Source organism: Abramis brama, assembly GCF_963993115.1.
Source record: "Abramis brama genome assembly, chromosome: 8".
In the NCBI taxonomy this organism is placed as follows: domain Eukaryota; kingdom Metazoa; phylum Chordata; class Actinopteri; order Cypriniformes; family Leuciscidae; genus Abramis; species Abramis brama.
Window position 1 is genome coordinate 34,174,751 of NC_139970.1, and position 144,179 is coordinate 34,318,929.

Below are 144,179 nucleotides of genomic sequence, written 5' to 3' on the forward strand. Positions count from 1 at the left end.
ACCATGGATTTAATATAGTAACACTAACTGTAACCATGGAAGTTTGGCAGAAATAGTAAAATGCTTTCAAGTACGTCACATCTTTTTACAGCACTTCAAAACTCAAATATTATCGTATTTAAATGTTATTTTTAATGTGATGACCAAAACATTATTTGTTCATCCTTAAAAAAATACCCCCATTTATAAAACTAAAAGTTTCAGCATGTAGGAAAACTCACACTTATTTCAAAATATTTTTTCTTTTAATAAATAGTAAATTTCTCTGGCATTTCTTTCTTTTTGCTGTATCGAAAACCTACCGAACCGTGACACCACTGTATCGTATCAAACCGAACCGTGAATTTTGTGAACCGTTACACCCCTAGGATTTATATTTCATTTATACAGTGTGTTATTTTACATTTGATTATTTTATTCAATTTCTGTACCTGAAAATTGTGATGTTTCGTGGTATCTAAAAGTTTTAACGGTTAGCCCAACCAGGACAATAGGAAAAAATCCTTAGCATCGAGCCCTGCTGGCGCAGCTCTAAATTTTCACTGTGCTATTAAATAAAATATTAAATATGATAGAGCAATATAGAATGTACAGTACATTTACAACACGCATAATTGAAAATAACTGAAGAATATATATATATTTGCTAAATGAATTTAGCTAACTAATTTGATTCATATTCTTTTGGTTTCTCTACCCAATATTTTTAAAAACAAATGCAATGAATATACAGGTATCGGTAAGTACCAAAAATGAAAGTATCGGTATCAGCCTCATTCTGGAAAAAGCAGTTTAGGTGCATCCCAAGTAATAAATTCTAAGTTGAATCATATTAAATATTTCATTCTAAAGCTACTTTTTGCAATGTCTATTTGATGCTTTTCTCATTTACCACAATAATGACTTTTAAATTATCTTTTGGGGGTAATTTCTCAGCCAAACTTGATGTGTGATTAATATGTGATTAATTAAAGTCATTAATCGGCACATTTAATTAATTCGATTAAAAATTGTAATCGCTTGACACCCCTAAACACACACGTTACCTTTACATTATTTTACATTATATTAACACACTTAACTTGAGGAGAACTTATATAAAATTATTTAATAAAAATAAGAAGAAGAAAATGAAGTCACTTCTGAGAAAAGTTATCATTTGTTTGCATTCCATTTGTATATTTATATTCTAATCCCATTTGTTTCTAATGCAATGATTAAAAAAAATTCAGACAAAACCTAAAGATTTTGGAATATTTCTGAATTCTGATCAGAAACATAAAAATGAAATTAAAAAGATGTTTTATTATAATTAGACTTAAAATTTGGATTAGTTCCATGTGGAAGCTAAAAGCCTTGGCTTTATTGATACGTGTTTGGGTGACCTGATGTAGTACATCCCGACTTTTGCCACCCTAAGCTCTTGTCTACCTGCATAGCGTGTCACCCTGCGCTTATGTGAGTGTGAGCACACACAGAGGGAAAACAGTGCTCCCTCAAGTCTGCTTGAGCCAAATCCAACTTAATCCACTGTTTAACAGTTGTTTAAATAATGCCTATTAACATTAACTGGGCTGCTGAATGGGGGGCATTTACCTCACACAAAAACAAACAGTGTGGCCTAGAGGGAAGCCCAGAGCAGCAATTAATTTGAACAAGAAAGCAGTCATTCTCCACGCTTGTTATCCAATTCTATTCATATCAGCTGAGGATATAGAGCCGATCATATCTGTCTGCTGGCTGTTCATTGTTTGGTCAGAAATGTGCCATCTGATGATATGAATTCCATTAAAATTCATGCCACAATATATATGTACCAATGTCAGAAATTAACGGGGGCTTGGGGGAAAAATGCAACTAAAATTAACAAAAATACTCCCAAATTCAAGATAAGGAGGCAAAAAAATACCCTGTACTAGTATCTACGACTGCAGTAATGTGAAATGAGAATTAATAAAAAAGCGTTGATTGCAGCATTAAATTTAGATCTGCTCACATTGAATCAAAGATTTCTTTACATGTTTTTTGCAACATTGAGTATTATAACAAATCACCCAACACTGAGTATACCAGAAACTGCTGATCTATGAGAAATGTTTCCAGCACCTTGTTGAATCTATGTAATGAAGAATTAAGGCAGTTCTGAAGACAAAAGGGGGTCCCAACCCAGTACTAGCAAGGTGTCAAAAAGTCTGGAGAGTGTATATATATATATATATATATATATATATATATATATATATATATACAGTGGGGAGAACAAGTATTTGATACACTGCCGATTTTGCAGGTTTTCCCACTTACAAAGCATGTAGAAGTCTGTAATTTTTATCATAGGTACTCTTTAACTGTGATTGACGGAATAAAACAAAAATCCAGAAAATCACATTGTATGATTTTTAAGTAATTAATTAGCATTTTATTGCATGACATAAGTATTTGATACATCAGAAAAGCAGAACTTAATATTTGGTACCGAAACCTTTGTTTGCAATTACAGAGATCATATGTGTTCTTGACCAAGTTTGCACACACTGCAGGAGGGATTTTGGCCCACTCCTCCATACAGACCTTCTCCAGATCCTTCAGGTTTCGGGGCTGTCGCTGGGCAATACGGACTTTCAGCTCCCTCCAAAGATTTTCTATTGGGTTCAGGTCTGGAGACTGGCTAGGCCACTCCAGGACCTTGAGATGCTTCTTACGGAGACGCTCATTAGTTGCCCTGGCTGTGTGTATTGGGTTGTTGTCATGCTGGAAGACCCAGCCACGACCCATCTTCAATGCTCTTACTGAGGGAAGGAGGTTGTTGGCCAAGATCTCGCGATACATGGCCCCATCCATCCTCCCCTCAATACGGTGCAGTCGTCCTGTCCCCTTTGCAGAAAAGCATCCCCAAAGAATGATGTTTCCACCTCCATGCTTCACGGTTGGGATGGTGTTCTTGGGGTTGTACTCATCCTTCTTCTTCCTCCAAACACGGCGAGTGGAGTTTAGAACAAAAAGCTCTATTTTTGTCTCATCAGACCACATGACCTTCTCCCATTCCTCCTCTGGATCATCCAGATGGTCATTGGCAAACTTCAGACGGGCCTGGACATGTGTTACTAATGGTTTTCTTTGAGACTGTGGTCCCAGCTCTCTTCAGGTCATTGACCAGGGTCCAGCCGTGTAGTTCTGGGCTGATCCCTCACCTTCCTCATGATCATTGATGCCCCACGAGGTGAGATCTTGCATGGTGCCCCAGACCGAGGGAGATTGACCGTCATCTTGAACTTCTTCCATTTTCTAATAATTGCACCAACAGTTGTTGCGTTCTCACCAAGTTGCTTGCCTATTGTCCTGTAGCCCATCCCAGCCTTGTGCAGGTCTACAATTTTATCCCTGATGTCCTTACACAGCTCTCTGGTCTTGGCCATTGTGGAGAGGTTGGAGTCTGTTTGATTGAGTGTGTGGACAGGTGTCTTTTATACAGGTAACGAGTTCAAATAGGTGCAGTTAATACAGGTAATGAGTGGAGAACAGGAGGGCTTCTTAAAGAAAAACTAACAGGTCTGTGAGAGCCGGAATTCTTACTGGTTGGTAGGTGATCAAATACTTATGTCATGCAATAAAATGCAAATTAATTATTTAAAAGTCATACAATGTGATTTTCTGGATTTTTGTTTTAGATTCCATCACTCACAGTTGAAGAGCACCTATTATAAAAATTATAGACTTCTACATGCTTTGTAAGTGGGAAAACCTGCAACATCGGCAGTGTATCAAATACTTGTTCTCCCCACTGTATATATATATATATATATATATATATATATATATATATATATATATATATATATATATATCTCAATTCTAGGGGGAAAATATTGCCCCTAAATGGAAAAGTTAATTTCTGACCCTGTTCTGTGCAAATGGTTCTATGTAACTGTGTGTTGGCAGACCACGCGTCTGTAAGAGAGAAAGGAAAGTGAGCTGAATGCATCCTTCTGTTCCAATGGCTGCTTTCAGCGGTAATGTGGCAGCAGGTCTGACAGCAGTGGGTTAGAGGTGTGGCACATTAACTCGTAAGAGGGCAAACACGGCTAAAAAAGGCTGCCTTTCTAACAGGGCTTTAGGGAATAGAGTGATTTACTATGCCTCTACTGCATTATAAACGCCTCTCGGCTTTAATGAGCTCTTGACAAGCAGCATGTTTGCACAGCATTTTCTTTTATTTTGGGAGCATGACTTTCTGATTGCAGAACATTAGGTGAGTATTCATTCTCGTGCCTGAACGCAACCCTTTCAACACTGCATATGTTACGAGGAGCCTATTTACAGCTCAGCCACAAATGTAAAAAACAATACTTTGGTCCTGATGATTGTATAATAAACAGGAGAAATAGAAAGGAATGTAGCATAGTAGACATAACGGTCTCTTACCGTATTATTTCAAGGTAAATCAAAAAGTGCAGTTTCATATCCAAACACCTTATCCGATGTTCAAGATCCAGTTTCATGCAAATAATGTTTCATTCTCTAATCACAGCTAGATACACATACATGTATCTTATCAAACAGGTCATTTTCACTGTGACTGTACCGCGATTTGATTCAAATAGCATAATGGTTTGGGTTGGATATGTACCAGGAGCCAAGGACTTTTGTAGTCTGGGCCAAGAAAAAATAGGGCAGATGGCATTTGGTACACTAATGTGGAAGTCATCCAGGTCTGCTCATAAGGTCAAATCCTTCGGTCTGGACTTTGGTGACCATGCAGACCCTGGAGATAGATACTGCACTGAAAAAAAATATCTGGTGTAGGATTTACTTTGAAACAACTTTCACACAGAAATTGCTAATAAATGAATTTCACAAATAATTACAAAGAAACAGAAAGTAACACATTGAATTAAACATGACCCTTCTGAAGTAGAAAGACTGAAATTGTGAAACGCACTCCATTAATATTTAAAGTTTTATTTACAACTTCAGGAAAAAAAATTACAGTGTGAAAGGCCACAAAACTCACTTAACTGAGGTAAGGAGGATTATTTTGTTTTATTTGGATGTAAAAATATATAGAAATATTTAATATTAAGTCAATATTTTAAAACTTAGCAAAAGAATAGCCACAATATTTGCCCACACCACCTCTGCTGCCAGAGGTCATCACAACATAATCATGCTTCTCGACTTAACACCTACACAGCCTAAAGCAGGGTGTGACTCCTGTGTAAGTGTGTCACCCACATCCCGAATCAAAACAAAACAGACTGAGCCATAGCTTTACCTGAGGTAACCAGACACCTCCTTAAAGGAGAAAAGTTAGCCTCAAAGTATTTGTCAGGAAGAGCATTTAAGCCTGACAAACAGTAAATAAGGGCATCACAATGTAAGAGAGACTACATACAAGTATACAAATTGGGAAATACTGGGGATAGACACAACTTCACAAATTACAGGCCTGTTTTTCTACTTCCACAATTTTACAAAATTCGAAAAAAAAACTATTTACCAACAGATTAGACAAATTTGTAGATAAACATAAGTACTTTCTGACAGTCAAAACCTATTCAGATCAAACAGTTCAACATCACTAGCAATAATTGATTCAATTGAGGAGATTACAAAAGCTAGAGATCACAAACAGAATGCAGCTGGAGTTTTCATAGATCTTAAAAATCTTTTGACACAATCAATCATAACATAATCAATAAACTGGAACAGTATGGGATCAGGGGGGTAGTACTGCACTGGGTGAAAAGTTATTTAAGAGACAGGAAACAATGTGTGAAGTTGGGGGAATATTCATCGTTGTGCTTGGACATTGCTTGTGGCATCCCCCAAGGGTCAGTACTGGGTCCAAAATTATTTCTGCTTTATATAAACGATATTTGCAAAGTATCAAAAATAGTAAAATTAGTTCTATTCATGGATGACACAAATATTTTTGTTCTGGGGGGGATTTAAAGGAGCTACTGGAGAGTATTACTGCAGAAATTTATAAATTAAAAAGGTGGTTTGACAGAAATGTTAAAAGAGTAAACGTAACTGTAAAAAGAATACACAAGTCCAGATACAGGTAGATGGTGTGGACATAGAAAGGGTTATTGAAAATAAGTTTCTTGGGGTGATAATAGATGACAAAATAAGCTGGAAATCTCACATAAAACATGTACACAATAAACTTTCAAGAAGCATTTCAGTACTGAATAAAGCATGTTCTGGACCACAAATCCCTCCACATCCTTTACTGCACACTGATGTTACCACATTTATATTACTGTGCGGAGGTTTGGGGCAATACTTATAAATGCAGATTATCATCACTATCTATGTTGCAAAAAAGAGCCATGAGGATAATTCTTAATACCGGTTATAGAGATCACACAAATTCATTATTTTTTTTAAATCAAAGACATTGAAAACAAAAAAAAACAACCTACTCCCTGGCAATATTCAAAAATTTATTTTTAATAGAGAAGGGAGATATAATTTTAGGAGGGAGCGCAACTTAAAAACATCTTTGTGTCCGTAACACCATTAAAAAAAAAAGTGTATTTTTGGATTAAATAAACTTATGCTTCTTCCTACTCCTTTTCAGACATAAGTTAATATTGTTTGTTTTTTGTTTTGTCTTCGTTTTTGTCTATTAGCTTTTATTGTATTATTTTAACATATTCGAAATAAAGCCATTCATTCATTCATTCAATTGATGGAGTGTGTAGCTTTTCATTTCTTAAACAACCATGTTGGAACACACATCATGGCCATATTAAAGGTTGACAATGTCAAGATTCATCAGGGTCAAATTGTGAAAGAATGGTTGGGAAGGAGCATAAAGATTCATAAATACATTTAAGGTCTTTGGGATGTGCTGGAGTAGACTTTATAGAGTGCTGGACTCTTGCATTGTCAATAGAAGATTGATGCACCTCTTGATGATAATAAATGTGGTGAGGTGCATCAATTTTTGGCCAAGATCTTGTATTGACAATGCAAGATTCAAGCACTCTGTAAAGTCTACTCCAGCACATCCCAAAGACTTTCAATGCATTTAAGGTCTGGACATGATTCTTCAGGCTCCCTTCCCAACCATTTTTTCACAATTTTGACGAATCTGCTGAATCTTGACATTGTCATCCTGGAATATGGCAACAATGTGTCTTCCTACTAACAATTTTTGGTCTTTTGCTGCAGGCATTCCTGTGTCAGACTTCCCAGAACTCTGAATAAACACCACCCCACCTTTTCCAGTATCTCTTGCTACTCATGGTAAATAAATACCAGACGGATGTTCAGGAAGGAGGAAGAGTCTTTGGGAGAAAAAAGGTGATAGGTAAAAGATTCAAAATTGTGCATATCCTTAAACAAACAAACGTTAAAACAAATGTAAGGCGAAAAATGTGCTTGTTCATATTTCCCAGTTATAATATAATCAAGAACCGAAAATATTTGCACACAGGAATTTACTCCTACCGTGGGTGGCTGATCTGATGGAGTAGATACGTTTTATTGTTAGTTGGGGGGGTGGGGGGGACGAGCCAAGAACAAGTTATCCAGAGGAACTCAAGAATAGTCAATTATGCCTCCAAGCCCTTCTAACAATAAACTCAAGAGACACAATAAAACATGTGACTCACTATTTGTGAATGAAAGCAATACTCAAAGGATGCAATAAACACTAATATGGTATTAATCTTTCCGAGGTAACAAAGAATCAAAGTCTGGAAAACGCAGTCGGCCGCAACTCACACATAGTCTTTATGATTGTTAGCAACACAGATAATTATAATTTACTATATCCTTATAAACAGAAACATATAAAGCTTTGTGCTATCCACCTATACTGAAAGCACAATCCACAGAAAAGGCAGGGACTACGCGAAGAAATTCCAGAGCTTTTTTTCACTCTCAGTAACAGGGCTAATAGATGTGTCAACATCGCAATCAGAACCAACCACTGGCACTTCTCCAAAACTCCACTAGACAAATAAAGTTTAATACTTGCGTCAATAGTTTGAAATGCCAAAACAAGCTAGAAAAAGGCTAATGAGTCATTTTTGTTAAAAACAACTTTCCTTAGCGCAAAAGATTGTTTCATTTACAAATAGTAACTAATTATGGAACATAATATTTTTTGTGATAGGTAATGTTGTAGTTACCTGCAGCGGTATACGTTCTCTCTTCCAGAAGATCTTATACTTGGCAAGTCTATAAAATCAAAATCAACCTTGTTTACTTTCTTAATGCATTTTTTATGGTTTGTTATGCAGAATTCAACAATGCAAATTTTTCCAAAACAACAAAACAAGTCCTCATAGTTTCAACTGACAACATAGACAACACAGACAGTTGGTTAATGTTGACCAGTGGCCAAAAAAAAACTATTGGCTAAGACTTCTGTTGTAGGTAACAAACTGAATTTAATTTAATTAAAGAGGTTATAACAAGCATAAATATGAAAGACTTGAAAAATAAGTTACCACTGGGATACATCCAGATGCTCTCAAGGATGAACTTGATCTTCAACCTTCACATCTCTTGTCAAAAAGCTTCCTCGAAAAGTGGATGTCAGGTGTGTTACCCAACCCCTACACACAACAGAAAATAAGAGCTGATTGTCACTCATCAAAATGTTAAAAGTGCCTTTTTCCATACAGTGAAAATGCATAATGATCACTGGCTGTGAAGTTCAGTTGCAACACTACTTAGTTCATTAAAAAATATAATTGTTCTTCGTTCATGTATTGAACATGTGTCAGGACCACCAGTGGTGTCCCTTCAAAAAGAAATTTGTTTGATTTGTTGCTGGGGATTGTAAGGTACTATTCTTTGTAAAATAAATGACTAATGTTAATAACTTAAAAACATGATGTTCAGTGTGTTTGTTTATTTAATCCTTTTGACTGTCTGGAACATATCCTTTCCAACAAATCGGACTTACTATCCAATCAAGCAAAGGGCCTTAAAAAAAAAAAAAAAAAACCTTAAAAAAACCAGGAAAACACAAAACCCTTAAGTGAAAAAACAAGTATTAATAGGAAAAACAGCTTTCTCCCTGGATTAAAGTTTCTAGCTCCTACTTTTCCCCCCCAGCAGATCACAGGTCAGTGCCTGGCTGATGTTATGTGACCTCAGTGGGGGTTTTTGTTTCCTGGATTAAGCCAGTGCTTCTGAAATGGGGGCGGATGGAGTAAGTGTCCCGGTGATGTTAGTTTGTGTTGCCAAGGCTGCTGTTGCTCATAGAGACAGTCTAGACTCCGGTAGCGTTTTAATGAGATTTGCTGTGATTAAGTTAGTGCTCATAATACATGCAGCAAACTGACCAACCTTAGTCATCAAAACAACAAATCGTTTTTCTTAAACATGCAGTAATAGAAGTAAGCAGACAAATAAAATGTGGCATGATCAAGCTACACAATATGACACACTGCCATTTGAAAATGAAGACATCATAACTTTTAAGGCTTCTGGTAGGCATTTCTAGGGGCCCAGGTGGACTGCAGTGGTTTGAGGTGTTAAGTGACATGCAGAAATGAGAGGAATGACTGCAGCTGGTGGGGGGCTTTAAGACAGGCAAGAGGCCCCAGGACATTCTCAGATGGACTGTCCAGTTTACAGCCCATGTTTATGACAGGTATTCTGAAATACCCAGAATTCTTAGCTCTCCTCTCTAGTAGATAGTAGAAACAAGCCTACAGACCTCAGTCACTGTTCAGATCGTATCAGAGACTTGTGAATATGATCACTATAAGTAGCATCACATTTTCTAGAAAAAAGTTAAACTTATAGAATACAGTTTTAGGCTGTTTTCAGACTTGTTTTAATTGGTCCGAATCAGAGTTTGAAATTTAATCATGCTGGTCTCTTTTCGCAATGTACTTTGGATTGCATTCAAATAAATTAAAAATAAAACGACAAAAACTATACAGAGAGTTAAGCTAAGCACCCCCACCTGCTACCCCGAAGATGGATGAAAAAGGAATGTTGATTATGGAAAATAGGTATGAGAAAAAATCTTCAAAGAAAACTGAGGAGGTGGGATGTTGTACACAGAGTTAGTGGACCGTGAGAAAACGCAGCAAAGGTACATCCCTGAGAATCTCAGTGAGTGGGTAGATCGGCATGGAAATGGGAAGATAACGTCAGAAGCAAAACAGCCAGAATAAAGATGTCATCACATCATGCACCTTGACACCAAAAGAGAAGCAAAAGCTTTGTTGGGTGAATAATCTTTTTTCATCCAGTAAACATGCAACATTTTCTTATGCAATTGCTTCGTTGTCCATCAAACGCCCACAAAACCACAGTGGTAACATGAGAAGTCATTTGATCCCTGATGGGATGACTATCAAAATTTGTTGAAGTGCTTAAAGTACCATTTTAAAAAACATATCGAGGAACATTTGAGGCTTCATTTTCCCCTCTATTCTAAATTCTCAAATGCCTGAAACAAGTCTTGATTTCAAGGGCTCTGAAATTTCATCAAGCCTACCTGTCAAAAGAACAATCACCCTTATCCTTTGGCAAAAGGACATCAAAGAAGCCACAAAGCATGTGTGGAAAGGCAAGTAGTGAAGAGTTAATTCACTGCTCTAACAGTGAAGCAATGGAAGGGTTACAAAAGCACAACAGGGCAACCTAACAACCTCTGACCTCCTCTTCCTGCGGTGCTCCCAAGAGGAATCAAGTAACTCTGATGAAGCTTATATGATCCCAAAAGTGATCCACACACCATTGTAGCTTAACCTTAGCTTGGGGGACTTGGTTAAGTGATCTCAATTCGTCATATGCTAAACAAAGGTCTGGAAAAAGATCTTGAACACCAGAGAAGCTTCTAATAAAACACACTGAATATTGACAAAGCAGATAGACACAGGTTAGGTAGATGTTCTCACTTTGATCCTTAAACAACACAGCTACACTCTCTGTCATTATCAGACACATACTTTTCTGGGTGGCACGATCCAGAAGCATGAAAGTGTCATCAAGGGTTTGCAGAGAGACAGTATTGGAGAGCCTCACCCAAGTGACCGGCGTGCAGGAGGGTTTCCTCTTTTTATGCATACACGAATTATATCATATCTTGCATATCCAAACTCATATCAAGATGTAGCCTCACCCGAGAATCCTTACAACTCTCCCTGGTGTTTGGGATTGAAAGGGAGAAGATAGCATTCAAAGCACTATACCCAGAGAGTGACGCACGAAACTTCAGCGTTTTATCGGAACATCAGACACATTCCTGTCAGTTCACGTTTTGACAGCACCAACACTGAGAGAAGAACCGTGAGCGCCACGATTCATCCAATATTAGACAATGCAACCCATAGACAATATAGCTAGATATCAGATGCCAAGAAAAAAATGATTGAAGTGGAAAGAAATATCTGCAGTAAATCTTCCTTATACGTCAAACATTACAGCTCAAGAATAGAGGCATTGTGACTCATACCCTCTAGAAAACCTGGTAAACATTGTTTCTGATTAGGGAGGGATGCATGATTTTTATATTTAGGTACTAATAGTTAGCAGCAGATGTTACAGATTTTTTTTTTTTATAATATAATTATAATAATTATATTATATTGATGTATTTTATTATATATTTCATGTGTGTGTGTGTGTATATATATATATATATAGTCCAAGGTCATTTTTATATTAAAGGTCATTTAAAGTTAAACTTTAAAAACACTCATTTTAAAAGGTTTCATTTTAAGTTTCACTTGCAGCATTTAAAATGACTGATTTTAGTCTTATTTTTTTCTTTCGGCAAAGTAGTACAGATTTTTAATATCAGCCATTACATAAAAATATATATATATATATTATAGCTTATCAGTACTGGCCAGAATTTTTTTAATCAGCGTTTGTACATTTCAGACATGCTCTCCAGCCAAAAGCCAAAAGTGTGGACATCTTTTGGAGTCAGTTATCAATAGTGAACTAGCTTAAAGAACTTGATTATAAGCAGATTTCAGTGATAAAACAACAGGAGATTTCCTTGAATAGATCATACCAAAGGCTATTTCTATGGTATCTTTTAGGACACACAGCTGCTCAAACCACCTGTTAAAAACCACAGTCTCATTGGAATGTCACAGGAAAAAAGCTGTTTGTGCTAAAAAGTAAAGGCTTGTTATTCCTCTCCTCCTTGTAAAATAGGGTAGGATACACCAGCACAAGGGACATGGCACAATTTAACACACAAAAAGTGTGGAGTTCAAGGAGAAAGAGGGGTCAGAGGTGAACTCCTCCCATGACAGAGGTTCTCACATACTAGAAGGTGGGGGTAGAGGGGGTCCGGGGCATGTAATCAGAAGGGTGGAGGAGACCAGGCTATAAGTTACACACCTGTCAAGCTTTTACATGGAGAGGTGAAAGAGGGTCACCATGCAATTTGTTTGCCCACTGGATTTTCTAAAAATACTGTGGCGAAGTTGCTGGGTGATTCTTCTCGGTGTCAGTGCTTAAACAAGGTCACACGCTAAGTTTAATGTGTGTGTGAATGCATGCAAGCGGACAGACACATCCGTAAATATCCAAGTGGCTTCTGGGAAAACATATAAGAAAACATGCGGTAAACTAATTACTGTCTTAGCATAATTTGCACACACCCAATGGCAATTCATACAGAATGCATTCTTGCGGTTTAGTGTGTTAGATGATCTTTGACCGCTGTGAAACACTTCACTTGCCATTCAACATCTCACGCCATTAGACACAATTCTTTTCCATAAGAAATCAGAATCAAATTCAGCCCATGCTTATGATGCATACGAATTGTGTTTTCTCATAGGCATGGGTTTGAACCTGGCCTTCAATGTCCTCACTTCAATGTACTATCCTATCAAATTAGGACAAAAATCACAAAACAATATGATATAAAGAGTAATCACTGGCAAAATTCCACTCCCCTGAATGATTCTATAATGATTCAAACCCTTTTATCATAAATCATTTACAGATTATAGGCAATTTGGAACAATTTAGTAATCTAATTTGAAGCAGAACTGTCTGCACCGCACCCAGACACCCAAAAATTTGATTTTGTATTTCATTACATAAAAAAACAACCCTATAAAATCAGAATCAGTCAGAAAAGCAAATAATTACGTAAAAAAAAAAAAAAAAAAGTTCACTGCTGCCCTCTAGTGCCCAAATTAAGAACTTTTCATTATCAGCTTCCCAAACTATGGCACTCTCTTCTTCCAGGTTCTCAAACTAGTGATACAGCATCTCTATCATTAAAGTAAAAAGCAGGCCAAACCGCACAGAACCATACATTACGGGAAAACCGGAGGCATTTTTCCAGGTCACCGTCCCACTTCAGAGGCCTTTAATTTTTTTTCTCTGGAAGCGCAAGTTTGTCATTAGCAAGGGGGATATTATGGCCGGGTCGCGTGCTCTGGCTCAGACACTGCTAGCACGACATGGAGGAAAGAGTCGTTTATGAGTCACAGATGAGTGTCGCCTGCCTGGCACAAACATATTTAGCACTAGATTAGCATCTAGGGTCAGACAACATCCATGATCGGCCCCACACTCAGTTTGGCCCTCAGACAAGATCAGCATCAGTAGCCTACACTGTCTGGAAAACAATTTATACTTGTCTGACATTGTGCTTTAAGTTGACGTGAAATGAAAAGGACCCATATCTGTTTTATAAGTTATTGTGAACAATTCATCAGTGCATGTTTCATTTTCAGGTTTATTTTGACATCATAATGTTCAGTCAAAATGTCATAACTGGATCTTCTGTTGAAAGGAATTCGGGAAATTTGGAGGAAAATTAAGAGGAAATTTTTCTTTTTTAAAAGAAGATTTAAATAAAAAGCAAAAGCAAAAGATTTAAATTAGATTTAACGGGATAGATTACCCCAAAAGTTCAATTCTGTCATCATTTACTCGCCGCCTTGTCATTTCAAACCTGTATACTGTTTTTGTCCATACAATGAAAGCCAATGGGGTCCAAAACAACACTGTGCCCCAATTACTTTCCTTGTATAGGCAAAAATGTTTTCTTTTGTGTTGTGTTTTCGAGGTTTGTTACAGCATGAGGGTGAGTAAATGGTGACTGAATTATTTAAGTTTTGGGTGAACTATTCCTTTAAGTAAAAACTATTGAACCATCTTTTGACATTTATATAGATGGCGACATATAATCTGCCTAAAATAAATGGGCAAGCCACAATCTAAACCATGGGCATGAGTCAGTGGAGGGCACAGTATTCCCCCACCACCACCACCACCAACTTTCCTGTTCTTTGAAGTGGCGACACTGGTCAAAACAAAATAAAATCCCACGACAAACCAGCTCAATAACCATCTCCTGAATGGCCTTTCCGTTAGTTTCATGGAAACTTAGACTTGCTTTGTGATAACATCGATAGGGCAGTTAAACGATGGGTATTCATTTGGGGTTCAATGAAAGTCTAGACATGATGGGCCTCTATCTCAGTCCACCAGCATGACCAACCTCAACATGCTTTCATCCACTTACTTATTTACATTAAAAAGCAAACAATGCTATTTCTAACATAAAGCTAATCTGGGATAAACTAAAGCACTAATTCTCCAAATAAATGGTAAAAAATAAATAAAATACCAGATAAAAGACAAATAATTCAAAAAAGCAATATAGCATTTGTTATATGAAGCAGTCTAATTTTCATGTAAATATTTAAACGATGCCCCTGAAAAGACAAAGGAAAGTAAATAGCATCTGGCATCTGGTTAGGCCCAACCAAAATGATAAACATGAGTTCTGATCACAGTGTTCTTGGTTTGACAATAATGCTTGGTCTTGACCAAGAGCTTTCAAATACAAAGAACCCTAAATAGTCATCAGTAGTCTGTCCCAGTTTGTAATTAAACATTTTCCACAAGTAGGCCTATATTTCGAACTATGACACTGGAGATCATTTGAAACTTTTGTGAAACTAGTAGAAAAAAAAGAATATAACACAAACATACCTTTTCATGTGGCATATGGAGTTTCAAATATAAAACTGTATCTTAAATTGCACTGTTGACAACAACAATGCTTCAGAATAAAATAATACAGTTAAAACTGAAACTATTTGTTGGATAGTATTTTAAGACTTAAGTTTTAAATCTAAATCTGGAGGTATTTAAAACCTAGGACAGTCGCTTATATTTGGCGCCACCCAGCGACAAGGAGATGAACTGACGAAGTAATCTTGTAAAGTTGACGGACCCTCTCGTATTTCAGCGTACTAACGTCACAATAAACTGAATATGGCACTAATACAGTTATTAATTAAAAAGAGTCCTTATCGTCTGTTCTTGTAAGAACAAGTGGAACAAGTTTCCAGTTGCATAAACAGCCACCACTAGTGTCTTAAGAAGACCACACAACGACTAGCCTACCATTAACCACCCAGCTTTTGTTATAAGAACGTTCTCCAAATATTCCAATATTATCCGTCTAAAAGGTAGCCTATAATGTTCCTCAAACGTTCTTTCAACTTAATTTTGACTTAAAACTCAACATTCTAGGAACGTTGATTAGTAACATTCCAAGAACATAAAAATGTTTCCTGAATGTTAATAGAATGTTATTGAAAGGTGAGTATGATGTTCCTGAAACATTCTTTCAATCAGTCAAACACCTGCTGTGAACAAGCACTGAAAGAAAGAGTAATAAGAACACAAACTACAACTTTATTCAGCCACAGCCTTAGAAGAACTTAAGACAAAAGACATTAACTCTCTCAAGATCTGATTAAACAACTCCACAAACAGCATTACCAGCTTCACTTAGCCTATTACTTACCAGATTGACTTTATTTCTGTCACGTCTACAGTAGATCTTATTGAGAATTAACAAAGGTTTAGATGTTGATGTCTTATTGAAAATGTTTTGTCACCATCATGGAGATCAGTGTTTGCTTTAATTAATTTAAAACATTATTAGTATAAAACTCAACAAACGTGTAAAAGATCATTTGTATCAACATTGTTTCAGATGTTGAATGTTGATTTCTGGGAGTGTATATATGACACTGTCATTGTTAACTTTCTCTTTAAAACCTGTTTTGTGTCATTTATACACTCACAGACATCAGCAATCAGCATATGAAACACAACAATGGTGACATAATTCTTCATGCCAGCATACAAAACACATTCATTGCTCCCAGCATGTATTGCGGCATGAATAAATTATGCATATTAATCATTTTTTGATTGTCACCATTGTTGAGGTTTGTATGACGAGTGCTGATGTCTAGGCGTGTCGTGTTTATTATAGTTTATATAATTTTTTTCAGTGTTACAAATGATTTTTATCACATCTTTTGAGTTTATTACTTTCTTCTCAAATAACGTTAAAATTCCAAAAGTGAGAAAAAAAATACAGTAAAAGCAGTTGTTTAATTGCTTTACCACTTTATTAGCAGTCCTTTGTTATTAAAACAGAAATGTTCTCCATAAACATCTGTGATTACTGATAAAACAAACTTCATGAAAGTCAAGGGTCAAGAGCCCAACTAAAGCAAACACTGATCTCCATGATGGTGACATCAAACCAAACATTTTCAATAAGACATCAACATCTAAACCTCTGTTAATTCTCAATAAGATCTACTGTAGACGTGACAGAAATAAAGTCAATCTGGTAAGTAATAGGCTAAGTGAAGCTGGTAATGCTGTTTGTGGAGTTGTTTAATCAGATCTTGAGAGAGTTAATGTCTTTTGTCTTCAGTTCTTCTAAGGCTGTGGCTGAATAAAGTTGTAGTTTGTGTTCTTATTACTCTTTCTTTCAGTGCTTGTTCACAGCAGGTGTTTGACTGATTGAAAGAATGTTTCAGGAACATCATACTCACCTTTCAATAACATTCTATTAACATTCAGGAAACATTTTTATGTTCTTGGAATGTTACTAATCAACGTTCCTAGAATGTTGAATGTTAAGTCAAAATTAAGTTGAAATAACGTTTGAGGAACATTATACCTTTTAAAAAACGTTCCTCAAACGTCCAGAAAACTGGACATTTTTATGTTCCCAGAACCAACACTGAATATTTGGAGAACGTTCTTATAACAAACGTCTGTTAGCTGGGCAAGGAGTAAACCGTCTTACTTTTCCAAATCAAATTATTCTGATCTAGATGACTTAAAAGTTATGACTCGTCTTGAAAAAAAAAACTTGATTAAAATGTTTTAAGACTAGTTCTAAGCAGTTTATGCAACTGGCAGAGAGTTGGACTGAATTTGTGTCAGAGTGTGCACCACTAGATGGCGGTATCTCCATTGGTCTGTCATTGCTTTCTCTACAGACACGACTGAGAAAAGTTGAATGTGGTTCTACGGGTGTGAATCAATTGCAGTCGTCCAGATGGAGTGTCTCGGCCTTAGTTTTTTTTTTTTTGCTAACACTCATTCAAAGCTTCTGAGATAACGTACAACGATTGTCTTTGCAGTATTTGATGTAGACTATGACATGTAATGTGAGTCAGGAGAAAGCCAGCCTGCATGCATTTTAGTACAAAAGGCCTTTGTCAATTTCTTGATAAGTTTTACGAGACATAGGGTTAGGTTTAGGGTTATCATGGAAGCTTTAGATAGTCTCAATGTAAATTGGAAACCCTTGTTTGATGTAAAGTGGATCATTTTATGTTAGTTAAGTAATCAACTTTAAAATGTATAGGCTTTTTCAAAGACACACTTTTGTCTGTCTACCCAGCATAGCCTTGAACAAATGTCTTATTCAATGTCTTTTAGTAGTATGTAATGCACTTCTTGAAAAACATAATGTATATGGGAAAAAAAATATTTGCTTACTTTATGTATTATATGAATGTACAAATTAATGGGTTGATTTCGCTTTTATTTTCTTTATTCTTTTAGTTTTATATAATGTCTTAAAGGAGAAGTTCACTTTCAAAAAAACTTTTGCTGATAATTTACTCACCCCCATGTCATCCAAGATGTCCATGTCTTTCTTTCTTCAGTCGCAAAGAAATTAAGGTTTTTGATGAAAACATTCCAGGATTTCCCCCCATGTAATGGATTCTATTGGGACCCAAACGGTAGAAGGTCCAAATGACAGTTTAAGTGCAGCTTCAAAGGGCTTTAAACGATACCAGACGATGAATAAGGGTCTTATCTAGCGAAACGATCGGTCATTTCCAAAATAAATAAAAAAGTTTAAGTTTTATAAGCACAAACGCTCGCCTTGCTCTGTTCTGTGATGCGCGTTCGTGACGTCACGTAATACGCAATTACGTTGAAAAGGTCACGCTTGAAAAATTTCTGTCCTGAAGAAAATGTTCTTTTTGGCTTTTTAATATTAAAACACCCAGGATACGCACACGAAATGGGCATTTTAAACGATAAACTGACACAAATACATTTGAAAATGTGTATATGGTCCTCCTTCCGCACATTTGTAAACGCGTCAAGCGTGACCTTTTCAACGTAATTGCGTATTACGTGACGTCTTCAACGCGCATCACAGAACAGAGCAAGGCGAGCGTTTGTGCTTATAAAACTTAAACTTTTTTATTTATTTTGGAAATGACCGATCGTTTCGCTAGATAAGACCCTTATTCATCGTCTGGTATCGTTTAAAGCCCTTTGAAGCTGCACTTAAACTGTCATTTGGACCTTCTACCGTTTGGGTCCCAATAGAATCCATTACATGGGGGGAAATCCTGGAATGTTTTCATCAAAAACCTTAATTTCTTTGCGACTGAAGAAAGAAAGACATGGACATCTTGGATGACATGGGGGTGAGTAAATTATCAGCAAAAGTTTTTTTGAAAGTGAACTTCTCCTTTAAGACATAAGTATATGTTTGGATACATTAAAACAAAATTGTTTATAATCCATATGGTACAGATGATTTGGAATTATTTGGAAAGTGTAATAATGTCTGAATCATCTATAATTAGTTGCAAGTAGGCTACTTTAATCCCAACACTAAGCGCCACTCCAATACATAAACGTCCCCTACTTCTCCACTAGGTGGCGTTGTATTATGTTTACCGTTTGGTAAAATAGTATACGTCCTTGCTTTAAAAAAAATCTAGAATGATGGATTTATAGTGGTTGTAAACCAGTTGAAGGCCAGCTTGGCCATGCTGGGAGACCATCTTGAACCAGCTAAGACCAACAAACTAGTTTAGGCTGGTTCAAGCTATTTTTTCCCCTTCTTTCAGCTGGTATCACAGGCTGTGATCATCTGCAATGTGGAGTGCATCAACCACAAAAACATTAAGATTTTTATTTTATGTCATGTTTTAATTGATAATCGAACTGAAGAGATCTCAACCAGACACATAACACACCACACAAAACTTAAAGTCTAAAAACTTCATGCAACTTAGCCTAACCTCTGAAAAAAATCCGTTACAACTTACAGTTCAACAAACTTACTTTTTACAAATGATTAGGAAAATCACGACATGATTACTTTTTGATTTGTATGGGTTAATAGAGGTAGGCTAGGCTATGCATAGCCTATATCGAAGCTGCAAAATGCCAGTTTAACAAATCTCAACCAAACGTAAACTGCTCATCGATTTACTTTAAAGCAAGTAAAATATTCTTATGCAAAAGTTTTGCAAATCTCCAGTGAAACTTGAAAGCAAACTCCTCTTAAGCCTCACGCAACTATACCTTTGGTTTGATGTAACCCGGCCCATCTGGTGAAGAGAGTGAGTGGCCCAAAACTCAAAGAACTGGGGGGAGAAGTGGAGATAGAGGAGGGCAGATCGGATTGAAAACAAATCACGCCAACAGATCTTCCACCGCACATCACAACCGACGACTCAACAAACTTGCTTGGGGTACATTTCTGCCGCGTTGAGGGCTAAATTACTTTCTAATGTTCGAGTAGGCTAAGTACAGTCTTTTCAAGACGCGTGTGTGATGGATCGTCAAAGTTTGCGAGGTGCAACTGTAGCGCTTCGTCGTCCCCGAATGATGTAGTTTTGCTAAAACATTTGCTCTTGCAAAACAAAATAAACCGCTGATGGAGTTTCGTGACACAATCACTTTTAACATTATTGTTTTAAGTACAATTGCGTTGTTTTTCGGATGCACGGTGGACAACTGAGCAAGTGACGAACTTTACAACATCAAAGGAGGTAAATATGTATTTCGTTATGATGATTTACTCTTAAGGTTACTGATCACAATGTGTACGCAGCTTGAATGTGTTTTCAATTCATTAGGCTACATCTTTCAGTTGTTACAAGTGTCGCGACATTAACTCGCTGTAGCTATTGAAATGTGTCATATAAACTACATATTATTGCTATGCTGACGAGAAGAGAGTTTTGGCGCTTTACATTTCGTTACTTAGAGGCATATATTGTGACTTTTGCAAGCTCAAACTTTTGTCAACTTGTGTCCCAGGTAGGGATGGGAATCGAATTTAGCGTTTCCGATTCGTATTCCTCTAAGCGATTCCGGTTCTTTAATGGTTCTATTAAAGATCCGTTTAGTATTTTAATGAAGTAATGTTTGGTTTGATTCCAGAACGAATAGCTGTTATGGGCTTATAAATGAGTCGATTACTGAATAAATCTGATTCACTTACTGAACTACAAGTTAGCTATTACTTTGATCATGCCTTGAAAATAAACCAAATGTTAGAGGGTTGTATTTAAGGTTTTGGAAACTTAAAAGTAGTTACTGAGTGACTGCTCGTTTGACAACGTTAATGTTAATACACACTGCGTTTTGTTGTTAATAATATATTGGTATTGCACAAAAGCCTATACACATGTTTAAAAGTCTGTAGGCTCATACAGACATCTGATTTCTCATACATGTTGTTGTAGACTGTTCAAATCTGAATTTATCTCGTAATTGGGCCTCACTTAAATATCCTCACTTATCGCGTTGTAGTTTTTGAATCACTAAAAGAACCGGCTCACAAGAGTCATTCGTTCAGAATCAGAATCATGTCATCCCTTCATGAGTTGGTCTATTCACGCTGTTTGTTTGTGATTCACCTAAAAGAACCGATTGATCAGAGTCGTTGGTAATCGTAGCCTACTATACTGGTACGAAGCATGTTTAAGATTCAGTGAAAGTACCCTGAATAGTAGTGTAAGAAGTTGGCAGAACATTGTTGGTGAACCGAATGTCAAGAAAATCATTCAGTTCTTCTTTCATTTTTTTTTTTTTTTTTACCGTTTCTAAAAAAAAAAAAAATGGTTCTCAGTTCCTTCAAAATATTGTCCGTATTATAGTTAGGGTTGTAAACTGAAAAGTTCCCGAAGAAGATTTTTTTAATACAGTATTCTTTGATTTTTATGTTCACAAACTCAAGTTACTATAGTTGCCAGTAACTCTCTACAAAAATATTGCAAAGAATTGAATGTATTATGTAAATGTAATTTTTGTGTTTAAAGGATTGGCAAAAAGAGTGGCAAGAGTGTGCCTTGTTTTCCTGAAAAACAGAAAAGTGTGTGCATGTGTTAAATTTAATGTGATGCCCAGTTGAGAGCATTAGCATAAGAATAAAGGGTCTTAGTGAATTTCCCATTGTGTAGAATGAGAAGCGCCAGCAGTCAGAGGCAGAGCGAGTGAAAGGATTCAAAAAGGGGGGAAAAAATGATGGCCCATTCAGATTATTCAGCCTGGTTTGGGCTATGGTCATCAGCTTCTTAAACATGGGTAGACCGTGTCACTTTCATCTTCCCTTCCTGCTGCTCTGCACATTTTCACACATTTCCCTCTTGTCCTGCTGCCTAAATCAGGGCTGTTCAGCCTTGGAATTCTGCGGGAGATTTTAACAAACGCTCATAAAAAGGGGGACCTTGAATGACATTGCACATGCACCGCACAAGGATGAGACAAGACAATGCAATGACAATCAAAGAAAGAGTAACTCTACTGTTAGGATGTAAAACATCATTGAATTTTCTATAAAGAAAATAGGATGTATTATAAATGTTTAGTCACTGTTAAATCAAAAGTGAAAACTCTTTGTTTTTATGAAATATTGCAGTATTTATTATAAATTAATTATCCATGTACGCACTGTACAAGGATAATTCCACATGTTCACTGGTCAGAATTATTTGCCCCCTTGGTAAATATGATCAAAGATGGCTGTAAAAAATAAATCTGCATTGTTAATCCTTTTGATGTTTTATAAAAAATATTAGCAAAAATGTAACCTTTCATTGAACTAAAAGAATTGAAAGTGGGGGGGAAATCACATTATGAAATAAAAAAAATTCTCCAAAACGCGTTGGGAACAATTATTTTGCCCCCTTTTATTAAATACTTTTTGTAACCTCCTTTTTCCAAGATAATAGCTCTGAGTCTTCTCCTATTTGGAGAAGGGACTTCCCCAGTCCATGACCTGAACCCTATAGAAAATGAGTGGGCTGAACTGAAGAGAAGCAGCACCAACATGGATCTGCGAATCTGAAGGATCTGGAGAGATTCTGTATGGAGGAATGGTCTCTGATCTCTTGTCAGGTGTTCTCCAAACTCATCAGGCATTATAGGAGAAGACTCCGAGCTGTTATCTTGGAAAAAGGAGGTTGCAAAAAGTTTTTAATAAAAGGGAGCAAATAATTGTTCCCAATGTGTTTTGGAGAAAAACATTTATTTCATAATGTGATTTCTGAAAAGAGATGAACTAGAACTAGACTTTGTATCTTGGTCAATGTTGTGTGCCGGGCAAGACCTTGAATCTCTTTATCGGTAAGAAAAAGCTTTGAGGAGTGTCTGAAGTACACTTGTTCCTCAAAGTGAATTGATGAGACTTTAATGGCCGTTTAAAGTGCTGTGAAAGACAGCTGTGTTTCAAGTTTGTGTGTTGCGTCTCTAGTGTCGGACTGAATTGAAGACGAGGGCAGTGTGGTGAGAAAACAGAGATGTGAGAAGTGGTAGCTGCTTACATTCATTTGCCCTCTCAAAGGCTGTTCTTTGAAACCCATCTCCTCAGCTTTGGCCCGTAGGACACGGGACAATCCCTGCATTTTAGTAGTTTGTGTCGGACACCCCTCCAGACATCCGCCTCATTCTCTCACAAGTGTCTGGGGTTAATGAGGATCACATCACATCCGGTTTATGAGTGTGGATGGGGTCCTTCACAGCTTTTTCCTCCCTCATTCTCTCATGCAACTATCAGGGCATTGTTAAAGGGATAGTTCACCCAAAAATGAAAATTCTATCATTAATTACTCATCCTCATGTCGTTCCAAACCCGTAATAGTTTCAATCATCTTTGGAACACAAATTAAGATCTAAGAAAGTTCATAAAGAGATCGTAAAACTAATCCATATGAATTGAGCGGTTTAGTCCAAATTTTCTGAGGAGACTCGATCGCTTTATATGATGAACAGATTGAATTTAGGCTTTTATTCACATATAAACATTGATCAGCGAATATAAACCGAAGCTCAACCGAACCTGCTTGACGCGTGAGAACAAACCTCATCGGTTCTTGCGGAAGCTCAAATGATTAGTTCTCGCACGTAAAGCGAACATGCTTGAGCCTCCGTTAACCACAACTGATGTGTGAGTTGATGAATGTTTATATATGAATAAAAAATGTATCAATTCAATATGTTCATCATATAAAGCGATCTTGTCTCTTCAGGACTACACCGCTCAATTCATATGGATTAGTTTTTCGATCTCTTTTTGAAGCGTCAAAGTGGTAGTTGCATAGCTGTCAATGGAGGGACAGAAAGCTCTCAAGTTTTATTAAAATATCTTCATTTGTGTTCCGAAGATAAAAGTCTTACGGAAGTCTTACGGGTTTGGAGTTTGAGAGTACACGAGGGTGAGTAATTAATGACAGAATTTTCAATTTTGGCTGAACTATCCCTTTAAGTCTGTACAGATATCATCACAGAAACCACACACACACACACGCAAATGTATATAAAAAGACTTTAATATGCCATTAAATAGCATACAGCAAATAAGTGAAAGACCAGAATTTGATTGATTGACCTCATTAGTCATCATCAACTGTTGCCAAGCCTAAAGGAAATAAGGTCCATTACATGGAGTCCTAGTGCCTTAGATGAAATAGCAAGTTTTCATTTTGAGGGACTGCTTGATCTTTTACATATAGTGGAGAATCACCATATGTGTGTGTTTTTTTTTTGTTTTGTTTTTTTTTAATAATGCATCAGTGCAGTTTTATATGAATTCCAGATCCCAGTGCATTGGGTAAAAGTTGTTGGTTTAACGCATGTGTATGTGTGCGGGTAAAGAAAATACACAAGCAGGAACGCTGTTCACCTTCCTCAAAGGCCTGTTAAGCTGTAAGCCCTTCTGCTTTGTTCTCTTTCACAAAGTTTTATTTTATTATTATAATTTTTTTGCTCTTAACTTTTTCATTTCTTTTGTGCTGTGGGCTGGCGGGCCACCATTTAAAGACAGCTGGAAAATGAACAGTTGAAATGTATACTGTTTACATTAAGTTATATTTGACTTACCATTGCTGTGACTCTAACATTTCCCAAACCACACGTCCACCTGTGATTCATGCAAACCTCCAGACACAGTATGCAGAGGACGGACCTACATTTATTTTATTAGCTGACCATGAATAAACATCTTACTAGACCAAAATTACAAGTCTGTATTTGAATTTTAGATGAGGTGTAGTGACAGCTGAGTCTTTTGGAATATCCAGAGAACATGAAAACAAGCTGTGGTGCTGGGAATTATATGTAGATTACTGTCAGAATGAGTTCAGTGGTTCTCAAACTGCATGGGAGTTTCCCCGGCTGGTAGACGTCACAACTCAACTTTTTTTTAACTTTATTTATTTTAGTTTATTTAAATATGTTCAGTGTTTTATTTCTAATTTATGATCTGTATACACCTATACAGGATCAGTCAAAGTCCATCCACCACATTTATATTCTTGAACCAGAAAAAGTCCACTGAAGTGAATACAATTGTTATACATGACCAGCTTAGTTTAATTTTCAAAAATATGACTCTGAATTAGTCTGTTTTTTAGGGAATCATGAACTTACAATGCAACCAGTGTAGATTGATTCCCAAACGAATGACTGTATTGAGTCGATTCTTGTTAGTGAATCAAATACAAATAGCACAACCAGTGTATTGATTCCCAAACGAATGACTGTAATGAGTCGATTTTTGTTAGTGAATCAAAAACAATTAGAACAACCAGTGTATTGATATCCAAACGAATGACTCTGAATCGATTCTGAATCTGAATCGATTCTTCTTAGTGACTAAAAAACATATAGTGTTTCTACCAGTGCAGCGTAGATTGATTTACAACCTAATGATTCCAATAAGTAATTTTATCAGTGGATCAAAACCAGTGCAATCAGCGTAGACTGATTCCTGAAACGAATGACTCTTTAATGAATGAATGAATGAAGTATGTTTCTGCATTATTTGTTTGTTTAGTGCTGTTGTTAAATATTAAGGCCAGTTATTGGATTGCATTTATGCCGTCTCTAAAATGTCAGTGACAACTCGATATAAAGAGTGTGTTTCATTCATTTATTACTGAAATGATCTCACCATTTTGGCAGTGGAATTGAGTGTATTTTTTTTTTCTTTTTTTTTTTCTTCAAATATCCTTAACACTACTAAAAGAATCATTGATGAAGCTGTTAAGGAACCGGAGTTGTTGAGATGAATCCAAACAGGAATCGATAAATTCTTTAAAATTCCCATCCTTGACTTGAGTGTTTTGATCAAAGGTGGTACTTATCCTGAAAAGTTTGTGAGAAAAGTTAGTAGAAGTTTTACTTAAGAACCGTCTTAATGTGAGAGGACAGAATATAAACCAGTGAATGTCGGGATAGGCATTATGTGCAGCTTACTATCAAGTCAACAGCCAGCGTTAAATCAAAGTACTGTGTGACACTGTGGCCTCTGAGGGTTAGCTTTGATGTGCTAGTTAATTAATTCCTGAAGGGCTGCTGACGGGCTATCCAGTTCTTCATTATGGGAACCTCTTCACAGTGGTTGTCTGTATCGTTATTACAGTTATTGTATCATCTTCACAGCCTGTGAGTCGCAGTTTACCCTCTCACTGTTGCACGCTCAAACAATAGCACCCTGTTCCAAGTGTTTGTTGTCAAAGCTAATCGGATGCAGAAACCGAGTCTGAACTGCACAGAGGCCACCAGCGGTTCAGCAGGGTAGTCTTCTGTTTCCGGAGTTATTGAAAACGGAGAAGTCGATGCAAGGGAGTTGTGATTTATCAGGCGGCCTCCCAGCTCCTGACCAGACTTGCAAGGAATGGAGTGGGTAGATAGATCAGTCTCATTGCGTTCCATAGGATGAGCAGGGAGATCCAAAGAGGAGCGCTGAATTCCTGCCAGGCCACAGACTCCTCCAACAGACTGGAAGACGAGCTGGATGTGTTGAGCAAGGAGAAGCCATGTGGTAATCTTTAGCAATCAGCCCGCTTGTTCCCCCGTCACACATGTCCACTCCCGCTCGTGGCCTCTCCCTGAACGCCGCGCTGGATCACGGCCAGGCTCACTGTGGAATTCTCTCACTACGTTATGCTGGATAAGGATCATGTGTGTCCCTGTCATCATCTCGCAGTGTATTCCCGGTGTAGCTTAAATATATGACTCCCCACATTGGGGTAGTTAGAACAGTGTGCATCTCAAAGACTAGAAACATTCATGAAAAGGGATGGGAAAATAGTTTTTTCATTGTACCACAGTTTTTTTTGAAAGAACCTTTACACAGCCCTTGCCATACAAACTTCTGGTTCCATCATCCTGAAGTCTGTGGGATTTTTTTTTTTTTTGTTGGTTAAATGGCTGAAATGAGGTCTGTGGAAAGTTCAGGATTTTTATTCTTTTATTCTATGACATAAAATACATTAGTAATACCCTACTCCATGTTTTTTAAGCTTTTATATGTCTTGAAGAAGACTTGCTAGCAAGTGGCTAAATGGGACTACAGAGGTTGTTGGGGACATTAAACATCACCGTGACCGAACAGTAAATCACTCATTAGTCTACTTTTACAGCCTTGTTGGGTTTATACTCTTGCAAACTATTCTAATTCAAACTTTTCAACTTGAAGATTTTAAATAATGATTAAAAGATTTGTCTGAAGTTTACCGGTGTTAATGTTGAAGTCATGTGACCATGACTAACTAAACTTTTTTGAATTCAAAATTCATATAATTTGAATTGGTTTATGAATGTTATATTGATAAGTATGTAAGAATCATAAACTTTTGTTGGTATTTTCTACAATAATCCAAAAGCCTATTGGCTTTTTGTCGAGGGAACCAGGGTGAAGCAGTACCTCATCCCTGCAGCGGTCTATTGTATAACTTCAGAAAACTTTAGTTTGGACCACTTTTATGATGCTTTTATGGTCAATTTTGTACTTTTTGGAGCTTTACAGCCCCTGGTCACTCACTATAGACCTTATTCAAAGCAGTGTCATGAAAGCGAGGCTGTGAGGGATAGACTTGCTGTGTTTTCAATGGCATCTGCTGTAAAAAGCTCCTAGATCACTTGTAATTTTCCACTGCTCATTTTGTTTGGAGGTTTTTGTCGACTGCAGTTTCTTGAAAAGATATTTTAACAGTGTTTAACTGTTGTTGTTTGGCAAGAACTAGATAATAATTGACCAAAAAAGGTTTGGAACAACATGCGGGTGAGTAAATAATGACTGAATATGTATTTTTAGCTGATTTCTTTGAAACAAATTCATAGTCTCATTAGTGCTGACCGATAATCTGAATGTTTCTAATTGTCCAACATACAGACGGGTAAGTGTCAGGGTGTAAAGCAGCTGGTAGAGTTGGGAATCCGCACAGACACCATCACACGTTACAGATACCAGTGTTTCTCCACCCTCTGCACCCCTGCACAGCTGACAGACCCCTGACTTGCAAAACAGACAACAAAAAAAGCTGTAAAATAAGATCACACATGCCGACACCATGAAGAAATCATCAGAGAGATCTAGATAACAGAAGATCTAAACTTTGAACTAAGATGAGCATACCTAAGGGTTCAGGTTTAGAATGACTTTATATGTGACCATGGTGATGGACCGATATTTTCAAGTTTGTGCATGTATAAACCAAACAGTGAAATGATATTATGAAATGGACCCTATGACTCTAAATTCTGATTGGATGAGACGCGTTCTTTGCTGATAAATTGTGTTCACTCCATTCATAAATAGTCAGTTAGCTAATGAACTACATTACTTGCTTTTGTTTATTCTGATTATTAATGAATATTAAACAGTAAATGCATTTAAACAATATTTAAATATTGCCTTTTCTGACATTTTATGAATACAAAAACTATATTAAAAACAACGTTTAATACTTTTCTGCACTGTAAAATAAAAAGTTTCTGCCTTAAATTGAAGTACAATCAACTTGTATGTTTAATGCATTTCAACTTAAATTACATTAAACTGACTTAAAAAAAATGAGTTGAATCTTATATAACTTAAAAAAGTTGAAGATTGCTTAACTTATTTTGATGAGTTAAAGTAATATAAAAACATATTATCATAACTTATTGATCATATAAAATATTTTGCAGTGTATAGTGATTTTCCTATTTATATATATTTTTATTTTGAGTAATTGAATTATTACAAAAAGAGAAAATACAATTGTTAAAATACATTGGATGTTTTAGAACATGCATAATCCCAAGAACAGTCATGTGCTGTTTATGCGGTCGGCATTCATAATGTTTCCTTAGCCTAAATGATATTTACTCTTAATCATACAGTACACCCTCAAGCTGCCGAGCCAAACTGTACAATAAAATACGTCCCATTCAGTAAGTTAGCTGCTAATTACGTTGAAACTACATTACACCGCAACTATAATTTCTTTCACAAGCATGTAATTAACATTTGTGTCTGTTTCTTTCTGGGAGGACAGACGGAGGGATGACAGCTGGGCCTGTAGCGAGAGAGCGCTAACTACCCATTTGGTTTAGTGACCCGAGCAAATGGTGTGCAGAGAGAGCAAATTCTTTCATGAGATCTGTGATGTGACACGCAACAGCTGCACTACGCTCTGTTAAAGTATCCTCTCAGTAAGCCTCACCTTATTTATAAACACTTGTAGTATAAACACAGCTCTCATAACGATTTAATTAGGTGCACAAACATATACAACGGCATTCTCAGCGCACTCAACGGAGCTTCGCAGAGACCCTCGCTGGGACAGTTTCTTAAACGATAGACTTGGTTGTAAAGTAAACATCTGTTTCAGATTTTTAGGAGGACAAAGAGATCAAGCACAGGATATTGCACATATGCAGGGGTTTAGGGTTGGGGGGGATGGGTAAGGTCATCATCTGGTCTTTTCCCTGCTGTCAGTGTTGAGAGGAGGATGTTATAGTTCTGCTGCTTTGCTATGAATGTAATCTCCATGCTCATTCATATTGATCTCTGCATCAGGTTTGTTACGGAAGTCAATAGTAAGATATTCTGATTCCAACATTGACTGGGTGCAGCGTTGTCATATATTCTGGCTTGTTATATTTAATGCCTGTTGATATGTAGCGAGCTCTTGGAGCTGAAATGCTCACGGACAATAAACATCAAAGACAAATTAAGAAGGAAAATGTCAAATACTTTTGTCTGGTAGTAAGCATTAATTGAGAACAACATTTCAAGCGAAATTAAAAAGTTGAAAAAGATTAAAAATTGTGCTTTTGTTTTAGAAGAATGCCATAAAATCTTGACTTTAAATGATCAAGATCTACTGTAGGTAGAAATTTGCTGAACTGTGTTCTTTTGGGGTGGGTTCCTTGAGTTGAGGAGATTTTAAAAGGTTAGTTCACCCCAAAATGAAAAAAAATTAATGAACTCTTCATTAATGTTTTTTTTTTTTTTTTTTGGTGGAAACCGTGATACTTTATTTCCAGGATTCTTTGATGAATATAAAGTTCAAAAGAACAGCATTTGTTTAAATAGAAAACTTTTAACATCATAAATGCCTTTACTGTCACTTTTGATCAATTGAATGCATCCTTGCGGAATAAAATGATACATTTCTAAAAAATAAATAAAAAAAAGATGGCATACGATAATGTTATAGTGTGTTATCACTAAAAAGTGTTGTAATTTTATCTCAGTTGAAGTAATTAGAAAGTGGCCACATTATAATATAGAGAAAGCAATTAGTGATTAATTATTGATAACCGTTTTGGAGTAACTTCCCTGACCCTGCTGACTTGGATAACATTACAAGCATGAAGTGCATCTAATGTCACCATGTTCCTGGATTACAAGATTAAGGTTAAGTGTAAAGAAATAATCTTGTCTAATCACTTTGCTCTAGAATTTGTCTTTTGAATATAACTCTCACTTGCATTTATAACTGTACAGATGAAGAAGCCGTGATTTATGTCCTCACCATGGTTCTGTGCAAAAGACACGATGCCACAGAAGACTAGAGAGATCCTCAAATAAGAGGAAGTTTGTGTTGTGTGAGAGGCAAGCTGTAACACTGTTGAAAATAAATGATGCTCCAAGCCAAGCATGTTCATGTCATTAGCATACAACAAGTGTTTATTGAGCTGTTTATTTATCTGTTTATCCTTTGGATTGTTCTTCTGCTAAAGCCGCCTTTCCACTGCGCACAACATTCGCATTCGATTGTCGCATTTCACCCCCTGGTGTCAGTCGCAAGGAACTTTGAAATTGGTTGTGAAGCAACCGTTACCCTCGGCTATTCACAATTGTAAAATTAATGATTTTAATGAATATAATGCATGCATGAATATATCCACACAAAACGAATGACCCTCAATACATCTAATATAAAAAACAGTCGATTTTATAGAGCTAATCAATATAAATATTGATTTAATAATGATACAAATATTTTTTCAGCCATAATTATTAATAACCGTCATTTTGCAGGAATAGCGTTTACATTAAAGTATTGAAATATTGGTAATTCCAGAGCCCGTCTACGGAGAGCCTTGGCACTTCCTATTAGCCCCATTGTATAGATCTTGGTTGCAGTTCCATTAGAATTCCACTGGAGGTGATCGCGGGCGAGTGCAGACTGAATGGGAGTCTATGGGGCTAGATGGCTAAATGTGTCTCTTTCACCCGATTGCCGTTGAGAAATCTCAGATTTTATTGTAGGTTTTGCAAGTTCAACATTGGTTATAGGTCGAAAGTTGAATGAACGAGTACTTATGTCCTTTCGATTTCTTACAGGTTGAGTTGTTGTTGCCCATAACACGCTAGCATTCTGCTAATTAACGCTGATTGGTCAGTGAAGGACTGATTACGACCAGAGATACCGCTTGATGGCATCGTGGCATCCGAAGCGGGACCAGAAACAAACAAAACAAAAACTCTTCTAGCACGTGTATTTACCTGTGTCAGCTGTGTTGTCAATGCCTCGAGAGAAAAGAAAGTGCAGAGCGCGAAAGCACCAGAGTGAGTGAAGGATTGCCGTGAAGCAGTATCTCTGGTCGTACGATGTGTGTGACGTCATTGACATTTTAAAAGACTTTTTAAAGCAAATAAGTGACCTTTCGAATACAACATTCAAATTACTAGACAAAAAATTATATCCTGAGAAAAGTGGATTTTGATGGGTATTTCGCCATAGACCTCCATTCATTCTGCACTCGCCTGCGAGCGCCCCCGCATGGACAGAGACGTGTTACTGCAGCCAGTCCAGAAACCGGAAGTAAGCAGAGAGTGCCAATTCTCTTCCTATTAGACATTCTCTGGTAATTCTAGCTTCGCGCTCATAGTTTTGATTAGAATACATCACATCCGGTCGACCGGTCACATACGGTCTAGCCGCAGAAGTTCAGATATTTCAACGCATCCGAAGCTCAAATCGGATCCGAAATTTCCGCATACGCATATGATCGGAACTCCCCGCAGCTCCCGTACGACTCTCCATTGGAACGACGGCTGTCGTTTGTCGTTTGCAGTGGAAAGGCGGCTTAAGAGCTTATGATGCTACTGGAGTGTTGAACAGAAGCGTGGACTTCTAGAATTGCAGTCATCATTTATTGATTAAAAAAAATCGTCAGCTCTATAAGATGGTACAAGGTGTTTCTTCAGCATCAGTTTGATTGTTCAGAAGGGCCACATGGTTTTCTCTCAAATTATCTCTCATTTTTGTCCTTTTTTCACCCTCCCAGTCCTTTGGGGTGTCTTTTTCACACCTGTTGCTTCCTTTCAGACTGATGACAGGCACAGAAAGAAGCAGTCAAAGCTGCCTGTCATGTATTCAGGGAAAATGAAGAAAAGTTCATGGAGCTTCCTGGAAGAAAAACACTTTTGACACTTTTGCAGTCCACATAATTGCTGGTGTTAAGTAGTCAGTGTAATTGCTTTCCTAAAAAATGGAGGGAAAGTTGTGTGAAGATAAAGTGGATTGTGTCCAGCTTTATTGCTTGACTTCACTCGTCTTTGTCAAACTATTGGCTGGAAGGGAAATCAAATTTACAAGAAGTTAAAGTTAATGAAATATCCTCCTTCTGCTCTTCCCTTGCAGCTCACTTTTCGTGGAAACGCCATCAGTTCTAATCATTATCTGTGATTGTGGATTTGTGAAGGTGGTCTACACGGAGTGTTCAAAGGGGGGATTTTTGTGAGCGGTCACGGCTGAACTTTCTGGCCCAGCAGTAGGTGGGGTAATGCGGTAGGGGGCGGCTATGGAGGATTAGCCTGCAGGCCTGCGTGATCTCACACCCCTCTGTCATGCGGACCTGAGATTCTGATCCTTTTCGCACGCTGCATTTGTCAAAGCAGCCACGCAGAAGAACAGAGTTGCTTTCTTGTCGTTTTTCCCCCCTCACCGCCACCTGTCCACTCGGTTATGTACACCTGTACTGTCAGATCTTTTCATCAAAGGGTCAGAGTTCGGTTTAGACTACAGACCGTGACAAGAAAATGGCAATATGGGGTACTGATATATTGGCTATGCAAATCAAACGGTAGAATTTGGGCCATTTTGGGATGATTAGCCATACCAGGTTAGCCTTTTAGCCTTAACTTTTGAACCAATAGCTAACAACCCTGCCATTTGAATAATGTGAGACTTTTTTGTGAATTTTTAAATTGAATAAGAATGTTTTTTTTCATACACAAATACACACATATATATATAATATAATATTTATACATATAAATAATTCTAAATTTCTAAATCTTTTATGCCAAAAATCATTAGGATATTAAGTAAAGAAAAATTTCCTTCCGTAAATATATAAAACATTTATTTTTGTAAGTGAATGCAGCACAATCGCGAAGATAAATGGACAACTTTAAAGGCCATTTTCTCAATATTTCGATTTTTTTTTGCACCCTCAGATTCCAAATTTTCAAATAGTTGTATCTCGGGCAAATATTGTCCTTTCAAAAAATGTACCCATGTGACTGGTTGTGTGGTCCATGGTCACATATGTGTATACACTCAAATGTGTTTGAAAGAAGTCTCTTATTCTCATCAAGCCTGATTTATTTGATAAAAAATAGTAATATTGTGAAATATTATTACAATTAAAAATAATGCTTTTCTATTTGAATATACTTTAAAATATCATTTATTTTTGTGATGCAAAGTTTAATTTTCATCCGCCATTACTCCAGTCTTCGGTGTCACATTCTAGAAATCATTCTAATATGCTGATTTATTATCAATGTTGGAAACAGTTGTGCTGCTTAATATATTTTTTTATAACCTATTATACTTTATTACGATTCTTTGATGATAAAAAAGGAAAAAAAAACAAACAAAAAGAACAGCATTTATTTAAAATAGAAATCTTTTGTAACACTATACACTACTGTTTAAAATGTTGGGGTCAGTAGTTTTTTTTTATCTTTTTTTAAAGAAATGAATACATATATATATATATATATATATATATATATATATATATATATATATATATATATATATATATATATATATATATATATATATATATATATATAATCGTTGAAGTATTGAAAGGACTCCTTGTATGATGGATGTTATTGAAATTATAATGATTGATCATCTTTGACAGGTGTTTATGAGTCATTGTTGCTGTGCGTGTATTCCAGGGCAGCTTTGGCTGCAGTAATAGATGTTTCTGGCAAATAAAGGTGACCAGAGCCAGTAATAGCATGTTTGTGTTTGACTAATGTCCTCAAACAGGGATTCATTTCATTTAACATTCTCTTCTAACAATCGTGGTAATGATATGGAACAAGAAAAACTTTGAGTCCTGGAAGGTGGTTTCCATAAGAGACGTATAGAAATGTCCCAGTTGTTATAATTGGCCTGTGTACATTTGATGACAACACAGAGTTCACAAGCAGCATTAGGAGGCCTCATTATTAATGTATAAATGAATCCTTTGACAGCTACAATGTTTAGTTACATCTATGAAGAGGTGTCAGTGAGACAGGATGGCAAATGTACCCTCTTGGCTAACAAGTAGTGAGACAGATGCTGGCCAACTCCAACAGTCCACCTCTAATCGGCTTATCTTGGCAAAGGGATGTTTGACTGGCACGAGAAAAGGCTGATGAATGTGGCCACAGGTACTCTTACAGGATACTGAACATAAGAAAATTACATTTTGAATTAGCATGTAGAAACAACATTCAAAAGGTCAAAAGGAAAGCATCATTTAGTTTGCATGCATCATTTTCCTTTTGGAGCACACTGCAAATAATATGCTAGTTATTTTCTCTAATGGGCTGTTGTTATATGATTGCAAAAAAAAAAAAAAAACATTTGTTTGTTTTGGTAGAAGGAAAATATAAAGTGTATCACAATGTGACTTGTCTCACAATTAGATTTTTTTTTTTTTTTTTTTTACAGGCCTCCAAATACCGCAGTCTATACCCAAGTGAAAAATAAATGTACTAAAATGTATTTTATACTACAAATACATTCACATATTTATGTACTTAATATAAATACAATGCAATTGTACTTTTGGTATACTAAATTGGTATTTAAAGTCTGCTAAATTGGAACCACTAATTTTGTACTTAAAACACTTTAGTTATCCGAAAATAGTGCTAAGGTCCTACTAACAATATACTTAAGTATATTTTATTGTGCTAAAGTGGAACTATTGATGCACTTTAAATATCTTGCATTTAAAAACTGATATTATAGATCATACTATCCTTAATAGTGATATTAAAACACATTTTAGGCTTAATATTAATAAATGTGCATTGTGCAATAAAGAAGTGCTCCAAATCAAGTTGAACTATAATATTAATGTCAGTAATTCTCAAGCAATATGTCAGTAAATATGTTAATGGGTTTGTAGTATACTTAGTATGAAATAAATGTATTTTAAATACATTTTGATATAGATTTTTTTCACTAGGGCAGGGCTTCTTGATTATGATTATTAATATAATTAATACAAATAAATGATTATTTTGGTCAGTATTGAGACTTTAAGCCTTGCTTCTAAACGTATGGTATAAAGTATAAACATACTTGTTAATTTGCTGAAGAACAAACAACATGGGCAGCCACAATCAGAGACTGAATGGCCTCAGTCTGGACCTCTTTTTAAGTCCTAAACCGCTCGCTGTTTGCTCTGAACCAAGGATAATCTTGTAGGTTACACAAAGTTAAACAAGCGGCGTGCTGCCAAGTCATCTGCCTTCAGCACAGGCACTTGAGCGCTCTGACAGAGCTGCCATAGAGGAGGTACTCTGCACGCTCTCTGCTTTGTCTCTTCTGGTAACATGGCATTTCTATAACGGCTCCTCTAAGCTCTTAAAACAAACAGACAAGTCATGAGACGGGGCAGAGGGAAGTGAAGGATTTTTCTGTAGAATTGTAGTTTATATAATGGAAACATTTCAGTCACTCTGAAGATTTCATGCATTTGTAGGTCTTTCGAGGGAAGTGATCATATTAAATTTTGCATCAGTCGTATGTTTTTAAAAACCTATCGATGACAGGTTGCGACAGGTTTTTGTCCGCTAAGCTACTTCGTAGCATGTTTCAGGTCATCTATTTGTGTGACTCAGAAGACAGTAAAAATCATTTTTTCTCTTTCAGGCTCATCATGGAGACCACAAGTCCCAGCACCACAGAAAAGAAGGAATGCAAGGGGTCAGGCCTGGATGGCAGTAGTTTCTCAGACCTTCCCAAAAAGCCCTCACCGACCACAGCATCTCGAGGTACTGTGTTCTCAAATGGAAAAGGTGCATTGTCTTATTTTTCTGATGTTTAACTACTTTCTTTCCTATCCCAGTAAATTGTGCAGAGGCTATTCGTAGCTTGACTTGTGAAGTGTGACTCTGGCGCTTTTCAAAACTTTTTCTTTATTTGTTTTTGTTGTCCTACTACCAAAGGGTTACAGTTAGCTGGCTAGCATGGCTCAGTTTGCCCCTGGTGGTAAATGCTGAAACTCCATTGATGACCAGGAGTGTTTGGGAAACCAGTTTAGAACAGTGTTATTTTAGTATTATTTATATACTATTATAGTATTTATTAATTTATTAATATGCTTTTATTTTTATATTTTCAGTTTTCATCGTAATTTGTAAAAAAAAAAAAAAAATGTTTCAACTTGGCTTTAATTTATTTTTATTTGTTTTATTTTTAGTAATTCTGGTACTTAGATTAGTACCAATCAGTTAGATGCGATGGCAACATTGAACAACACGTTTTTCATTTAATATTTTATATTTTGTTTCAGTTTTATTTCAATCATTAAAAAACAATTTTTAATGGTTTGGCTGTTACTATTATTATTATTTTAAGTTAAATTTGGTATGCTTAGTAGTTTGTTAAATTATTTAATTAAAAAATATTTCAAATTATTATTGATCATAATTTTGACATTTTGACAAAAATATTAGTTTTAAATTATTATTAAGACCCTAGAATACGCCAAATTAGAAAAGACTCGTTCATAAATCGGCTGAGAGATGTATAGAAATTCATTGTGTATCGGACCGGTTTGCTCGTGTATCACTTGTTGACTCAAAGATGCAAAGGAAAGAGTGAAGAGAATGGACGAGAGGCTGTACATGTTTAAAAGATGTCAGTGAATGTGTGATGAAAACCCTTCTCTAACTAGGTTGAAAGACCTTGTTCTTACCTCCAGAGTATAAATGTTATAAATTTCTTAAAGCTTCAGGGAGAGCAGTGGACTGCGCTGTCCATCTGACAAACATGAAGATGGTGAAAGACCTTTGAAATGCTAATGACCTGCTCATATTATGGCATCGTACTGTTTAATGAGGGGTTTGGTGGCCTGCCATAAGAAAGCAATGATCATAAATTGTTTAAGTCAAAAGTAGAAATAGGGCATCGGTGTACCCGCTCTTCAGAAGGGTGTTATTTTTTGTCTCAGTGTATGATGTTGTGGGTTATTTTGAATGTTGAAAATACATATTTAAAACGGAAAAAATATGATTATAGGAAATGCTCAAGGAATAGTACTTCATTTCATTAGTTGCCCGCTGAAAAGGCTTTTGAATACAAACCTCAGTGATGGTGAAGGACCTTGCTCTCACCACTAGAGACCAGAAGTTTTACAAGCGTGTATAAAAAGATGTAGACAAGGAAGTTGGGATCTTTTCATGAATTTTTCATTCAATTTAGTGTTACACTGGAATGATTCTCTCAAAAATTACTCACTCTTACGTCATTCCTAACCTGTATGACTTTTTATTTCTTCTGTGAATCATAAGGAAACATTTGAAAGAATGTCCTGGTCATTTTCTTTATATGCATTTACAATAAATGGGTGATTATTACTGTTGTTACTATTGGTATATATGTCTGATTTTGTATATTGATTGTTTTTAAGAAAATTGTTAAATTATTGTAAACAATGTTTTGAAATATTTTTAAAATTGAAATACTGTTGATTGCCATGAATATAGCCATTGCTGCTGATATGGCGTTAAATCATAAATTAATAAATAAAACAATAAAAGGGTGAAGCTTTCAAAATGTATCATTCAAGTGGTCCATATGACTGAAAATTAAGTTGTTGTTCACTGAAAATCTTGTTATTCGCTCTAGTTCTCCTTAACATGTTCATAAGTGTTTAGCAATGCCCAATTCATAAACAAATGATTCTTTTGAGTCGGATCTTTTCAATGAATCACTGATCCAGTTCACAACATTGGTCTGAATGGTACGTTCACAAATAATTTTTAACAGTTTTCAAGTTACTAAGTACTTGCTGTACTTCAATTTCATTTTGAATTCATTTTAAATATAGTGCACAATATGAATAACTTTGTGCTTTTGTGTCTTTTTTTTTTTTAAGCTTGAAAGCTCCCTACTCCATTCATTGCAATTGCACTGGGGGGAAAAACAACCAGTAGGCTATCATTTTGTGTTCAACAGAAGAAAGTAAGTCATACAGGTTTGGAACGAACAGACAGAAACTATCCCTTTAAAACTCTGAAAAAGGTATTTTTCTATAAAAATGTTTGGAAAGTTACATATACTCGTTCCTGTCCCTGGAAATCTGCCTCCCTGCATGGTATTTTTCAAACCCTGCCTGTAATTGCCAATGAACCTGAAGACTTGGATTTGCTGGTTGAAGTGTGTTTGAGAGTTAGAGGATCTGAACCCTGCAGGGTGATATAGATCTCCTGGAGCAGGACTGAACTTATTTAAAGCATTTCTGAGCTATTCAATACCTTTTGTTTCATCTCACTTTTATGTCTATTTACAGCTTTTATGGTGCAGAATTTGTTTTATTGAGATCAGTTTAGTGGTTACAGGGGATCTGCAGGATTTATTAGCTGCTCGGTCCAACTGTTGTTCAGTACCTCGAGACAATGTGTGCTCAGTGTAGGTACATGATACGAAGCAGGAACAAGGAAAGGTGTCAATGTTTCAAAGGAAAATCTGCAAAGAAAATTCTCAGACCACAGCACATTCTTTCCCACCATTTCAGGCCAAATTTTAAACCGGTGTTCTCAAATTTAATGTGTCCTGACATGATCCCGGCCAAAGTCAGTCCAGTTGGCGGCCATCTTGGTAACACCCTTGGGCAGTTACTTTTAATGATGCAAGCACAGCTACTGCTGTATGAACGGCAAAGACCGAAAACTGTTTGCAAAGCTTACGCTTTAATAACTCACTACCGCTCAAAAGTTTGGGGTTGGGAAGATTTTTTTGAAGTCTCTCGTTCTCAGTAAGGCTACATTTATTTAATCAAAAATACAGTTAAAACTTTAATATTACTGATTTAAAATAACTGTCTATTCAAATCTTTTATGTAATTTAATACACTTTACAGTGTAAAATTGTGGCTGCACCACTTCAGGCAGGCTTAATTATCAATTAGTTTTGTTTGGATACCTGTATGTGGTGAGGATATTATCCCGCCCCTGCCTGGTATAATATCAGCAGATTGATGACAGGTGGTGGAGATAATTTTTCCAGGCCTTTTTCATTTGTGGAAGCACACCGAGCGGTTCTAGATTGGTCACAGACACCATGTCAGAGAAAAAGAGGTATTTCTTTATCCCTTCTAAATAGTTCTCTGTAGAGATGGTGAAGAATGGGTAAGGAGGCTGGGTGGGAGGAGCACAGAGCAGTACGGCGGGCAGCCCAGGGGAGAGAGGCAGTCCACCAGGGGTCAAGCCACTGGCAGAGAAAAATGTGGCTTAAAAAGCCGCTCTATCCACACACAGCCCACTCTAAAGGGACAGCCACTAATCTTCCTGAGAAAGGGATTTATTCTCTTTTTTTCCTCCGCCTTTCCTTTCTGTTTCTCTAAATGAGGCCCTTCCGCTGCAGTGGGTTTTCTGGTCCAGAGAAAGAGGATCTCTGACAGGATAGCATGAGCAGGCTGCATTTAGCCTATACTGGAGTTGTAGGGTTTTTTCTTCTTCCAGTTGTTTACCAGTTTGTCATGTCTTGGAACTATTACAAGTTGTATGCACACATGCACATATGATCTTTTTTTTCTGTAAAATTCTCCAAAATGGTAAAAAGCACCATAAAACTGTCATAAATAGTAGTCTATACTACTAAGTGCTTTGTTCCAATTGTTTTTAGCTGTACTATAGTTTGTGTGATGAATTTAAGACATTAATCTGTACCCCTGTACTTGAATATGGCATCTTTAATGGGGTCGCACATTGGGTGACAAGCGCAGTACTATGTCTTCCAATGCTTTGTTTTCTATTAGTGTTTCAGTAATAAGTTTGTCTTTTTGTGGCTTGAATAAAGTCTATGCTTCAGATAGAGAAATATCATAATATAGATCACCCTTTTGCTTTCCTTTTACATTAATGGCACTTTGTTCATTCTTTTAAATGAACTCTGGGTCTATACAGTGATTAGATTCACTACTGCCATCTTGTGTAACCGGCTTTAGTCAATATGCTAGAACCATTGGCGTTGTTACCATTGGCGATGTAAACCAGCACAAACCCTACAAATTTAGGGCATGAAACGATTAGTTACTTTTTCTCTTGCTTTCGAAACTACCTCAGTCAATACTGACCCCACCATTGCCCGACACCCGAGAAGTCATGCTGGCAGCTTACAGGAAGGCCTATTGACTGAGTCTGATTTTTTGTTCCTGTCAGATGTGTGACCGCCCACTATCTGGAACAGACTGCAGTCTTTGCAGAAGATTGATATCATTTTAGAGTGGGAAATACTTTCATTTCGGCTTCCCAAAAGGTGACCAAGACTGTGTAAAAGCACCTAGCCTTGATCCTTCCTCGACAAGAAAAACTAAAGGATAATTTTATTGCTGTCTTAATTTTTCTTCCCATTTTGTTATTTTGTGCTGCTTGTTCTCTCTGTGTGGAAACAAGCTCTTTCACCAGCAGTTAAAGGGATTTGTGCAAAGTTTCCTTCATGTGGCTTTTATAAACAGTTAAGTAAAATGGCTTTCCAAGATCCCCCTGCTCTCCTCATCTTAAATTTCACATGGGGGACTGACCAGCCCCAAAAGGGGATTTAAAGATTAGATATGGTAAGTGAAAGCAGGGGGATGTCTTGATTTTTGTTTTTTCGAAGAGTCCACAGGCATTTGATTGTGGCATAAAGTCTACTTGAAAAACATGAGATTCTGATCAAGAAGTTGAAGAAGTAGCTCCTCTCCCTTCCACACTCATTAAAGAAAGTAAAAGTCAGAGAAGTGGTGCCCTACATACGGAATGAGACTGGAAAAAGGAAGTCCAGTGCACTTTTCCTTCAAGTTTGCTTGGATTCGGTCACATGGGTTTTAGTCTTTTTACTTTTCGACAGTTTGATGTTAAAAAAAATGTCTGGTGTATTTCGAACATTAGTGTGCTTGAAAATAAAGAATAATATATGTACACTGTTAACATCTGAGTTCTGAGGAATATTTAAAGTGCTCTGAAAGTACTTTTTTTTTTTTTTTTTTTAAACAGCCTTGTGCATTGCAAACTTTGAGAAGATCCGCTATTACAAGGGAAGACAAACTCGTTTTGACCCATTTCTCATATGTTGTATCTGCCAGACATAACGCGTTGACAACGATACACCCACCACACAAAGATACAATGCATAACTGACTGAGAAATGAAAGAATGTGCCTCTGATATTACTTTAATGCTGAAAGGCTCCTTGCTTCAAAGCCCCTTGTTAAAAGTCAAAAAGAGGGAGCTTTAGGCAACGTCTGCGCACATAAATCTCTCCATACTGGAGACATCCACACACACAGGGTCCAAAGACAACATGTTACATTCCAGGGCGTTTACAAGCAGTGGGAGAGGAGTAAGGAGCAATATATGGATGCTCCGGGGGATTAGCCCACTCCCCTTCTCCTTCCCTGTTCTTCTCTGCCTCCTTTTTTCTCCTTTTTTTTTTTTTTTAACAGCGTGCCATTCCCAGCATGAACCGTTTAGTCCTGACTTCAAACTCTGAGATAATTCCATCCATTTTATGTTTCCTAGTGTGCATTCAAAGGCTTTGGAGACTCGCTCACACACAGGTGTTTTTGGTGGCCCCTTTACTGTCATTTTTTACTTTATTGAGAATGAAAGATTAGAATACATGTATAAGGCTTGGGCTCAGGCAGCATACGGTGAAATTAGGCCTGTACCTAACACGTCTGTACTGTCGTTAATGAAAACAGGGTGCGAACCTCTACCCACACACAGTCCTGAGCCAGACTCGCATCCCAGTGAGGCATGACAGGAAGAGAATGTCTGAAGTCTTCCAGACATTTACAGAGGATAAACAAAGACTCAATTTGTAACTTTGCTTCATTACAATAAACAGAAAAAAAGCTATTTTTAAGCATTTGTAATGATGCACTCTTTTCATGTATGTATTAATTCAGGGCATATACAGGCATTTAGGGATGCACAAAAATATTTGGGACCATATTAAAGATGTTTATTTTTTATTTATTGCTGTCAGTCAATATTGGATATTTAATTGCTAATTTGATCTATTTTTACATTTATATTGGCTCATTTAGAGTTCATCTTTAACAACATTAACAATTTAATTACATTGTTAAATGTAATTTTTAGCAAATCAAAATGAATATACATTTTTCATTCTGTACATTATAATGTTGCAATGACTAAATGTGACTAAAAGTGGATTTTAGTTTTTATAGAATGCACTTGTAGCATTTAAAAGTCGTTTTTAAAGATGGTCTTAATTTTCATTTATATAACAATTTAATATCGGACATTTATTGGATATTGCCCATAACATAAAAACAGCTAATCGCTACTGGCATAAATTTCAAAATCGGGGCATCCCTATAGGCAAAAGTAACTCACAGTACCATAGTGAGTATGCTGTACAAAAAAACATTTGAATTTTATTTTCTAATGTTATAACTTGTTCTTTTTTTAACTTCTTTTTTTTAGTTGACTGTGAAAGGCGTTAGAAACTGTAAACCAAGAAGGGCGGAGCCTAGCAAATGGTCCGTTTTTTCAGAATACGGGGACCATTGCAGGAGGTCTGCTCAGAAATGTATGTTAAATATAATATCTCGAAGCACATTTATCAAATGCACAGCTGCAGAGGGTCTAGAATATGCTGCTTTCCAGGGAAATTTTCCCACAGATCAGCGGTTGGTGTGTCAGCAGGTTGTCCTGCATTGAAGACAGGCGGAGGGGGGCCGACAGCAGTAGTCATTTCTGGACACGCTCCAAGGACAGGGCCTAGATGCGCTATAGTAAACTGTGCGACCAGCAAAATAAGCAGAGGGGGTTGATTGTGTAAATGCAGTCTGTCAAGTGATAACAAACAGAGGAATCCTCCGACCGCGGGTGGACAGACAGACGCACAGAAGCATGCGGTTGGCTCCTTTGGCCATTCATTCAAGTACTGAATGTCAGTGGTCAGTGCTGTAGTAGCTCTGTCATACACTTTTTGTTGCACAGTATCATAGATAGATTGGCAAATTAACCACGTCAGGACTGTATCAACACAATCCTTTCCTGTTATCTTTGTGCCCTTGATAGGATGGCAGTGACCTAGTGATGGATCTGGGCTACTAACATAACAGTTGCGGGAATAAATCCAGATAGTAGTAACCCATGATAACTCCACCAAAGCACTGAATCCAAGATTGCAAAGGGGAGACTGTTTCTGTTATTAATCTACGGTAGTCACTTTGGGTAAAATATGGATGCTTGCAAGTAACAAGTACTACTTGTATGCTGTATTCCAGATGTTCTGAAATTATACTTTAGCTTTTGGTGAGAAACAGACTGAAATTTAAGTCATTATTCAGTTATCATTTTTCCCTCCAATGAGCTGTTAACTCGAGAACCACTGCGACTAAATGAATGAGTCAGTGATTTGTACTTGAGAACAAAATCAGTTTGATTCATGAATGAATCACTCATACTGGATTTGTGAACCAAATATCTGACTAAAAAGAAAGATTGGTTCACAAACCAAATAGCAACTTCTGTTGTGAACTTGTAAACTCTCAGTGAACGAGTCAATGAGAGCTGGGATGAATGTGAAAACATTTGTAAATAATGACATAAAATTCAGTCTGGTATCAGAAGACATTCAATATATATATAGAATATATATATATATATATATATATATATATATATATATATATATATATATATATATATATATATATATATATATATATATATATATATATATATATATATATATATATATATATATATATAATATACACTCACCTAAAGGATTATTAGGAACACCATACTAATACTGTGTTTGACCCCCTTTCGCCTTCAGAACTGCCTTAATTCTACGTGGCATTGATTCAACAAGGTGCTGAAAGCATTCTTTAGAAATGTTGGCCCATATTGATAGGATAGCATCTTGCAATTGATGGAGATTTGTGGGATGCACATCCAGGGCACGAAGCTCCCGTTCCACCACATCCCAAAGATGCTCTATTGGGTTGAGATCTGGTGACTGTGGGGGCCATTTTAGTACAGTGAACTCATTGTCATGTTCAAGAAACCAATTTGAAATGATTCGAGCTTTGTGACATGGTGCATTATCCTGCTGGAAGTAGCCATCAGAGGATGGGTACATGGTGGTCATAAAGGGATGGACATGGTCAGAAACAATGCTCAGATAGGCCGTGGCATTTAAACGATGCCAAAATTGGCACTAAGGGGCCTAAAGTGTGCCAAGAAAACATCCCCCACACCATTACACCACCACCACCAGCCTGCACAGTGGTAATAAGGCATGATGGATCTATGTTCTCATTCTGTTTACGCCAAATTCTGACTCTACCATCTGAATGTCTCAACAGAAATCGAGACTCATCAGACCAGGCAACATTTTTCCAGTCTTCAACTGTCCAATTTTGGTGAGCTCGTGCAAATTGTAGCCTCTTTTTCCTATTTGTAGTGGAGATGAGTGGTACCCGGTGGGGTCTTCTGCTGTTGTAGCCCATCCGCCTCAAGGTTGTGCGTGTTGTGGCTTCACAAATGCTTTGCTGCATACCTCGGTTGTAACGAGTGGTTATTTCAGTCAAAGTTGCTCTTCTATCAGCTTCAATCAGTCGGCCCATTCTCCTCTGACCTCTAGCATCAACAAGGCATTTTCGCCCACAGGACTGCCGCATACTGGATGTTTTTCCCTTTTCACACCATTCTTTGTAAACCCTAGAAATGGTTGTGCGTGAAAATCCCAGTAACTGAGCAGATTGTGAAATACTCAGACCGGCCCGTCTGGCACCAACAACCATGCCACGCTCAAAATGGCTTAAATCACCTTTCTTTCCCATTCTGACATTCAGTTTGGAGTTCAGGAGATTGTCTTGACCAGGACCACACCCCTAAATGCATTGAAGCAACATATATATATATATATGTATATGTATATGTGTATATATATATATATATATATATATATATATGTGTATATGTGTATATATGTAGATATGTATATATAGATATAGATATAGATAGATAGATAGATAGATAGATAGATAGATAGATAGATAGATAGATTCAATATATACTATATTGAATATACAATATATATTCAATATATACTGTTCTTCAAAAAGCCTTAGAAATGTAATAAGTGTGTGTGTGTATATACACACACACACACACACACACACACACACACATTACATTTCTAAGGCTTTTTGAAGAACGGTTCATTGTAATTGCATGGAAAAGGGCAACTAGTACAGTCTTGAAAACATATTTTGTGTTTAACAGAAGAAAAAAAAATTACAGGTTTGGAATGACATAATGGTGAATAAATGATGACTGAACTATTTCTCTGAGACTTGGTTTTCAGCTAAGACTCTAATGAAACCAAAAATCATTCAGAGAGGATATTGTTTAAAGTGGTAGGGGGGAAAAATCCTCAGAAATGTCTGCTGTGCACTTTTCTTCATTTGTAAGGAGAAATTTGAAGCCTTATGTGGGGCTTGCCATGTTAGCTAGCTGGCTCTTTGAATTTCCGCCTTTCAGATTTGATTGATTCGCAGAACAAGTGCCCGTAAACCTGCTGGTTGAAATGTCAGAGTAAACAGCGTTAAGAAAATAATACATGGATAGCCATTTGCTCAGATTTGCTGAAGCACTGGCCTCAAGAGGAAGCGTCCGGATGTACAGTATCATATGTACTGCTCACTCCTCTCCTTCTGTGTGGCCTGTGGGCAGCAGGGAAAAGCTGCCAGAGACCAAAATCTTTTGGAATTTTGAAAGCTTGTACATGGGAAATGGAATCAAAATGTTTCCTTACTCATTTGCTGCTTGTAAAAGCCAGCTCACACTGCTGGCAGCAGCTTACAGTCTTAATCATTCTTAAAACAATTTTCCCAAAATAAGTCTGGCTTATGTTAAGAGAAGAAGTGAAAAAAAAAAGTGTAGCTTTCAGGAAAATGGACATCATTTCCAAATGAAATCCATGCCATCGGAATACTTATTCGGCTGGAACCACCGCCTACACACCCAAACGGTTCAGAAAGCAGGTTTTTGGTCATGCAAAGTCCAAGTTCAAGGTCCGTCTGATTCTTCAGGTATAAATTAGTGTGAATTTAAACTCTGTTGTGGCTCAGGTAATTTCCCACAGTGTAAACTATGCATTCTTGGTCTGTGCTTCAAAGAGAAAAAAAAAGGTCATTGCATGGCACCAGCAGATACGGACTTGTTCCCGGCCCCAGCGTTCCTTCTAACCCTCCTCCTCCTGGAGCCGAGCGGTTTAACCTGGATCCAGTAGGATAGTATCTTATCTTTGACTCACACGGCATGAGACCGATGGAATAAACAAGACATGCACTTGACATGTTGTGGCATGGAGCCATGAAGGTATCAACAAAGGTATGAAAGATCAAAAAGTAACAGGAAGCAAAATCTCAAACGTTTCAGCATGTATTTGTGCTCAATCACAATGTTCTGATAATGTACAGTGAATTATGGGATTTAAAGGCTAGTAAAAGATACATTTCTTTACGGAGAAATCAAACATAACAGTATTTGATTACAGTGGTCGCTGCCATTTTTAAGTGACGTCACATCGAAAATACACTACCATTCAAAAGTTTGGGGTCAGATAATTTTTTTGTTCAATTTTGAATAAATGTTCATTTGAACTTTCTATTCATCAAAAAAATGGTCACAGTTTCCACAAAATATTTAGCAGAACAACAGTTATCAACATTTATAAAAAAAAGAAATGTTTCTTGAGCAGCAAATCAGCAGAATGATTTCTGAAGGATCATGTGACACTGAAGAATGGAGCAATGATGCTGAAAATTCAGCTTTGCCATCACTGGAATAAATTACATTTTTAAATGTATTAAAATAGAACATTTATTTTAAATTGTAATAATATTTCACAATATTACTGTTTTTAAACAAATAAATGCAGCCTTGGTGAGCATGAGAGACTTCTTTGAAAAAACTTCAAACTTGCTGCTTAATGTTTCATGATTACAACATTAATTTTTAAAATATTTGTTTTAATTAATTTTATTGATTAGTTGTTGTAATCCTACATTTTGCAGTTTTAAATTATTATCACTTAAATTCTTATTTCATAGTGTTTTTTTGTTGACTGTATTTGTATTAGAATATAACTTTTTGTTCCCCTCGTGTGTTTCTGTAACATTCAGTTAATTTGTTATGTATTCATTAGCTCTTCACTAGTGTTTGGGACATAGCCAATTAGAAGTCTTCTCCAGGTAACGTTTTCTTCTGTCAAGCGAGTCTCGCCCTGCTGGCAGCGACAGAGAGGCGTCTGGAGCCAGAGGGAGCTGTGCCGGCTCTGCCAAGAGCAGGAGGCCAAAAAGGAACATAGTTTCTCCCACACAACCCACCACTTAATAGCATAAACATCATTGCCTTTATATTACCATTGTTTGCGCAACCACAGAATAGCTAAATGGATTGAGAGCAATGTTGACTGAGACCTCGTCACTGACAGACTGAATTGTAGTGTTGGGCCAGTGTGTAAATATGCTTTCTCTTATCTAATTCAAGTAGTCAGCGAATACCGCAGGCATTCAGAGCAGGCCTCCGCTGTGTCAGCGCACAGATATCATCCAGCAGTCTTTTGATTTGCCTTTTTACTTTGCTGATAGATTTCAATGGAAAATCATTTAACAAAGCGAAGTATGTTCTCAAGAGTTGATTTCAAATTCACACCCAAGGGAATGTTATCTTATGTACACACACACATTTATTTATTTGTTTATTTATTTCAGTTGATATTGGATATTTAATTGTGCATGGTCATTTACTGTTTATTTTTACATTTAGATTACCTCGCTTTAAATAAACCTTTAAAAAAAATATTAATAATTTAATAACATACTCAAGTGTCATTTTTGCTTAATGAATACAATTTTTTCAGACTGTATATTATAATGGTGTGATGCCTAAATTGTTGGGGGGGGGGGGCATTTTTGTAATTTTTTTTTTTCACTAATGTACAGCAGTATAGATTCATTTCGGCCATTTACTTATTTTAATATTTACTGGCCTTTAAGGCTTTCCATTCAAAGCAGTATGCTTACTGTTATTAGAGGCTATATTTTTTTCCAGAATCAGGCATGTCTGTTATTGCAGGTGGGTTCATGCTAACTCTGGAAATGGAGCCTGCTTATCCCCCTAAATAGACCTTGTGTTCTCATCTGTTTGTGTAGCCCAATTCTGACACCTCAAGAAACCTCGAGCTGGCAGGTTGTCAAATGCTCTGAGACACTGTAATTGGCATATAACTGCTAATGATAATGTGCTCAAACAGAAGAATACTCAGTGTGACACACTCGCATGTTCAGTTCACACAAACTATATTTATATAGATATTTATGCATTAATCTATCTATCATTCTGTCTGTCTGTTTATATCTATCTGTGTCTGTCATTCTATCTATAGTTCTGTCTGTCTATCGTTCTGTATCTGTATGTCTGTCATTCTATCTATCGTTCTATCTGTCTATCATTCTTTATCTATCTGTCTGTCATTCTATCTATCGTTCTATCTGTCTATCGTTCTGTATTTATCTGTCTGTCATTCTATCTATCGTTCTATCCTTCTGTCTATCGTTCAATCATTCTGTCTATCGTTCTATCATTCTCTGTCGATCTATCTGTCTGTCATTCTATCTATCGTTCTATCCTTCTGCCTGTCTATCTTTCAATCATTTTATCGTTCTATCATTCTCTGTCTGTCTGTCTGTCATTCTATCTATCTGTCTATCTGTCTGACGTTCTATCTATCTTTGTATTGTTCTGTCTCTCTGTCTATCTATCGTTCTATCCTTCTGTCTGTCTATCGTTCTATCATTCTGTCTATTGTTCTATCTATCTATCTGTCTGTCATTCTATCTGTCGTTCTGTCCTTCTGTCTATCGTTCAATCATTCTCTGTCTAGCGTTCTATCATTCTCTGTCTATCTATCTATCTGTCATTCTATCTATCGTTATATCCTTCTGCCTGTCTATCGTTCAATCATTTTATCGTTCTGTCATTCTCTGTCTGTCTGTCATTCTATCTATCTGTCTATCGTTCTGTCTGTCTCATTCTATCTATTGTTTTATCTATGTATCTATCTATCTATCTATCTATCTATCTATCTATCTATCTATCTATCTGTCTTTCTGTCTGACGTTCTATCTATCTTTCTGTCTATATATTGTCTATCTATCGTTCTATCCTTCTATCTATCGTTCTATCCTTCTGTCTGTCTATCGTTCTATCATTCTGTCTATTGTTCTGTCTATCTATCTGTCTGTCAATCTATCGTTCTATCCTTCTGTCTATCGTTCAATCATTTTATCGTTCTATCATTCTCTGTCTGTCTGTCTGTCATTCTATCTATCTGTCTATCGTTCTGTCTGTCTCATTCTATGTATCGTTTTATCTATGTATATATCTATCTGTCTGTCTGTCTGTCCATCTGTCTGACGTTCTATCCATCTTTCTGTCTATATATTGTTCTGTCTCTGTCTATCTATCGTTCTATCATTCCCTGTGTATCGTTATATCTGTCTGTTATTCTATCTATCTTTGTCTATATACTGTATTGGTCTGTCTATCTATATGTCTATCTATCGTTCTGTCGTTCTATCATGCTATTATTCCGTCTGTCTGTCTGTCTTTCTGTCTATCATTCTATATTATATTTATTTTTTTCGCCCGTTCTATCATTCTATCTATCATTTTATCTATTGTTCTATCTATCTGTCTGTCATTCTCTGTCTATTGTTCTGTCTATCTATCATTCTATTTGTCTATCGTTCTGTCTATCTATCATTCTATTTGTCTATCGTTCTATCCTTCTTATCTATCTTTCCATAATTATTTGATCTTTCTAGCAATCTTTCTATAATTCCTCTCTTTCTATCAATCTATCTTATCTTTCTATCAATCTTTCTATAATTCCTCTGTCTATCTTTCTAACAATCTATCTGTCCATCATTCTATCTGTCTATCGTTCTGTCTAAACTTGATATCTTTGTACCCATGTCATGTCAGCTCACTGTAAGTAAGTCTTTCAGAAACCAAACGCTGATGCAGGGCAGCATCTGATACCCATTGAAGGATCAGCTCGTGGATGTTAATACATCTGTGGCACATGTGTATCTTCATCAAGACGGCGGCAACTGTTAAACTTCAATGCACTTTGAGATTACTTTGCGAGAGAGGATAACTGCTTTTTAATCAGATTTCTCGGTAAAGCATGGTTCTGTTTTACGCCACCGTTTCTATCGCAACAGACGTTAGAAAACCAGATGTTTATTTTGTGTGTGTGGATGTGCTACTCTAATTGCCGTTTCTGTTTACATTTGTAAACATGCAATTGCATTTAATTTCTTTTGCGGGACATGAAAGAAGATATTTTGAGGAATGTTTTTGTTCAAACAATGAAAGTCAATGGGGTCCAAAACATCACCGTACCCCATTGACTTGAATTGTATGGACAAAAAAAAAACAACAAATGATTTTTCAAGGTACCTTTTGTTTGTGTTCTACAGAGGGTGAATAATTTATACGTTTTGGGTGAGCTGACCTGTTAAGATACAGAAGATAACGAAAACTAGAGTCAACACACCCTCCTTAGCAAACTCTAAATGGAAAACAGGAACATTTTGAGGTGCTTTGATTACTGTCTAAATATCTTTGTAAGAGAAAACTTCTGGCAGTCATTTAGATTTTTGGCCTAGTGACAAAAACTGATTCAGAACAAAAGCTTCATCAAAGGCGATAAATGCAAAATTTGGGTTCCATGTTTTAAGACGCATTCAAAAATATTGAGACTCATGTGCTGCCCCGCAGGATAAATCCACAGTCTCCATGTGAGTCATTTTATTCTGGAAAATCACCTGGTGTTGTTTTGTGGTTTAGATACTGTAGAACAGGCTGGCCGAACTGTTTCATTGTACCTTGCTGGCTGAAGGCACAGCAAACTTTTCTATTCCCTTAGTCTGTCATCATTCAGTAGTGTAATTTTACCTGTCAGTAATTATTAAATTAAGGTGTCTAAAGTGACACCCCTCTCTATTATGTGTTAATGACCTGCCTCTTAGCTCAGACAGAGTGCATTGTATTGCTCGTCTTGGCTGTCAGGATGTGACCAGTTAGCCACAGTGGCTCTTAGTCTCCACTTGTTTTAAGTATTCACAACATATCTTGAAGCTTGTCGTCTTCTCTTTCTTTGCCTTGAGCTAATTGCTGACAATTATCAGTCCTAATTTTACTCTATCGTCATTTCTGTTACCACAAGTAATGAGAACGGACTAATTCAGACAGGTCAGTCTTGAGTGGGTGCAGACTTTACCAGTTAAAAGAAACTTTAGCACAAAGATGTTCTGATGGTCTTTATTGTCAGTTTTTCCTGCAGGTATAAGGTTTGACTGTAAAGAATGAAAAGACACTCATATAAAATTCAAAGCTATCTTATCTTTGTAGTCTTCTTTCTCCTATTCGGCTGAACAGTATACAGGTGAATCTCGTGCAAACCTGCAACAGATCACAACCAAATTTACCACAAAATAAGAAATATGTTTTTTTTAACATACATTTTGTGCATGAAGCCTATTGTTAGGACCACTGCACTTTTTTTACATTTTGATTTTTATGACAAATAAACACGATTCATCTAGGCATTTTACTTCTCAGTTTTTAAAAACTTCAGAAATTAAAGCCAGTACAAAAATACTGCCAGGAGTGTTATTTCAGTATTCATATTTGTTACTATTATAGTAATTATTAATATTTGTATTAGCTTTTATTTTTTTATTTTCAGTGTACACATATACACACATACACGTACATATATATATATATATATATATATATATATATATATATATATATATATATATATATATATATATATATATATATATACACACACACATACACACACACATACATACACACACACACACACACTAAAATCTAAAATTCAAAGTACTAAAATTCAACTTTTAGTACTTCATGTTTTTAATCAAATATGTATGTTTTATTTTTTTAATCAAATATGTATGTTTTATTGTATTTCAACTATTTTATTAATCAAAAACAATTTTAAGTTTTAGTTAACAATAACAAAACCACTACTAGGATGTAGGCTATGTATGAATATTTTGTTAAATATGATATCATTGGGTTTTGTTGTTTTTTTAGCATTATGGTAATGGGTAAATGATGTAGTTAATTGAAGTCATGAAGCAACCATTATACCTCTTATTAGATGGATACATAAATAATGAAATAAATAAGTGTGAAATATTTTTGATTAGTTATCATGCCAACATGTTTGAATACATAATGCCACAATTGACTAATCAGAAGTATTTCAGAGAGCTGTTTAGTAGTTTCATGGGCTGAAATATGACCTGGACATGTTAAGACTATAACCACTGCATTAGAAGAAGCACAAGTTGTCTTAATGCTGCTCACTAATGCTGTAAATTACAGCTGCAGTGGAGTTTTGGCATTTCCCCCTACCCCCATCCCCCCGTCCCCTATTTAGCACTGCAGGCTCTATCTTCAAACAATTGGCTGTTTGCCCGCTTTGTCTCTGTCCTAGTTAGCACTGTGCCATTGAGCTGTGAGGTCAGTCACTGGCACTTTTCAGTAAAGTGTTGGAGGGCTGTCTCAGACCCCTCTGAAGTGTTTACCTAGACCCCTTTCTTCAGCTTTAGCCCTCCCTGCGGCCCGCACTAAGATAAATATTGCCCTGTGTAGAGAGCTCTCTGAGAGGCAGACAGAGGCAAGCTTCTGCTCGTCTGACAATATTTACAAGAGCTCTAAGAGGAGTTAAACGAGTGTGTGAACAAAACGTAGTAGACTCACAGTTGACTTTTGTCCCGACGTTAAAGACAAGGATGTTTTGAACTTTTAGCTTTGATTCAAGACACCATTAAAAATGGCTCAGGCGTGTGCACAAAAATTAAGAGCAAGTTTGCTCCAAAACATTATATATGATAGCTATAATTTAATTAAACAGTGACAATTCTACACACTATTTTTACTCATTCCCAAAGAGGAGCCTTTGTTGCGGTCTGACCGCGTTGTTTTGGACCCCACTGACAATGAAAGTCATTGTTTCAAATCAGTTTTTTTATCAAGGTTTTATCTTTTTTCTATTTCCTATCCCATCCTATCCTATGGGGAAATGCTTTAAAAAACAGTGCCCCACACAGTAGCAACATGTAGCATGGGTCTGTCCAGGCAAATATTATTGGTCGTTCACAATGACGAGGCGCTCTCATTAATTTGTCTTGTTTGTGTTCTTTCATTTGGACTTGAATGAAGAGAGACATATAAACTAACATTTGCCCACATCTCCCCTCTCTGACCTCCCTTCCAGTGTGGGTAGGAAAAAAAAAATCTACACGTGTTACTCAAGGGTTCTTGTTTATTTAGTTTTATGCTTTCATTGCGGCCAAGTAAACATTTCAGTTGCAGTCTGTTAGAAAGTCAGTTTTGCAAATTGTGGTTTCAGAGGTATGGGGCAGGATAGCAGATTACTCTGTGTGCTGCATTCAGAAGACCCTTACATTAGAGCTGGTCTCTAGTGCCTCTTTACCTGGGTTCACCTCAGCAACCACCAAAACATAGGATTAGTTTATTTACAGGGAGATTTTTGACTGAAAACGAACAGGATTTAAAGCTGACACGTTTAAACATTAATTAAAATTTCAACTGGAATCGTATTCATTCTGTACGTGGATATTAACGTAAAGCTCACACCGACCACTTAAATTACATGTTCAGCATTCAAAACATCTTGGTCAGGCTTGGTGAAGCCAACTGAAAAAATACGCTTACAGGATAAGGTCCTGTGTAAACATTTAGAGCACTAAAAGTAGTAAACAGGTGGGCTCCCAAATTGGAAACAATGGTGGGAAAAGCATGACTTGACTGAAAGGTTTCCCACAAGAAAGGACATTCACTGGATAGCACACTACCACAATGATTTATGGGTACCAGGCGGCATGGCACAAAGAAACATGTAAGTTCCTTAAGTCTTACTCATCACCGGAAAGGAACAGGTCTGCTCTTCTTTACTTCCCCACTCAGCCCTGTTTTTACCACTACTAGAGCCAACATTTTTGTGAAGAAGAGCTGGGCAGTATGACATTGGTCCTTTATTAATGATTTGATGGTGGAAATGCGTCAACCAATAGAAATTCTGTCGTATGTTCTTAAAAACCATTCGGTGTAACTAAAGGTTGAATGGTTCCCAAGCAACATTGCAACTTTGCATGTGAATATAGAATTAAAATGTTATGTGGTCACTAGCTACGTTTACATGGACGCCTTTCGTTTCAATCGGAATGAATTAATTCTGATTGATGAATCCGAACGTATTGTTTACATGAATGCTAAATAAAGTGATTGGGTTGATGTGCTTGTTTATATGTCACAAGCTTCAAATCAGAATCATTTTTTTGAAATGCGCACACTGCAGGAATATACTAAGTTTCCCGCTGTTTGTTTACACATACTATTCTCCTACATTGCTTTTTTTCTTTGTTTTAAAGAGCAGACCACACTAGGAGACGACGAGCACATGAACCGTTGTGCTATGCTGCTTATATTTATCATCCAGTAAAACAAGGCGTCTGCGGGTAAGAGTCCGAAACAAGGACTGGTGGGACAGTTGTCCTACTCCACTTCACAAACTTTTATAATGACGCGACAGTCATTTATGAAACTTGATTCAACAACAACCGCTTGTTCCACGCGTCATACACTATTACGCCTTTTCTGCGTCATTGCACTTGCACAGAACTCTCCAGTTTTGGTTTTCAATCCGATAAAGTGTTTACATGTCCTCTCGATCGGATTGGAAAAAATTTAAACCACCCCTTACAATCCGGATTAAATTTCAATTGGATTTGGCCAATTAATTCCGATTGACGTGGTTACGTGTGTCTTTTTTTATTCCGACTGTGCTACTAGTCCGATTACAATCAGATTATTAGGGTCTATGTAAACGCAGCTACTATTACAGGTGAGCAACTGTGCATATATAAGTTATTTGCATATACCATGTCCATGTCTTAGACAAAATGTTATACATATTTACTTTTAAGCCTTATTTTAAGAGTTTTTACCTCAAGTGTGACATAATGTAAATCTTTTGTATAGATGCCAAACTTATAATTTTTTTGATATACATTCATCAAGTTAAAAAAATAAAATAATAAGTATTTTTAAATTTTGTTTAAAATTGTATTTATATATGCTCATTACCTCCATGACCTCCCATAATCATGGGTCATCCAGAATTTGAGACTCTTGTTGCACCCTCCTTCTAAAACTTTGTGAATCATGGTACAGGCGGAATGCACCCCTTTTGTCTGGGAGAAAGAAGCTCTCATCCTCCCATCCCCCTTTCCCCTCTCTAATGGGAGGCCCCCATTCCGGCCTGTTAGACATTTTCCTGCACCCACCCACCCCCAGCACTCTGTTGCTATCCCGTAAATTGAGCTCTCCCTTTGGAGGCACTAATTAAGAGTCCTAATCCTCTCATCCGCAGAAAAGAGGAGGGCTGACGGGAAACGTTTCCTTGCAGTTCATTATCTATGTGTCCAATGGCGCTGATGCTGGCAGTGCCTCTCCTGGTCGTAAATGCTGTAAAAAAATTGCAGCCGTCTGTAAATCATCTCACTTTCTCAGCGTGATGGCATGAGATGGCTATCGTGAGCCAAGACGCTTCTGGTTAAAGTAAAGAATGCTGCCAATTTCGGCACTGGTGGTAATGACAGGACTCTTTGAAGCATGTAGGGTCCAAACGGCTGAGTAAAAAGTAATGGATGGCAATGAAAGGCATGAGCCACGGGGATATGGCAGCAAGAGGGGAAGTTTCATCCACGGGAAGTGATGCATTCACAATGGAAAAGAATTTTAATGAGGGGTCTTATTGTCTGTGGCATTGAGGCAAAGCATTTGTGACCTGGAATTGCACAAAAAGGATGTTAAATGCTGAGTAACAGGAATGAGTGCTTTGCTGCGATTACTTACTTCATTCCAACCTGCCAGGAAGACCACTGCATGGGTGTAGGAGAATAACAAAGAGGCTGAAATGGAGAATGAACCAAAGCTTTATTCTATGAAAAGCACAGAATTGCTTAGCGTTTGTGGCCAGAGGCATCTGAAGTAGGAATACAAACAGAAAATGGAGGGCCCCCCTAGAGAGGGCAAAGAAGAGGTACCGCAACCAGCCTGTCTGACCCCCAACTGAGGCATCCAAAAGACCAATAACAGTGTGCCTTCACAGATGTTTTCAGTTTAAAGGGTTTACAACAAATTCTTTCACATAATTCCCCAGAGCATGTTGCAATCAGAGCCAACATTTGGCTAGAAAGTCAGGATCCTGTTTTATGTAAATGGACTATTAGCTGAACAGTATCTTATCGCACCTGGAAACCTCTCTCTGAGCTTGAAAGTCGTGTTTTAAAGCATCGTTCACCCAATAATTATTAACTCGCCCTCATGTTGTTCCAAACCTGTATGACTTTCTTTCTTCTGCATAACACAAAAGATGATATTTTAAATAACTGTTGTTGTCTATACAATGAAAGTCAGTGGGGTCCAAAAAAACACTGGACCCTGATGGCTTTCATTGTATGAATGAAGATGTTTCACTGAATGAAGAAAGTCATACAGGCATTTTTGTTTATACTTTAGAGGTTATAGGGGATTTCTCGTTTTATCACTCCAGAAATCAGAAATGAATGATAACAGCAAAAAATAAATAAATAAAATAAAACAAAACTGTAAAGTTTGGTATATGTAAGTATTACAGTGGAGATTTCTGGCTCATTGCATGAAAAAAAAAATATATATCTTTTTGAGAAAACTGCCTTTATAGATCTGTATGGTTATTGAAATCTACAGACCAAATAGAAAAAGTATGATAAAATGAACACTTAAATGTGTATGTTGGGGTGTTTTCATTACACTAGTCTGAAAGAAGACAATTAGCCCAAAATCTTACAATTTGACAAGTGTATGAAAAAACAATGTTTTTACCTGGTAGTAAAGTCTCACAGTGGGCCTCAGCATGAAAACTTTTGGAAACCACTGCTTTATGCAAAACTGGAGAAAATATCATCTCACAATTTTGAGTGTTGACTTTTTCTAGTCCACTCAGATAACAAGGTCTCACCCCCATGTGAACCCAAGCAGGGATTCCCTCAAGGCTCTTGAGCTCTTGCTTTGTCTTGATGTGAGAATACTTCCTTCACGGCCATAGTTCCTGTTGTAAAAGATCTTTTGGTGGACCAGTAGTGCTGAAGCAGCACTGACCACTGTTAGTGCATCCATTGTGTTAATGGACATCCTTTGTATCAGCCGCAGTGCAGAGGCCAAAGGGCCTCGTGGAACACCATAGAGACCAGCGTTCCCAAGAGAAGATGAAGAAAATGAACTCCCTTTTCCGTTTTTAGATTTGTAGAGCTTAAGGGAGTGCATAACCATGAGCCTGTATTGGAAACCCTCAATCACGCTAAGCTGATGTTTTCTGGGTTTTCATGGGTAAGGAACGATAGTGTGTACTCTAAGAGCAGTAAATCACTGATTCAAGCAAGCACCAAAGGCACAAAGTAGCTCTTAAGAGGATGTCTAAGTGCCATTTTCAAAACCACAAATATCAGTGCTGTGACCCCGCAACCAGTCATCCAATGAGATTTTGAGGCATGCTATATGGATGTCAGATCTTTAGTGTGATTGTTTTAATCCACCCATTTTAAATGGCTAACTTTGGTTTTGAGGGCTTTGGCATTCTGCAACCTCATAATATCTACAGCCCTGCAGATAATAGACATCTTAGTGCAAAAGTATGTACTTAATCTTGACAAAACACATGTGTTCAGTGTTCATTTTATTGATTCAAATATCCTTTAAGTATAGTTAATATTTTGTAATTTCATATTAGTTCATTTCAGTCCATTGTATTCTGATTATTGTGTGTGTGTGTGTGTGTGTGTGTGTGTGTGTGTGTGTGTGTGTGTGTGTGTGTGTGTGTGTGTGTGTGTGTGGATGCATTAAAGTGATCAAAAGTCAAGTCAGTAAAACAGTTATAATGTTACAAAGATTTCTATTTAACATCAGCATATTAAAATGATTTCTGAAGGATCATTTGACACTGAAGACTGGAGTAATTGCTGTTGATAATTGTAATAATATTTAAATGTAATAATATACATTGTAATTACATGTACATATTACATATATTCTCAATAATACTGTTTTAGTGTATTTTGACCCAATAAATGGAGCCTTGGTGAGTATTTATTTATAAAACAATAATTGTTTCATCAGTATTTTTGATGACAAGATTAGCAACTCTAATGATAAATCAGGTGGGTGATTAGCTTTACGTGCAAGTAGTCTTTCTGAGACTTTTATCATCATCTAAGTGGCACTGTTACACCAAAAGCATGTTAATGTGTTGCAAAACACACACTCACATAGTGCCAGCTCTATACCTTGTGCTGTGATACATTGGGGTTATTTTCTGGTGACCCCACTGCCCTGATAGCTTTTGTCCAAGGTCTGAGACATTGTGGAAGTATCGAGACAATTAAGGTAACTAGTCCAGCGCCTCAGAGAGGCTTAATAAATCACATTCGGCTCTCAGGGCTTATAAGGGCCAGCAGCATGCTGGAAATTTTGTGAGTGATTGGATGGATTTTGCCAGTTGTTTGACATGGCCTTAGACTGCCGGAGAGAAGCCAGCGATTGTAAACATTAACAGGAAAGGCACATAAGGCCTGCCGAGGATCTGGAGCTACTGTATTTATGACAGGGTTTTGTAAACCTAAGACCTGCTATGAACTAAACCTCTGTCATTAATGACATTAGGAAAACATTAGTAAAAAACTTCAAACATTAATATATGATACCTTGTGTCATACATTTTAATGAAATGTAATTTCTTTATGACTAAGTCGACAAACATTATATAACGCATGGCAAGTTACTAACTGGTATCACTACCATTTAAAAATTTGGTTTAGATTCTTTTGTTTGGTTTTTTAATACTTTTACTCATAAGGACTTATTCATTCAGTATTATATTGATGAAAAGTGACAGTAAAGACATTTTTAATGTTACAAATGATTTCTATTTCAAAAAAAAAAAAAAAAAAATTGGATTTCACAAAAACTGTTTTCAACATTGATGATAAATATTATTTTCTGAGCAACAAATCAGCATATTAGAATGATTTATGAAGGATCATGTGACACTATGGCTGTAAAACTATGGCCTTTAAAAAAAATCAGCTTTGCCATCACAGGAATAAATGACATTTTTAAATCTATTAAAATAGAAAACCGCTCATTTAAATTATAATAATATTTCACAATGTTACTATTTTTACTGTATTTTTGATCAGATAAATGAGCACAATTTCATAAATATTAAAAAATCTCTCTTTTGAACAGTAGTATAGGTTTAAAATTGTATAAAATGCTTCAAAGGTTTTGTTTAGGCTGGTATGCAACAACAAAGCAATGCACTAAAGCTACTCAGAACACCTAAAGGCCCGGGTGTACTTCATTTTCCGCGTTCTGCTCCGTCTCTTGCACAGTTGAGCATGCGACCCTTTCAAAGTATACTCTGTTAGCCGTGAGCGCGGAAAGACATGAGTGGACTTTGTTTTCAAGAGCTCAAGTCACTCGCACATGCACTGTTGTAAGCGCACCGTCCACGGACCCTCCTGATGATGAAAATTACAGTGCGCGGACCCCGAAGTATACTTTGGGCTTTAGCATAGCAACACGGCAATTACCAATATTCTATTTTTTTTTTTTTTTTTTGGACAAATTTTCTTTTCAATGTAAGAGGCAAACAAGCAACTCTTACAATATTCTAATTTGACACATCTTAAAGGATCTACAGTTAACAAGAGGTATATCAGTTATGGCTGTGGTACGGATGCCATAACTTAATCTACTTGGCCTTTGCCAGAAATCCTCTATTAATAAGAAATGTATCGTTTTACAAAGCCCCTGGGGTGTTAAAAGAAGAGTCATTCACTTAATACTTCCTTTCAGTGCTGGAAACAGTTTTCGTGCTCTTCCCTAAACCCCTAATCCTTCTGCCGCCACAACTAACGCCTTGGGAAAAAACCATCAACACAGGCTAAATAGTGATGTTATGCAGTGTGACATTTCCCAGGTGCAGGATGGATAGGGAAGACAAGCCTCCTTTTTCCCCCTGAGAATTTAAATGTTGCATACTGCTGCACACCGATGTGTGCCATTAAGTCAAAAAAGGCCTCACTAGGTTGTTCAAAAATGGGAACAAATTGCATGCTACCATGATCGTCTGACTCCACTGGTGGCTACCACTCGGCCTGCGGCTTCCCAGGGTTCAAGGCAGCTTAGGTATCTGGTGTGGAGCGGTTTGCATGGTGCTGTGTAGTTAGGCCCCTTGCCAGGCCATTCTGCTGGAATTTCCTGTCTGAATCGACTCCCTCCTCGTTCCTGGAGCGAGACAGAAAAGCCTTTTTAATTACACCGCTGCTGCCTGGCCTCTCAGGATATTATTATTGTTCTTGAGTGCTTCCTCTAAAGATGAGCTACTCTCAGTACAAAGCCGCCTGTCTCTCGGCTCCGTTCGGACATGAAAAGTGAATGTTTTTCCTCTACTTTGAGTACCCGTTGATAATGTCTACCACCTGCTATTGTCTTTAAAAGGATATAAAACCACAAGCTAATCCTGCAACAGAACGTGGATGCCTGGTTCTCACCAGGTCTTGACAGGATGTTTTGCACACTTTAAAAATGATAATGGGGGACTGAAACAATACTACTTTTTGTAACCTAAACATGGTGCTAATTACATTTTTTAAATGTATGTATGAATAAAAAAAAATATATAAATTAATTGGGGGGGGGGGGTATAGAATAAAATAATACAATTTTGCTTAAAAGTTTAGATGCATTCATTTAGATGCATTATGATTGGATTGGATTGCAGCAAAAAAAAAAAAAAAAATCATACATTTCGGAAGTATTTTGGTGAATTTTAATGTAATATTTTAAACCCTAGAATGTGCCTAACAGAATATTTATGTATTAAAATAATTGAAATTTACTTTAATGTCATCATGAAGTCAAAATTGACCATTCCTATTTTTTATGGAATATTCAATCAGAAAATGTCAAAATCTGTCATTTTATTCATAAGAATAAAATTAAGATGTTCTTAAAAATAAATTTAAGAAACCATCGAAAGATTTAGAGCATTCTTAAAAACATTCTTACGAACTTTTAATCTCAAATGTTCTGTATTATTATTATTTTCATTTTCATGAACCTGGCCACAGTCTGTTTTAGGGAGAATTTTTATGCTCAAACCTCTTGCCTTTGGTAGGAGCATATCATGTTTTTCAATCTAGAGAAGAAAGTGGGTCAAACCATAAGATCACACCTGTGTATCTTCACGAGCGTTGGACTTTGATCCTTTTTTTGCTCCAAAAACAATGGATGATGATGATGATGATGAAATAAGCCCTTCTCAGGCCATCCCTGCCTCATAAGTATTTGCCCTATCTCTGGTCAGAGTTAGTGCATCCAAGATTAGGTCATTCAGTGGTTGCCATCCAGAGAATGACTATTATATGATGTTTGGGGGGTTTTTTGCTGTGAATTTATGATGTTTAATGTGAAGCATTGCATTAGCTCAGTGAGAGAACTTTTTTTAAACTGCTCTTAGTAATGAACACTAAGCGTAGCTTTCTAAACGTTTTAGCTCATATATGATCCTCCACGCTTTACAGCACCAGTTCCCATCATTCTTAAATGCACAGGAATCCCATGAGTTTCCAAAGGCTTACTCAAGCGCTGACATGCTGCACACTTGGCCAAAGCATCAATGAATATATTATGTATATGCATGCTTATTCTCATACACGCAAGCCCTCATTACGTTGGCCTCTACACCAGGATTTGAGTAATGCCTCTCTATATCCAACTCACCAAGGAAAGGGAGTCCACCTAATTGGCAAGGAAAAATGCTCTACTACAGTCTGAAAGTATGCAGTCATTTTGAGCTTTTGAGATGGATTTAAGCCATCACACCATCATCCCTCCCTGCAGTTGTGAAGTAGGCTGCTTACCTGTCAGTTGTACTTTCCGCTTTTGACAGTGATGAAGGGGTTGAAGAGTTGATCATTTCTCCAGGACAAATTCCACTGGAAATACCAACATTTAAATCTAATGCAAGCTCACAAAGTACATTACCATGCGCTGTTTTTTGTAAAGCTTTGGTTTCAAAAATGTGACTATTATTACAGCTCAAAATCTTTGAATTGAGCAGACATTATGTTTGGATGAAGAAATTATAAACACTTGCAAAAACAAGAGAGAACCAATAAAAAAATAACTGATTATGTTAGTCAATGTATGCATTTTCCTGTGAGCTTTTAGTTTTTCTTTGCAATGTTTTTGCAAAGTTTGGCAATGTTTGGTTTAATCAAATTTGTAAGGTCATTAAAAACATATAACCCCTCTGGACATCACTTTTGGCCACCGTTGTATAATTTTATATTTATGCATATTAAATTACATATTGAATATATTATTTATATTTATTATTATAATAATATTTATATAATATTTTTTATATTTGATAAATTGATTGGCAGTCTGGTAAATTAGTATGCATTTGGCATGATTTGAAAGAAGAAAAAAGTAATTTTATTTGATAGGCCTCTTTCATACTTACAATTCCAGTAAATAACGTAAAATGATTGTGGTCTGAGTAGGCGTGTCCAAATTTTTTACCGTTATTGGTCTCGTTCCCTGTGGTATAAAATCTGCTCATACTAAATGATAAGAATACCTTAGATAGAAAGCAGGTTACCTGCTACTTGCAGGTGAATGAAGTGCAGGTTTTTGCACTGAAAAATTGTGCAGAAAACTTTTTAGTGAATTCGCCCCAGGTTGTTGGACACATTCTTTATTGTCTTGAATCAGGATAATGCATGCTTGAGAGTCACCATGATGATTGGAGTGAAAGCGGCAGCTCTGGAATGCTGACTCATATAGGTCTCCTCCTGATGGGCCCCTGAGAGGCTCCTGTGGCCCTTCCCCACCTTGATCTACCCTGATCTCCTCACAGGAGAAGATAATGATCTGAAGACTTTACCCCCATGTTCTCCGTTCTCAGGTCAAGTCTGACTCACCGGTGCATGTTATGCCCAAGAATTTTAATACAGGCGAGGAATGGGCACAGACAGATGCTCACAGGAGATGAGATGATGAGTCGATCCAAAAATAGCTTCAGGAGCTCATTAAGAGCAAATAGTAATGACAAACACACATTTAAGACGCAGACAGTATACTCTATTTAGTGCTTACTCAAAGATCTATAACCACCACCTCAAGTAAGTTCCAGTCATTAATGAAAGCATGTTGGTTTTTAACAAGACCCCCTTAAAAGCAATCAACCTTTTTATGACAGGAAGAGCATGTTTCAGTCCTCTCTTTTTCTAGCCCAGACAAATAAAAACTCATCATGAGAAACTGTAATTCACTCATTGCACATGTAAGACCACTAATATTGACGAATCGTCTGTAAGTTTTCAAGCTCAGTTTTAAAATCAAACATAGTTTGGAATTAGCATGTTGCTAAGCTAACAACACCATACTTAGGCTCAAATAGGTTTACAAATAGGCTACATAGCACTTTGTGAACAAATACATTTTGAATACATTTTTCTCCTTTTCTTCTTGTTTCTATGGTGTTATGCATAACGTGTTTGCGTGTAATGTGGTTTGAATCAGGGTTATTGTATTGTAAAACTAAAACCATAAAAAAAAAAAAAATTTTTTTACATAAATAGAATTTATTTAATTTCAACTGGTTTCCAAAATCTGATTTTAGTTTAACTAGATATACTAAAATAACTAAAACTGATGAAATAAAAAATAAATGAAACCCATATAGACATGTTAAAAAACGAATCAAAATGTCAAAACACACAGCAAAATTACTAAAACTTTAAATAAAATAATAATAATAATTTAAGCTGTTAATAAAAACTATAATACTGTCGCAACGATACTATAATAACACTGGATTGAATTGTGTGTGTGTACATATATATATTAGGAACAGCAGTCGCACAAAACCGCACAAAACACCCATCTTGTATTTTGGCCTCTGTCTTATTTGTCTTTTTTCTCTTCTGTCCTTGACTCCATAGCTCCTCATTTATTCTCAACCTTTCACACGCCAATTCCAATCGACATGAGACACCATGAGGGGAGGTACCATTACGAGCCACACCCTCTGCACTCCATGCATGGGTAAGTTTGCTTTGCATTTCGACATTCATTTTCCTCTGTCTGCACTGATGGAATCATCATTAATCAAGTCTCAAAGAAATAATAACCTGTTGAGTCATCTTCCGTATAAAACACAGATTCAGAACTTGCTGTGGTCAGGTCACGCCCAGTACAGCAGTTTGTCTTCTGCGTGAAAGATTGTTCAGCTTTAGTCGGAGATGTGCAACACATGGAGAACAAATGTCCAAGTAGTGAGAAACAAATGCCAACGTTTCAAGCAGTTTCATATCACAGACAGAATATTAGCATCTCTCATCCTTGTAATATTTCATTGTTTTGGACAGCATCTGAGTCCGGCATTTACTGAAACCGTTTTGGAAGGTTTTGACGTTTAAACCTGGGAATAATAAGAAAGTCTTGGGTTTAAAATATATTAAAAGCAAATGAGACAAACCAGATAATAAGACATTGAGTATTTTTTTATCAGGATAAGCATTCACTCAAGTTATGTTAAAAATCATAATAGAAAAAAAATAATAAATTACAAAATAGGAGCATTTTCACATATATGAAGACTAACCTGAGAAACAATCGGTGCATTTGCATTGAAAATCCCAGATTTGATTGCGATACATACTGTGAGCCCAGCGACACTAGAACGATTAATCACAGGATAGAACAGCCCGAGAAAGAGAATTCCTGGCCTCTCTCTTTCTGTGCTCTGGCTTCTTTGATTAATGTGACTTGGCCTTGACAGAGGCCCCCTAATTCATCAAGACCTTGATTTAGCTGTCCTTTTCACTGCCTGTGCCCAATTCACCTAATTACACTGCAAATTAAACACAATGTTATCTTTTGGAGTAGTAGTGGCAAGGGTCTGATTTAGTGATCGGATCCTATAGAATGTTTCATGATACATAGGTTTTATGCTCACCCTTAAGGTATACATCCTTGCCATATGTAAAAGTCGTTGTTAGAGGAACATTTAGGGTGTGTTCACACTTACAGTTCGGTTCGCTTGGTTTGTTTGGTCCGGACCACAAAAAAAACCATTTAGTCCTGGTCCTCTTAGCGTTCACGTTGGCATTTTAGCACTGAACCTAAAGGCATAGGGATATGTTCACAACCTGATTGGTCAGCTTTTATTACGTAGACTTCACTTCAGAACTTACCGAACATCCAAAACAATGCTGTGTGCTGGGATAAAGTCACTCGTTTTATGTGCATAGCCTACATACTGTGTATGATGGTATTTTGCCCTGATAAGAACTTAAGATGATGTCCAAATTCAAACGAAGATCTTTTGGAGACATCTGTAACTAACTGTAATGGGCAACATCGCGACTCACTTATTCAAAGCGTTCACACTTGGCAACCAAACATTGACACACTTAGACAAACATTTGCGAAACAAATAAATACAATTAGATCTGTGCATTGGTGGTAGGAATTTTTCAGTGTCTCTTTCTGTATGTTACACCAATAGGTAATAGGAGTCACTGAGTCATTAATGCAACTAATTTGTTCAAACATACTGATTAATTTATGAATGAAGCTAGTGACTGTCTTAAAAAGTGATTAACTGATTTGCTGTCTTAAATGATTCATGCAAACACTGATTCATTCCGGGATGCCATTACAGTGCTGCAGCGGTTGTGAGTTACTCAATATTAACATCTTCATTTATTGTCATGTAACACTGGCAGTCGTGATATTTTGGCTTGTGAGCTGCAGTTTAAAATAGTGGTTTGTGTCTATTCAGATATGCTGCAGATATGTGTTTGCCAAAAAATCTTCCAAAGCAATCAAATCTCTCCCCACACGCATAAATAGGAATAGTTGACAAGTCTTCAAGATGAATGTCTAAATGTTTGTAGAGTATTTCAACATTTAAACAAAGCAATTAGCATCCAGAATCCTTCCCCCAAACCTCAATGACAGCAGAGTGAATGAGAAAAACACATCATTTGCTCAAAAGAATTTTTCTTTTGGAAAACAGTTTCAGATTGCAGTGGTATCAAGCACCACCCAACATTTTTTCAAACCAATGAATGTACTAAAAAGAAGTTGTCTAAACTAATAAGTCTTTTTATATAGTGAAGGGAAATTTTGCACATATCTTTTGGTAATTGTGATGGTAGATAATGCATGTTTGTAAGTTTTGGACATACAGTAATACTGCAGAGAAAGAGAGTGACTGGAGAGCAAGCATTGAGTTTGGAAAAGGTTCCCACGGCCGCCACAGTGGCAGTTAACTGCAGTCTCTGTGGGATAAGATGTGATTTATCTAAATTAGAGCACCTGACCAGAGATGTGGCATACAGATATTCTCTCTGGAGTCAGCAGGGAATAGGCATATTCTGAATATTTCCACAATGCCTGCAGAATGAAAACACGGAATGAATTTATATTACTTTTATATGAATTTATAATATATATATATATATATATATATATATATATATATATATATATATATATATATATATATATATATATATATATATATATATATATATATATATATATATATATATATATACATATACTTAAAACCATAATCTTTGTAGCCATTAAACTTGTCATGACCGTTACATATCAAGTCGGTGGTTTTTGCAAAGGTTTTCTACAGAAGTTAGGTCACGAGGAACATTGCTAATGACTGCTGTAAGACGGTAACAGTACCTTCACGATATTGTTGCATCAGTCGCTGCCTTTTTTTGTGTGTGTGGTGTGGTAATAGAGACACTAAAAAGAATGTCAAATGGAGACAGTTATTGTGTTTTGTTACTATGGGCTGGTACCACCCATGGTGCTACGATAGAAGACTGCTAAAAATGACAGGTAGCTATTAAGAAGAAGCTCTCTAAATGCACCATGACATACCCTGTCTATGACTAAGGTCTCCTCAACTTTTCAAGTACCATCTTGTCAGAGAGAGGGCGTAACAACAAGACCACGGCTATCATTCTTGTCAGTAGGGGCCCACTTTTTCTTATCCCCTGACAGGTAAAGTTGTAAATAATGGCTTATTATTGAAGGTTCAAACACCCAGAGCAGTTTTCCTGATTTATTAATGCGTTGACATGTTGTCTTGTCGATTTTGACTGTCTGGCGAACACTGAGAAATGTGGGAATGTACCGAAAACTGGGTTAATATGTGTTTATGTATATTTAAGCGTTGTCTCTCACTGTTGTTGACATACTTTCTCATAGTAGTTCAATTATGGCAGGCAAGACTTCAAAACCACAGTAAATATTACTCCAAATCTTTAATTATGTGCCAGTAAGGCTGAGAATTCATAATGACATTATGATTCAAGTCAGCATGAAATCAAAATTAATCCTGTTTACTTTTTTAATGCGCATTGCTGGACTTCTTGTGCATGATTTGTTTTACAGAAGTAAAGAGGGTTGCAATTGGTGTTTCATGTTGGCTTTAAGCTTTAGTCGGCGGTTTTAAATAAATAAAAAGAAAGTGTGTAAAGAATCAGTACATTAAGAAACAATACTCTCCTACTAACAGTAGAGTTTGTCAATGTAAAGAAGGCAATTTCTGTCAAGCTGTCTTCTGCATCAAATATATTTGTGTGTTTTTAATTAACCATTTTAATTGACATCTTTTGATGATGATGATGATGACACTGAAACCAATGGTCACAATATTTCACAATACAACCATCATGACATTTTCTGTGGTGATGCCATCTGTTGTCATACTGTTGTCAGTGGTCAAGATGACAACCAACACGTGCTTATGGCCACATACAGATAACACACCTTTGCTGGCAGTTTGCAAAATCATAGCACTATTGCAGGCGAATATTAATTTTGAGCACTTGCTTCACCCCCACCCCCCTCTACAGATGGGGGGAGGGTTTGGTGGTTTGTGTATGGCGAGTCTGTTTTCTTTCAGCTCCTCAAGAACAGAGACGTCTTTATGGCTATCCTTTCAAGGAGGCTTATGGCAGAAAGTTGGCAACAGGACAAGCCTGGTAGTCTGCAGGCGTTTACTGGAAACTGAGCACGACTCCGGCTGGGTGCAAGTTGGCCTCCGAACAGAGATGGTATAAATGAGAGACTGAGATGAAGCCAGACTGTGCCAAGCATAATGCATCTGATACCTGCCATTCAGATAGTCACTGTAGGCCTTGCTCACATCTCATTAAAGGTACAAAAAACGGTTTATCCCTTTTTGAAAAATGCATGTATTAAAGCAATGGTTTCAAATTCTGTCATCATTTACTCACCCTCATGTCATTTTAAACCTGTAGTCTTTCTTTAGGTCACTGTAGAAGGAGATGTTAAGTAGAATGTTCACACTGCTGCATACAATGAAAGTGAATTGTAATCGGGGCCTGTCAAACTACAAAAACACATCATAAGTGCAATAACTTCTTATGAAGTCATAGATTAGCTTTGTGTGATAAACAGACCAAAATTCAAGTTATTTACTGAAGTTAATTCCTCCCCTCGGTTCTCAAATGTTGTTTGTGCAATATGAATATGCTCATGCATCATAATCAATTACTAACCACACAATAACCAATGGCGTTTGGCATCATCAACATCAAACCTACTGTTACATGTCTTGACGTCATATTGGGAGACTGTTCAAGTCCCCCTGTGTTGAAAATCAAGCTTTTAATGTTGTTTAGATGTCTATATGGCGATTTTAATATGTTTAAGACAAACCATGTGCAAATTCATAAGTCAACACCATTGCTGAGTATTTTCTCCTTAAAACTGCAGTGAACCAAAGACAGTCTCAAAAACGTGGTTTGAAATCGCTGGTGTTTCTGACATCAAAAACTACCTTGTAATCGCGTCAATGTATGATCGTCAATGAGTGGATCTCTGAGCTGGTGTGAGTGAGTGGAGGCAGGGCTAATTTGCATATTCATAGAACCTCATATACTAAAAATATGTCATTTTGGTGATCAAAGATTAGTTTTAAAGAATAAAATGATTGACTACAGGGGGGCTTTAAATAATTAGCTAATTCAATTTCAGTTTGTTCCTCACACAAAGCTTAAGAAAATTTAGAATAATAATTTTACATGTTTGGCCCTGTTTACACCGGTTTACCCTGAATGGCCCTGGTATTAAGATGCGTTTTGATCGATCAGATCACATTTGGAAGACACTAAATACAGGTGTAAACGGGGTCTAAAACGTTTTGAGCTTGTCCACTTTCGACCACTTCCAGAGGTAGTTGAACCTCTGGAAACAGGGCCTATGATGCTTTTAAAGTGCTTTTGGTCATTTTTTGCAACTTGACAGGCTATGTTCACCATTCACTTTCATTGTATGCAAAAGAGCAGGACTGAACTTTCTCCTTGGTTTGGAAACAGTGAGTAGATGATGACAGAACTGTTACTTTAAAGATTTGGCACATAACTAAATGCATTTTGATGGAGGCAATCTGTAATCCTCTTCATTCATGTGTCAAACAAATGTAAACAACGCACACTTTCATAAAAGAAACATTCCCCTTTCATTCAGGCAAAGGCTTTTTTTTTCTCCCCCATTGAGTATGGTCTAATTTTCCTCGATACAAAATGAATGTGTAGCTATAGTTGTAGCCTGCTTGCCATCAAATCCCCAGAAGAACCGACCATCCCCCCATAATTTGCAGCCCGAGTGCAGAACACACCCTTGTGGAACGCAGGCTCTGATTCATACGCATGGTCATTTCCTCTCCCAGTGGAAAGTGAAGTAGTATGGGGACATAGACAGGTCTGCTTTATTTAACACTGTCTGACATTCCCTCTGCGTTCAAGAACGCTCCATTTAGGGACTCAACTGTAACAGAGCTCTCTCGAATACTTAATTCTGATTGGTCAAACACAGCATTAGCCAGTCAGAATCAGTTTGACATTAGGTTCCAGATCATATAATTGGGTTTATTTTGCAATAATGACCAGCTGTTTGTTTGTTTTTTCTTTCATGACCTTCCTGTATCTCAAAGAGTAGATCATGGCAGTATAGCAACGGCAAGGTCATGGGTTCACTTTGAATAAAAGTGTTTGCCAATGCGTAAATGTAAATGAGGGACATCAGGTTCTGATCTTGCTCTCGTCCAAGTGTTTAACCACTGTATACTAATATGTCATCAAGGGAACCACACGCAAACATCTCTTCAATGTCCTCTTGCTACTGAAGATCAGAGATGTGTGCTCTACTTTCAGGAAATGTAAGAGTTACAGCTGCCTCCTGGCTGGTGTTCTTTGGACTGGCGTGATATACCTGCCAAGACGTGACACATTTATATCCTCACCTTGACCCTGTGGGCTATCTGTGAACTTCTGCCCCATTATCTTGTTCTATACATCAGCCTCTTCAAACAGTGACTGAGAAATGGGGAGGGAGTATTAAGCAGTCTCATCATAATACTTCAGGCATGTGTCTTCAGAGGCATCAATCCCATGCAAACATTACAACCAACCATGTACTACAGATCTCTCAGTTTCTACTTGTTCAATACCTCAGGCGTAAAGGGAGGAGTAGCTTGTCTATGTTTGGGAGTTGTGGAAAAAAAATATGACCAGTTTGACAGTAAAGGTCTGAAGCCCAAGACCCTTTATGACCCAATTGGTGCTTTCAGATGTTACATCTGGACCTGGAGCATTTTTAAAACCCTAAGTGGGCTGAGCCGGCCGTCGCTCCCGGATAATCAAAAATGGGCAAAAAGGCGGGATTAGCTGAGGTGACATGATGGCAAACAGACAGCAGACAAACGACTAAGAGTGACAACAGAGCAATCCACCTGTCACTCAATTGGCCGTGCCCTTAATTATGCATAACTTTAAGGTTTAATATAATTTAAACGGATGAGTTATAAAAATAAAAAAATCACCCACCTCACAGTTCTCATGAAGGGCAAAATTAGCCATATAGACCAAAACCACTTTTTGTACCAGGCTGTAAAAAAAAATTCTGCTGTAAAGTTGGGCATATTAACATGGGGGTCTAGGGGACTGACTTTCTTTTAGAGCCTGTCTCTTGTTGCCAGTCAATGAATTGCAGTTTAAGTCACTTCCGTGTTGGATTCAAGAGAGAGGTCGGAAGGTTGCCGCTTGGTATATACATATCTTTCTTTTTAATATATATATATATATATATATATATATACATACATACATACATACATACATACATACATACATACATACATATATATATATATATATATATATATATATATATATATATATATATATATATATATATATATATATATATATATATATATATACATATATACATACATACATACATACATACATACATACATATACATACATATATATATATATATATATATATATATATATATATATATATATATATATATATACATATATACATACATACATACATACATACATACATATATATATATATATATATATATATATATATATATATATATATATATATATATATATATACATACATCATAACATTAAAACAAGAAAAACAACAATTGGCCAATAAGGTAAGAAAAATAAACTGTTAGTTAGATCATTTCTATAATTGAAGATATGTTTTCTGATAAAAAAACAACAAAAACTGAATATTTAGAATTTTGCTTCTCAGGTTAACTTTTGAGAATGTTTCGACGTTTTGAATGGAAGACAAGACAAAGTTTTAAAGTCTAGATTGTCGAATCACACTGTTCATGAACCATTTTATTTCTTTACTGGATATTCAAGGAGAAAAAAAGATTGGGTGAGATTTAATTGTATCCATCAGAAATGTGTTGAATTGTGAAAAGTGAGCGTTACATACCAGAAAGGAGCCAAATGGATTTGTGATGTCATCTAAAAGGGAAAGTCAATGAATCGTGCTCCATACAATCAGGAATATGCATTAAGGAAGTAAATGGTAATTTCCTGATGAGTTCCGAGCTTGTTTTAAGTGGAAATAATTAAGGTCCGTCACTGACACAGTGATAAAGATAGGGATGGTAAAAAGTATTTTTACGTGACTTTAAGACATGGATTTGCACAGAGGTTTCCTAATTGCTCTAAACTTAAGCACTTAAACTATGTGGCAGCCTGTCTTTGTGTAAGAAACTAATTGCGGTCTTCTTTTTCTTTGTCTTTTGCTAGACCTCATGGATTAGCTGGCAGTCCAGTTATCTCTGATATCTCTCTCATCCGACTATCGCCTCACGCTGCAACTACCGGAGAATCCCCCTTCAACCCACCACACCCGTATGTCAACCCACACATGGAGCACTACCTGCGCTCAGTCCACAGCAGCCCCACTCTCTCCATGATCTCCGCAGCACGAGGACTGAGCCCTGCTGACGGTGAGTGTCATATTGTTCTCCATGTACCAGTGTGCTGTTGTCGCTGACAAACACACTACCGTTCAGTGAGAAATTTATACTTTTATTCAGCAAGGACACTTTAAATTGATCAAAATAGACATAGATTTGTATAGTGTTACAAAAGATTTCTATTCCAAAAATATTAAGCAGCACAACTGTTTTTAACATTGATAATAATAACAAATGTTTCTTGAGCAGCAAATCATCATATGATTTCTGAAGGATAATGTGACACTGAATACTGAAGTAATGAAATTTAGCTTTGACGTCACAGGAATAAGTTACATATTAAAATAGTAAACCGTTCTTTTAAATTGCAATAATATTTCACAATATTACTGTTTTTATATATATAATAAAATGCAGCCTTGTTATGTTTATGTTAAGAGATTTCTTTCAAAAACATTTAAACCTCTTTCCAACCCCAAACTTTTGAACAGTACTGTAAGGTCAGCTGTAAATTCAAATTTTCATTTACTCACCCTCATGTATTTCTATATTCATATGACTTTCTTTTATTATTCATTATATTCATACTTTTATTGTGATTTTGTCATTGTTTTATGCACTTGACAGTCACTGGGAAACATTCACTTTCATTTTGTGAACATCCTGTCTAAAATCTTATTTTGTGCTCAAAAAAGAAAGAGAGTCACCCAGGTACATTAACTTCGCAGGTTTGGAATGACATTAGTGTGAGATCCAAGAGCACTTTCAGATCACCCATTGTACCACCTAAAAATGGATTGTATGTTTATGGGAGTATGTCTAGGAGGAAGAATACAAACATTGGTTAAGGATGAAAGAATTTAATGGTTCTGCTCCTCCACAAACTCAAACACCACAGAAGCTCTCTACCGTTGTTTATCTCCTTTATTGTGTCAATTACTTGGACATTTGGAATGCTAAAAACATTACTGTAGACCTGCTCTTACATGGCATGTAAGCCTGAATATGCAAATAGATAATATTGAGAAAGAAACAATTTCCCAGACATTATCTCCCTTGCCATAAAGCATGGTCCTCTCAGCCCTGTTACTATAACAGGTTGGGACGAGCACCCCAAACCAGAGATAAGTCACCAAGCACATTCTCCTTCCAGTAATGGCTCTGCTTTCACACTTAAATAAGCAATGTGGAAAAGATTGTGTTGGTGATTAAATGGCGGCAGAGATAATGGAAGGAACTGAGCTTGAATCCAAATAAAACCTAAAAAGCCTCATATACACCGTGTTCCCAACAGTTCACCTACACTTGGTCTCACATAAAATAATTATAGGTGATTAATTCAATGATTTGCATAAAATACCACGCTGATCCTAGTCTAAACTGGATTTTTTTTTAGCTCTACATCCATTGTGTCCACACATTATACAGTCAACTAACTTTGTGACAGAGCTTCAGTCTTGCAAAAGTCAATCAGGTTCTCTGTTTAACAGACGGTCCTTAAAGAATTGCTGATTAAGATCACTGAAGATGTCCCAAGCCCCAGAGCAGTGTTCTGACTGCTGATCTACCTTCATTGGTCCACTGCCTCAGGGCTTTTTTAGCCCCAGCCTCTGCTGCACCCCTCCTTACACCGTTTCTGAGCCCCTCCAGGGACGCAGTTATACGATCCGGCGAGCGTGGAGAAAATAAACGGCCTTGTTCTGCCATGAATCCAGCACAAACACACGCCTGTTCTTTTTTAACCTCGCTGGGGCCTAATTGTTCCTGATAGAGCTGTTATGGTATGAATGGCCAAGCAAGCAAGAATGGGGTGGAACCCTCCCCCCATCCTGAGCGTCCCATAACTTAAGCAGCATGGGCGTGAATTGCTGTTATTTCTTCGTCGTAGGCGAGTGTTACGGAAATAACGTTGGAGGCACTAATGGTTATCTGACCTCAGCAGACAGAAAAATAAATATATCACTTGCTTGTATTGCCTTTGACACCTTTAGATTAGCGTTTACTAGGTGCAGGTGTTAAAGTTTAGGCAAGGGGCTTAAGGGGAAGGGGAGAGCAAAGTAAGCTGTGCCACTTTTTACTTTTAGGCATATTTCAAGATGTCTACTATAAACTATGTATTAAATAGAAAACCGTTATTTTAAATTGCAGTTTTTACTGTATTTTTGATCAATTAAATACAGATTTTTTTTTACTTTCAATGTTGTTAAACAGTTCATTACTCAGCATTTGTAATATTTAATATTTGAAAGCTTACTATCAATATTAGTTGCAACTTGCCCCAAATCATCTGGTACACAAAATGCTTTATTGAATAATTCATGGCTAGATAATTTACATTTTGTGTTTTTATAATTAAAAACTGTTAAAAACAACTTTTCTCATGTACATCTCTCATAAGCAGTGGTATACTGTATTTAAATACTGTATAAGGTCATGTGACAAACATTGTGCAGGGAACTATACGTCCAACCCCACTTTTCCCCACCTATGTGTTTGTGTGACTCCTGAAATACTAAACTCTTCTCTGTCTTTGCAGTGACCCATGAACACCTGAAGGAGCGGAGCTTGTTTGGCCTGCCCCCTCCCCCGCCTGGGGCCAACCCCTCAGAGTACTATCACCTCATCACCAGTCACCGCAGCCCTTACGGAGACCTGCTCATGCAGACGGGGGCCGCGGCTGCTCATCTCCCTGACTACATGAGCCCAGTGGACAGTGAGTTATTCTCCACGAGTACAGCACTAACCAATATACTACATCCATTCTGTCACCTTAAAGGGGTGGTTGATTTCATTTTTCTAACTTTAGTTGCTGTCAACATTACAACATCTGCAAAGTTACAAAGCTCAAAGTTCAAAGCAAAGGGAGATATTTTCTTTTAAAGAAATTGCTTTTTAAGGACTACAACAAACGTCTGGTAGGGACTACACGACATTCCATCCCGGTTAGTGACATCGTGAACCCTAAAATGTACATAAACCCCGCCCCCAGGAACGCAATTTATAGATTATCGTGACAGAATATGCTAATCAATGACTAGAAGATAACTACACATAAGCTACATAAATTCATCAACTAACCATTCAGAAATGTTGTCTACATGTTGTCACTTGTTCTTGAGTCTCTCCATCTTTTTCCAACTCCGGTTTGAACATAAAAGGCTAAAAGTGAGTTAATCGTAGCTGCTAACACACTAGCTCTTGAAGCTCCTCCCTCTGTGCCGGGAGCAGCAGCTCATTTGCATTTAAAGAGACACACACAAAAACAGTGCGGTTTTGCTTACCCTCAAAAAGTAACAATTTTAACATGCTATATAATATAATGTAATAATATATGTGGGGTAGTTTGAGCTAAAACTTCACATACACACTCTGGGGACATCAAAGACTTATTTTACATCTTGTGAAAAGGGCATTATACCACCCCTTTAAAGAATTTGTGCTGCAATACTTTTTCATGTGAAGAGAGCTAGAAGTAAGCATTCGGTTCCCAGGGTGCAACTTAAAAAAGTTGCAAATGTGAAAAAATATACATTTGCGACAATAATGTCAGATCTATTATTAGAATGAAAGAATGAAAACTTTGTCAATTTGTGGCCTTGTCAGATTTCATCTGATCAGCAGGCATCAGTTTACATTAATTCAACTATTTAATGCAAGGCTTATTCCAATATCTATTATAGCGACCCTTGAATGGCTGTCTGAGACATTTCGGAATGCAACAATGCACAAAAATGTGTTAGTGTAGCCAGAAGTGTTTGCATTCACATACTTTTGTGGGCTTTAAATCAATCTGATTACCAATTCATGCATCTTTAACTGCATGTTGCCATATAAACAGCATGTTTTTTACACTGTAAATTATATTCTAATATTTTAACAATTAAAATAAGTAAGGAAAAAATGCAATTGCAGTTTTGTAAAATAAACAAGTCATTTGGCTCCTAAAAGTAAAAATGTAGTTTTTTTTTTTATTATTATATGGACCCCTGCTTCTCCAAGGGTGTAAACACTGTGGCTTTGTGGTGCTTTCAAAATATTGTTCTGTAGGTTTAAATGGGCCGACATGTCAATTTCTAACTCAACCAATGGTGTTTTGACTTCTGTATGTTGAGCAGGACAAACGGGGAGTATGGAAAACCTGTTTGGAGATATCTTTATTTTTCCAATTCTGTTTAATGCCACTATTAGCACTGAAACTTTAGACATCTTCAAAAAAATAAAAAAAATCAGTCTCACTTACAGGACCAAAATTAGATGCAATCAGTACCAGTGTTATTTTAGTATAATTACGTTTTAGTAAAAAAAAAGTATCTTTTTTTTTTTATGTCTATATAGTTTTATTTTATTTCAGTCAACATTTAATTTATTTTATTTTAAATAACAAAAAAAACTTTTTTTAATGGTTTTAGGTTTAGTTAGCGATAATAACCATGCCCAGTACGAATAGCTAACTAATTTGCTACACTCTGCAAAAAATTGTGTAAAAAATAATAGATCAGAAGCTTTCCACATCAAAGAATAAGTCTTTCGATCTTCACCTGTGTATAAAACATGACTCACATGACAATCGGCAGTAAACATGAGCCATCTCAAAAATTTACGAGGCGTTTCTGTTACGGCCTCTAATTCAGATTGGGCTGCAGGTGTGATGTGTTATTATAAGTAACATTCGACTTCCCTCCAACCTCACCTTAAAAGGGAAATACAGTGTTTGGAAGAGACATATTTTTTTGCTGTGGCTGTAATGCCAGGTCTTTCATCTCTGCTCTTTGTTTTCAAGGATGTGTTATGGCAACTATGTACCCCCTTCTGCTTCTTTGTAATGTGATCCAATTAGTCATGTAATGGACGGGTGTATGTTCTTGATCTTGTAAGGTACTGATTACTCCTGGCTCAATAATGTACCATTGTTAAAAGATGCCCAGAGGATCACGATTGCATGTCGTTGCGTAATCTTTAGGGGTGAACCAGGGCGAGTAGGTTGCAGGTCTCACGGTGCCAAGCAGGTTTTCGGCTCTCATCCAGAGTTTAGGCGAGAAATACAGTGTTGTGAATGGGTAACTCTGTGAGAGAGGATGAGGGGGAAGTCAGTGTAGGGTGTCTGCTCAGGAAACTTGAGATTGTAAATAATCAAGCTGGCACGCACTCTTGCCTTGATCCAGTCCAGCCACCCACAGTAACTCTTAGTGCCACAAATCCACACTTTTTCAAGTTTTCAATATTTTATATCAACGTACATTTATTTTATTTCAAGTAACAATTTTTTTTTTTTTTATGGTTTTAATTTTAGTTAACTCTAATTACCCTGACCAGTACAAATAGCTAATTTGAAAGTAATCAGGCTGGCACTCACTCTTGCTATGATCCAGTCCAGCCACACACAGTAACACTTAATGCCCCTATATACTACAAGTGAAATCGAAGAGCGAACTGGTGTGACGTCATTTCGAACAAAATCAGGCCAAAGTTAAGTTAATTTGGAGTTTGTTTTCTGGAGTTCAAAACAGCTTCCCAAAGTGAACTTTATGGAAACGTTTGCTCTGGCTGATGAACACCTTCAAGCTACCATTGGTCCGTGCCTATTACGTAATAGGTAGGTGTAATACGCAGGTAAAAATATGAACACACTGGAGAGCTGCTTTATAGTAGAAACTGAAATTGTAATTCAAGCTGAAAGTGACACTGTTTTGTTCATGTTTAATACTGTAAAGCTGCTTGATTTGAAGCAATCTATTGTATAAAGTGCTTCACAAATAAACGTGACGTGACGTGACTTGACTAGAGTGCTGAATTGCAGAGCTCGTGCAAACATATCCACATCGCTATGATCAGATGCTTTCTTAACTGCTGTTTTCTCACGATTATAATTTTTGTTGTTGTTTTTTTTTATTGAAAGGAAATTTACATATTAATTTAAACACTGCTCCAAACAGTGTGGTATTTTGAACTTATTTTTACCCCTAAGCGAAGAACAAAAAAGAACTATGAATATATTGCGGCCATTGTGCCACAAATCCACGGTTTTCCAAGTTTTTTATATTTTATTTTATTTCAGTTTACATATATTTTATTGCATGTAACAGAAATGTTTTTAGTTTTAGCTAGTGATAATAACCCAGGCAAGTACTAATAACTAACTAATTTACTGCACGTAGCGAAAAATTGTGTAAAAAAGCTTTCCACATAAAAAAAAATGAGTCTTTCAATCTTCACCTGTGTATAGAACAGTCCAGCCACCCACAGTAACTTTTAGTGCCACAAATCCACGTACCCTCTCACATCGCATGCCCCAATTACTTCCAATCACAAATCAAACACGGAACCTTTGCGTTTTTATGACTGCAATGAGTCGGTCATGAGAGTTCCTGCATCTCTGACTGCTAACGCTGGCCGCCGCGGAGCTGACTGCCCACAGTTTGTTTAGTGAGGCTTGTTAGCTCAACACATCATGGGGTTTTCCCCTTCCCGGCTTGTGTCTTTGGCCTTCTCGTCCGCCCGGCTTGATGTGGTCTCACTCTAGGCACTCAGGTGTTCACGGCTCTCCACACCAACCCACAGACACAGGGCTTTCATTGATGGCCGATGTCAGCTCATGGCGTGGTGGCATAAAGCAAGCCCTTCAGTAGAGCAAAGTCCTGATAAATATGCATTGCAGAGCCTAGCGTTTGTCTTGGAATGGTGTGCAGATAAAATTCGTATGCGTATTTAAAAATCAATTTATGTTCTAATAAATTCAGCAGACCCACCACTAGAGTGAGTGTTCAGCATGCACAAAGTGGCCCTCTTGTTTTTCCCTTCATGATTCCCATTTGCCCATTAGCTGACTTGGAGAGAGAATGTTCGGGTTTTCCTGTAAATGGTGATCGTTGTTGTAAAAAATGAAAACTCTGCACATGGAAAATCTGTCCAGCCTGTCATTTAGAGCCAACATGTGCAGCACTGTAAATTTATTTGGACATTCGGCAGTTTTACACGCACTACTGGGTCAAACCAAGACACTAACTGGAGTCATGCGGCGTTGAATAGGTTGTTATAGACTTCACTGTACGGCAAAATAAGCATTTTGACATTTCATATAGCTGTAAACCTCACTGTAAAGCTGTATTTTCTACCAACTCCACTTTGGATAAAATCCACCTATAAGACCCCATTACAATACATGATGAGTTGAAAAACTGAAATGCTTTTGTTTATTTTATATATATAAATATTAGATTTAATTATTTATTTTGTTGACTATTTTTGCATTTTATTTCATTTGTTATATTATTTATTATTTTAACAAGCAAATTTAAATAAATATGCTCTAGTGCAGTGAATACTGCTATTTTTCACTCATGCAGTGGCTCACATGCACATAACTTTGGTGCCGAGAGTAGTATTTAAAACAAATCTCTCGTCTTTAAATATGATTAGTATGTAACCCCACATCAGTCATCCATGACTTATAAAGGTAAAAGTAAACTCTTAAGACGCAAGAATGATGGATCATCACCCCCTCTTGAATTTAAACCCAAAAAGCTTTGAATACATGTAGCTCACTCCTGCAGATCACTTTCCTCCTGCCAACGATATGAATGCCAAACGCATTTGCCCCAACAGGCCCCAAAATAACAAATAGAGGAAAACAATGAAAGGAGACGGCGTCGGCTATGAGTGCACGTCTTGCTGAAATGCTCCATTGCTGAGCCAAGTGCATGTGCATGCCATTGGCGTGCACTTTACATGTTAATTATGGTCTGCGTCTGACAGGGCGACGCGCCGATTGAAAGCACAGTCGCCACTAAAAACAACACAGCCGCATTTCCCCATCACACCCAGACGGGTTTTTACTCAATGGGCACGTTCCGTAGGCCCTTTTTGTGTACTTTCAGTGAATCTATTGCGCATGCAATGTTATGAGAAGTCTCAGTCAATGCTTCTCAATGGGTGAGATGGGAAATGCTGGCCTTACGCCCTGTGGATGGATGAAAGTGAATAAATAAATCACCACAGCCTCCGGCTCACAGTCAGACTCTGCCTGATGCCCAAAACAGCAGGATAATAGGTTGAACAGACCTCCGTTTTATCGATGGCTCAATTCAGCTCTGCTTCTTAACTCTACGTTGAAGTGAAGGGGTTTGCAGCCTCTAATTGAGTTGCTTTCACAGGAATGCTTCAAGATTATGAATGGAAAGAGGGGGGAAACAAGTGCTGAACTCATTTGTATGGCATAGCCAGAGGGAACAGTTTAAGGTCCCGTGATAATAGCTACTGCCAAAGCAAATGTCTGCTGTCCGGCTACAGGCAGGACTCTGGTGTTTTGGAACGGAGGTTTTTGGGTGTAGAGGAATGGAGTCTTGTCACCACTGCAGCTCAGTCCAACATAACTCACACATACATATGCCTGCACAGCAGACACTAAGACAAAACATTTTGCACTTATTGTAATGTACACTTGTTCAAAAGTTGTTTTTTTATCCTGAAAATATGTACTGTATATATTTATCGCGGTTTCCACAAAAGTATTAAACAACACAACTGTTTTCTAGATTGATAATAATAACAAATATGTCTTGAGCACTGAGAAATCTGCATATTAGAAAGATTTCTGAAGGATCATGTGACTGAAGACTGAAGTCATTTCTGCTGAAAATTCAGCTTTGCCATTACAGGAATAAATTACATTTTAAAATATAATAAAATAGAAACAGTTATTTTAAATTGTAAACAGTAATACTGTTTTTACAGTTTTTTTTTTTTTTTTTCATCAATAAATATCAATAATATCAATATTAATAAATGCAGATTTGAACTTCTTTCAAAAACAAAAACAAAATCTGTACTGATTGCATATTTTTTATTTTTTTATTTACCGGTTTCATTTTTATATTCAAGTATTTATGATTTATACGATTAGTTGATTTTTATTATTTGATAATGGTTAGATGATTCTAGATGTTAGATGATTGTCATTGATCCCCGAAAGGAAATTAAAGCAGAGAAGGAACATAGGAATAACACCTTCCAAATACATATTTTTCTGGCATCCCAATAAAAACATCAGAGCAGATGCCTAATATAATTGCCTCTTTCGTATACGTGCAGAGAGCGCCTGTAATTATAAAGCTATATATCAGGCCAGATCCTCAATTAGAAGCACCTCCTCCTACCCACCATTCCCCTTCCCACAGGGTCGACAGGACTGCCTGAGCCAGCCTCTGCCACCACCGCCTCACAGCACTGCACATCTGGTTTAGCTCTCTCCCAGGAACCTGTGCACCCCTAAATTAGAGACACTGCCTATAAAAACAGACCATTGCAGAGTGTGTGGGACTCGGCAGCTGAGGGCAGGCCAGGCGCTGATACCCCCTGCTGTTCTCTTCACTCTGTGGGCAGCGGCCTGCTAAGTGCTGCCACACACCGTCCCATCAACGTGGCAGTCGCACAGCAAACTGAAAAAGTTCTTAGACAGAATCTATTAGGGGTTTTAGATATATTTTTAGTTTATTTTGGTATAATTAAATCAAGAGACATTGATTTTTTTTTTTTTTTCTTATACAACTAAACTCGCAAACTATTGCTGCTCCTCTCCAACCAGAGCCAACCTCCCAATTTTAAAAACACTGAATGAAATTACACATTTATTTAACCTTCCTAAGATGGAATTTTAAAAAAATAAATAAAAATACTTACCTCTAGGGCTGTGCGATTTAATCGTAACTGATTTTTGATTCTGACTTCCAACGATTATGAAAACCGGTTTCCGTCAAGCGCACATTCCTTTCCTTCACAGTGGTGCGCTTTTGTTCCTCCGTAAAAGCCCAAACTTAAAGCTACACTTGTGTAATTTTTTTAAGTTGATTCTTAGCAAAAAACGCTTTGTTATTTCAAAATTATATGTGCTCATTAATGTGTAATTACTTCTACCAACTAATCAAGTATTCCCATAAGCGTTGAATCTGCCATTTAGAATACATATGAGCTAGTCGCTCCAATGGCGGAAGCCATGTTGCGCCTCCATCTTGAAAATACATTAGCCAAAGAGGGACATACCTAGAAATTCAAGCTTCGCCTTTCACGTTTTTACACTCAGTGGCACCGTGACGAATGCGAGGGGGAGATTACTCGCGACTGCCGGCAGATTTGAATTAATACGGCCACCGTAGGAGCTAAAACGCCCTCGGAATGGGAGGGGCTAGAAAGTAATGTTCAGTTAGTAGTCATATACAATTTCACCGCTAGATGGGAGCTAAACACGAATCAGCAAATGTACTTCGGATACCCACATAAACAAGTACACACACAAATGTCAAAATGTCTATTTGGAGAGTATTCACATAAACAGTGGGTTTTGTCTGATGTAAACGTACACAGTTAAAAAAAAGAAAACACTTGCGTAACAGTACTGTATATTGGATCCGTGCATTAGCTCTTAAAGTGACAGCAGCCTAATAAACCTGTAGCAGTCTGTCATTAATGATAATCAAAAAACAAATGTCAAAGGAAAATCACTCACTGATCTTGACTGAATAACTTGTGTAGCTTTAATAAGGATTAATCTATATTTAATGTGTACACTAAGACTATGCAGTGTTCAATGCAGTGTTGTTTTACAATTGATTATTACTTTTTTTTGTTGTAGGCTATTTACTGTACATCTTCCTGAAAAACTTAAAAAACTGTTTATTTAATTTTTCATTCAGTTGTATTTATTTGTCCATTTTGTTTGTAATTAGTTTTTGTTTTTTATTGTATTGCTGACTGTTATTTTGTCATATGTAATTGTTTTGAGGTCCATTTTCTTACATTAGTTAATATTAGTTTTTGCTGAAGTATCTATAATTGTGAAATTACGCTAATATATTAAAATTATAAAATTATGTTTGATGTAATGGTGCAGAATGACACACTTTACCTTTAAATTAAGCATTCAGGGATCAAATGTCAAAATCTCATTCTTTTATATTTAGCGTAACAATAATAGTTGCTGTTTGCAGTACACATCAAAACTGTTGCTTAAAGAATGGCAGGGGAGTAATTAACTGGTTGGAGGCTGTGGATTTGTGAGAGTTTGACAGGCGTCTGTTTGAAATGTCAGTTGAAGGTTTTTTGTGAGGTGCTCATGTTTGTGTGTAGTTTAATGGACCCATTACATGTTTCCTGTTGTAGCACCTTTGCTGATGCCCCCCTGGAAGGCAAAAAAGCCTCCGTGCCCGACTGCTGTTCTCTGTCCGCTTACACCAATGCTTAATGCACAGCACCTGTTTACTACAGTTCAGAGCACATGCACATAGAAACGTGGCCTTTAAGTCAACACTCACTCAGCAATTGGAATGTAAATGGAAATGGAAAGTTATACAGTTGTTACATTTTGTGGAAGGGTACTTTTGTAATTTTCCACCCTTTTTTGCCATTATAATTATCAAGTGTGAATGTGGATATGCTTGTTACATAACTTTTGACATCAGCATTTGCACTTTTGTTTACCTTTTTTTTTTTTTTTTGGAAATATTTGTTATAAGGAAATTAATACTCAGTTAGGGAGACTGTAAAGTACAGTACAATATTAAAAAAAAATACTGTAATTTTAAATTCTGTAAGTTCTGGTCTTTTTCATCAGTTTCCACAATAATATTAAGCAGAACAACTGCTTGTGACATTAATAATATTAAGAAATGTTTCATGAGCTCCAAATCAGCATATTAGAATGATTTCTGAAGGATCATGTGACACTGAAGACTGGAGTAAGGATGCTGAAAATTCAGCTTTGCCATCACAGGAATAATTTAAGGAAGTAATTTTTAAATAAGTAATTATTATTATTGTAATAATACTTCACAATAGTAAAATAAATAGTATATTTAGTAAGATTTTTTTTTTTTATCTTACCAACCCCAAACTTTTGTACGGAATTGTAAACAAATCTAACTTTGCTATTTTTTGAAGATGATTAACATACACAGATATATATATTCTTGGAGATAATTATCAACGGAAAGGCACTCCTAAATAATCTTACTCAAATCTCCTCTAAGTTAAATATAGACAGTTCAGCATTCCAAACATTATTTGCTTGCTTGTTTGCCTAATTTTACTCTCTGATCAATGTTGTTAAATAGCATCTGTTTGGCATTCTGCAGAACACCTCATTGGGTGAGATTGATATGATTAGACTATTAAATTATTCACAGTGAGTTGTATGCAAGCCAACATAGGAGTGATTCTGGAGATAAAGAGAATTGAACGGATCTCTTTAAGGTGAGAGTGAAAAAAGTGTCTTTTCTGTCCAGTGTCCCGTTTCCCCAGTCCCAGACTGACGCCGAGGGTTAGCAGGAAGCGAGCGCTGTCCATCTCTCCAGTCTCGGATGCCAGCATCGACCTGCAGACCATGATCCGCACCTCGCCCAACTCTCTGGTGGCCTACATCAATAACTCCCGCTCCAGCTCGGCTGCCAGCAGCTCTTACGGCCACCTCTCCGTCGGGGCCATCAGGTACAGGAATGACCATTCTCCCATCTGTGTTGATTTCTCCTTTTAAATGTTTTTGCAGGTTGCCCATTGTTTGAACTCACACTAAATGTGACTAATTCCTTTTTCTCACATCTCAGTCCGTCCTTCACATTCCCACATCCTATCACACCAGTTGCATACCACCAGCTGCTGTCCCAACAGAGAAGTCTGAATGCATTTGGACACACTCCCCCCCTCCTACAGCCTTCTCCTTCCCTCAGTTCCAGGCAGCAGACACTGGTGGCAGCTGCTGCACTGACCAACAACAACAGCGCCGACACCAACACAGAGTCCAGCCAGGTGATTTTACAGAGGTTTCCATATGTGTTTTCAGGGTTCCAAAGGTCTTGACTTGAGAAACCTGGAAATTTCATGTTTATAATATGCACTACTATTCAAAGGTTTGGGGTCAGTATGTTTTTTTTTTGTTTTTTTTTTAAAGAAATAAATACTTTTGTTTTAGCAAGGAAGCATTAAATTGATTAAAAGTTACCGTAATCCTGAAAAAACTTAATCACAGTTTACACAAAAATATTAAGCAACAAGACTGTTCAACATTGATAATAAGAAGAAATGTTTCTTGAGCAGCAAATTTCTGAAGAATCATGTTACTGAAAACTGGCTGCTGCAAATTTAGCTTTGCCATTAATTACATTTTAAAATAGATTTAAATTGCAATATTTCCCAATATTGCTGTTTTGACTATTTTTGATCAAATAAATGCCACCTTGGTGAGCATAAGAGACTTGTATTAAAAAATATTTAAAAATTCCGACTGACCCCAAACTTTTGAACAGTAGTGTATAGTTTAAGGATGCACCAATAAATAATTATTTCCGGAACAGATAGGCCAATAATTGCTTTCATATTATGGCCAATAATCAATAATTGCAGATGTTGAAATTCTATACTGTTGTTTTTAAGTAAATTAAAAACATTAACTAACAACAAAAATAAATCATCAAACACTACAAGTGAATTAAGGTATAACGATATTATAATGTACTGTATGAAAAATGGATATTAATTTTGGTATCTAAGATTTAATTGTTAGTGTTTAAAGATTAACTTTAAGTGTTAAATAATGGCAAAGGTGAATAGCATTGCTGTAGTGGTACACCATCACTACCCAACATAAACAAACCAGGGAATTCAGGCTAATCTGAACTAATCTTTTCATTCATCCCCATTTTTTCATTCATCAGCTTCTATAGAAGGCTGTGTAATGCTCATCGACCAAGGATCCAAGGATCCACTCCCATGTAAACACTGTGGCCATCCAGAATATAAACTTCCTCTAACCTTCTCTCACACTATCCAGAAACTCACCAAATCAGTTTTCATTCCAGCTTTATTGCTGATCTCCAAACCACATACACACACTATAGTTATGAGAAACACATTTCCCTCACTTTTGAGCAAACCGTGTCAGGGTTATTGAGTTAATAGAAAACATGGGCCTCTGCCATACTATAGTGGTTGGAAGAAAAGGCACCCCCACTTCAACGGAGAGCCTGCATGTTCACAGAGACTGTCTGTTGAATTATGAATCCATCTGAGGATCAAAGTCTGTAGTCGCTCTCTGGGCGTAATAATTTCTTCCTTTTCATATTTCCATCTGACAGATGCTCATAGTGCAGTCTAAACTGTTTAGTCTCTGCGGCAAGTTGCTTTGTGAAATATGGCATCTGGAGCATGGTGCCTTTGTAGGCGTGAAATCACCACTCATGCCAGAAGCCAAACCGTCGACATGGTGTCTCCAATGACTCTTTCCTTGCTCTCTTGCAGAATGCTGGTGGAGATCCTGCTGTCAGCAGCACTGTCAACCCTATGATATTCAAGAGGTCAAAGGTGAAGACTGAAGCAGATGGACCCCACCCCATCTCACCTGGTTCTCAGGTTTGTGGGATCATGTTCATTATCACTTTAGGTCATCTTAAGCTTCAAAATGGACTCAAAATAACTATTAAAGTTTCATTAAATAGTCCATATCCAAGTCTTCTGAAGCTAAACAATGGCTTTGTGTAACAAACAGCCCTAAATTTAAGTAAAAAAAATTAGTAAAAAAAAACATCCAAGAACAAATTGTCCTTTTTTCTAATCTTTTCAATAAATTATTGATCCACTTCACAAAAATGGCCCAGACCGCTTTATATGTATCTCTCTGTTCATTTCTGCTCACCTCTTTTAAGTCTCTCTTGTATCTTACTCTTTTGAGGAATTCTCAGCTCATTTCCAGTTCTGTGACAGTGTGCTTGTAAGATACATGAGGAGGGGTGTAGAGTGTGATCAGGGCAGATGTGAATTGATGAGCACACAATAGTAGGCCAAATATAAACATGCTGTAGTCAGCATGGACCTCTTTCAAAACCCTTCATATTTGAGGTTTCAACACTTGGAATGAAAGAAACCAAACTCTGGATTGTTTCAAAAGGAACCATTATCAGTTGTTGCTTTAGTGCTCTTAACAACATAGCACTTGCTGGTAGACATACCCTTGACTTTTGACTGGATATCACACAAATTAGCATGTGGGAGGTGACATTAGATGTGGCCATGAAGCATTCCGTTCTCTCACCACATTATAGAGGTTTCGAACCATTTAGCTTTAAACTTCATTAAATCTCAAAAGCATTCTTAACATTCCCAAACCTTAAGAGAAACGAGGATTGCGAAAAATCGACATGACCACCAACAATAGTTCCCATCTGATTCTCAATAACTCAAGACCTGGATCAGTTCCCATAAGAAATATAAAACACTAATGAGATCTCTTTAATATCTCTTCTTCTTTTTTTCTAGACCACAGTGAGACCAAATGGTTCCTTAGGTACCCTGCTTGTCATATTTTTCTTCTGAGAAAAACAGCCTATTAACTTATGTCTCTTCTAGAGTATCAGACAAGCATATCTCAGGCTTTGCCTGGATTTCCCATGATAATAAAGTCTGGAATCAGAAGTCAGAGATCACAATATGAACTCAAACAGTTCTCATCAAATTCTTCCAAGACCAAATAATCAAAGCTACACTATCCATATCAGTCAGTGGCTTATAGCTTATAGCTCTATGCTTTTACAATATATCAACTATATATAACATTCAGTCTCACAAGCTAAAAAGCAAACACTGAGCAGCAACATTTTCTCTTGACTGACGTATGATAGGCTTAATAAAATAAAGTATACAAATAAAGTTTACCAGTGTTGTCTCCTCAACAGGATCATATGGAGTTACGGGAGGAACTTGATAAAGACGAATGCAAGCAAGAACCTGAGGCTGTGTATGAGACCAACTGCCACTGGGAAGGATGTTCCAAAGAGTATGACACGCAGGACCAGCTAGTTCATGTTAGTCACACTGTTCTATTAAACTCCTTTGATTTTGAAATGTATTCTAACTCTAAGCACTATTAATGTCCACACAGCACAAGGGCTCTTTTTCAAAACCTAGTGAGCTGCCTTTTCTGTCTCCTGCCTACATTCTGTAGCAGCATCCTAACTGTTATGGATCTTCGTTAGTTTCACTATCAATTGAGAAGATTTTTTATGTTTTTTTAAGTGTTTTTTTTTTCATGTTTTTCATAAGTGTCTTATGTAATGTATTGTAATTTATTCAATTGATGGTAAAGCTGAATTTTCAGCATCATTACTCCAGTCTTCAGTGTAACATGATCCGTCAGAAATCATTCTAATATGCTGATTTGCTGCTCAAAAAACTTTTATTATTATTATCAATGTTGAGCAGTTGTGCTGCTTAATATTTTTGTGGAAACCATGTTTTTGTTTTTTGTTTTTTTTTAAGGATTACTCTCACTTTTAATCAATTTAATGCATCATTGCAGAATAAAAGTGTTAATTTCTTTCAACAACAAAAAAAAACTTTTAAACAGTAGTACATATTATAAACTTGAAATTTCCAGGTTTCTCAAGACCTTTGGAACCCTGATTCTTGGTGTCAGGGCTTTTTTATAGATATTTTTTAAAGGATTATTTGATGAAAAGAAAAGTCAAAACTACAACTCTTTTGTAAAATTGTATAATGTCTTTACTATCACGGTTGAGCAATTTAATGCATCTATGTTAGAAGAATAATCTTCTAAAGCATCTTATTTAATAAAAAAAAAAGAGCCTTCATGTTAGGGCTGTGCATATGATGCCTTAAAATGCTGTCAAGCTAGACAGCTTACTAAGTTTTGGAACAGAGCTATTTTCTTGTAATGGTCATTGTGACTAACCAAAACAAACACAAATTGCAAACATCTTATCTGCCTTTTTAAAGCAGAAACAACTGTAAATAATTAGAAACACTACAGCCAGAGCTGTAACTGATCCTTTCCTGTCACTGACACGTGTAAGGTTAATGAGCATGTTGATACCCACAGAGGTGCAGAACACATTCACTTACACACACATGCTCTCGTATGTATGGCTGCTGTCTCTGTGCACCCTCTGACCTTTAAACTTCCCTGAGGCCATATAGTAAATCCGTCATCATGCCAGCAGCTCTGGAGTGGCCCTTTCCACCTCTGACACCTCAGCCCCTCTGCTGGGCGTTATTAACAATCTGAAAGCCACGATGTGACAGATACACTTGGGCCCAGAGTCAGACTCACTACTTAGACAGGAACACACCGAGCCAGTCTGGCTCCTCATGAGACCTGGACCTGGAGCTTTGGAATTCTCTGGGGTTCTGGATCAGTGGAATTAGGTTCCTGCCATTCTCCAATTCCAGAACAAGCCCAAACCAGTCTAAGCTGAGCCTAGTGTGTGTGTGTATATTTTTTTGTTTTTTTCTAAAACCCACACTAGACTAATATAAAGGCACAAATAAACGTATGGTCTTAAGTAGTTGCAAGTGAATTGTTGTTGGGGATTACAAGATTGCTGTCCGTCATTATTCGGATTTCAAAGAAATACGATAAAATGGTTTTGAAAAGCGAGACCAAGTGTAAGGTATAATTACAGCCAGAGAAGACAAGGAAGAGGAATCAGAAGTGGAAACAAAGGAATGTTTAGAGACCAGAGCAAAACTGAGAGCCTGGACTTCCTTCCTACACACCCTTTTTAGTCCTAAGGCTATAGTCTGTGCTCTCTGCTTGCGATCTAAATTATACACCTCAAGAAACAAAATAATGGCATGGTTTGATTTTATTTCATGCAATCCTTCCCTGAAGAACTTCATTCAGGGTTAGGATAGGTTAGGTGCTGTTAGAAGAATACAAAGCAAGTACTGTTCAAGCTACACAGAATACAGTTATTTGTATTTGTATTTTTTTCATTTTATATGTGTACAAATACACACCGTTTAAAGGTTTGGGGTCAGTATGATTTTTTTTTTTTATTATTTAATGTTATTCAGCAAAAACACATTTAGCAGATCTATTCCGCCAAGACCAAATATATTAACGTTGTCATATCCATTACCATGACAAGCACTCAGAGAATTGTCATAACAGAAATATATATCATCTGCCGTTTATTGCAGAGTTAAGGAATTAAGGCCATTGTTGACATTCGTGTTGTCACTTTTCTCTACCTGCAGCATATCAACAATGACCACATACATGGAGAGAAGAAGGAGTTTGTGTGCCGATGGGAGGAGTGCTCGCGAGAAGAGAAGCCTTTTAAGGCCCAGTACATGCTTGTGGTTCACATGCGTCGACACACTGGGGAGAAGCCCCATAAGTGCACAGTAAGTGATGCACCACTGCTCACCGGGCCTTCATTTCATTGATGGTCCCCAATAGACATTCTACTGACTATAAGTACTTGTCAACTTATTCTACTAACCTTAACCCTAATTCTAAACTAACAGTCTATTAATACTCTAAAGAGAGTTAGTTGACATGTAGTTGCAAATTAATGAGAACTAGTTGACACATAGTTGCAAAGTTACTTATAGTTAGGAGAATGTCTAAAGTGGACTATCGAAATAAAGTGTAGCCACACTTACTCACTATTTAAAAAACTATATACTGCCTTTACCTTTAATTGCAAGAATACACACATCGATTTCTGGACTCACGAGTAGAGCAATAGTCTTGTTTCTTATTTCAGCAAAACATATGATTTTAAACAGGACACATTTTCATCTTGGCTACTTTTATTTTCCTAAAACATCATGAAGGCACTCTGCTCTGCTGTCTTGCGTTTCCAGCCAATTTTAGTGGCTTGAGATCCTATTAAAAAGTGAACTTCTGAGCGTGCTGATTGACAGGTTTGAGACATAATTAAAGTCTGAGGAGAGGAAGGTGCCATGGTTCTTTATTAAATTTGACTGAAGTTTCCACACACCTTCAATGTAAGTGTATGTATATATGTATATATATACACACACACACATATATATATATACATACATATATATACACATACACATATACATATATATATATATATATATATATATATATATATATATATATGTGTGTGTGTGTGTGTGTGTGTGTGTGTGTATATATATATATATATATATATATATATATATACACATACACTGAAGGTGTGTGGAAACTTCAGTCAAATTTTATATTTATATATATATATATATATATATATATATATATATATATAAATCCATATAATTAATCCATAATTATATATATATCCATATCCCAGTAGATTTATAATAATAACTGAGGATGACATGGTCTGAACAAGCAAAATTATCAAAGCTATCACAATAAAAAATGTTTCTTTGAGGGTGAATCTCTTTAAAACATATCCAGGTCACATTTGAACAAAAACAAATTGTTTCATTATGGTAATGATAATTTTATAGCAAATATGTTTCATTGTCCAATAGACTACAATGTCTTTTAAGAAAAATATAATTTCTTATTTTATTTTTGATTTAGGGGTGCAATATAACCCAGACATGTTCTTGACAGGTTTTATGAGATTCACTCATAAAGCTGTTTGATTTTGGGTTCAGACTGAAGAGGGCTGATGTAATGACTTGCTTTTCTCTTTCTCTTACTCTCTCTGTCTAGTTTGAAGGTTGTTCGAAAGCTTACTCTCGACTGGAAAACCTCAAAACTCACTTGAGGTCCCACACAGGCGAGAAACCTTATGTATGCGAGCATGAGGGTTGCAACAAGGCGTTTTCCAATGCTTCAGACCGAGCCAAGCACCAGAACCGCACACACTCAAATGAGGTTTGAGCATTCAACATCGGTTTCATTATGTGCATCGTTTCCCATCTCATTGAGACCAAGAGATTTGATTTAAGTCAGATTTGATTGCACTCTGAAAGCTATCTGTCACTCCTTTGCAGAAACCATATGTGTGTAAGATCCCAGGTTGCACAAAACGCTATACAGACCCCAGTTCTCTCAGGAAACATGTGAAGACCGTTCATGGTCCAGAAGCACATGTCACTAAGAAGCAGCGTGGTGATGTGCCACCTAAACCTCATCCCCCTAAAGGCAATGGAGAAAATGAGGCCCACACAAAGCATGCAAGGGGAAGAGCAGACGGGTTAGGGGAGGCCAACAGCACCATCCGAGGAGTGGAGGATTGCCAACATGTCAAGTCTATCAAGACGGAAAACACAGTGGTAAGAATAGTCAGTTTCGTTCTTAACAAATGATTACATCACTGATGAGAGGTTCTGTCAAAGTTCTTGACTAAAAGCAGTTTTACACGGTGCATGGTAAGCACAAGTTCCCAGATAATTTTCCATTGGGAGAGAGGCAGTACAAGATTCATTACTGTGGTATGTTATTGAACAATCGAAGGTGATGTTATTCACAACCAGTACAATCAATTAATTATTTAGCTTTTATCTGGTCAAATAACACTGAAGAGAAAACAATGGCCATTGTTGCTGCTCCATGCTGCTGCTATTTAAAATTTAAGATTGTGTCTAATCTATTTTATGGAGGGATAAATGCTATAACTACTTATTTTTGTTGACTAAGATATTAGTTTTTTTTGCATGTAAGATGTTTTTTGCAGTATTTACAGTAATCACCTCATGCAGAGATGCAGCATGTGCAGAGCTTGCTGTTTATCGTGTACTGTGTGGAATGCTCTTAATGCAGAATTCAAACTAATGTACTAACCATTTCCTCTACTAATATACTAACACTGTCCTTTCTTCTTAACTAACTTGCTTCTCTTTGAAAATAATGGACAGACTGTACTAAGGTGAGCACTGGAGAAATCTCTTTTTAATGCATGGCAAAGTCAATACTTAAAAAAAAAAAAAAAAACTTCAGTAATGTTTGATTTAGTTGTACTGTGAAAATCTTTGTAACCAAAACTAAATAAAAGTTGTAAAAAAAAGTGATTTGAAGTTAACTTCATTGTGTGCTATGATAGAGGCCAACACTTTTGCTTGTATCACATCCTGCTTTTAGTGTAAAAAGTTAATTCTCTGTAGAACTACAGTATTAAAGAACTATCAATTCAGTTTATTTATAAAATATTTAAACATGTTCCCTTATATTCAAGTAAGCTGTACATTTCACAAGGAGAAACCCAAAGGAACTTGCCCTTACACAAGTTTATATCTAACATTAATGAAGAACTAATCTCAATGCTAATACAAATACATAACAGTATTAGTTTTATTTCAAGATTTAATTAACCAGATAATAAATACGAGGCAGCAAACATCTGAATGTTTCCATTTCACATGACCATTTGTTCCTTAATTCCACAAATGTCACTGATTCTGTGATTAAATGGAACTGTGGAACTGACCTTTGCTTATTACTGTCCCTCTGTAGATGTACCAGTCCAGCCCTGGTGGTCAGTCATCATGTAGCAGTGAGCCATCGCCACTTGGCAGTGCCACCAACAATGACAGTGGAGTAGAGATGGCCATGCACAGTGGAGGCAGTTTGGGGGACCTGAATGCTTTAGATGACATGCCTGTAGTAGATTCTACCGGTTCTCCGGGTTCTTCTGCAGGAGTAGGTCTTCAGCTGCGTAAAAACAGGGGAGGACTACTACATCTTGATCACATCAAGAAGGAAAAACTAAAAACTGTAAGAGACTCCTGCTCCTGGGCGAATACTTCACCTCAAGTCCGAAATACCAAGCTGCCTCCAATACCCACTATTGGTGAGTACTGCAGCCAAAAAATGGGTGATTTCATTACTTTGGAAATTGAGTTCCATGTTTTTCCATGTTCTTATGCTTTGTGAGAAAGTAACATTACTCTCATTACTCTGTTTTTTAGACTCATTGCTGGAGACTTCAAATATGGGCACTCAGATGCCTGGACCTCCAACCCAACGTTCAGGAGATTTGTCTTCGTATGAGATGACAATCCTAAATCAGCTACATGAGCGCAGAGACAGCTCCACCAGCACGATGAGCTCAGCATACACGCTAAGTCGTCGGTCCTCTGGTATTTCACCCTGCTACTCCAGTCGTCGCTCTAGCGAGACTTCGCAATTTGGAATCCGCAACAACAACATCAGCTCAGCAGATTCCTATGACCCCATCTCCACAGATATGTCACGGCGCTCCAGTGAAGCCAGCCACTGCGGCGGTGCAGGTGGACTCCCAAGTTTACTAAATCTCACGCCGGCACAACACTACCGTCTCAAGGCGAAATACGCTGCAGCCACAGGGGGTGCACCACCGACACCTCTACCGAACATGGATCGCATGAGTCTTAGAACTAGAATGGCCCTGTACAACGACTCGCAAGAAAGTTCAACACATTTACACCATTCCCAAGGTGTAGTCAACTCAAGACGCTGCAGTGACACCGGCTACAGTGCCCCTGGCATGATGCCTCATGAAGTTCAGGCTAATCTTCTGCGACGAGCAAGTGATCCTGTTCGTCGAACAACTTTCGACCCGCTCTCCTTGCCAAGGGTTCAGCGATTCAACAGCATCAGCAACATGAACTTTTCTCGTCTGCCTGCATTAGATCGACGTGCTTTCAACTTGCAGAGCAACGCTTGTTCTGATGGCAGCTTGCACCGTCATCCCTTCAGCCAAAGGCCTCCTAGTATTTCAGAGAACGTTTTAATGGAGAATATGGCCAGTGATGGAGGTGATCAGCAAGAGGATGATTTGGTGCTTCCGGATGACATGGTACAGTACCTCAGGTCCCAGAATGGTAGCTCAAATCAGGACCCAGGGATTTCTTTCAGTGGTGGTCATGCACTAGACTTCCATGGTAATATGACCTCTCAACAACAACAGTTCTACGGGCAACGGCGAATTAGCATGACAAGCAACAATGGAAGCCATGTAGAGCCTATTTGCTCACATCCAGAGCAAATGGCCAATACGCAAGACATGAACAAGAACAACATGCCTGTGCAATGGAACGAGGTCAGTTCTGGTTCTGTAGAAACAAATGCAAGGCTTCCAAAGCAGCAACAACTCAGAGGGAACTTGGCAGTGGTTCAGCAGAAGCAGAATTTTGGCCCTTACCAGGGCTTTGGCTCTAATCAACAGATTGTATCAATGAGCCAGAATCTGGCTAGCATGCAACAGGGTTATCCACAGAGGACCATCCAGAGGATGAACTCTGTCCAGCTGTGTCGGCAGTCTATTACCAATCCATGTCAGAATCTCGGCGAGCAAGTAAACCCTCAACCGGTATATCGGCAGGACCTCAATTTCAACTCCAGTCAACACCTAACATGCAACAGCATGGGTCCGCCCAATGGAAGAGCGGTGCAAAACCAACAGATGCAGAATTTCAGATCAAACTTTACACATATGAATAACGCCAACCAGCAAAGTTATGTTCTTCTTACTCAGACTGCCGGTCAAAATGCAGGCAGAGGACTGATACAGCCCAGACCTCCATCCGAGCCCAAACCTTTGAATAGGCAACACTCAGGGTCAGGTATGGTTCAACAGAATGGTTGCTCCCTGTCTAACGCCAACTGCTCAGAAGCTATCCCAAAGAGACCAGGTGACTTTGGTCAACACAGCAATGGGAACGGCACTGTGTATTATTCAGGAGAGATCCATATGTTGGACCCCAGTGTGGATTACGGTTCACCCATGTCCCCGTGCGCAAACCAAGCCCCTGTTGCTTCAGTGTCTACAATGGCGTCTCCTGGGGTTAATCAGGTCACCAGCACAGTGGACTCCACTCAAACCCTTGAACACACTCAAATAGACTTCGATGCCATTTTGGATGATGGAGACCATTCAAGCCTAATGTCCGGCACATTAAGTCCGGGCATTCTGCAGAGTCTTTCGCAGAATTCCTCACGGCTCACCACCCCTCGCAACTCTGTTACTTTAGCCTCGATACCGGCAGGTATTGGCAACATGGCCATTGGTGACATGAGCTCAATGTTAACGGCCCTTGCAGAGGAAAGCAAATTCTTAAACATGATGGCTTGAGAATTAAAGAATTTATTCAAAAATCAGGGGTGGCTTTTAATGTTCTTTAAATGTAAAGACATTGAACAATAAAGTGACAAAGAATAAAAATGAACACTAATTTGTTCTCTAAAGGGGAGAAAAACATGTTTATGCATTATTTCATGAGCAAAGGCACTGAAGTACAGTATCTTGCAAAAGTTAAACTTGCAGCATTCAGGTGGACACTGTCAATTACATTATCAGACATTTGCTAACACAACTGTTGTATGCAACCAGGCTGGCAAAAACCTCAAGATGATGTTTCACAAAGCCATATATGTTTTATGTAAGTTTGTTTGTTAATGCTTATTAGTGTACATCAGGGTAATGGTTATTGGACTTGTATAAGTCTGATTTTCCCTTTCTCAACAGTGCACTGAAATTCACTAAGTGCCTCACATAAAAGAAGTAATAAGATTTAAACTCATATAATGCTATGTAATCTGGTATGTAGCTAAACTAATAGAGTTATGGATATTTTTATTGCATTTTGCTGTTTTGTTTATAGTTATTCCATATCCTTCATGCTTTAAATTATGTGTACTGCATATTAACTGCACATGCTTCTTCATAATGTGCTCAATGCTCTGATGTACCCCCTTGTCACTCCTTAGGGGAATTATAAGAAACTGATGGACATAAATGTCTGCACATTTCCTCAGAGCTGGTCAATTTCATCTGTATTGACAGATTCCCTCAAAGCATGCTCCAGGAGTTTCAGATCTCTGTAGTTGCTTCTCATCTGGCTGTGTGATGTTGAAGGGCAGCATTGCGTCCATGGACTGCAACCCGTGCGTCCATTTGAGATGTCTTTAAAGGAATATGCAAGTACTCTGTATGCTCTCAGCGGACATCGCATCCCAATTAACAGGTTCATCACCCTCTTGAGCTTGTGATAAACCACAGGCACATACTAAAATGACTTCTGCCTTTGATTTAGGACCGTTACAAGAAATTCCCACCAAGGACAGAGCGATTCTGAAAGTCTGAACTATCGGAGTTGGTTGGTATTTTGTGATGCTATTTGCAGAACTCAGCATATGTATAGCTTTTGTACATTTTCAATAAAGCATCTTAACTTTTCTGTTTACTGGGTTTGTTTAGTCTCTTCTTCCGTCTGCTCCTTGTGGAGCAGGTATTGTTTCAGAAGCTCTCTAGCGCACTCTTTTGAATTTAAGAAATAAGTGTGGAAAAAGTGCAAAGTGATCATGTTCATTAAAATGCAGTAGTAAAAAAATGCACTCTATTAAAATGCACTCTATTAACTGCCTTAAAGGAACACGCCGACTTTTTGGGACTTTAGCTTATTCACCGTATCACCCAGAGTTAGATAAGTCCACACATACCCTTTTCATCTCCGTGCGTGCTCAAGCACTGACTAGAATCCAGCGCTGACAAGAATCAGCATTCACATGCTCAAAAATGTTTCGCGCGGAGGAATGGAAAGTTGACGAGCCAATAAAAAAGTATTAACTTAAGAACCACTTATGTATTTTCAATAAATCATGTTCCCATTCACTCCGGCAACGAATTTTAAAACTAATTAAACTAAATTCTATTTATAAGGTAAAACTTTTACATTTTTAGGCATTAACTAATGCAAATGCCTAATGCCAAAATGTTTTCTTTGTTCACCAAGTAATTTACTGGTCAGGCATTATTGTTGTAATCATAAATCATTATTTATTGTTTTAATCAATTGGCAGCCATAAAACAGTGATAACCTGCATTCTCATGTATGTAGGTTCACTGAATGCTCTAACCGGAAACTCCCAATATGTACTAACTAGAATGCGGAAGTAGTTGTGTAACATTGTGTAACAGCATTTATTTCTAAATTTGTATGCATGACACCCTAGTTTGAAAATGAACAAAAACTAAATGCATACTGAGCACTTCCTATAGTTTGAATTATTGATTTTAGTTGAATAGCTGCGAATCGTGGAGACTGGTACGCTGATATGCATAGGGAGCGAATTATATAATTCCAGCCTTACAGAAAAATGTTGTTGAGGATTTATTTGATCCACATCCAAATAATTTCTCTTGCCTTGTAATTCTTTATTCTCTCAGAGAAATGATGGAGGAAAAATAGCCCCAGGGTAAATCTCAGAAGCATGAAGAACAGGAGGATAGCATGAAAGTGGAGTTGACTAGCAACTAATGATAAGGAACCACACTGACGATTCCAGAAAAGTTTGTCCAACAGTACTGTATCGGTACATGTTTCCAAAGTTTGGGGTTAGTAAGGTCTTTTTTTCATGTTTTTGGAATGCTCACGTGTAATGTTAAATGCTCACCAAAGCTGCATTTGTAATATTTTTGTGGAAACCATGATATTCTTTATCATGATTGTGTGATGAATAGAAAATTCCAAAAAACAGCTAGTGTTAATTTGCAATCAAAATCTTTTTTAATATTGTAAAAGTCTTTACTGTCACTTTTAATCAATTCAATGCACCCTTGCTGAATAGAAGTATTAATTTCTTTTCTTTTTTTAAAAAAATCTTCCTGACCCCAAACTTTTGAAAACATGGACATTGTGCAGTGGTCCCATCTTAGGAAGACATCGAACAGCTGAGAAAAGGTCAGTTGCCCGGTTAAGGTGTTTAATTTTTAGGCCAAGACGAAAAACGATTTCAGGGACTAACAAAATATGCAAACTATAATGTTTATTCTAGGAATAACTTGGCACCTGTACCAGCTTTTATGATATATCATTTCATCACATATCCCTGCATCATAAAGGCTTCAATTGCTGTTTCAGTGCATTAAAAAATTGTCTCAATTTGACCTCAGGAGAAGGTCATCACATTAAACTAATCCACTTTACTGCGGACTGTCCTCTGTACTTTCATTGTGTTGGTTAATACTTTCCATCAAAGGATGCTCGCGAAGAATACAGGCTTCGGGATCAAAGACGTCTGACCGGGTCAGGGTTTGGGGCGCAAGTGCACCCTCCTCTCCTTACCCAGCAATGCTTTGGGTTATGAGAGGCTTTTGGCTTAAAAGACATCCATGCATGAATGGTGACATTGTGTGTAGTGTGAGCTGAACAATAAGAGCTCCTCACTTTGATCTGTGACTTTAAGCACCGAGCACTGCACTAGGAAAGTGAGATCTGTTGACTATTTAGGCCTGCTAACAAAAGTACTTTTTATTTAACAAACATCCATTGTTATTCCAAGTTTATACATCCAAGTTATTCCTAGAATAAATATATGAAGAGTTCAGATGCAAAAGCCTCTTAGTGCCATCTGAAATTTTCTTCTAGAATGATCATTTTTATCAAGCTCGTATATTTAAAGCTGCCGTCGGCAACTTTTTTTTGATCATATTCAGTGAAATCGACACTATAATCCGACAGAACAACATAAATAAATTGGTTTTAGAAAAAAACCCGAGCTTCTAACTCCACCTGGAGCGTGTTATTTGTTTTGCAAAAATCCACCGCTCCCGTCTCATCGGGTCCAATCAGCGCAGGGGGGTGTGAGATCTGACTGTCAATCACAGTTCGTGCACACGCCACAGATCCCCCCTCCCTCGCGCAGACGCGCACATTACAATATCACATGCACACGACACGCCTGAAGTTCGCCTGAAGATTGTAGGAAGCGTGATGGCGGAGAGAAAATCTACTAACAAGCTTCCAATTCCTCTGTTATTGCTATCTATGGATAGATTAGCCAGGGCAGCCTACCTCCGAGTCCATGGTGTTGATCGATGCTGAAGAGACGCGCGCGTTCACAGAAAATCAGGTACACATGCACTGACGATGGGCGGGTGCTCGTTGGTAGTGGGGGAGGGGCATGAGAGTTGTAAACATTCAAAATTTTGGCTAAATCCACTCAATCTGCCAGACTTGCCGACTGCAGCTTTAAGTTGAAATACTTTATTCTTAAATATTCTGAAATACTTTTAAATTATTAAATTATTCTGAAATACTTTATTCTTTTTATTTTTTTATATTTTATATAAATTTTTAAACCTGATGTTCTTATTTTGTTTTAATTATTTTATATTAATTGTTTGTATGTTCTTTTGTGCAGCACTTTGGGAACTTTGTGTTTGTAAAATGTGCTATAGAAATAAAGTGGATTGGATTGGATTGGATTAAGTTCAGTAATTTCACTTAAATGACAATGAAAATTATATGAATTGTCATTTAAGTGAAATTACTGAACTTAAATATTCTGTAATTAAATATGGCTTTAAATCCATGATGACAATGCACAAGTGTGATAAGTTTAGCCTGCATACACAATCATAAAATTGTCATTAGGAAAATCTTATTTTAATTATTATAATTTTATAGAACTCAAATTATTGGTTATTGGTCAGCAGTGTATTCTTAGGCATTTAGAAGCAAGAGATAAGAAAAAACTAAAATCTGTCAATTAGACAAAAAATCTATAGGGGCTGTTCACACAGAACACGTTTTTCCATTCCACTGCGCTACTTTTCCCATATTTTTCTATGCAAGAGAAAAAGGCATCAGGAGGCATACCCAAACTTCAACCCCCCCAATGTTCAAACCAAATCTACGCCCTTGCTTCTATGTAAACAAGCGCTAGACGGATGTGTTTGACCATTGCATTCACGCCTTGCGTCTTTTGCAGCATCACGCTCTAAAAACATGGCCCTCAAGTTAAAATAAGTTCAATTTTTGAAAGAAGCATCGCATCATTTTTCAAAGCAAAAACGCGTTCTGTGTGAGCCAGCCCTAACACTTGACATTTCTGTCCCCCTCCCTTCTGAAATGATGGCTACGCCCATGATCAGGTACCTGAATCTGATGCCCAGGATATCTCGTAACAAGGGTCACCATTTCAATGTTAATATTAATGTCATTGTTCAATGTCAATTATAATGATCATTTTATTTTCTGATCATCATATCACACTTATAAAGTTCCAGATGGCTATTAACCTAGTCCATCTGATATCCATCATTCCACAGCCAACTCTTTCCTCACAGTTCACCCTGGACTTAATCCACAGCCTGAAGAGGGAGAGTATGTTCATTAGTGTGCTGAGATCTTGGAAACCATTTTTTTTTTTTTTTTTTTTTAAGTGTGGTGTTTGAACAGGATCTCTGGGGGGCAAAATATTATCTTGTCCAGAGCCAGTAAAGAGGAGAAGATCTTTGAAAAACAAGGGTAGGGGTCAGAAGAAATCAGGCTTTTTATTTAAAAGTGATTCAACAGAAGTTTAAAAATCTGAGAAATGCCTAGATCAGAGAAAAAGGCTTCAGTCCCTGGTGGCATATATATTTGATTGTATTAAAATTAACAAAGGTTATGACTGGCTAAAAGCCACTGTTAAAATTGCTTAGGCTATTTATTTGTTTGAGATAATAATATATAATTACAAATAAACCATAATGGAAAAAACCTTATCCAAATAAGTTTTACAGATCTTTATCGGAAAGGGTTTTAAAAAAAAATAATAATTACATGCTTTTTCAGTGAATCATAAACAATTATTGCACATGCACAATGTGAAAAGTCCTTAAGACACAAATAGTTTACAGGCAATAGACAAACCTTTCCACTTACTCTGAAAAACACCATGGCGAAAGATGCCCAGGGTCCCTGATCACCTGTGAGAACATACCATAGTCCTGCTGCAGGGAAGAATGAGGACTGCAGATGTGGACATATCAATAAACTGCAATTTCCATTGATGTAAAATGCCTAAGACAGAGCTACAGGGAGAAAGGACAGCTGATCATCCTTTTGCAGTCAAAAGATGAGGTAATTTGACCAGACAGAAGTTGGCGATTCATTCTTTTGTAAAGTCATGCAGTGTGAAACCCCCTGCCGCTGATTCATCATGCAGTGTGATCACACCAGCAACTGAATGTTACCCCAGAAAGTCATGCACTGTGAAAAGAACAGTGACCCAACTACTTTGAAAATCGTGCAGTGTGAACTTGGCATTAGGGGCAATATTTGCCCCCTTTAATCGATTTTTCCAGTGCATATTTTACCTTTACAAATTCCTTTATAACATAAATAATGCTTTAAATAAATAAAAAAAATTCAATAGAGAAATATGCAATGATGGTAAAAAACGAAGTCATCGAGTCATTGATTCATTCATTAACGAAGCAATTGGCTGTAATTATGAATGAATCATTGAAGCATTGACTCACAATTTGTTCAAAGCCACAGATTCATTTACAGACACTGCTGTGTGCTGCTGTTCTGCTGTGGCTTTCGTGGAACTATTGTTTTGTTGAAACAAATACTGACAATACTGTGTCAGTATATATAAATACTTTATTCTAACTAAGTTAACATCACTTAATATTAATACATTTCGTTTGTTGAACTGTTGTATAAAATCACTGTCCCATTTGCATTCGTGTGGATTTTCGATTAATGTGATCAACATTAAACACAGGAACTCACACAGGGTATGTTTTTGTATCGAAGAGAGTTTAAATCTTAAATCGATCTCTATGCACAGTCTGTGTCTATATTTGTTCTTCATGCTAGTAAGCTTGCTTGTTCGCGTACCCCCTTCTGTCACCTCACGTACCCCCAAAGGATAGGGAAGAGCGGTGTCTCCAGAACGGACACCAACGACTCCAGAACGGATACCAACGAGTCCGGCACAGACACCACCGTCTCCGGCACGGACACCACCGTCTTCGGCATGGACACCAAAGTCTCCGACACAGACACCACCGTCTCCGGAAAGGACACCACCATCTCTGGAACGGACACCAACGTCTCCGGCACAGACAAGTTCACGGACACCAACGTCTCCGGCACGGACACCACCATCTCCGGAACGGACACCAACATCTCCGGCACCACCAACGTCTCCGGCATGGACATCACCATCTCCGGCACCGTCTCCTGAACAGATACCAGTGACTCCGGCACGGACACCAACGTCTCCGGCACGGACACCAACGTCTCCGGCACGGACACCAAAGTCTCCGGAATGGACACCAACGTCTCCAGCACGGACAAGTGCACGGACACCAACGTCTCCGGCACGGACACCACCGTCTCCGGCATGTCTCCGCCGTCTTCGGCACAGACACCTCCGGCACGGACACCACAGTCCCGGAATGGACACCAACGTCTCCGGCACGGACACAAAAGTCTCCGGAACGGACACCAACGTCTCCGGCACGGACACCAAAGTCTCCGGAACGGACACCAACGTCTCCGGCACGGACACCAACGTCTCCGGCACGGACAAATGCACGGACACCAACGTTTCCGGCACGGACACCACCGTCTCCGGAATGGACACCAACATCTCCGGCACCACCAATGTCTCCGGCTTGGACACCGCCGTCTCCAGAATGGACACCAACGACTCCGGCACGCAAAGTCTCCGGAACGGACACCAACGTCTCCGGCACGGACACCACCGTCTCCGGCACGTCTCCGCCATCTCCGGCACGGACACCACCGTCTCCGGCACGGACACCAATGTCTCTGACACGGACACCACCCACCGTCTCCAGCACGGACACCAACGTCTCCGGCACGGACACCAACGTCTCTGGCACGTCTCTGGCACGGACACCACCGTCTCCGGAAAGGACACCACCGTGAATTTGAATGGCAGCCTATGGTGACATTTCTCTCTCTCTCTATATATATATATATTATAACTTCCTGAGGAGAAACTTCTTGAATGAAATGACCCAACTAGGCTGAATCCAGCATTTGGGTTAAAACATAATAATCCAGCATTTTTTAGATTGTACAAGAATTTTGTGTGTGCGTGCGTGCAATGCAATGCATTGTTCCAAAGTATATCAGTGTTATTGTGGAAATCTCCAGTTATTCGCAAATGTTTTTCAGATGACGAACAGTTCACTGTTTCTCTTTGTAACACTTTACTAAGTCTGATCGCTTTCCTTGAAATAATAAGCATTTCACATGAAGGTAGAAAGATAAAACCATCAGTAAATAACAATTTCAAACAGTTTTTGAATTATGTCTGTTGAATTTGGCAGCTTCTTCTATTGTTAAATATAGTAATTTCGTAGACAAATAAACAGCATGAGATGGGCTGAGGGCCAGTGTGGCCATTTTGAGGTCTTTAATGACCCTGGAGTCATGGACTGAGAAGATGTAATAGCTGATCAGAGTGAGCATGAGGCAAGCAGCCAAAACAAGCTTTGCTCTGAGAGAACTCAACTTTTGTTTCAATATGAAATGAAATGAAATGAATTGAAATGAAATTAATAGAAATTAATTGAAACGAAATGAAAAATGAACAATGAAATAAAAATAAATCACAATACTTACATTCGTAAGTATTGTACCACAAAACAATAAATAATGCTTTAAAATATGTAATCATTTTAAATAGTTCTTTTTAAGGCATTTTCACCACATTCTGTCATTTTGCTGTGATCTCTGATTCTGAGATTTTCTGACCCTGATCAGTGCAGAACACATTTCAATAACATATAGGTCAAGATAAAATTAAATACGAAATGGTGGTTAAACAAGGGAAACAAACTAAAAATGAAACTGGACATTTTCTTTTTTTAATAGATATTTCCAGTGCTGTCGCATTACACTAGTTATTTGCTGTTTGTCAGATTGCACAGCCAAATACAAATGCCAGGATGCCCTCTAGTGTTAGATTGGACGAAATACCGCTTGATAGCCATAACTCTTTCATACATTTATCATGTTGAGTATATATTTTTTGGGGGGGAGGGAGTAAAAAAAATAACTACTTTTACATAGTTAGTCAGGGTCAAGCAGGTTGTGTTTCCGCTCTTTTTCTCTCGCTGCCAGAAGACGGTCTCCCGCGGATTTGTGGAAAGTTTTGATAAGATTTCGTGAAGATTCTAGACAAAGAGTGTTTTGACACCATGAAAGTAATTTTTTTCATCATACGTTTTTTTCGGTTTCTGGGTGTGTACGTCACCAAATCTAACTTTATATTACCTTAATCACTGTCTTGTTGGCTAAAACATAGCACCATTTTGAAACATGTCAGCAACTCCTAGCAACTGTTAGCTAGGCTTAAACTATTTTTTACACAACGGGGTTAGTTGTAGCACAGTGTTACAACTAAGCCGCCAAGTGTACAACAATAAGAAAATGAAAACAGGGAGCCACACATCTTTTCAGGTTTGAGTATTTATTTATGTATTTTGCCACATTTAACTTTGTTGGACTTTCACAAACAATGCTGAAATTTAAATGTCAAAGTATGTTTTTTTCACATTTGTTATGTTATGCATTGATCACTTGTTTATATTTGAAAAAGCCTGTTTTTCATGCAATAAACCCTTTAAAATGTGATTTTGAACTCGTTTTTATTATTATTATTACTGTTATTATTAATAATAATAATTTTGCATGCAGCTGCCACACACAAATATAATTCAATAGCAATTACAATATTTGATGATTTTATTTATTTATTTATTGCAAAACTGTGCAGCCCTTTCATATATCTCTATCCATGATATTGATCCATAATAGAAGCATAATTGGATGAGGGATGGATGTATGGATATCTATCTATACAGATGTACAAACAATATCAAACTATACAGATAAAATAGTACTGAATTATGTGTTACACACAAGTGTTACAACTAACCCCTCTGTCTGTTACAATTAAACCCGCATATGGGGAAAGTTGTAACATTTGCACTTCTGTCACTTTCAGTGCAACTGTACGAAAATGGTAGGTCCTAGAAAAAAACTTTAAAGGGGTGGTTGATTATGATTTCACTTTTTTAACTTTAGTTAGTGTGTAATGTTGCCTAACCCTAACCCTAACCCTGTTAGAGCATAAACACCATCTGCAAAGTTACAACACTCAAAGTTCAAAGCAAAGGAAGATATTTGCTTGTAAAGAAATCGCTTTTTAAGGACTACAACAAACAGCTGGTAGGGACTACACGAGATTCCTCCAGGGTTAGTGACATTACCAACCCTAAAATGTACATAAACCCCGCCCCCAGGACATTTATAGATTATCAAGACAGAATATGCTAACCAATGACTAAAAGATAACTACACATAAGCTACATAAATTCATCAACTAACCATTCAGAAATGTCCTGTTCACTGTAAACCCTAACAAGTTAAGACTACTCAAATGATTTGAGGAAAGTGGTTGTGTAAGTTTTTTTGAGTAATGGAAAAATTCAAACTTAATTAATTAAGTTGACCTAATGTGGTCTAATCATTGAATTAACTTAAATGTTTAAGTAAAGATAACTTAAAAGGCAAATGGACTAAACTCAAACTTGCCAGTTTATATTTTGTTTACTTATTAGTAAATAAATACATTTTAAATAAATTATAAATCATTAAACCAAGTTTCTCACATCAACAGCTTTATTAGGATTACATTACATATCTTAACTTCTATAATGCATTGTGGTGGAATTTTTCCCTAAAACTAACTATCTGGGGCGTCTGCACTCGACACCCAACTGATCTTAATATCTCTGGCGTCTGCTCTCGACACCAATACCCTAATATCTCTGGCGTCTGCTCTCGACACCAATACCTTAAACTCTCTGCTCTTGCATCTTCAGTCGACAACTGGCCGAGTTTCTAACTAACTTGCTTCCCTAAACTCGCTTCCTGCGCAGGAATAAATTGACAAACAGATCTGCAAATGTCCTTTAAATGCTTTAATCACGGCCAGGAGATCTTCCCGAGCAGTTCTCAGGGAATCTCTCCCAAGAAACATGGCCGGAGGATCTCAGACAAATTCCATTGAGAATCCCACCGAAAAATACATATACAACAGTTTTTATAGAATCAAGAAAACAAATAAGACTAACATGTCACCTTCAATATGATTGGTTCAATTGGTTCAAAAGCCCCAACCTTTTCCCTCCGTCACTGGCATAAGCAAACTCTGATTAATTATCACAAGGTTTTTGCGAACTAGTCATGTCTGTTCAGTTCCCCTTTCTGTATTTATACACATACAGTCAGTCACAAGTTTTTCCCCAAAGAGTTTGGACACATTAAAAGCATATGAATGTTATTCCTGCAAGAAAAACAAATGTTAGTTGATTAATTAAAGTTGATTAATTAAAATTCATTCACATTCCCCTCTCTGGTCGTAATCATACGACCAAATAAAATATGTATCTGGAATTTTAATTACTCTAATGATTTATTCCATACCTGCATGATTTACCTGCAAACTAATTTACCTTTACCAAATCATCCCATTATAAGTCAGTGACTTTAATACCACCTGATATCTCTAATCATACCATGTTTCATCTTTTACTTTATAATACCTGTCAAATATTCCTTCAATCAGCATCCTAAGTTGTAATGAAAATACAACCAATTTACAATGTTACCACATACCATCTTCTCATCTCCTTCATCTCCTTCCCAACATTCTATCTTCAAGCAATCTAATTCTATTTTCAGTAAAAACTAAACATACCATAGTACATTGCCTTTTAACTTTAGTAGACCTTGAGTCAAGTTTAATTATCATCTTTCTCTGGATTTTGAATCGCATTGATCTATTAGGCCTTTAACAGGCTGATACTGCTGATTAACCATTTCTCTTAACCTTATTTTGTTAGCTTTTAATTAAAGCAGGCGATTGTTTTACTTAGTCAGATCTATTTAAGGATCTGTGTAATAAAATCTAACCAACCAAGTTCTATAATCTTTCATTTTCATCCTTAACACAAATATCAATAATTGTATTATTTTGTTTCAAACAATGTCATTATTTTAAAATTAACTCTCACCCAGCTCTTGCCATGATAATAGCCTTAGCTACTGATATGCTATTTAATCATTAATTACCTATCCTAAAATCCTATTTTTCCAGAATTAACTGATGGACATAACATGTCCTGCCTCTGTTTGTTTGCAATGCGGAATAGCTCATAATGGATCCATTGATCCAGATCATTAAATCTGTAACTTTATTCTGAATTAAGAAAGCTTTTTAGAATTTTGCTTTATGAGCAAATATTCTATTTCACTGAAATGTCTTAACTGTTTAGATTCATTTTAGTTTAAATTTAACATGTTTGAGTTACATTGTTCTTGGTCTTGGTTTTAACTTTGTGCCCCCTGCATATATATTTTTTAACACGTTGAAGACCTTTCTCAACAAAACAAGTCCATATTTCATCTCTGGAAGCCGGGCTAAATAAGCAAGCACTGTTACTGTATTCCTAGATAGACTAGACCCACAGTCACCTCTCAGATATCAAATACAGACATTAGACAATACATGAAAGGAACATTTCAATAATAACACTGGTAACTTCTTTAACTAATAATAATCCAGAAATTAAATATGTTTCCCAAAATCAATCTCCTTTTGAAAGTTTTTCTTTTGCTATTTTAACAAATGGAAACACCTAAAAAATATTTAATTTAGTCATTAATTAATCGCTATAGAAGTTTACCCAATTATCTATTCGGACCGAGTCCGGCAAAGTAACTTATCCTCCATTCTCTCTTATTAGAGAACAATTATTACAACTATTACATTTTTTTTTTTTTTTTTTTAGCATCTATGATATCTGAATTAGGGTTCTAAAACCCTTAAGTTTCTTCAAAAATAGTCCCTAGATTATTTATTATCTTTACAGTAATGTACCTATTTAGAGTCCCTATTCTGCTAAGCTTAAACCATTAGTGGGTCCATATCTTCCTCCAGATGTGTTGATCATCTCGTTGCCCCATGGACGGTCCATCTTCACCAGGGTGACTCTTTGCGAACCGTTGCAATGGGCTTTCCCTCGTTGGCAAGGGAGGTACGTTACTAGCACATCCTTGATCCCCCACTTGACGCTGTGCGTTGTCGTTTGGCGTTGACGTTTGGCGTTGGCATGTGTGGTTGCTGAGGGCTGGTTGGTGTAGTTTAAGTCGAGATGCTTGGACGGAGGTGTCACCGCACCCCAGATGGGCCCTTGTTTGTGGAGTGAACCACAAGAACATCCTGTGAATGGAGACCTTAAGTATTTTTTTTTTGTTAGTATCAACATGTATCACGTCGCCAGACTCATCTGCTTATCTGGCCGGTTGTCCTTTTTTTGATGAGACCTGTGAAATTTCATGTTAAACAGTAACAAGACAATATTTCATACATTTGGAACAGAATCAGTTCTGTTCGATGAGATCCATCATGACATCCTGTAAAAAGGAAAAAGTTAAATATGGGGTGGACAGGGCAAGCTTGCTTGCTCTCTGCCTTCCCAAAGTTATACGCTGCGCAGGTGTGGCATTGTTTATTTCTGCCATAACAATAACCCAGCTCAGGATAGTAGCCAAAATCATCCATGGTTGTTTTATTTTATAAATTTAGATACAGCTGTTTTGATTGACATCATTTATTTGTCTTAGAACACCATATTTCACACACTCACTTTCACACACTTTCACACACCCCTCTCTGGCCAGAGATTCATACATTCTTGTCTGCCATAGCAGTTTATGAACTGAATGGGGAACATATATTAGGAGTGGAATACCACTAAATCTGAACGGTAACAAAGTTCGACGACGACAGAAACTACTGAACGTAGACACACTGTGGCATTCCCCTTGCAACAGTGTCTGAACGTTAGGATATCAATTTTCAATTGTCCGATGTAGTCGCCATGTGTTTGAGTTTACACAGTGAACGTAAACCTAACTTTTCAAAAATCAAATAGATTAAACACTTGAAATAATAATCATATAGACCTACAATTGCAGTTGAGAGAATCCGTTTGAATTTCTCAAATGCAATTTGTCATTCTTTGCACAATTTAAATTTTTCAAACTTTTTGTTGTTGCTCATAAGCTATTTAAAAGAAGATTTGGAAATCTTCACACAACCTTTGATCCATGGACAAAAAGAAAATAACATTTCCATCTCGTACCCCTGATGATGACAGCATGTGATTTCAAATGTTTATAATTAGAAAACATTTCTATTGAATCTAGAAAATTACCTTTAAATGAAATGGAGTGACCAATATTTTTACTTTTCTAGTCATAATTTCTCTTTAGACGCCTTGTGGCCTATATTGTATTTTTCTTTTCCATAGAATTCTGCAATGCCAATAACCTATAAATGCTTTTACATAACTCTCACTGCCATATCCAGCCTCAGTTTTAACTGAATGTTAACTTCCGCTATTGAACTTCTTGCAGAAGGGCTGTTACTGACTGGTACTGACTGGTACCTTTTGAAAGCAGATTCAAAGAGTTAGTTTAAACAGAGAAGAATATGAAGAATTATGAAGAATTGCTGAAACCAGTGGATAATCAAAAACAATCAAGTTAATAATAACTAAATTTGAAACGGTCTCTGTAGTGATCATTGAAAATGCAGCACCTAGTCCACAAGGCTGATTGTCTTTCTGTGTGGATTGTCATTCAGTTGAACTTCAGGCTGATACATTGGATCGTCAGGCTGTGATGGCACTCTCCTCGGTCTGGCTTTTGATCCATCCTGCCACAAAATTTCATAATGCATGGCAAAATTGTCTTTAGGAAAAGTCTCAAGTGAACTGTCACCTTTGCAGGCTGAATCAGTCTCCCCACGCAAGACCCCTCTCAACTTCCTCTTTCAGGAGGGCGGCTGCAGGCCCCACTTCCTCTTTTATTTTTTCTGCAGTCATCCCACTTTTTCAAGGCAGCTGTCTGAAATCTTGAACACTCAGAGAACCGCAAAAATAAAATTAAACAGCTTAATTTCCAAAAGTCTCTTCTGGTTTACAACACAGCAATTCTTCAATTTATTAAAAGCTTAGTCCTTCATTGCGGAAAACAGCAAGCACTTCTTCTTTGCAAAGACGCAGGAAAAAGCAGAAAACTCCTCTAATTATAACACAGTGCATAATGTAAACGAAAAGAATTCTTTGTCTTTTCTTTTTTACAAGAAACCAAAATAAAATGACTGTAATATGTCTGTTATATGCTTGTTCAAATCACAATTTCTATTTAAAGTTGGTCACCCAATCTCATTATCATACTATGCACAATGCACAAAAATTATCTTAGTTAAACATAAACCACTGACTCTTAGAATCTCTGCAATGGATCAATTTTTCACACTGTCTCCCACAAGGGATAACGGGATACAAATTCTAGACGCCTTCAGATAGAAAGTATAATATTTAGACACGTTTAGTTAATATCTTATTATTTTTTCATCACTTTAAGTGATTGCCTAAATTCAAAAGCAGTGAATTGCTTAAATTCTATTGCTCAGTTTTATATATCTCATCTACTTCAAAAGTCATAAAAGTTTCTTCATTACTCAAAATTTCCTAATTATCACAGAATGCATATTCCTATTATTATGATTTATAATTTTAACAATTTCTTAATTTTTTTTAATGATCTATTGATCTTATTTCAACATTTCTCTCTTTTCTTTCTTTATTAACCTTTCTTTAATTCAATCAAAATCAAGTATTTTTCAAACAAAACTTCAAACAAAAAGCAAGTTTCAGTACTGCAGCATCTCAGGGTATTTTCCCCTCCTGGATCTGGTTTCCAGCATGACAAGTTGCTATTTGCAGAACAAAGTTTAATTGACAGCTTTCTAGGCGCACTCTCAAACACAACAAATAAAATACTCAACATATACTAATTTGGTTGAATTTAACCATAATCATTGCTCTTAATAGACAAGGTAAAACATTTTTAGCAAAGGTAAAACATTTTTTAAATCCTTAAATCTTTTAAATCTGATTACCAGTTTTCTTCAAAATTTTACTTAACAGAAAAGCCAATTTTTAATTAAACATTTTAATTAATTTAGAAGCATTTCAAAGGAAAAATGTCAAGTCTGTCGTCCTACCTTAATACTTTAAGTCCTTTTAGCCCGACTGGAATGGTTCCCTCTGTCGAACAGGGTTCTGCAGTCTGCAGAATGAAGACAACGTAGTTCCTCGCTCCCATCCATCCAACAGAGGGAGATTCCGAGGACTCCTGGCTGGCTCGCCAAAATGTGGTGGAATTTTTCCCTAAAACTAACTATCTGGGGCGTCTGCACTCGACACCCAACTGATCTTAATATCTCTGGCGTCTGCTCTCGACACCAATACCTTAATATCTCTGGCGTCTGCTGTCGACACCAATACCCTAATATCCCTGGCGTCTGCTCTCGACACCAATACCTTAAACTCTCTGCTCTTGCATCTTCAGTCGACAACTGGCCGAGTTTCTAACTAACTTGCTTCCCTAAACTAGCTTCCTGCGCAGGAATAAATTGACAAACAGACCTGCAAATGTCCTTTAAATGCTTTAATCACGGCCAGGAGATCTTCCCGAGCAGTTCTCAGGGAATCTCTCCCAAGAAACATGGCCGGAGGATCTCAGACAAATTCCATTGAGAATCCCACCGAAAAATACATATACAGATGGTGGACAACCAGAATGAGACTTTTACCGCCGCCGTTCCCTCGGCAGCAAAATTGGGATGTGTATTTGCTGCCTTTTACCGCTGAGTGGCGCTGTAATCACAGACTTTGAAAAGTGTCAGTTTATTCTCTTTATGATGTAATCTGCCGCAGCAGTAATCTGAGCTGAGGTCACAGATAAATTCAAGATAAATATTGTGGTTAAACGAATTCAAATTCATTAAATTTAAACAAAGTAGACACACGTTAACATTGTGTGCCCAGTTTTTCTATAATTTAGAAAGGCTATGTCAATAGGTTACTTGTCATTTACTTCTATTTTAATGTGTTTGTAGATTTATTAACTGAAACATATCAGTGAAATAAATTAAAATAATTTACCGTAAAATTAAAACATTTTCAGGACTTGCAGTTACTAACCGATGTTAGTCGGTTTAAGCATTCTTTGTTATATTCAGAATTAAATAGGCTTACATGTTGTTATGATTATCAATTGAATTCTTTAATAAATAATCAACCACAATGCCTATTACTGCCGCAGCAAAAATAAACCAGTCGAATTTCAAAGTCGTTCGCGAAATGACTAGGCTATACCGGGTGGCGCAAGTGACAGGGCAAAACAGCAGCAACTGCGCCATTTTAAAAGGTAAGTTTCCTATCTGTTTATTAAAAAAAAAAAAAAAAAAAAAAAAAAAACATGGCGCAAGATCTTGTAAAAAAAAAAAAAAAAAAAAACTTTTTTCATTATTTGAACAAAAATGAGACTGATTGAATATGTAAAAATATAAACAAACAAAGCAGAGAATAAAACAAACTTTTAGGGAAAAAATATAGGCCTATGCTACAACAGAATTGGTTAACATTAAGGAAAGCAAAATATGTAAAAATACATTTCAAACAAAATAAAACAAAACAAATTCGTGGCCGAGTGGTAGGCTATAACTTACGTTTCAATAATTCAGATGACATGGGTTCAAATCCCGAACAAACATGGGCTACTTTTTTTATTATTAATGCAGAGAGATTTGATAGTTCTAAAATATTGCTACACCATATTGTTTTTTTCTCCTATAGCCTATATGAAATATTTTATATTTATAAAATAAAATTACCATTCATTTCCATTTTACATTAGGGACAATTTTTATCCAACAGAATGGCTGACTTAACATCTGCATAATAATAATAATAATAATAATAAATAAAAATAATAATTATAATAATAATAATAAATAAACAGCACAAGGTCTTGTAAAAACAATTTTTTTTTATTTTTTCGACACATAATTTCGAGACAGTAAATTGCCAATGTTAAAAAAATAAACAAATAAAAAAGAGTATAACAAACTTTTAAAACAGAGAAAATAGTAGACCTAGGCTATTCAGACGATAGCGCTGTGGTCAATGCATTAACAATAGCCTTTCGGAGCTTCAAACGATCTGAGATCGAATCTCAGTGTAGCCGACCGACAGTGTTTATGTTTTTCCGTTCTTGATGCTTAAATATGCATCTGTTTATTAAAGTCAATCATCTTGTTTAATTATCAATTGTACATTACAACATAAATTTGCTGCATTCCAGTTGAGCCGCTGCAAAGGCGACACATCTGATGAAGGAAGACTGTCAACCGATTGCACCAGAAAATGAAGATGATGAAGCTCGTCTTTAATCTGCTAAAAAAAAAATTTTTTGTGTGTGTGAATCATTCACGAGATTGAGATGACTGACAGTAATACCCGGCCATAGCAACGGAAGACATTTTTCAAAACAGATCGAACAAATCAGAAAAATACTTTCAATACAGTATTGCTTTCAATTAAAAAATAAACAATGAAAATGTAAAAGAAAAAGAAAATGAATTAAGTTTGAAAACCCATCGCACATTTCAAGGTATGAATAAAGTGTCGGGACAGTTTATTTATTTAAACAGGGTTGCATCGATAGAGTTTATTCCCTTTGTGATGCAAAATAAGAAACACAGAATCTTATTCTTGCAACATTTTAAATTTCTATTGTCAAAGAAATTGCAGCTAAATTAAAAAATTAAAACGGTACAAAACGAAAAAAGTTCAAAGCAACATAAATTAAGAACAGGCGTTTTTCTTTGCCTCTCTCGCGCTGGATATTTTTTTAGTAGGCTAAGTTTGGTCTCCCTCACTGCGCGCGGCGGGTCTTTCTCGAAATTAAGCATTTCAGCGTAAAAAAACACAATACAGCTGATAATACTGTATATGTCGCTGTGTCATCCACACAAATCACGAAAGAAAAAACTGTAACAAATAGCTTTTGTTCCTTCAAAGATACAGCATGCCTTGCTGAATTCACCTTACAATAAAACGAGGTGGGTCGCGAATTAAAGAGCTCTGTATCTGCTAAATTGAAATTGTGTGTGGAAAACCTTTAAATACAATCAATAAAACTACAATATATAATTTAATAAGATATAGAGCCTACTGTACATAGGCTATGGACTTTTGGAGATTTTGAGATTAATCCTTAAAAGAATTTTGCCTTTGCCTGCTCATCAGGCTGGCTCCGACACTCTCCATATGAAAGACGGAACATTAACACCTCTGTCCTGCACCCCCACGATAAAGCAACTATTGCCTTCTCCAAACCCCCCCACAGGCTAGCTGAGTTTGCAAAACAAAACAAAGAGTTTGCCACTCGTCGTGGTGTGCCAAAACACTTAATTATAAACTTCAATATTTCATTCAAAACAATCTCAAAACGCTTTGTGACATTTTGAAAAGCCGTGGATGCATTACAGCCACTGGAACCATACTGGTTCTGATTTTATTGTTTGTCGTTTAAACGTCATATATATATATATATATATATATATATATATATATATATATATATATATATATATATATTATTATTATTTTTTTTTTTTTTTTTTTAACAGAACTGCTTTTGAAATTACGATTGGAATTATTATAGGCTACAGCAGTAAAGTCATTGTATAATATTTGTTCCTTAGTGTAAAATGGAAATGCATGGTGATTTTATTTTGTAAATAGGCTATAAGCAAAAAACTATGTTTAAAGCAGTAGCCTAGCCTATATACATTAAGGGCATTGAAACCAGGATCTTAACTAAAACGCGTTCCGCGTAATCTCTCAAAAATTATGCCACACTACTCCATGTATTTCTTTTTTTTAAGGACTGCTTTTGAAATCACTATAAATTACTATGCAATTGTATCGCTCACGAGAGCTCTTCATTTATCTAATTCCTCAATAGAATAGTAAAAATATTCAGCGTCATCGCTCCTAATATCGTCTCTATTTTTAACTTTTGATTCTATTTTTTCAGTTCTAAAATTGATCTTTGGTTCTATTCTGTTGTAGCCTAATAGGCCTATTTATATGAAAAATATGCCTATTAGGCTTAGGGTTTTATATTTAACCCACTTACATTTTAAAATACGGCAATTGCTGCTGTTTTGCACAATGTCCCTTTGCGCCACCTGGCGGTCATTTCGGGAACGACTTTGAAATGCGGCTGGTTTATTTAAAAATAATCACCGTATAATCACGCGAAATCACGGAAATCACGCTGGCGCGGCGGTAATAGGCATTCTGGTTGTCCACCATCTGTACAACAGTTTTTATAGAATCAAGAAAACAAATAAGACTAACATGTCACCTTCAATATGATTGGTTCAATTGGTTCAAAAGCCCCAACCTTTTCCCTCTGTCACTGGCATAAGCAAACTCTGATTAATTATCACAAGGTTTTTGCGAACTAATCATGTCTGTTCAGTTCCCCTTTCTGTATTTATACACATACAGTCAGTCACAAGTTTTTCCCCAAAGAGTTTGGACACATTAAAAGCATATGAATGTTATTCCTGCAAGAAAAACAAATGTTAGTTGATTAATTAAAGTTGATTAATTAAAATTCATTCACAGCATACTGACTGAACATTGTATATTCACATTTAATCAGTAAAAAATACAATTACAATACTCGCAGTAAATTAAATTAATTGATTAAAAATTTATTTAGAAATCGGTTATTTAAAAGTGAAATTGACCAGATCATTACAATTGATCAGAACAATTAAAAGCACACTGTAATGAACAACAACAGACATGTTTCTCATCTACTTTAACTTATCTTTCACCCTTTGTTATAGTTGTGTGTGTGAGTAACCCGCCCAATCTGGCAACCCCGAAAGGCAGATCAATTTGTTGATAAAAGTTGCTAAATGACGTTGTGACGTCATTGCGCTATGACGTCATTACGTAATCGCAACGCAACATTACACCATTATGTCATACGTATATTATTTGAAATGCTAATTTAGATTTGTTTGTAAAAAAAAAAAAAAAAAAAAAAAAAAATATATATATATATATATATATATATTTATATATATATATATATATATATATATACATACATATTTGTAAAAGTAATACAAACACTTTTTCATGATCAGATTTTTTCATTTTTAAATACAACATTGATATTGTACAGTTAAACACTTTACAATTACATTTAATGTAGGCTATTTTCTTATCAACCAGTGAAACATGAAATGTGTTTTTGCCAAAAATGTGAAATGCGTGCTACTGCTGCTGCTGCCGCCTGCAGCCTCTGTGCCTGGCTATATAGACCTGTAGCCCCGCCCCTGCGCTCGTTGTCTTTTGTTTTCCGGTTTTCACAGCGATTTCCACATTTACACAGTGATCTTAAGGAATTATGAATGAACCGCTCTGTCTATTTAGCTAGCTTGTACGTGTGTTGTTTGGATTAGAATCACTTTCCAAAAGTTGCTAAAAGTTGCCAAATAAATAAAAAAAAATTGTTAAATTTGTTGCTAGGTGCTTTTTGAATAAAAAGTTGCTAGGGTAGTCTGAAAAGTTGCTAAATCTAGCAACAAAATTGCTAAGTTGGCAACACTGTCTGTGTGAGTGCAAGCTGTTGAAGCTCCGCTCCCTGTGCTGGGAGCAGCAGCTCATTTGCATTTAAAGGGACAGACACAAAACGGTGCGTTTTTGCTCACCCTCAAAAATTGACAATATTAACATGCTATATAAAAATATCGGTGGGGTATTTTGAGCTAAAACTTCACATACACACTCTGGGGACATCAAAGACTTATTTTACATCTTGTGAAAAGGGCATTATACCACCCCTTTAAATGTTCATTTGTAGCAGAGATGTGTATGTTGCTTGTGTAAAAAAAAAGAAAAGATTAATCTAACTTAATTATTTTAATTATTGAATCACGGCCAGGAGATCTTCCCGAGCAGTTCTCAGGGAATCTCTCCCAAGAAACATGGCCGGAGGATCTCAGACAAATTCCATTGAGAATCCCACCGAAAAATACATATACAGATGGTGGACAACCAGAATGAGACTTTTACCGCCGCCATTCCCTCGGCAGCAAAATTGGGATGTGTATTTGCTGCCTTTTACCGCTGAGTGGCGCTGTAATCACAGACTTTGAAAAGTGTCAGTTTATTCTCTTTATGATGTAATCTGCCGCAGCAGTAATCTGAGCTGAGGTCACAGATAAATTCAAGATAAATATTGTGGTTAAACGAATTCAAATTCATTAAATTTAAACAAAGTAGACACACGTTAACATTGTGTGCCCAGTTTTTCTATAATTTAGAAAGGCTATGTCAATAGGTTACTTGTCATTTACTTCTATTTTAATGTGTTTGTAGATTTATTAACTGAAACATATCAGTGAAATAAATTAAAATAATTTACCGTAAAATTAAAACATTTTCAGGACTTGCAGTTACTAACCGATGTTAGTCGGTTTAAGCATTCTTTGTTATATTCAGAATTAAATAGGCTTACATGTTGTTATGATTATCAATTGAATTCTTTAATAAATAATCAACCACAATGCCTATTACTGCCGCAGCAAAAATAAACCAGTCGAATTTCAAAGTCGTTCGCGAAATGACTAGGCTATACCGGGTGGCGCAAGTGACAGGGCAAAACAGCAGCAACTGCGCCATTTTAAAAGGTAAGTTTCCTATCTGTTTATTAAAAAAAAAAAAAAAAAAAAAAAAAAAAACATGGCGCAAGATCTTGTAAAAAAAAAAAAAAAAAAAACTTTTTTCATTATTTGAACAAAAATGAGACTGATTGAATATGTAAAAATATAAACAAACAAAGCAGAGAATAAAACAAACTTTTAGGGAAAAAATATAGGCCTATGCTACAACAGAATTGGTTAACATTAAGGAAAGCAAAATATGTAAAAATACATTTCAAACAAAATAAAACAAAACAAATTCGTGGCCGAGTGGTAGGCTATAACTTACGTTTCAATAATTCAGATGACATGGGTTCAAATCCCGAACAAACATGGGCTACTTTTTTTATTATTAATGCAGAGAGATTTGATAGTTCTAAAATATTGCTACACCATATTGTTTTTTTCTCCTATAGCCTATATGAAATATTTTATATTTATAAAATAAAATTACCATTCATTTCCATTTTACATTAGGGACAATTTTTATCCAACAGAATGGCTGACTTAACATCTGCATAATAATAATAATAATAATAATAAATAAAAATAATAATTATAATAATAATAATAAATAAACAGCACAAGGTCTTGTAAAAACAATTTTTTTTTATTTTTTCGACACATAATTTCGAGACAGTAAATTGCCAATGTTAAAAAAACAAACAAATAAAAAAGAGTATAACAAACTTTTAAAACAGAGAAAATAGTAGACCTAGGCTATTCAGACGATAGCGCTGTGGTCAATGCATTAACAATAGCCTTTCGGAGCTTCAAACGATCTGAGATCGAATCTCAGTGTAGCCGACCGACAGTGTTTATGTTTTTCCGTTCTTGATGCTTAAATATGCATCTGTTTATTAAAGTCAATCATCTTGTTTAATTATCAATTGTACATTACAACATAAATTTGCTGCATTCCAGTTGAGCCGCTGCAAAGGCGACACATCTGATGAAGGAAGACTGTCAACCGATTGCACCAGAAAATGAAGATGATGAAGCTCGTCTTTAATCTGCTAAAAAAAAATTTTTTTGTGTGTGTGAATCATTCACGAGATTGAGATGACTGACAGTAATACCCGGCCATAGCAACGGAAGACATTTTTCAAAACAGATCGAACAAATCAGAAAAATACTTTCAATACAGTATTGCTTTCAATTAAAAAATAAACAATGAAAATGTAAAAGAAAAAGAAAATGAATTAAGTTTGAAAACCCATCGCACATTTCAAGGTATGAATAAAGTGTCGGGACAGTTTATTTATTTAAACAGGGTTGCATCGATAGAGTTTATTCCCTTTGTGATGCAAAATAAGAAACACAGAATCTTATTCTTGCAACATTTTAAATTTCTATTGTCAAAGAAATTGCAGCTAAATTAAAAAATTAAAACGGTACAAAACGAAAAAAGTTCAAAGCAACATAAATTAAGAACAGGCGTTTTTCTTTGCCTCTCTCGCGCTGGATATTTTTTTAGTAGGCTAAGTTTGGTCTCCCTCACTGCGCGCGGCGGGTCTTTCTCGAAATTAAGCATTTCAGCGTAAAAAAACACAATACAGCTGATAATACTGTATATGTCGCTGTGTCATCCACACAAATCACGAAAGAAAAAACTGTAACAAATAGCTTTTGTTCCTTCAAAGATACAGCATGCCTTGCTGAATTCACCTTACAATAAAACGAGGTGGGTCGCGAATTAAAGAGCTCTGTATCTGCTAAATTGAAATTGTGTGTGGAAAACCTTTAAATACAATCAATAAAACTACAATATATAATTTAATAAGATATAGAGCCTACTGTACATAGGCTATGGACTTTTGGAGATTTTGAGATTAATCCTTAAAAGAATTTTGCCTTTGCCTGCTCATCAGGCTGGCTCCGACACTCTCCATATGAAAGACGGAACATTAACACCTCTGTCCTGCACCCCCACGATAAAGCAACTATTGCCTTCTCCAAACCCCCCCACAGGCTAGCTGAGTTTGCAAAACAAAACAAAGAGTTTGCCACTCGTCGTGGTGTGCCAAAACACTTAATTATAAACTTCAATATTTCATTCAAAACAATCTCAAAACGCTTTGTGACATTTTGAAAAGCCGTGGATGCATTACAGCCACTGGAACCATACTGGTTCTGATTTTATTGTTTGTCGTTTAAACGTCATATATATATATATATATATATATATATATATATATATATATATATATATATATATTATTATTATTATTTTTTTTTTTAACAGAACTGCTTTTGAAATTACGATTGGAATTATTATAGGCTACAGCAGTAAAGTCATTGTATAATATTTGTTCCTTAGTGTAAAATGGAAATGCATGGTGATTTTATTTTGTAAATAGGCTATAAGCAAAAAACTATGTTTAAAGCAGTAGCCTAGCCTATATACATTAAGGGCATTGAAACCAGGATCTTAACTAAAACGCGTTCCGCGTAATCTCTCAAAAATTATGCCACACTACTCCATGTATTTCTTTTTTTTAAGGACTGCTTTTGAAATCACTATAAATTACTATGCAATTGTATCGCTCACGAGAGCTCTTCATTTATCTAATTCCTCAATAGAATAGTAAAAATATTCAGCGTCATCGCTCCTAATATCGTCTCTATTTTTAACTTTTGATTCTATTTTTTCAGTTCTAAAATTGATCTTTGGTTCTATTCTGTTGTAGCCTAATAGGCCTATTTATATGAAAAATATGCCTATTAGGCTTAGGGTTTTATATTTAACCCACTTACATTTTAAAATACGGCAATTGCTGCTGTTTTGCACAATGTCCCTTTGCGCCACCTGGCGGTCATTTCGGGAACGACTTTGAAATGCGGCTGGTTTATTTAAAAATAATCACCGTATAATCACGCGAAATCACGGAAATCACGCTGGCGCGGCGGTAATAGGCATTCTGGTTGTCCACCATCTGTACAACAGTTTTTATAGAATCAAGAAAACAAATAAGACTAACATGTCACCTTCAATATGATTGGTTCAATTGGTTCAAAAGCCCCAACCTTTTCCCTCTGTCACTGGCATAAGCAAACTCTGATTAATTATCACAAGGTTTTTGCGAACTAATCATGTCTGTTCAGTTCCCCTTTCTGTATTTATACACATACAGTCAGTCACAAGTTTTTCCCCAAAGAGTTTGGACACATTAAAAGCATATGAATGTTATTCCTGCAAGAAAAACAAATGTTAGTTGATTAATTAAAGTTGATTAATTAAAATTCATTCACAGCATACTGACTGAACATTGTATATTCACATTTAATCAGTAAAAAATACAATTACAATACTCGCAGTAAATTAAATTAATTGATTAAAAATTTATTTAGAAATCGGTTATTTAAAAGTGAAATTGACCAGATCATTACAATTGATCAGAACAATTAAAAGCACACTGTAATGAACAACAACAGACATGTTTCTCATCTACTTTAACTTATCTTTCACCCTTTGTTATAGTTGTGTGTGTGAGTAACCCGCCCAATCTGGCAACCCCGAAAGGCAGATCAATTTGTTGATAAAAGTTGCTAAATGACGTTGTGACGTCATTGCGCTATGACGTCATTACGTAATCGCAACGCAACATTACACCATTATGTCATACGTATATTATTTGAAATGCTAATTTAGATTTGTTTGTAAAAAAAAAAAAAAAAAAAAAATATATATATATATATATATATATATATATTTATATATATATATATATATATATATATACATACATATTTGTAAAAGTAATACAAACACTTTTTCATGATCAGATTTTTTCATTTTTAAATACAACATTGATATTGTACAGTTAAACACTTTACAATTACATTTAATGTAGGCTATTTTCTTATCAACCAGTGAAACATGAAATGTGTTTTTGCCAAAAATGTGAAATGCGTGCTACTGCTGCTGCTGCCGCCTGCAGCCTCTGTGCCTGGCTATATAGACCTGTAGCCCCGCCCCTGCGCTCGTTGTCTTTTGTTTTCCGGTTTTCACAGCGATTTCCACATTTACACAGTGATCTTAAGGAATTATGAATGAACCGCTCTGTCTATTTAGCTAGCTTGTACGTGTGTTGTTTGGATTAGAATCACTTTCCAAAAGTTGCTAAAAGTTGCCAAATAAATAAAAAAAATTGTTAAATTTGTTGCTAGGTGCTTTTTGAATAAAAAGTTGCTAGGGTAGTCTGAAAAGTTGCTAAATCTAGCAACAAAATTGCTAAGTTGGCAACACTGTCTGTGTGAGTGCAAGCTGTTGAAGCTCCGCTCCCTGTGCTGGGAGCAGCAGCTCATTTGCATTTAAAGGGACAGACACAAAACGGTGCGTTTTTGCTCACCCTCAAAAATTGACAATATTAACATGCTATATAAAAATATCGGTGGGGTATTTTGAGCTAAAACTTCACATACACACTCTGGGGACATCAAAGACTTATTTTACATCTTGTGAAAAGGGCATTATACCACCCCTTTAAATGTTCATTTGTAGCAGAGATGTGTATGTTGCTTGTGTAAAAAAAAAGAAAAGATTAATCTAACTTAATTATTTTAATTATTGAATCACGGCCAGGAGATCTTCCCGAGCAGTTCTCAGGGAATCTCTCCCAAGAAACATGGCCGGAGGATCTCAGACAAATTCCATTGAGAATCCCACCGAAAAATACATATACAGATGGTGGACAACCAGAATGAGACTTTTACCGCCGCCATTCCCTCGGCAGCAAAATTGGGATGTGTATTTGCTGCCTTTTACCGCTGAGTGGCGCTGTAATCACAGACTTTGAAAAGTGTCAGTTTATTCTCTTTATGATGTAATCTGCCGCAGCAGTAATCTGAGCTGAGGTCACAGATAAATTCAAGATAAATATTGTGGTTAAACGAATTCAAATTCATTAAATTTAAACAAAGTAGACACACGTTAACATTGTGTGCCCAGTTTTTCTATAATTTAGAAAGGCTATGTCAATAGGTTACTTGTCATTTACTTCTATTTTAATGTGTTTGTAGATTTATTAACTGAAACATATCAGTGAAATAAATTAAAATAATTTACCGTAAAATTAAAACATTTTCAGGACTTGCAGTTACTAACCGATGTTAGTCGGTTTAAGCATTCTTTGTTATATTCAGAATTAAATAGGCTTACATGTTGTTATGATTATCAATTGAATTCTTTAATAAATAATCAACCACAATGCCTATTACTGCCGCAGCAAAAATAAACCAGTCGAATTTCAAAGTCGTTCGCGAAATGACTAGGCTATACCGGGTGGCGCAAGTGACAGGGCAAAACAGCAGCAACTGCGCCATTTTAAAAGGTAAGTTTCCTATCTGTTTATTAAAAAAAAAAAAAAAAAAAAAAAAAAAAACATGGCGCAAGATCTTGTAAAAAAAAAAAAAAAAAAAAAACTTTTTTCATTATTTGAACAAAAATGAGACTGATTGAATATGTAAAAATATAAACAAACAAAGCAGAGAATAAAACAAACTTTTAGGGAAAAAATATAGGCCTATGCTACAACAGAATTGGTTAACATTAAGGAAAGCAAAATATGTAAAAATACATTTCAAACAAAATAAAACAAAACAAATTCGTGGCCGAGTGGTAGGCTATAACTTACGTTTCAATAATTCAGATGACATGGGTTCAAATCCCGAACAAACATGGGCTACTTTTTTTATTATTAATGCAGAGAGATTTGATAGTTCTAAAATATTGCTACACCATATTGTTTTTTTCTCCTATAGCCTATATGAAATATTTTATATTTATAAAATAAAATTACCATTCATTTCCATTTTACATTAGGGACAATTTTTATCCAACAGAATGGCTGACTTAACATCTGCATAATAATAATAATAATAATAATAAATAAAAATAATAATTATAATAATAATAATAAATAAACAGCACAAGGTCTTGTAAAAACAATTTTTTTTTATTTTTTCGACACATAATTTCGAGACAGTAAATTGCCAATGTTAAAAAAACAAACAAATAAAAAAGAGTATAACAAACTTTTAAAACAGAGAAAATAGTAGACCTAGGCTATTCAGACGATAGCGCTGTGGTCAATGCATTAACAATAGCCTTTCGGAGCTTCAAACGATCTGAGATCGAATCTCAGTGTAGCCGACCGACAGTGTTTATGTTTTTCCGTTCTTGATGCTTAAATATGCATCTGTTTATTAAAGTCAATCATCTTGTTTAATTATCAATTGTACATTACAACATAAATTTGCTGCATTCCAGTTGAGCCGCTGCAAAGGCGACACATCTGATGAAGGAAGACTGTCAACCGATTGCACCAGAAAATGAAGATGATGAAGCTCGTCTTTAATCTGCTAAAAAAAAATTTTTTTGTGTGTGTGAATCATTCACGAGATTGAGATGACTGACAGTAATACCCGGCCATAGCAACGGAAGACATTTTTCAAAACAGATCGAACAAATCAGAAAAATACTTTCAATACAGTATTGCTTTCAATTAAAAAATAAACAATGAAAATGTAAAAGAAAAAGAAAATGAATTAAGTTTGAAAACCCATCGCACATTTCAAGGTATGAATAAAGTGTCGGGACAGTTTATTTATTTAAACAGGGTTGCATCGATAGAGTTTATTCCCTTTGTGATGCAAAATAAGAAACACAGAATCTTATTCTTGCAACATTTTAAATTTCTATTGTCAAAGAAATTGCAGCTAAATTAAAAAATTAAAACGGTACAAAACGAAAAAAGTTCAAAGCAACATAAATTAAGAACAGGCGTTTTTCTTTGCCTCTCTCGCGCTGGATATTTTTTTAGTAGGCTAAGTTTGGTCTCCCTCACTGCGCGCGGCGGGTCTTTCTCGAAATTAAGCATTTCAGCGTAAAAAAACACAATACAGCTGATAATACTGTATATGTCGCTGTGTCATCCACACAAATCACGAAAGAAAAAACTGTAACAAATAGCTTTTGTTCCTTCAAAGATACAGCATGCCTTGCTGAATTCACCTTACAATAAAACGAGGTGGGTCGCGAATTAAAGAGCTCTGTATCTGCTAAATTGAAATTGTGTGTGGAAAACCTTTAAATACAATCAATAAAACTACAATATATAATTTAATAAGATATAGAGCCTACTGTACATAGGCTATGGACTTTTGGAGATTTTGAGATTAATCCTTAAAAGAATTTTGCCTTTGCCTGCTCATCAGGCTGGCTCCGACACTCTCCATATGAAAGACGGAACATTAACACCTCTGTCCTGCACCCCCACGATAAAGCAACTATTGCCTTCTCCAAACCCCCCCACAGGCTAGCTGAGTTTGCAAAACAAAACAAAGAGTTTGCCACTCGTCGTGGTGTGCCAAAACACTTAATTATAAACTTCAATATTTCATTCAAAACAATCTCAAAACGCTTTGTGACATTTTGAAAAGCCGTGGATGCATTACAGCCACTGGAACCATACTGGTTCTGATTTTATTGTTTGTCGTTTAAACGTCATATATATATATATATATATATATATATATATATATATATATATATATATTATTATTATTATTTATTTTTTTTTTAACAGAACTGCTTTTGAAATTACGATTGGAATTATTATAGGCTACAGCAGTAAAGTCATTGTATAATATTTGTTCCTTAGTGTAAAATGGAAATGCATGGTGATTTTATTTTGTAAATAGGCTATAAGCAAAAAACTATGTTTAAAGCAGTAGCCTAGCCTATATACATTAAGGGCATTGAAACCAGGATCTTAACTAAAACGCGTTCCGCGTAATCTCTCAAAAATTATGCCACACTACTCCATGTATTTCTTTTTTTTAAGGACTGCTTTTGAAATCACTATAAATTACTATGCAATTGTATCGCTCACGAGAGCTCTTCATTTATCTAATTCCTCAATAGAATAGTAAAAATATTCAGCGTCATCGCTCCTAATATCGTCTCTATTTTTAACTTTTGATTCTATTTTTTCAGTTCTAAAATTGATCTTTGGTTCTATTCTGTTGTAGCCTAATAGGCCTATTTATATGAAAAATATGCCTATTAGGCTTAGGGTTTTATATTTAACCCACTTACATTTTAAAATACGGCAATTGCTGCTGTTTTGCACAATGTCCCTTTGCGCCACCTGGCGGTCATTTCGGGAACGACTTTGAAATGCGGCTGGTTTATTTAAAAATAATCACCGTATAATCACGCGAAATCACGGAAATCACGCTGGCGCGGCGGTAATAGGCATTCTGGTTGTCCACCATCTGTACAACAGTTTTTATAGAATCAAGAAAACAAATAAGACTAACATGTCACCTTCAATATGATTGGTTCAATTGGTTCAAAAGCCCCAACCTTTTCCCTCTGTCACTGGCATAAGCAAACTCTGATTAATTATCACAAGGTTTTTGCGAACTAATCATGTCTGTTCAGTTCCCCTTTCTGTATTTATACACATACAGTCAGTCACAAGTTTTTCCCCAAAGAGTTTGGACACATTAAAAGCATATGAATGTTATTCCTGCAAGAAAAACAAATGTTAGTTGATTAATTAAAGTTGATTAATTAAAATTCATTCACAGCATACTGACTGAACATTGTATATTCACATTTAATCAGTAAAAAATACAATTACAATACTCGCAGTAAATTAAATTAATTGATTAAAAATTTATTTAGAAATCGGTTATTTAAAAGTGAAATTGACCAGATCATTACAATTGATCAGAACAATTAAAAGCACACTGTAATGAACAACAACAGACATGTTTCTCATCTACTTTAACTTATCTTTCACCCTTTGTTATAGTTGTGTGTGTGAGTAACCCGCCCAATCTGGCAACCCCGAAAGGCAGATCAATTTGTTGATAAAAGTTGCTAAATGACGTTGTGACGTCATTGCGCTATGACGTCATTACGTAATCGCAACGCAACATTACACCATTATGTCATACGTATATTATTTGAAATGCTAATTTAGATTTGTTTGTAAAAAAAAAAAAAAAAAAAAAAAATATATATATATATATATATATATATATATATATATATTTATATATATATATATATATATATATATATATATATATATATGTATACATACATATTTGTAAAAGTAATACAAACACTTTTTCATGATCAGATTTTTTCATTTTTAAATACAACATTGATATTGTACAGTTAAACACTTTACAATTACATTTAATGTAGGCTATTTTCTTATCAACCAGTGAAACATGAAATGTGTTTTTGCCAAAAATGTGAAATGCGTGCTACTGCTGCTGCTGCCGCCTGCAGCCTCTGTGCCTGGCTATATAGACCTGTAGCCCCGCCCCTGCGCTCGTTGTCTTTTGTTTTCCGGTTTTCACAGCGATTTCCACATTTACACAGTGATCTTAAGGAATTATGAATGAACCGCTCTGTCTATTTAGCTAGCTTGTACGTGTGTTGTTTGGATTAGAATCACTTTCCAAAAGTTGCTAAAAGTTGCCAAATAAATAAAAAAAATTGTTAAATTTGTTGCTAGGTGCTTTTTGAATAAAAAGTTGCTAGGGTAGTCTGAAAAGTTGCTAAATCTAGCAACAAAATTGCTAAGTTGGCAACACTGTCTGTGTGAGTGCAAGCTGTTGAAGCTCCGCTCCCTGTGCTGGGAGCAGCAGCTCATTTGCATTTAAAGGGACAGACACAAAACGGTGCGTTTTTGCTCACCCTCAAAAATTGACAATATTAACATGCTATATAAAAATATCGGTGGGGTATTTTGAGCTAAAACTTCACATACACACTCTGGGGACATCAAAGACTTATTTTACATCTTGTGAAAAGGGCATTATACCACCCCTTTAAATGTTCATTTGTAGCAGAGATGTGTATGTTGCTTGTGTAAAAAAAAAGAAAAGATTAATCTAACTTAATTATTTTAATTATTGAATCACGGCCAGGAGATCTTCCCGAGCAGTTCTCAGGGAATCTCTCCCAAGAAACATGGCCGGAGGATCTCAGACAAATTCCATTGAGAATCCCACCGAAAAATACATATACAGATGGTGGACAACCAGAATGAGACTTTTACCGCCGCCGTTCCCTCGGCAGCAAAATTGGGATGTGTATTTGCTGCCTTTTACCGCTGAGTGGCGCTGTAATCACAGACTTTGAAAAGTGTCAGTTTATTCTCTTTATGATGTAATCTGCCGCAGCAGTAATCTGAGCTGAGGTCACAGATAAATTCAAGATAAATATTGTGGTTAAACGAATTCAAATTCATTAAATTTAAACAAAGTAGACACACGTTAACATTGTGTGCCCAGTTTTTCTATAATTTAGAAAGGCTATGTCAATAGGTTACTTGTCATTTACTTCTATTTTAATGTGTTTGTAGATTTATTAACTGAAACATATCAGTGAAATAAATTAAAATAATTTACCGTAAAATTAAAACATTTTCAGGACTTGCAGTTACTAACCGATGTTAGTCGGTTTAAGCATTCTTTGTTATATTCAGAATTAAATAGGCTTACATGTTGTTATGATTATCAATTGAATTCTTTAATAAATAATCAACCACAATGCCTATTACTGCCGCAGCAAAAATAAACCAGTCGAATTTCAAAGTCGTTCGCGAAATGACTAGGCTATACCGGGTGGCGCAAGTGACAGGGCAAAACAGCAGCAACTGCGCCATTTTAAAAGGTAAGTTTCCTATCTGTTTATTAAAAAAAAAAAAAAAAAAAAAAAAAAAACATGGCGCAAGATCTTGTAAAAAAAAAAAAAAAAAAAAAACTTTTTTCATTATTTGAACAAAAATGAGACTGATTGAATATGTAAAAATATAAACAAACAAAGCAGAGAATAAAACAAACTTTTAGGGAAAAAATATAGGCCTATGCTACAACAGAATTGGTTAACATTAAGGAAAGCAAAATATGTAAAAATACATTTCAAACAAAATAAAACAAAACAAATTCGTGGCCGAGTGGTAGGCTATAACTTACGTTTCAATAATTCAGATGACATGGGTTCAAATCCCGAACAAACATGGGCTACTTTTTTTATTATTAATGCAGAGAGATTTGATAGTTCTAAAATATTGCTACACCATATTGTTTTTTTCTCCTATAGCCTATATGAAATATTTTATATTTATAAAATAAAATTACCATTCATTTCCATTTTACATTAGGGACAATTTTTATCCAACAGAATGGCTGACTTAACATCTGCATAATAATAATAATAATAATAATAAATAAAAATAATAATTATAATAATAATAATAAATAAACAGCACAAGGTCTTGTAAAAACAATTTTTTTTTATTTTTTCGACACATAATTTCGAGACAGTAAATTGCCAATGTTAAAAAAACAAACAAATAAAAAAGAGTATAACAAACTTTTAAAACAGAGAAAATAGTAGACCTAGGCTATTCAGACGATAGCGCTGTGGTCAATGCATTAACAATAGCCTTTCGGAGCTTCAAACGATCTGAGATCGAATCTCAGTGTAGCCGACCGACAGTGTTTATGTTTTTCCGTTCTTGATGCTTAAATATGCATCTGTTTATTAAAGTCAATCATCTTGTTTAATTATCAATTGTACATTACAACATAAATTTGCTGCATTCCAGTTGAGCCGCTGCAAAGGCGACACATCTGATGAAGGAAGACTGTCAACCGATTGCACCAGAAAATGAAGATGATGAAGCTCGTCTTTAATCTGCTAAAAAAAAATTTTTTTGTGTGTGTGAATCATTCACGAGATTGAGATGACTGACAGTAATACCCGGCCATAGCAACGGAAGACATTTTTCAAAACAGATCGAACAAATCAGAAAAATACTTTCAATACAGTATTGCTTTCAATTAAAAAATAAACAATGAAAATGTAAAAGAAAAAGAAAATGAATTAAGTTTGAAAACCCATCGCACATTTCAAGGTATGAATAAAGTGTCGGGACAGTTTATTTATTTAAACAGGGTTGCATCGATAGAGTTTATTCCCTTTGTGATGCAAAATAAGAAACACAGAATCTTATTCTTGCAACATTTTAAATTTCTATTGTCAAAGAAATTGCAGCTAAATTAAAAAATTAAAACGGTACAAAACGAAAAAAGTTCAAAGCAACATAAATTAAGAACAGGCGTTTTTCTTTGCCTCTCTCGCGCTGGATATTTTTTTAGTAGGCTAAGTTTGGTCTCCCTCACTGCGCGCGGCGGGTCTTTCTCGAAATTAAGCATTTCAGCGTAAAAAAACACAATACAGCTGATAATACTGTATATGTCGCTGTGTCATCCACACAAATCACGAAAGAAAAAACTGTAACAAATAGCTTTTGTTCCTTCAAAGATACAGCATGCCTTGCTGAATTCACCTTACAATAAAACGAGGTGGGTCGCGAATTAAAGAGCTCTGTATCTGCTAAATTGAAATTGTGTGTGGAAAACCTTTAAATACAATCAATAAAACTACAATATATAATTTAATAAGATATAGAGCCTACTGTACATAGGCTATGGACTTTTGGAGATTTTGAGATTAATCCTTAAAAGAATTTTGCCTTTGCCTGCTCATCAGGCTGGCTCCGACACTCTCCATATGAAAGACGGAACATTAACACCTCTGTCCTGCACCCCCACGATAAAGCAACTATTGCCTTCTCCAAACCCCCCCACAGGCTAGCTGAGTTTGCAAAACAAAACAAAGAGTTTGCCACTCGTCGTGGTGTGCCAAAACACTTAATTATAAACTTCAATATTTCATTCAAAACAATCTCAAAACGCTTTGTGACATTTTGAAAAGCCGTGGATGCATTACAGCCACTGGAACCATACTGGTTCTGATTTTATTGTTTGTCGTTTAAACGTCATATATATATATATATATATATATATATATATATATATATATATATATATTATTATTATTATTTATTTTTTTTTTAACAGAACTGCTTTTGAAATTACGATTGGAATTATTATAGGCTACAGCAGTAAAGTCATTGTATAATATTTGTTCCTTAGTGTAAAATGGAAATGCATGGTGATTTTATTTTGTAAATAGGCTATAAGCAAAAAACTATGTTTAAAGCAGTAGCCTAGCCTATATACATTAAGGGCATTGAAACCAGGATCTTAACTAAAACGCGTTCCGCGTAATCTCTCAAAAATTATGCCACACTACTCCATGTATTTCTTTTTTTTAAGGACTGCTTTTGAAATCACTATAAATTACTATGCAATTGTATCGCTCACGAGAGCTCTTCATTTATCTAATTCCTCAATAGAATAGTAAAAATATTCAGCGTCATCGCTCCTAATATCGTCTCTATTTTTAACTTTTGATTCTATTTTTTCAGTTCTAAAATTGATCTTTGGTTCTATTCTGTTGTAGCCTAATAGGCCTATTTATATGAAAAATATGCCTATTAGGCTTAGGGTTTTATATTTAACCCACTTACATTTTAAAATACGGCAATTGCTGCTGTTTTGCACAATGTCCCTTTGCGCCACCTGGCGGTCATTTCGGGAACGACTTTGAAATGCGGCTGGTTTATTTAAAAATAATCACCGTATAATCACGCGAAATCACGGAAATCACGCTGGCGCGGCGGTAATAGGCATTCTGGTTGTCCACCATCTGTACAACAGTTTTTATAGAATCAAGAAAACAAATAAGACTAACATGTCACCTTCAATATGATTGGTTCAATTGGTTCAAAAGCCCCAACCTTTTCCCTCTGTCACTGGCATAAGCAAACTCTGATTAATTATCACAAGGTTTTTGCGAACTAATCATGTCTGTTCAGTTCCCCTTTCTGTATTTATACACATACAGTCAGTCACAAGTTTTTCCCCAAAGAGTTTGGACACATTAAAAGCATATGAATGTTATTCCTGCAAGAAAAACAAATGTTAGTTGATTAATTAAAGTTGATTAATTAAAATTCATTCACAGCATACTGACTGAACATTGTATATTCACATTTAATCAGTAAAAAATACAATTACAATACTCGCAGTAAATTAAATTAATTGATTAAAAATTTATTTAGAAATCGGTTATTTAAAAGTGAAATTGACCAGATCATTACAATTGATCAGAACAATTAAAAGCACACTGTAATGAACAACAACAGACATGTTTCTCATCTACTTTAACTTATCTTTCACCCTTTGTTATAGTTGTGTGTGTGAGTAACCCGCCCAATCTGGCAACCCCGAAAGGCAGATCAATTTGTTGATAAAAGTTGCTAAATGACGTTGTGACGTCATTGCGCTATGACGTCATTACGTAATCGCAACGCAACATTACACCATTATGTCATACGTATATTATTTGAAATGCTAATTTAGATTTGTTTGTAAAAAAAAAAAAAAAAAAAAAAAATATATATATATATATATATATATATATATTTATATATATATATATATATTTATACTACAGGGCTGTTGAATGCTTGAATCTGATTGGTTGAAGAACGTTCTAAGGTGTGCATTATTTTCAGGGAAACGCACAGCTAAAGTAGTTCCAGGCAGGTCTTGACCGCATTACAGTTCCATATCACTTCGCGTAGTCAACTGTAATAACGGAAAATAGGATACAATTCATAACAAGAAAAAACATGCAGCCTCATGCGCTTGATCTGCAATTTTCAACGTCTAGCTTCACAATCAATGGAAACATGCAGTTTAATTTTAATAAAGTATATAGGCCTAGGCTATCTATAATCAGTAGAAAATTAAACTGAATATAGGCTAAATAAATAAATAAATGGATAGTCCTGCAGCACGGATTTTTATTGCAGATAATATATAACAAATAAATAGTTATTGATAGGCCTACTTGTTAAAATGGCTTTGTGTTTAATTTATTTGGTTTAATTAATTAATTTATTTATGTGTTTTATAACATCTGTCAATAATAGAAAAAAGAATGAACAAATTAATTATAACGAATTGAATTAATAAATAAATAATAATATTGACGCACATGCTTGTCTCATTATTGCAACATATCTCTCTAATTACTGCATTAATAACTGCATAAAGCCGGGGACACACTTTAAGGCCGGTTATGAATGTAATTTGATACTTATGACTGATCATGACCAAACGCGTGTTCAGCGCGTTCAGTCTGTGTTCAAAGTCGGTGTTTAAAATCTGCTGCAGCGATGAAAACAGTAAGAGAATGTGTCAGCTAGTCGTGTGTCTCCAGCATTAGTCTGCTATCAGAGGCTCAAACCTCCGTTACTAACTCTAAAATGACGTTTTGGACTTAGCAACGGAGACACTGGATTAGATGCGTAAGAAATTAGTCCTACATACAAGAGCGTTTTAATGACAACAACTTTACAAACGTCTTGAAATACATAATCTGAACAATGTTTCGATGTGTGGCAACTGTAGTATAAGCGGAATAATTGACTTCAGGCCGTTGAATTATTAGAAAAATAATGCACACCGAGGTGTAACGGCCACTCCGCTTCGCGTCGTGACCGCATTACCACCTCGGGTGTGCATTATTTTTCTAATAATTCAACGGCCTGTCGTCAATTATTCCTTACATATATATACATACATATTTGTAAAAGTAATACAAACACTTTTTCATGATCAGATTTTTTCATTTTTAAATACAACATTGATATTGTACAGTTAAACACTTTACAATTACATTTAATGTAGGCTATTTTCTTATCAACCAGTGAAACATGAAATGTGTTTTTGCCAAAAATGTGAAATGCGTGCTACTGCTGCTGCTGCCGCCTGCAGCCTCTGTGCCTGGCTATATAGACCTGTAGCCCCGCCCCTGCGCTCGTTGTCTTTTGTTTTCCGGTTTTCACAGCGATTTCCACATTTACACAGTGATCTTAAGGAATTATGAATGAACCGCTCTGTCTATTTAGCTAGCTTGTACGTGTGTTGTTTGGATTAGAATCACTTTCCAAAAGTTGCTAAAAGTTGCCAAATAAATAAAAAAAATTGTTAAATTTGTTGCTAGGTGCTTTTTGAATAAAAAGTTGCTAGGGTAGTCTGAAAAGTTGCTAAATCTAGCAACAAAATTGCTAAGTTGGCAACACTGTCTGTGTGAGTGCAAGCTGTTGAAGCTCCGCTCCCTGTGCTGGGAGCAGCAGCTCATTTGCATTTAAAGGGACAGACACAAAACGGTGCGTTTTTGCTCACCCTCAAAAATTGACAATATTAACATGCTATATAAAAATATCGGTGGGGTATTTTGAGCTAAAACTTCACATACACACTCTGGGGACATCAAAGACTTATTTTACATCTTGTGAAAAGGGCATTATACCACCCCTTTAAATGTTCATTTGTAGCAGAGATGTGTATGTTGCTTGTGTAAAAAAAAAGAAAAGATTAATCTAACTTAATTATTTTAATTATTGAATCACGGCCAGGAGATCTTCCCGAGCAGTTCTCAGGGAATCTCTCCCAAGAAACATGGCCGGAGGATCTCAGACAAATTCCATTGAGAATCCCACCGAAAAATACATATACAGATGGTGGACAACCAGAATGAGACTTTTACCGCCGCCGTTCCCTCGGCAGCAAAATTGGGATGTGTATTTGCTGCCTTTTACCGCTGAGTGGCGCTGTAATCACAGACTTTGAAAAGTGTCAGTTTATTCTCTTTATGATGTAATCTGCCGCAGCAGTAATCTGAGCTGAGGTCACAGATAAATTCAAGATAAATATTGTGGTTAAACGAATTCAAATTCATTAAATTTAAACAAAGTAGACACACGTTAACATTGTGTGCCCAGTTTTTCTATAATTTAGAAAGGCTATGTCAATAGGTTACTTGTCATTTACTTCTATTTTAATGTGTTTGTAGATTTATTAACTGAAACATATCAGTGAAATAAATTAAAATAATTTACCGTAAAATTAAAACATTTTCAGGACTTGCAGTTACTAACCGATGTTAGTCGGTTTAAGCATTCTTTGTTATATTCAGAATTAAATAGGCTTACATGTTGTTATGATTATCAATTGAATTCTTTAATAAATAATCAACCACAATGCCTATTACTGCCGCAGCAAAAATAAACCAGTCGAATTTCAAAGTCGTTCGCGAAATGACTAGGCTATACCGGGTGGCGCAAGTGACAGGGCAAAACAGCAGCAACTGCGCCATTTTAAAAGGTAAGTTTCCTATCTGTTTATTAAAAAAAAAAAAAAAAAAAAAAAAAAAACATGGCGCAAGATCTTGTAAAAAAAAAAAAAAAAAAAAAACTTTTTTCATTATTTGAACAAAAATGAGACTGATTGAATATGTAAAAATATAAACAAACAAAGCAGAGAATAAAACAAACTTTTAGGGAAAAAATATAGGCCTATGCTACAACAGAATTGGTTAACATTAAGGAAAGCAAAATATGTAAAAATACATTTCAAACAAAATAAAACAAAACAAATTCGTGGCCGAGTGGTAGGCTATAACTTACGTTTCAATAATTCAGATGACATGGGTTCAAATCCCGAACAAACATGGGCTACTTTTTTTATTATTAATGCAGAGAGATTTGATAGTTCTAAAATATTGCTACACCATATTGTTTTTTTCTCCTATAGCCTATATGAAATATTTTATATTTATAAAATAAAATTACCATTCATTTCCATTTTACATTAGGGACAATTTTTATCCAACAGAATGGCTGACTTAACATCTGCATAATAATAATAATAATAATAATAAATAAAAATAATAATTATAATAATAATAATAAATAAACAGCACAAGGTCTTGTAAAAACAATTTTTTTTTATTTTTTCGACACATAATTTCGAGACAGTAAATTGCCAATGTTAAAAAAACAAACAAATAAAAAAGAGTATAACAAACTTTTAAAACAGAGAAAATAGTAGACCTAGGCTATTCAGACGATAGCGCTGTGGTCAATGCATTAACAATAGCCTTTCGGAGCTTCAAACGATCTGAGATCGAATCTCAGTGTAGCCGACCGACAGTGTTTATGTTTTTCCGTTCTTGATGCTTAAATATGCATCTGTTTATTAAAGTCAATCATCTTGTTTAATTATCAATTGTACATTACAACATAAATTTGCTGCATTCCAGTTGAGCCGCTGCAAAGGCGACACATCTGATGAAGGAAGACTGTCAACCGATTGCACCAGAAAATGAAGATGATGAAGCTCGTCTTTAATCTGCTAAAAAAAAATTTTTTTGTGTGTGTGAATCATTCACGAGATTGAGATGACTGACAGTAATACCCGGCCATAGCAACGGAAGACATTTTTCAAAACAGATCGAACAAATCAGAAAAATACTTTCAATACAGTATTGCTTTCAATTAAAAAATAAACAATGAAAATGTAAAAGAAAAAGAAAATGAATTAAGTTTGAAAACCCATCGCACATTTCAAGGTATGAATAAAGTGTCGGGACAGTTTATTTATTTAAACAGGGTTGCATCGATAGAGTTTATTCCCTTTGTGATGCAAAATAAGAAACACAGAATCTTATTCTTGCAACATTTTAAATTTCTATTGTCAAAGAAATTGCAGCTAAATTAAAAAATTAAAACGGTACAAAACGAAAAAAGTTCAAAGCAACATAAATTAAGAACAGGCGTTTTTCTTTGCCTCTCTCGCGCTGGATATTTTTTTAGTAGGCTAAGTTTGGTCTCCCTCACTGCGCGCGGCGGGTCTTTCTCGAAATTAAGCATTTCAGCGTAAAAAAACACAATACAGCTGATAATACTGTATATGTCGCTGTGTCATCCACACAAATCACGAAAGAAAAAACTGTAACAAATAGCTTTTGTTCCTTCAAAGATACAGCATGCCTTGCTGAATTCACCTTACAATAAAACGAGGTGGGTCGCGAATTAAAGAGCTCTGTATCTGCTAAATTGAAATTGTGTGTGGAAAACCTTTAAATACAATCAATAAAACTACAATATATAATTTAATAAGATATAGAGCCTACTGTACATAGGCTATGGACTTTTGGAGATTTTGAGATTAATCCTTAAAAGAATTTTGCCTTTGCCTGCTCATCAGGCTGGCTCCGACACTCTCCATATGAAAGACGGAACATTAACACCTCTGTCCTGCACCCCCACGATAAAGCAACTATTGCCTTCTCCAAACCCCCCCACAGGCTAGCTGAGTTTGCAAAACAAAACAAAGAGTTTGCCACTCGTCGTGGTGTGCCAAAACACTTAATTATAAACTTCAATATTTCATTCAAAACAATCTCAAAACGCTTTGTGACATTTTGAAAAGCCGTGGATGCATTACAGCCACTGGAACCATACTGGTTCTGATTTTATTGTTTGTCGTTTAAACGTCATATATATATATATATATATATATATATATATATATATATATATATATATATATTATTATTATTATTATTATTTTTTTTTTTAACAGAACTGCTTTTGAAATTACGATTGGAATTATTATAGGCTACAGCAGTAAAGTCATTGTATAATATTTGTTCCTTAGTGTAAAATGGAAATGCATGGTGATTTTATTTTGTAAATAGGCTATAAGCAAAAAACTATGTTTAAAGCAGTAGCCTAGCCTATATACATTAAGGGCATTGAAACCAGGATCTTAACTAAAACGCGTTCCGCGTAATCTCTCAAAAATTATGCCACACTACTCCATGTATTTCTTTTTTTTAAGGACTGCTTTTGAAATCACTATAAATTACTATGCAATTGTATCGCTCACGAGAGCTCTTCATTTATCTAATTCCTCAATAGAATAGTAAAAATATTCAGCGTCATCGCTCCTAATATCGTCTCTATTTTTAACTTTTGATTCTATTTTTTCAGTTCTAAAATTGATCTTTGGTTCTATTCTGTTGTAGCCTAATAGGCCTATTTATATGAAAAATATGCCTATTAGGCTTAGGGTTTTATATTTAACCCACTTACATTTTAAAATACGGCAATTGCTGCTGTTTTGCACAATGTCCCTTTGCGCCACCTGGCGGTCATTTCGGGAACGACTTTGAAATGCGGCTGGTTTATTTAAAAATAATCACCGTATAATCACGCGAAATCACGGAAATCACGCTGGCGCGGCGGTAATAGGCATTCTGGTTGTCCACCATCTGTACAACAGTTTTTATAGAATCAAGAAAACAAATAAGACTAACATGTCACCTTCAATATGATTGGTTCAATTGGTTCAAAAGCCCCAACCTTTTCCCTCTGTCACTGGCATAAGCAAACTCTGATTAATTATCACAAGGTTTTTGCGAACTAATCATGTCTGTTCAGTTCCCCTTTCTGTATTTATACACATACAGTCAGTCACAAGTTTTTCCCCAAAGAGTTTGGACACATTAAAAGCATATGAATGTTATTCCTGCAAGAAAAACAAATGTTAGTTGATTAATTAAAGTTGATTAATTAAAATTCATTCACAGCATACTGACTGAACATTGTATATTCACATTTAATCAGTAAAAAATACAATTACAATACTCGCAGTAAATTAAATTAATTGATTAAAAATTTATTTAGAAATCGGTTATTTAAAAGTGAAATTGACCAGATCATTACAATTGATCAGAACAATTAAAAGCACACTGTAATGAACAACAACAGACATGTTTCTCATCTACTTTAACTTATCTTTCACCCTTTGTTATAGTTGTGTGTGTGAGTAACCCGCCCAATCTGGCAACCCCGAAAGGCAGATCAATTTGTTGATAAAAGTTGCTAAATGACGTTGTGACGTCATTGCGCTATGACGTCATTACGTAATCGCAACGCAACATTACACCATTATGTCATACGTATATTATTTGAAATGCTAATTTAGATTTGTTTGTAAAAAAAAAAAAAAAAAAAAAAAAAATATATATATATATATATATATATATATATATATATTTATATATATATATATATATATATATATATATATATATATGTATACATACATATTTGTAAAAGTAATACAAACACTTTTTCATGATCAGATTTTTTCATTTTTAAATACAACATTGATATTGTACAGTTAAACACTTTACAATTACATTTAATGTAGGCTATTTTCTTATCAACCAGTGAAACATGAAATGTGTTTTTGCCAAAAATGTGAAATGCGTGCTACTGCTGCTGCTGCCGCCTGCAGCCTCTGTGCCTGGCTATATAGACCTGTAGCCCCGCCCCTGCGCTCGTTGTCTTTTGTTTTCCGGTTTTCACAGCGATTTCCACATTTACACAGTGATCTTAAGGAATTATGAATGAACCGCTCTGTCTATTTAGCTAGCTTGTACGTGTGTTGTTTGGATTAGAATCACTTTCCAAAAGTTGCTAAAAGTTGCCAAATAAATAAAAAAAATTGTTAAATTTGTTGCTAGGTGCTTTTTGAATAAAAAGTTGCTAGGGTAGTCTGAAAAGTTGCTAAATCTAGCAACAAAATTGCTAAGTTGGCAACACTGTCTGTGTGAGTGCAAGCTGTTGAAGCTCCGCTCCCTGTGCTGGGAGCAGCAGCTCATTTGCATTTAAAGGGACAGACACAAAACGGTGCGTTTTTGCTCACCCTCAAAAATTGACAATATTAACATGCTATATAAAAATATCGGTGGGGTATTTTGAGCTAAAACTTCACATACACACTCTGGGGACATCAAAGACTTATTTTACATCTTGTGAAAAGGGCATTATACCACCCCTTTAAATGTTCATTTGTAGCAGAGATGTGTATGTTGCTTGTGTAAAAAAAAAGAAAAGATTAATCTAACTTAATTATTTTAATTATTGAATCACGGCCAGGAGATCTTCCCGAGCAGTTCTCAGGGAATCTCTCCCAAGAAACATGGCCGGAGGATCTCAGACAAATTCCATTGAGAATCCCACCGAAAAATACATATACAGATGGTGGACAACCAGAATGAGACTTTTACCGCCGCCGTTCCCTCGGCAGCAAAATTGGGATGTGTATTTGCTGCCTTTTACCGCTGAGTGGCGCTGTAATCACAGACTTTGAAAAGTGTCAGTTTATTCTCTTTATGATGTAATCTGCCGCAGCAGTAATCTGAGCTGAGGTCACAGATAAATTCAAGATAAATATTGTGGTTAAACGAATTCAAATTCATTAAATTTAAACAAAGTAGACACACGTTAACATTGTGTGCCCAGTTTTTCTATAATTTAGAAAGGCTATGTCAATAGGTTACTTGTCATTTACTTCTATTTTAATGTGTTTGTAGATTTATTAACTGAAACATATCAGTGAAATAAATTAAAATAATTTACCGTAAAATTAAAACATTTTCAGGACTTGCAGTTACTAACCGATGTTAGTCGGTTTAAGCATTCTTTGTTATATTCAGAATTAAATAGGCTTACATGTTGTTATGATTATCAATTGAATTCTTTAATAAATAATCAACCACAATGCCTATTACTGCCGCAGCAAAAATAAACCAGTCGAATTTCAAAGTCGTTCGCGAAATGACTAGGCTATACCGGGTGGCGCAAGTGACAGGGCAAAACAGCAGCAACTGCGCCATTTTAAAAGGTAAGTTTCCTATCTGTTTATTAAAAAAAAAAAAAAAAAAAAAAAAAAAACATGGCGCAAGATCTTGTAAAAAAAAAAAAAAAAAAAAACTTTTTTCATTATTTGAACAAAAATGAGACTGATTGAATATGTAAAAATATAAACAAACAAAGCAGAGAATAAAACAAACTTTTAGGGAAAAAATATAGGCCTATGCTACAACAGAATTGGTTAACATTAAGGAAAGCAAAATATGTAAAAATACATTTCAAACAAAATAAAACAAAACAAATTCGTGGCCGAGTGGTAGGCTATAACTTACGTTTCAATAATTCAGATGACATGGGTTCAAATCCCGAACAAACATGGGCTACTTTTTTTATTATTAATGCAGAGAGATTTGATAGTTCTAAAATATTGCTACACCATATTGTTTTTTTCTCCTATAGCCTATATGAAATATTTTATATTTATAAAATAAAATTACCATTCATTTCCATTTTACATTAGGGACAATTTTTATCCAACAGAATGGCTGACTTAACATCTGCATAATAATAATAATAATAATAATAAATAAAAATAATAATTATAATAATAATAATAAATAAACAGCACAAGGTCTTGTAAAAACAATTTTTTTTTATTTTTTCGACACATAATTTCGAGACAGTAAATTGCCAATGTTAAAAAAATAAACAAATAAAAAAGAGTATAACAAACTTTTAAAACAGAGAAAATAGTAGACCTAGGCTATTCAGACGATAGCGCTGTGGTCAATGCATTAACAATAGCCTTTCGGAGCTTCAAACGATCTGAGATCGAATCTCAGTGTAGCCGACCGACAGTGTTTATGTTTTTCCGTTCTTGATGCTTAAATATGCATCTGTTTATTAAAGTCAATCATCTTGTTTAATTATCAATTGTACATTACAACATAAATTTGCTGCATTCCAGTTGAGCCGCTGCAAAGGCGACACATCTGATGAAGGAAGACTGTCAACCGATTGCACCAGAAAATGAAGATGATGAAGCTCGTCTTTAATCTGCTAAAAAAAAATTTTTTTGTGTGTGTGAATCATTCACGAGATTGAGATGACTGACAGTAATACCCGGCCATAGCAACGGAAGACATTTTTCAAAACAGATCGAACAAATCAGAAAAATACTTTCAATACAGTATTGCTTTCAATTAAAAAATAAACAATGAAAATGTAAAAGAAAAAGAAAATGAATTAAGTTTGAAAACCCATCGCACATTTCAAGGTATGAATAAAGTGTCGGGACAGTTTATTTATTTAAACAGGGTTGCATCGATAGAGTTTATTCCCTTTGTGATGCAAAATAAGAAACACAGAATCTTATTCTTGCAACATTTTAAATTTCTATTGTCAAAGAAATTGCAGCTAAATTAAAAAATTAAAACGGTACAAAACGAAAAAAGTTCAAAGCAACATAAATTAAGAACAGGCGTTTTTCTTTGCCTCTCTCGCGCTGGATATTTTTTTAGTAGGCTAAGTTTGGTCTCCCTCACTGCGCGCGGCGGGTCTTTCTCGAAATTAAGCATTTCAGCGTAAAAAAACACAATACAGCTGATAATACTGTATATGTCGCTGTGTCATCCACACAAATCACGAAAGAAAAAACTGTAACAAATAGCTTTTGTTCCTTCAAAGATACAGCATGCCTTGCTGAATTCACCTTACAATAAAACGAGGTGGGTCGCGAATTAAAGAGCTCTGTATCTGCTAAATTGAAATTGTGTGTGGAAAACCTTTAAATACAATCAATAAAACTACAATATATAATTTAATAAGATATAGAGCCTACTGTACATAGGCTATGGACTTTTGGAGATTTTGAGATTAATCCTTAAAAGAATTTTGCCTTTGCCTGCTCATCAGGCTGGCTCCGACACTCTCCATATGAAAGACGGAACATTAACACCTCTGTCCTGCACCCCCACGATAAAGCAACTATTGCCTTCTCCAAACCCCCCCACAGGCTAGCTGAGTTTGCAAAACAAAACAAAGAGTTTGCCACTCGTCGTGGTGTGCCAAAACACTTAATTATAAACTTCAATATTTCATTCAAAACAATCTCAAAACGCTTTGTGACATTTTGAAAAGCCGTGGATGCATTACAGCCACTGGAACCATACTGGTTCTGATTTTATTGTTTGTCGTTTAAACGTCATATATATATATATATATATATATATATATATATATATATATATATATATATATATATATATATATATATATATATATATATATTATTATTATTTTTTTTTTTTTTTTTTTTAACAGAACTGCTTTTGAAATTACGATTGGAATTATTATAGGCTACAGCAGTAAAGTCATTGTATAATATTTGTTCCTTAGTGTAAAATGGAAATGCATGGTGATTTTATTTTGTAAATAGGCTATAAG

At 36.2% G+C, this 144,179-nt stretch overlaps 1 protein-coding gene across 2 annotated transcripts; it reads left to right on the forward strand.

Annotated features, from left to right (window-relative positions):
* Nucleotides 1-19,700: 19,700 nt before the first annotated feature.
* Nucleotides 19,701-97,913, forward strand: gli2a (GLI family zinc finger 2a). 2 transcript variants are annotated; one of them, XM_084123164.1, is made up of 14 exons: nt 19,701-20,105; nt 36,021-36,142; nt 64,606-64,708; nt 72,805-73,007; nt 75,514-75,690; nt 85,250-85,451; nt 85,568-85,769; nt 87,258-87,368; nt 88,688-88,816; nt 91,011-91,160; nt 92,461-92,625; nt 92,745-93,026; nt 94,204-94,540; nt 94,659-97,913. In XM_084123164.1, the coding sequence occupies exons 2-14, from the start codon at nt 36,028-36,030 to the stop codon at nt 96,800-96,802; spliced, it is 4,320 nt and encodes a 1,439-aa protein (XP_083979290.1). In that variant the 5' UTR covers nt 19,701-20,105; nt 36,021-36,027; the 3' UTR covers nt 96,803-97,913. The 2 variants fall into 2 exon arrangements, with proteins under 2 accessions (XP_083979290.1, XP_083979291.1); XM_084123165.1 differs by lacking the exons at nt 19,701-20,105; nt 36,021-36,142; nt 64,606-64,708 and adding an exon at nt 67,271-68,858.
* The last annotated feature ends 46,266 nt before the right edge of the window (nt 97,914-144,179 follow it).

Coding starts and splice junctions, on each gene's coding strand:
- gli2a (XM_084123164.1), top strand. CDS start 36,028: ATGGAGACCACAAGTCCCAGCACCACAGAAAAGAAGGAATGCAAGGGG. Junction 75,691..85,249: donor CTACATGAGCCCAGTGGACA/GTGAGTTATTCT, acceptor TTTTCTGTCCAG/TGTCCCGTTTCCCCAGTCCC. Junction 87,369..88,687: donor CCATCTCACCTGGTTCTCAG/GTTTGTGGGATC, acceptor TCTCCTCAACAG/GATCATATGGAGTTACGGGA.